This window comes from Dunckerocampus dactyliophorus, chromosome 1 (assembly GCF_027744805.1).
Source record: "Dunckerocampus dactyliophorus isolate RoL2022-P2 chromosome 1, RoL_Ddac_1.1, whole genome shotgun sequence".
Taxonomy (NCBI): Eukaryota; Metazoa; Chordata; class Actinopteri; order Syngnathiformes; family Syngnathidae; genus Dunckerocampus; species Dunckerocampus dactyliophorus.
Genome location: NC_072819.1, coordinates 14,950,414 through 15,094,592, shown reverse-complemented (window position 1 = coordinate 15,094,592; position 144,179 = coordinate 14,950,414). Strand labels below are relative to the sequence as shown.

The following is a 144,179-nucleotide window of genomic DNA, read 5'->3' as shown; positions in this document are numbered from 1 at the left end:
TTGAGGGCCACAGTCAACCCCACATGGTCCTCCACTCTTTTATCTTGAGTCAACAACACTGCAACCCGCATTACAAGCAAAGAGCTAACATGCAGGCCAGCGTTCTTGTTGAGATGTCTGTTTTGTTTTCTGTGAAAAAAACATCATGAATCACAATCAACGCTGATATTATTAGCCCTCAACTGACTTATACAAAAAACATTCACAAACTATGGCTGGTGGAGTCCTAAAATAAGAGCTGAAAACAACAGAATGATGGATTGCTCGGCGACACCCGAGAACGATCACTTCCACGTCTGTGGGCTTGATTGTTTCCTCGAGGAAGGAAAAAAAAGGTTACAGGAAGGGAAGGGAGGGGAACTTTCTGCTACCCTGACATTATAAAATTTGGAATTAGGCAAAAGACATGCCACTAAAGTTACACACAAAAAGTAAAAATCACCAAACCACCCTCAGTGTACCTCAGGAGGTCTCACTCTGCAAGTGTTTTTATTTTTCTTTCGCTTTTTGGTTGACATTTACTCCCAAAGGATCCAGGAGCCGCCTCAACAAAAAGGTGTTTCGAGAAAGAATATAAACAGGAAGTCAGCATACTCCTATTCATTCATTCATGCATCGCCTGCCATTTCTTTTCAAAATGTGACTATTTTATGGTTTTTACTATAAAAAGAGTTGAACTTCTTTTTACACTTGTGTGTCAATTCATTGAGAACAATCGTCTTCACCATTCACATTTAAAAAACAAAAAGCGATGTCATATAAAGTAAAAAAATAAATAAAAGTCAAGATAAATATTATTACCTATTATTATTACTTAGAAGATTAACACTAAGGAAAGTTAAAATTTGTGAAAATTCCGCAGAAACTAAATTAAAATTAAGTACAAATAGGTTGCTATTACGGTGATGTCGTACAAGAAGAGTGATACACTAAAACTGTATCAAATAAATCAAAATTTAAAAAACAATCAACAATTACAATTGAATTCAAATGAAATGTTTTTAATAAAAAATGCAAAAACAAAATACGGCCTACAATTTTACAAAATATTTGATAACATTTTTATGCACATTTTTAGATATATAATTAGCATCATTGTTATGAAAAACACTCAAAAATTGTGGCTGGTGGAAACCTACAATAGCAAGTCATGGAAAAAATGATTAGAGCACCCTTGTTTCTTCAGTTTCTTGCTCATTTTAATGCCTGGTACAACTAAAGGTACCTTTGTTTGGACAAATATAACAATGACAACAAAAACAGCAAAAATTGAGTAAAATTTTTTGGCAGTACAATGCTATAGCTATCCATGTAAGAATTTAAGTGATTTTGGTTATTATCAAGAAAACCATGGAAGTTGCGAGATAGAAACTCTTAATTTCAACTCTTATGAGCTATATTTGTTATCATCATAATATTTGTCCAAACAAATGTACCTTTAGCTGTACCAGGCATTAAAATGAATCAATAAACTGAACAAACAAGGGTGCTCTAATAATTTTTTCCATGACTGTATATAATATACTATATAGCAGCCATCACCAAATGGCGGACCTCGGTCCGGATCCGGACCCAGTGATGGCCCTTTACGGACCCGAGACCAATTAAAGTGAATGGAGAAGTACAATAACATATAATCATGCTCGCAGACCGATCACAGCAACAGTTTGAGGGCGTAATTACTTCAGTTATTACGGTTAAAGTGACAGCAAATGCGATGACGTCACTCAAAATGACCCAGTGAAATCATTTGTTTACCTGCCGAGCGAATGACAACAATCCATTCAACCATTTTCTTTGCCGCTTAATCTTCGAATGAGTGTCAAAAGTAACAGCTGTTGAAAGAGAAAACCGAACATTTAAAAGTCAAAGGACGGACCTATATATGTCAAGTCTTCCAGAATCCAGTGCCAAACCGTTGTGTCTCATATGCTCTGAAAATGTAGAGCCCCCGTCTGAAAACTCTACGAGAGTCATAGCACATTCATTTACAACACAACAGCGTGCAAATGAGTGTTCACTAAGGATCGTATAGATATTGGAGCAAAACAAAACAGAGAGTTGTGGAGTGCTTCTGCTACAGAGATCTTACTCAAAGGTAAACAATGTACTATTGCAGCTTTTCTGATAAAGGCACACTTATTCGGTTCTTATTATTTAAAAAAAAAAATTCAGAGAAACCAGTGCAGTTTCATTTAACTTAAAAATAAGCCTCTAGTGTTCATTCATTGTTTGTACAGTCAAACCTTTTATTATTTATGTGAAATTTGGTACTGTTTTCTTTTAAATGCAAGGCTGTGGTTCTCAATTATTTTCTTTCATGCCCCCAATGGGGGACAGAAACATTTTTGCATCTTTCAGCCACATTTGAGGATTTTCGAGCATGAACCGTCTTTTTAAAGGGATAGTTCGAATTTTTTGATATGAAGTTGTATGACATCCCCATCAGCATTGTAGCCCAATAACAGAGATTACCCTCACTTGGTCTCCTAAGTTCTGGTCAGATTTCCGTGATGAAGAACTTAGTTCCACTTAGTTGCTGGGGACAATTAAGTAAAGAATTTGGCTTCTCAAAACAGTATGCGTTCAAAAGTACATTTGCATCACAAAAATGGCTTAGAAAAAAAATCAGACCTCACAAACGCTTGGCGTTATATATTTGTCTCCCTCCGTATTCCTGCACACTGTCGCCTGCGCAATCTTGTGTATGTGACGAAGACGCACGCATCTTGTTTACGCATGGGTTCCACTGCGGCCAGTCTACGGCTCGAAAATCAGCATGTCACATACCCACCCTCCATGCGTTTCTTGCCACTTTTACACATGGACCAGCCGTAAGAGCCTGTACGACCGGTTGTGACCTAGCCTTAAGAGTGATAAACCAACATTTTATTTAAAGTAAGAACAAAATTCTAATGAAAAATTGTAAATAATATAATTCAATAAAAATTGTAATTAAAAAAAATGTACTCATTTAATAATATAACATTTGAATTTTTTTTTTTTTAATGTCCATTTAAAAAATGTTAGAATGTGATCTGCCAAAAATGTTAAGTTTAATGTTCATAATGTAAAAATAAAATTACTAAAAAAAAAAAAAAAATACACACACTTTCTAAAAACTGACCTGAAATGCAGTTTAATGTAAATAAACATGTATTATTCAATCTACCTGTGTTTTATCATCCAGCATCCTGTGCCAGCACACACACATACAGGCACACACACGCCAATGCAAACTGTTGGATTTATTGGCCAGCACCCCAAATGGACATCTATCTCATGATTCCATGTCTCCTTTTTCTACTAAAGAAACCCCCTTTGTATGTATGTGCGTGGCGTCTGTGTGTGAGTGTGTGTGTGTGTCGTGCCTGGTTGTCTCTCCATCCGTCATTGGCCCGGGTGGAGAGGAGACTCCTCGGAGCCCAGAAAGCAGGGGTCAAGTCCAGGCTTACTCAACCCCCACAGGCCCTCCTCCTTCTCCGCCTACTCCTCTCTCCTCCATCACCCCCTCATGAAGGATGAAGGGCCATGGAGGAGGAGGGTGAAAAGAAGAGGTGATGAGAGGAGGAGGAGATCTATGAGGAGTGAAGGTGCAATAAAAGAGAGAAAAGAGGGCGGAGAAATGTATGACAACAACCTAGAAACATGCTGTGATCTGCATGCCAGGACACTAGTTGGTGGTGTCACTTTTTTAAACACTACACGTGCAACTGCTTGTTCTTCCAGGTCTGGTTGTGAAAAAAGAATAACACCATTTATGGCAGTATGAATTTGTTGAATTGACTTGAAATTTCTCAATAAACACCCACTGTAACTTTGAAGATCCATCCATCCATTTTCTATGCTGCTTCTCCTCATTAGGGTCACGGGGGTATGCTGGAGCCTATCCCAGCTGACTTCGGGCGACAGGCAGGGTACACCCTGGACTGGTCGCCAGCCAATCGCAGGGCACATATAGACAAACAACCATTCACACTCACATTCATACCTATGGACAATTTAGAGTCGCCAATTAACCTAACATGCATGTTTTTGGAATGTGGGAGGAAACCCGCACACATGGGCAGAACATGCAGAACCTGCAAACTCCACATAGAAATGCCCAATGGAGATTCAAACCCAGGTCTTCCCGATCTCTGGACTGTGACTGTGTGGTCAACATGCTAACCACTAGACCGCCGTGCGGCCCTACTTTGAAGACCATCCATTTTCTATGCCTCTTGTCCTCACTCGGGTGGCGGGTGTATGCTGGAGCCTATCCCAGCTGACTTTAGGCAAGAGGGGTGTACACCCTGGACTGGTCGCCAGCCAATTTCAGGGCACATACAAGACAAACAACCATTCACACCCACATTCATACCTATGGACAATTTGGAGTTTCCAATTAACCTAACATATTTAGGTTGCATATTTTTGGAATGTGGGTGGAGAAAACCCGTGCCCAGAGGAGAACATTCCTGACTGTGTGGCCAACATGCTAACTTAAAGTGTTTGGCAAATCACCACAAAATTTGGTACACACCTTTTGTGGACTGACAAGCACATGTAGTGGATATAAAATTTGATTGAAAAACATGGCCGGTATCAAGCAAAAATGTCTTTGCAGGGGCACCTGCAATTTCCGGTGTATAAACTGCACCCACTAAATTTAGAGAAAAAAAAAAAGATTTGTACATATATAAGCCGCACCGGACGATAAGCTGCAGGTGTCAATTCAGTTCAATTTAATTCAATTTATTCATAAAGCACCATATCACAACAGCAGTCATTTCATGGCACTTTACACATGATGGTCCCATTCATAAATGAAAACAGAGAACCAAATGAAACCCCACATGAGCAAGCCCTTGGCGGGGGAGGCAAAGAAAAGCTCCCTCTGGGGAAGAAACCTTGAACAGAACCCAGGGTCTGTGGAGTGGCCGTCTGTCTCGACCAGTTGGGTAAAGATATAAAAATAGAGTAAAGGGATAGATGGTAGATCAAGCCAGACCACTTAGACTTAGCCCAAGGTGTCAGGATTGTGTGCTGCGGTACTGCCTTCTACTGCTTCTCTGTTGCAGCACACTCCTGAGCACCCTGATTGCTGATCATCTTCACCTGTGCCTGATTAGTTGTTCTATTTAAGCTGTGTGCTTACTCACATCCAGTGCCAGATTGTCCCTTTGCTACACCCTGTTCAGCTCCTTCCAGCTTGTCCTTGTGCATTGTGTTTTGGCTTTCTGACCCTCGCTCGGCTTCCCTGTAAGTACCTACCTGCCTGCTTGACGTCTTCAGCAGTAGCTGTATTTTTGGTACTTTCTGCTAGTTTTTTGTTAGCAGCTCTTTTCGTTACTTGTTCGTATTTTTCCCTGCTCAGCTCACCTTGCAAGCAGTGTTTTTTGTTACTATTTCCCGCGACTAGGTCCGGATGTATTTTTGTTGTACTTTGTTTCTTGTGTTGTTTTTGGTACCCTTTTGTTGTCCATTTTTGTATTAAAGACTTTTTCTGTTTCACTTATCCGACTCTGCATTTTTGGATTCCTGTCTCACGGCCTTGGCCGTTCATAACAGAACAATCTGGCCAAACATGGAATCCGCAGAGTTCGCACATATCAAGGCCGCATTATCCCAACAAGGTGCGCTTGTCGGCAGCCATGAGCAATCCCTCCGGGGAGTTATGGAGTCCCTGGCTGCCCTCGCCACTAGCATTAGTGCTATTGAGCAGCATCTGGGACTTGGCGCTCACCCAGGACAGTCGGAGGGTGCAGCTCCCTCATCAGAGGTTGTTCGAATCGCACCTGCTGCCAGCAGCAGTAATAGTCGCGAGCCTAGCCTCCCACCCCCCCCACGCTTTTCGGGGGAATCTATGGATTGCAGACAATTTTTACACCAGTGTACCCTGATTTTTGACCAACAACCCAGCACTTACTATTCCGACCAGGCCAAGATAGCGTTTATAATGAGCTTACTTACTGATAAAGCAGCAGCGTGGGCTATAGCGGTGAGCAAAGCTAAGCCGGAGTTGCGCACCTCCTATTCCGTCTTTTTGGAGGAGCTACGACAGGTCTTCGATCACCCTATCCGTAGTAGGGAGGCCGGTAACCAATTGTTGGACCTACGACAGGGCAAACGCTCGGTAGCGGCTTTTTCGGTGGACTTTAGGGTGCTGGCGGCAGAAAGCCGATATGACGAGGAGGCGCTCCGCGGAATATTTCGCAAGGCTCTTGACGAGCGGATTAAGGATGAACTGGCGGTGAGGGAGTTCACCACCACGCTCAACGAGCTTATCGACCTAGCCATACGGCTGGATAATCGCCTCCGGGAACGTGATCGGGAACGGAGTGAGGGACTACCTGCAGGATCAGCCAAGAACCACCGTCAGGAGACTCGGCTGATACCACTAACACCTGGAACCAGCGGAACAGAGGGAGTCCCATCTACGGCGGCCACCGAGGATTTTGCGGAACCGATGCAACTGGGGGGAAGACGCCTGTCTGCTGCAGAGAGGTCACGCAGGCTACGACTCCGCCTTTGCCTGTACTGCGGCGAGCCCAACCACACCATCAGCAGATGTCCAGCGCGCCCGACACGCCGCTCCGGATTCCCTCCTGACGTCATTAAGGAGACTGGAGCAGGATCGACCTCCGTATCCAAGTTAAGGGAGAGTCAGCCTGCTCAGGGCCATTGTGAGTATGCTGAGATGCCTCCGGCGTCGGCTCCAACTCCAGCAGTCTTTAAGAGACTACAGGTGACGGGACTCATTACGGGAGGGGGCGTCAATGTTCAGGTTTCCGCATTAGTAGATTCGGGGGCGGATGATTGCTTTATTGACTCTAATTTTGTTAAGAAACATGGCATTCAGGGGGTTGAGTTGAGGGACCATAAGGAGGTCCACTCACTGGATGGACGTCCCTTGGCGGTAGTCACTCATAGAACCGTTCCGTTATCCCTTCAGTTGTCCGGCAACCACCATGAGTCCATTAGTTTTTTTATCGCTCCGTCTCAATCCGCACCCGTAGTTTTGGGTCTCACTTGGCTGCAAATTCATAACCCGATGGTGGATTGGACGAGGGGACAGATAATCAATTGGAGTAGCCATTGTTTTGCTAATTGCTTACGTTCCGCGGTACCCACAGTTTCTGGTAAGCCTAACAGCCCTGAGAATATTGACGTTACCGGTGTTCCTGACATCTATCATGATCTCCGCATGGTTTTTAGCAAGGATAGAGCTCAGAGTTTACCCCCCCATCGTCCATATGACTGCGCTATCGAACTCCTCCCGGGAGCACCGTTACCCAATGCTAGACTTTATAGCATCTCTGGACCCGAGCAACTTGCTCTCAAGGAATACATTGCGTCCTCTCTGGCTGCCGGACTTATTCGCCCCTCGTCCTCTCCACTGGGGGCCGGTTTTTTCTTCGTCGAAAAGAAAGATAAGTCGCTGCGGCCTTGTATTGATTTTCGCGGCCTTAATGACATTACCGTTAAGAACCGTTACCCGCTTCCTCTCATGGACTCCGCCTTTTCGTCCCTTCATTCGGCCAAGATTTTTTCCAAACTCGACCTTAGGAATGCTTACCACTTGGTTCGTATTAGAGAGGGGGACGAGTGGAAGACGGCCTTTAATACACCGCTCGGTCACTTTGAGTACCTCGTTATGCCCTTCGGCCTCACCAATGCACCCGCTGTATTCCAGAGTTTAATAAATGATATTCTTAGGGATATGATTAACCACTGCTGCTTTGTTTATCTAGATGACATCCTGATCTTTTCTAATTCCCTTCAGGAGCATGTCCAGCACGTACGCTGCATCCTTCAGCGGTTGTTGGAGAATCGCCTTTTTGTCAAAGCGGAGAAGTGCGAGTTTCATACCACATCTGTGTCCTTTTTAGGGTTTATAGTGGAGAAGGACAAGTTAAGAGCCGATCCCGCCAAGATCCAGGCGGTGGTCGATTGGCCTTCTCCCAAATCAAGGAAGCACTTGCAGAGGTTCTTGGGGTTCGCGAACTTCTACCGGAAGTTCATTCGTAATTTCAGCATAAAGGCAGAACCTCTGACAAGGCTTACATCAGTAAAAGTTCCCTTTGTTTGGTCTCCTGAAGCTGAGAAAGCGTTTACCAAGCTTAAAACACTGTTTACGTCTGCCCCTGTCCTTACTCACCCTGATCCTGCCTTGCAGTTTATCGTTGAGGTTGATGCCTCGGATACGGGAGTGGGGGCGGTCCTATCCCAGCGCTCACCAGTCGACCAGAAGCTGCACCCGTGTGCCTTTTTCTCACGTCGCCTCACCTCGGCAGAGAGAAATTATGATGTGGGTAATCGGGAACTGCTGGCCATTGTGCTTGCGCTGCGGGAGTGGAGACATTGGCTGGAGGGTGCAGCCCAGCCGTTGGTAGTTATTACGGACCACAAGAACTTGGCATATATACGCTCAGCGCACAGACTCAACTCTCGCCAAGCCAGATGGTCACTGTTCTTAACAAGGTTTAATTTCTCTATCACTTACAGACCTGGATCACGGAATATTAAGCCTGATGCATTATCAAGGATCTTTTCCCCGGTGGAGTCGAACTCACCACCGGAGACCATCGTACCTGTCGCCCGGATACTCGGCGCTCTCCAGTGGGAGGTGGAGAGGAGGGTCTCTGAGGCGGCGGAGGAGACGGAACTACCAGAGGGGTGCCCTGAGGGGAAATTGTTTGTTCCTGAACGACTCAGATCCGAGGTGCTGCTGTGGGGTCACTCGTCGAAGATTGCCTGCCACCCGGGGATTCGACGAACCCTATTCCTGGTCTCCCAAAGGTTCTGGTGGCCTACCATGACAGCCGACGTTAAGAAGTTTGTCGCCGCCTGCTCCGTCTGCGCCAGAGGTAAAGCTTCCCATCGCCCTCCTGCCGGTTTGCTTCAGCCGTTACCTGTCCCTGGTCGGCCATGGTCCCACATCGCAATGGACTTCATCACTGGATTACCCTCGTCATATGGCCGGACCGTCATACTCAATATCGTAGACAGGTTTTCTAAGATGGCGCATTTTGTGTCGCTCCCCAAGTTGCCCACGGCCCTGGAAACAGCTAAACTGTTGGTGAGGCACGTTTTTCGCCTACACGGGATACCTACAGACATTGTTTCGGACAGAGGGCCTCAGTTTGCGTCAAGAGTTTGGCGGGCATTTAATAAGGCATTGGGGGCGACCGTTAGTCTCTCTTCTGGATACCACCCACAGTCCAACGGCCAGACGGAGCGGGCCAATCAGGACTTGGAAGCAGCACTTAGGTGCGTTTGTCATCGACACCCCTCCTCCTGGTCAACCCACCTCCCTTGGATCGAGTATGCCCACAACTCGTTACCCTGCTCGGCGACAGGTATGTCACCCTTCAAGACTGTGTTTGGTTACCAGCCCCCGCTTTTTCCCTCCCAGGAAGCAGAGATTACCGTCCCGGCTGTTCACGTACACCTTCGACGCGCCCGACGCATTTGGCGAGAGACCCGGGCTGCATTAACACGAACAGCAGAACACAACCGTCGGATTGCTGACAGGCACCGGGTTCCCGCACCTGATTACCAGCCTGGGATGGAGGTATGGCTGTCTTCTAAAGACCTTCCGCTGGCAGGGACCTCTCGGAAGCTGGCTCCAAGGTTCGTGGGACCTTACAAGATCAAAACAATAGTCAACAAGTCAGCTGTCAAGCTGGAGCTTCCACCGGCTCTTAAAGTCCACCCAGTCTTCCACGTCTCCTGCATCAAGCCTGTCGCTACCAGTCCACTGTGCCCTTCGGTCGAGGCTCCACCCCCGCCCCGCATCATCGACGGCCAGCCCGCGTATACGGTGAGAGCCCTATTAGATTCGAGAAGAAGGGGGAGGGGGGTGCAGTATTTGGTCGACTGGGAGGGATATGGACCAGAAGAGCGCTCCTGGGTCGCCTGCTCCCGTATCCTGGATCCCTCCCTCATTTCCGACTTCCACTCCGCTCACCCCAATAAACCAGGTAGGCCGCCAGGGGGCGTCTTATAAAAGGGGGGGATACTGTCAGGATTGTGTGCTGCGGTACTGCCTTCTACTGCTTCTCTGTTGCAGCACACTCCTGAGCACCCTGATTGCTGATCATCTTCACCTGTGCCTGATTAGTTGTTCTATTTAAGCTGTGTGCTTACTCACATCCAGTGCCAGATTGTCCCTTTGCTACACCCTGTTCAGCTCCTTCCAGCTTGTCCTTGTGCATTGTGTTTTGGCTTTCTGACCCTCGCTCGGCTTCCCTGTAAGTACCTACCTGCCTGCTTGACGTCTTCAGCAGTAGCTGTATTTTTGGTACTTTCTGCTAGTTTTTTGTTAGCAGCTCTTTTCGTTACTTGTTCGTATTTTTCCCTGCTCAGCTCACCTTGCAAGCAGTGTTTTTTGTTACTATTTCCCGCGACTAGGTCCGGATGTATTTTTGTTGTACTTTGTTTCTTGTGTTGTTTTTGGTACCCTTTTGTTGTCCATTTTTGTATTAAAGACTTTTTCTGTTTCACTTATCCGACTCTGCATTTTTGGATTCCTGTCTCACGGCCTTGGCCGTTCATAACACAAGGAACATAGAGGAGTGTTCCTGATACATATCGGCGCATCAGGGGTCAGTTCTAACTATGTGCTTCAGCAAAAAGGTGAGTTTTGAGTTGACTTTCAAATAGAGAGATGGTGTCTGCCCCGTCCATCGAGTCGAGGAGATGTTTCCATAAAAGAAGAACTAAAGGCTCTACCTCCCATTCTACTTCTAAAAATTACAGGAGTGGAAAGTTATTGTAAATTCTGGGAGCGCAGCGTTCTACCACGTTGATAGGGGTCTAGGAGCTCTTTAAGATATGCTGGTGTCTGACCGTGTAGTGATTTATATGTAAGAAGGCAAATTTTAAACTCAATTCTAAATTTTACAGGTAACCAGTGCAGTGATGCTAATATGAGTGAGATATGATCTCTTCTTCTGGTTCTGGTTAAGATTTGTGTGGCAGTATTTTGGACTAAATGAAGGGTCTTTAAAGAATTCTTAGGGGAACCGATGAACAGAGAATTACAATAATCCAACCTGAAGGTCACAAGAGCATGAACAAGTGTTTCTGTATCTGGTAGTGGCAGGAATTTTCTGGTTTTCTTTATGTTTCGTTAATGGAAAAATGCTGTTCTTGACACTTGTTGTATTGGGAAGAAAAGGAAGGGTCCTGATCAAAGGTGACACCAAGGTTTCTGGCTGTATTGTGGGGGTGAGTGCAAGACCATCTAGGGCAGTAATACCATTTGCAATCTTGTCTCTGAGGTGCTGGTAACCAAGGACTATGTTTTCAGTTTTATCTGACTTTAATAGTGAAAGGTTTGAGGTCATCTAGTTCTTTTCGTTTGGACAGCTGACTAGTTTGGTTAGGTTTCATTGATAAGTATAGATGTGTGTCATTTGCAGTGGAATTGAATGGAGTGTTTTGTAATGCTATTGCCTAAGGGGGAAATATAAAGGCTGAACAATACAGGTCCTAGCACAGAAACCTGTGGGATGCCATGACTGACCTTCACGTGTCTGGATTCTTTATTACTAATGGATGCAAACTGCAGGCGATCTGACAAGTAGGACTGAAACCATTTTAATTCCACATCATAAAATGGGATATTAAGAGCACAGAAAGACATTACACAGATTTTTTTTTTCACAGTGCGTGTCAAACAGTGGTGCAACACGACTAGTTAAACAGTGCAGAACAAAACACGGCTAGTTAAACAGTGCCGAATAGTGCATGTAACATAGATAACAGTAACCTACCAGAAAAGTCATTCATCGCCGTCCTCTTGGAACCTAAAACCACGAAAGTATTCCATTTTCTGCGTCAGAATTGAACAGTGTCATAATTCCTTCATTACACACGTCATCGGTCTCTCTCTATTTCGGTGTGCTCTCAGTGTCCTCCTCTTCATCTGGCAGTAGTCCAGCCTTTCGAAACCCGTTGATGATAGTGTCTCTTCTGGTCCACGCTGCTCGACAGACTTGTGCAAAAGTTACCAGTTCTTTCTCTGACAGCCAAATCCATCACCTTTAACTTGAAAGCGGCATCATATCCATTTCTTCGTGTGTTTTCTGTGTTGTGCATGAGCACAACACATCTACATTCGGTGGCGGTATGCACCTAAACGTTGGTTGCGACCTGCCATGAACAAAAAGAAGAAGGCGTCTACATCTGGTCGCCTATTTTTCAGCAGTCAGATAGATAGATAGCAACTTTATTCATCTCCAAGAGAACAACATGGCATTTTATGCTGTTTTATATGGTTGATTGTATGTGTATTTCTATCTATTGATGTATAGTATACGTGAGTTGATTGACGTGTACGCCTGTGGTGCTACATACCTCGCGGAAGTTTTACGTAGGGCCACCTGGGGAATTGCTGGATATTAGACACTATTTATGCTGGTGTTATCACTCTGGACTTCATAAGAACCACAGTACAATGGGACCAGGGATAACATGGTCCGCCTTTGAGTCATCATAGTGCGGCGGATGCAGGTATGTGCAAACAATGCGATCGCTGCACAAACTCCAATACGTCCCCTCTTAAACGTTACTTTCCCTTTTTCTTTGCATTCAACATAACAGGCTTTGCCATCTTGGCTGTATATTTATGATGTTTACTGAATAATCCAAATCCAACAATTTACATTTATATTTGATTTTAGTATAAATTGTGCTTGTTGTTGCTCACTGTAAACTGCAGCGTGTGCATGCATACCAGTCTCCACTCAACAAGAGCGACAGGGTTAGCAAACGCTGAGAAAGGTGGCTTCTCTGCGTTTTCGGTTGTTTCCTGAACCTTTTTTGCCATTATGATGGACTATCTTAGTAATAGCGTTTTCCGAAATACATATTTAAACGATTTGTAGCAGTTACGAATTATATGAGATGTCACGAGATTAGAACATGACCACATATTAGCCGCACCACAGTATAAACCACATGGTTCAAAGTTTGAAAAAAAAGCAGCGACTTATACACAGGAAATTACGGTAATTGACTCTAAGTCACAAACCATTTATCGAATGATTAAAAAACATGTTTTAAAACTCTGTTTTACATGCAAAGACCGCATGACTCTAATGTCATATACATGTTTATTAGTTAGCTTTAGTGATAGTGTTGCCATTCAAATTGGATTGAGGTAAATCCTCTTGGGCAGAATATGGATGCATTTAGTGTGTCATGAAACGTCCAATTTATACACAATAAAACAATAGAATATAATTAAATACAAATAATAATACAATTTGAAGTATAACTAAGTAAGAAGTACAACTTCCTGTACAAGGGTCATTTAAAAACTATTACATTTTAGTACATCATTGAGTTTACTTTCATTTATTTCCAGATTATCTTTATGAATGTTATTAACTGAATCCTAAACAAAAATATAAATACAAAAAAATACAACGATATAATTAAATACAAACAATAACTACACACACTCATTAAGAGGATAACAACAAAAAGAAGAGAATATTTCACTTTTGTTTAAAAAAAAATGTCTTGAAATTGTTTTCAAATACTTCTTAGTCCCAATTATTTATTTTTTTAAACTGAACCGTGATGTCATGCTGGTGTCAACAGTGGCGGCAATTTTGGGGCCTAAGGCGAACATAGCCAGGGGCCCTCTTCATATGTTCTTTTAACACTAAAAAGCAGGAAAGGCAGCCTCAAAGGCCCCCTACCAATATACTGTACAACCTTGCACTAAATTAGAATGAGAGAGTAAAGTTTCAGATATAAAACCAGTGTATGTCAAAATGCCAGATATTTATTTTTGAACAAACACAACCCAGACATCCCGTGTGTGTGTGTGTGTGTTTCAGAGAGAAAGCGACTGTGTGTATGTATTGAGGGTGAAGATGAACAATTACAGTATAACAAAAGCAATTACTAAACAATATATGCCAACAGTGTCAGGAGGAAGGCGTGGGAATGGGGAGAAATCAATTGTTTGCAAAGATGACTTACCGGTATGTTTATGAGTATGTTTATGAGTCATTGCTTAAATGCCAAAGAAAGAAAGTCCTACTTGTTGCTGGAACTTCTCATAGACAGTAGGTGAGGTGTTGATATCTGGAACGCCACCTCCATCTCCGAGGTAGTTGACATTTTTCTACCAACACATTAAAGAATCTTGAAACCTTTGGTAATGAGGAAATCTATTTTTTGGCGTCCTCTCGCCGTGGCCTCTTCTCGGACCCGCTCTGTAAGTTCGCTTTCACTAGCTTCACACTTCTCACAAACTCACGACTTCTTCCTCCTCGATGTTTAATGGCAGTTGGCAAACCAACGCATTTAACATTGATTTACCTTCTAAGGTGGAACTTAAGCTATTCCATTTTAAGCTAAACCATTTTTCCACAGGAAATTATATGTAAATAGAAATATAAGACTCCAAGATCAAAGTGTTGCCATTGTGCAACTTAAAAAGAAAATGTAAAGACAACATTTTAACATTTATAATTGTACACAACTGTAAAAATAAGTTGAAAACAGTTAATAAGACATAAAATGAATAAAACATGCAATCTTAACTTTGGGCTGAAGTCTGGCAAAAAAGTACACTAAGTCCCCAACTAACGAACACAATTGGTTCCAGACGACCATTCTTAAGTCGAATCGTTCTTAAGTCGAAACAAAAGGTAATATTATCAATGATATAGGTACTACATGTACGTGTATACATATACAGTATATGTGTATGTATGTAAATATGAGTTTGGATGCAGTAGTAATATTAAAGAAGGATAATTAATGAAAAAAACAATAATAAAAATAATATAATAATACATAATGATAAATGTTATTTACCTTTGAAGAGGAGTGGTCGAGCATATGTAGTTGTGGAGGAGTTGGAGGAGGAGTTATTGAAAAAAAGGACAAATCGTTGTCGTTAGACTCTTCTAAAAGAGGTAGTGTTCTGTGGGTGGTGTAGAATTAAGCAGGCCTATTAACTCTTCATAAACTTTAATCACACGCTCTGTCCTGGTTGTATCATCCAGCTAAAACCTAGCTTTCCTAGCTTTACGGGAAGCTTTCTCTGCCCAGCGTCTGTTGGTCTCATTAGCTCTAAGGCTGCCTCTTGGTCCCATTAGCAGTGTCACAGTGCCCTCTACTGGTCAAGTATGTACAGTAGCAGTATAAATACTGATTCCTAAGCACTACAAGGCAAAATAAAATAAAATAAAATATAAACCAGTTGGCTTGTGTTTGTATCAGTGAGTGTTCGCTAGTCGGGTGTTTGTAAGTTGGGGACCTAGTGTAATAGCAAAACACAGTGGAGTTCCAGGGCCGCGCTGTCTCCATCATGCAGCCTATTTTTCACCCATACAGGCAAGGTTTTAACATTTTTACATTTCTAGACTGTCATACAAGTGTATGACAATAGAATGATCAGGCTTAACTTGTTGAGGCTATGGCTATGGTTTCCAGAGTGGCAAAAAAGCCTAAGAAAAAGCTCTCTAAAGCTTGCCGAACTGAGCCCTTGTGAGGTATACTGAAGCTTCACTGTCATAAATTACAGGGATTTAGTGTTGCGCAACTTTTAGCGGCGAGTTTAACATTGCTAAGAAAAGTCAGTGTGATTTGATATTATGAAAGTATCAATAATCTGTTCCAGGGTCAAGCTGTCTCCATCATGCAGGCAATGTTCTAAGTAACATTTCAACATGTGTAACTGTCATACAGGTGTAAAAATAAGCCAAACCCTATTATTAAGACTTAAAAGCCGTGAAACACACGTAACTTGGCTAAAGTGGACCTAAAAAGCCAAAGAAAATGCAAAACACAGTCAAATGCATTCTTTTGACTGAGTTCTTGTGATATACACTTAAGTCTCACAATGTCGTACCCATTTAGTGGATGACTTTATTATTGCCATAAATGTCGGTGTGATTCTTAGGGGCGTTCAGTGGCAAAGACCAACAACCTCTGATGCGGTGCCCCACACTTATGTAAAGTCGTGTATTCCCTGCTGCACTTAAAGCTTTGAAGATCCATCATTGTGCATCATTGAGACACCACGACAAGCGCCGTTTGATCTTCTGATGGACCTCTGCGCCTGAGCACCGCACTAAATAATCATCATTACGGCCGTCGTAAAGTCTCAGCCCTCTGCATTATCTGCAGTCTCCCAGCTCCCATCAGTGTCTCATCAGCTGACCCCCTCCTTCTACAGCTGCTGCTGATGATGATGAGTCTCAGGAAAAAACTCATCGCGTTAGCATGTTCATGGCAATTTTGATGTTTACTGAGCATAATGCTAATTTTTGGCCTTTTACATCAGCTGCCTTAGTAAATGAAAGTCAAACGATGACTGACGATCCAAATGAGGATATTTGTGAAATGCAATGTCTTCCATATTTGGATTCCAAAATAGAAGAGGTCAATCAAAGACGTGTCGTATAACTAATGCCATTGGTCCTCACTAGTTACACATTACAACCAGGACTGTTTCTAGTTTGTCGGTGTCCAAAGCAAGATTCTGGGCCCTTAGTTTGTCAAGCTACGTCAACTGAGATGACACAATCGATCACACTTCATGAGCAAAACAGGCTACACTTCCAATGATTGGCAAGTTAAACAGATTACAAAACAAACTGTAATACAAGGAGTGCTTGTGACAATGTTTACTTTCAAAAAATACAACAAATTAAAATGTTTATTTTAAAATGCAACAATGAAAACAAAACAATACTAAAAAGAATGCTCATTTAACATAACAACCTCACACTTATTAGCATAACACCTAATACATCATGAAAGTAATAACCAAAAAAATAACAAACAAATGTGTCAATAGCAGCTAAATTTACCAATTCCAATAAGAAAACAAAAACAGACAAAAAAGGGGACTCTAGGCGTGTTATTTTATGTCTACAGGGCTATAATAACGTAAAAAAAAATTATTGAGAAAGTCATAAACAGGTTCTCTATGCTCTAATTCCAAAAATTTGTTAACATGTCGCGGAATTTCATTTATCGCGGTCGGGCCTGGAATCAATTACTATAAACGAGGGACGACTGTATGTCAAATTTATTTGATCACAATAGTTACAAAGTTTTAGGAAATAGTCAAATGCATTAATATCAGTAGGACAAGGTTAGTCTTGTGTATGTTTTTCCTTGTTTTCGGCATAACTTCCTGTTTAGACTTTTATTTTGTCATGCCTATTTCCTGTGTTTGCTATACGTTACATTCTGTTTATCGCTGGCAGCTGCTGGATTACAAAGCAAATAAGTAAACCCACAAAACCAAAGCTAACCCACTAAATTGACTGTTCATTTGTATTAAAATTTTAGTTTTTTTGTCCGAGCCGTCCCACAAACATGTGTGGAGTTAGCACACTGTGTTCCTGGCGCACCTGAACACACCATCCAAGTGAGAAGCAGCAGTGTGCTGTGTGGCTCTACCACACACTCAGATGGACACAAACCAGGACAAGAGGACAACGCAGATCATAGTAGGACAAAGCAATATAAAGAAATAAATACACAAGATGCTGTACCTTCAGATAAAGACAGGGCATTTTTTATTCTCCTCAGATGAGGCTGAGCATGCAGATTTGGGACCCGGGGCCCCAGAATTTCTGGCGCCGCCCCTGACGCGACACATAATGAATGCGATCATTCCTTGGCAGTTATACATGATAATGTCAGCTTTTATCAAATAAACCAATTGAAAGACTCCAAATAATCCACAAACTCAAAGTCCACAGCACGCATGCTCAAATAAAGTCATATAATTAATGTGGTTGGGGTCCCCTGCTTTACGTAATTAACTCTTAATTAACTCATGCCTATGAAATTGTAAGCATAAACAATTCAATAGAAGGCAAAAAAACACTCCTAGCCTTTTTCGCTGAAGCTAGCCAGCACATCTTGTCTTTCCCCCGCCTTCTTCTCTTCATTCCTTTCACCTTCATCTATTTATTTCCTCCCGGCCTTTGGCAGTCGTCCTCATCCCTCTCTGTCTCTGCCTCTTGTTTCTTAGCATCATCTGTTTCTGTCTGGGCTTCTGGATGTGCACTCTGGATAACCCGCCCAATGTTTCCTGTGCTGAGATGCACCCTATTTGTTTCACTGCTCTTTCGAAAGGGGGGAAGAATGTGCAGACCAAAGACTGACTGGCTGCAGTGGATTTAGCCAATTATATATACCCTGACATAGCGTAGCGTGGGAACTTTTTGTTCTGCCCTAATTTACTCCTATTTCCTACATCTTCCATTTCAAGAGCTCACAGGAATGCATCATCAGCAGGCTTTTAGGGGCCAAGAACATCTCCGGAGCAGTGAGGACATGTTGATTTAGGAACGTAAGTAATTATCCTGGATCCGATCACAGTAACGGATCCACTCTCAAGGTGCTATTAGCATCTATGAAGGCCCACTAGCACCTCATACGCTACACCCCAGAAGGCCAGAAAAAAGACAAACAGTAATGTGATACAGTTCACAGTCTTTAGAAGCTATGGAGTGACCGGAATTCTGGAGGTGCAGTTCATGAGCGAGCTGGGACGCATTTTTACTGTGCAGCTTAATGAGTGTTTCTGAAGCGTCCTGTCAGCATCGACACATTGAGTTTGTCGTTTTTTGGCTCTGTGGATAAGAAATCAGATGTTACGCTGGCTAACAGTTAGCAGGACTTCTGAAGCTTCGGGTCGGTACATCAGAAACTACCGTGGATCCATTTTTAACTTTTATTCATCAATATTCTATGTAGTAGAAAGTTGTGTATGTTGTGATAATTCGTATTAGTTTATGTAACGTATACAGTATGTTGATGTTGTAGTGATACACCATGATACAGTATCTCATCAAAGCTACCATTTTTATTCCAGTATATCTTTTCAAGGAACAATACTATAGAACAGGGGTCACCAACGTGGTGCCCGCGGGCACCAGGTAGCCCCCACGACCACATGAGGTGCCCGCAAGCCTGCTTTTCATTCAGGTTTTCAGTTAATAATGAAAGAACAGTAGAAAGAAATGCATTCTGAAATACAAAATGTGAGTTGTGGACACCAGCATTTTGTTAATGTTCTGGTAAAACAAGCATATTCGCTTTGTTTGGGTTTAAAATAAGCTCTGAAAATAAATGTTACAAAAATGAGTAGCTCTTGGCCATTTTCATTTTGTAAAAGTAGCTCTCACAAGGAAAAACGTTGGTGACCCCTGCTATAGAAAGTAAACTTGGATATAGTTTCGAGTAATCAGTGCACAGCTTGTATAGCACTATAGATTTACTATCCTACGAAAATGAGTCAAAACACAGCCATTATTTTCTAAATAGCTGGCAACACTTGAGTACACCTCCCACTGTACAAAGTCTGGCCAACGTGTCAATATTTTGTGTTTCCCAAGGGAGGGGATCATGCTTTACTCTTCAAAAACCGCCGCTCCCCAGTGCCGGCAGCATTTATGCAGCCCTAGACTGTGACGCAACCACCACGCATGACTGTAGGCATACAATTATCTTGCCAAAAGACCAGAAAAAAGACATGTTTTGCTATATTGACAGTTAAAGTTGTCAAGATGTACACAGGAACAAAGTATTTTTGATGTGCAGAGACTTCGGTGATTAGTTTTGCTTGGACTATTGTTATCTGTGTGTCTGATGCACTCTGTTGTTTTCCTGTTTCTTGGTCGTATTTTCATTTTCGGGTGCATACCTGTTTCCACTTTCCATGGTGAGTTATATGTTAAACTTAGTTGTACCACCTGGCCTTTTTTGTTATAGTGGTACTTAGCATTTTTGTGTTGTTTCACTCTGTGAGAGCTTTATTAAAGGCTTCATTGATCCAACTTCCATGTCCTTGCATCCTGGGGTAAACAAAGAAACACAACATCTTTACTGCTATACCAACTGACTACTCTAAAGTATATCCACGTTTACTTTCTATAATTCTTGACAAGATATACTGTAATGAAAATGCTTGCTGAAATGTGAGGGGTCTACTCACTTTTGTGAGATACTGTATGCGTCCTGGGAAGGAACCAAATATCTACTTTGGTTTCATGAGCTTAAAAAAATTGGGAAAACTGGCTGCAAAGTGTTGCCTTTTGAAACAAATCAACACAATCTATTACAATTCAGGCAACTAATTTAGATAAAATAATGATGAAGGGGTTCAGAATGTGGCCTGTGGCCGAGGGGCCGCAAGTATGAGCCCCCCAACTGGTGTCTGTGGCACTGGAAATTTGATCTTCGGGGAATGTGGAAAGAAAAACCCTACAAACCTGATCGAAGTACAATAAGAGGAAACTCAATAGCTGAATAATCCCAAGACCTTAACATTCGGAGTTTGAGTTGTTTTTTTTATATACTTTTTTTTACGATTGGTTGACTGCTTTTTGCAGTTCTGCAACTCAAATCATCCTTAATAAGTAAGTTAGTAAAGGTTTTATGCTGGCCACAGTTTGACCCTGGAACAGATGAATTCCAATTATTTCCTATGAACAGAGATTCCACTCTAACTTGAATTTACTGGCTGATGTATGCTGATCAGATGACTTGTGGCCTGGCATCAGCGTGCATCATATAGAACTGTGACACAGATGGATCAAGATGGAAGATGAGGCAGGTAGATGGATGACACAATGATGATGGGGGCTGTTTACATTGGTCTTTTGGGATGAAGAATTAGCTGAAGGTCTCTATTTAACAGGGCAAGATGCAGGGTCACAGGGTTAAGACCGAGAAGTACAGTGCAGTTCAGCTTGATACTACATGTCATTTTTAGCATTTTCATTGTCAGAAGTGTACTAGAATAGCTGATCCTCATTAACATTAGGGTGAATGATCTACAGGGGTAAGGTTGTTAACACTATTAACACTAGAACACTGTTATCAATATTGTCAAATGACATAGAATGTGATCATAGACAACTTTAGTCCCATACCAGATGATTAAATCCATTTTGGTATATTTTCCTGTGAGATTGTTGCCTTTATTTATCACATAAACCTTAAAAACTGAAATGTAATTCAAGTGCATTATGTAAAGGTTTGAAGGTGATCCTACAGAGCGACGCAAGATCACCCTTGACCCTTGCGTGTACTCACGCTATGCCAATCGTACCGTGCTTGGGGCTACTTCACGTTTAAAGTCTGGCATGTTTGGCTGGTATGAGTTCTCTGATCCATGCTAAACTTCAGCATACGTCCACGATTGGAAGAGGTGTGCCAGGGCAAGGCACGTGCCCAATGTATCAGACTCATGGAATGCAATTGCTCCTGACACATTTCATCCATCCATCCATTTTCCTCATTAGGGTCACGGGGGTATGCTGGAGCCTATCCCAGCTGACTTTGGGCGAGAGGCGGGGTACACCCTGGACTGGTCGCCAGCCAATGGCAGGGCACATATAGACAAACAACCATTCACACTCACATTCATACCTATGGACAATTTAGAGTCGCCAATTAAGTATGCACCTTTTTGGAAAGTGGGAGGAAACCGGAGTACCCGGAGCATGCTAACATGCTAACCACTCGACCACCGTGCGGCTGACACATTTCAAAATAGAAATAAAATACAAAGACTCAAAATAATTTAAAAAAAGTCAAACCCCAGACTTACTTACTATTCGACTACATTCAGATACGTAATAAACACATACAGTAGTATTTAATTAATGTTCATTAAAGTCAATGAAACTGCAGTAATACAACAGATGGGAGAAGCAAACGGGCCGTGGCACAAATTCTCAGTGTGAGCACATGCCAGCGGGGGCCAGGAGAGGGAGGGTACGAGGGTACGAATAATGGTACGAATGGCCTCAAGTGAGTACATGAGTCCACCTGTACAAGGACTAATGGCTTTGCAAGGTTAAGAATGACTCATGGCCGTCTTAGTAGCATGGTCGTTCACACTGAGGACCATTGAGGACCATTGTGTTAGCAGTTGGACCATAAAAGCACACAACAGCCTCAGTTGATGTTTGACTTTGTGTTGTGATTAGGCTAAAAAGTACATGACAAATATAGCATCTGGGCTTTTATCACTATACGACTATTTAGCACTACTATGCTATACTATTATTTCTACTATACTACGGTATATGCCAAACAAAGGCATGCATTCCGTCCCCTGCGTCAGCTGAACGTACAGATAAGTGTCTTTACAGCGGCCAAATAAAGTCAAGAAGAAATAAATAGCTGCTGTCGGCTCATCCAGAACAAAGTAGCCGTATTATTTGGAGGAGTCAAGAGGTATCCCATAATACTAGAGATGAGACGACTGACGTCACAACATGTGTCACATGTTAGGGCATGCATGTCTGTAAATATTGAAAAATATTTAAAACATGTCAGGCCAACCAGTCTTGTTGTACCACTTTCTAGCTCAGCAGGCAGAAGGGAGCATTCGTTTCCGATATGGAATTACCGTATTAATAACTTGAACGATGATTTAGAGCGCACGACAAAGTGGAAAGGAAAACATGAGCTCTACTTGACCACGTGGTTATTTCTCAACAAGTATATCATACAACACAACAGCAACAGAACCAATGTTGTAATAGTGGTCAGAAGCAAACTACTCAGCCAGCATTACAGTAATAGCACTGATGAGTTCATTGTAAACAACATGTTGTTGTGTCCCGATTGTTACTGTAGTCATCATCCATGCGCAGAAAGCAAACAATGAACTACAGTAGTCATCTTCCAGGCCAGTAGGATGTCTCTATTCTCCCCTCACCACACACTTCAGCTGATCTATTCCCCCTGCCTCCCCCCACACCTCACCCACATGACTCCTCACTGCAGCCAGAGGAGCCAGGCTGGCTGGAGAAGGAGGGATCCATCCCTCTGTTAGAGGAGGGAGATAAGTGGACTTCACAGCCAGTGACATAAATCACATCAAGACATGACAGTGGGACACTGAGCAGAACTGCTGATAATGCTCAGCAGGGAGGTAGACAGAGGGAGAGGACAGTAGAAGACAGAAGGAGGCGGAGGGGAGGCTCTCTAGGGTTATTATCACCCCCACAAACTTGATTGGGAGCTAATGACTGTGAGTGGAGAAGTTCCACAGAAAGTGAGTGGCACTCACTTCAATAGATCTTTATTCATACCTGTGAGGTGGTTTAGTGGCCACCGATGTAAATAGGTCCAGATCTTCGCATTAGTCTTTATTAATACAGTATTACACTGTATGTTTGCACATTATTTGATTTGACCACTTTTGAACCAATACCATTCTAGCTGGTTTGTAGGTCTAAGTCCACACAAAAGTATTAAGATCCTAAACCATATAGAAAATATGGCTAATTATTATCAAAATAATAATAGTCTATTCTCTAGAACTAGAAACATCGTGAGAATAAAGTTGAATAAAGTTTTACCCCCCCAAAAATAGCACAATAAATTTATGAGTGTACAATAAATGATGAGAGATGTATTTTTAAGAAAATCACGATGCGAGAAGAAGAAGGTTGTGATATCATTAGAAAAAAGTCATGTTGCCAGAATAAAGGTTAATGATTATACATTAAATGATAAGATATTCAACATAGGAATATCACCATATTATGATAATAAAGTTGTAATTTTGCAATAAATAATAAGGAATTAATTCATTTATCAATACTAAGAAAAAATCATTTGCAAGAAGTCCTAATTTTGCAATAAGTTATAAAAAACGTATGCTATTATGAGATTTAAGCTATATGATGAATAACAAATGTTGGGAAAATAAGTGGATAATTTTACAATAAATGATATGGTATTCATTATAAGAAAGCCCTAATATTGGTATAACACAATTTAAATTTTTCCAGAAACAGTAATGTAATATTATTAGGAATGCGCCGATCAATTCCACGTGATCGGTGTTTGCCAATAAACGCCTTTCAAAGCAGATCACAACAAAAGATCAGCGTGCATGTACATGTCTGCGGTGTCACATGGGGTTGCCAACAAAATGACGCGTCTCGTATTGAGCTTGACACAGGCTACTGCAGTCGATGCCAGCGTGTTTGATCACTCCCTTACCAAACCAATTGCCATTTGAATATTCTTGCATCTTTGCCTGTCTGTCACTGGCTGTACTTTACATTGGCGGTAGGTAGCTAGATAGCTATCTGCAGGTATCTGCCTCACTTCTAGTCTTTGGACTCCAAATGTGACTTTTTACCACAATGACATTTTGTTCTTAAAACAAATAATCAATGCGGTTAGTTCGGAGCTCATTTTTGGGGAGTGGATATCACATTCATGGGGTACGTACAATACAGGCCAAAAGGTTGGACACACACAACACAACTGATGATCCCAACTCCATTAATAAGGCAAGAAATTCCACTAAATAACCCTGACGAGGCACACCTGTGAAGTGAAGACCATTTCTCATGAAGCTCACTGAGAGAACACCGAGGGTTTGCAGCGCTATCAATAAAGCTACTTTGAGGAATCTAAACTAAAGACATATTTAGAGTTATTTCACACTTCATTCGTAGTTTTGAGAATCTACAATGTAAATAGTCAGTTAGTTAGTTTTGGCCTGTACTGTACTTTTTCAAGTGTCACTGAACATCCTTCCTATCTTGGCATTATACTAATCATGTCTTGTTCTCAAAACACAATTTGTGTGTGGTTGTTTAAGGAACATAAACACATAGTGTGTCCAGCCGTATGATGGTGATACTGTGACAGGGGTCTCCTATCTCGCCAGGTGATTTTGAGGAGCTCACCAAAGGGTCAAAGAATATTTGCTTCAACGCTTTGTCGTTTTTTTTTAATTATTACTGTTGAATTCAGACTTGATGCCTTTATATAATGACAAATGACCACAAAATAGCATAACGACGACGGACACACTGTTTGAGTGGCGACCTGCTTGGCAAATAAAGTAGTGTACAATTTAAATGTTGCAGATCATAAATAAAACACAAATACAGTGGTACCTCGGTTAATGTCCCGGTTAGCGTGTTTTTCGGTTAACAACCCAAATTTTTGCTAAAACTTTGCCTTGGCTTGCGTTCGACGCTTGTTGAGCGTCCAAAATACCACCTGGTTTGTTTACGGCACCATCTTGGATTACACGGCCAAGGTGAAATCTCGTCATACTTGCATGTGATTGTGCAATGCACTGTGGGCCGTGGGTGCCATTTTAGGTTGTTTATGTCAGAGTTGCAGAGAGATACACAACATAAACACATGGACCACATACGTAAGAGAGAAAGACGATGTTGTTTTTTCCCCCATTTTCTATATTAAACAGCAAGGTACATGTTTATTGCTACTAGAGCGTTGACATTTAGTTTGATATATATGAAATTGTGGTTGCAGCAGAATAAAATGTTTATTTTGTGTTATTTTCTTAATTGAGGATTCAACACAACTAGGCAAACGTGATGTTTGTCCATTCATTTCCATCCATCCATCTATTTTCTATGCCGATATATATGTCATCACTACGGTCGCAAGGGTATGCTGGAGCCTATCCCTGCTGACCTTGGGCGAAAGGCAGGGTACAGCCTGGACTGGTCGCCAGCCAATCTCAGTGTCCATTCATTTTTCATTTGTAATTATTTTGGCATCATGTTCTGCATGTAAAACTATGACTATTGTCTATAAAATGTGTTTTGTGTTAACATTTTTGGGTGTCTGGAACAGATAAAATGGATTTACATTATTTTCTATGGGAAAATTTGCTCTGGTTAGGGTCCGTTTTAGTTTGAGTCGGACCTTCTGGAACGGATTAATGGTGTTAACCGAGGCACCACTGCAGTTGACAGCTCTAATAGTGATGAAAGTTGTAGACCCCTGCAACCTGGACACTGAATTCTGTTTTAAGTTGACGAGGACAGATTTCTATTTAATACAGATATTAATTTGTATTATTTTAGTCTGTTAATTTTGTTATTTTGAGCTAAAAAGTAATTATTGAAAAGTTTATTTCCTATGTAGTCGTATTACTCCAAAACATGCATCAAATTAAATTCAGGTTTTTTTCAAATATTAGAAAAATCAAATCATTTCACTCAAATAAAGGCAAAAAAAGACATTCCGCCCAAACGCTTATTTTTTAAAAATAATTACCTAAATGAATTGAAAAAGCTTCAGTTAATCAGCTGATGTCACTCATCGAAGATATGGCAGATCCGTATCGGTATCGGGCAGCATAAAACCCTGATTTGCCAAGGCAGATTTTTTTAAATCAATACCGATACCGATACCGATACCACCCATAGACCGGTACCGGGCTGCGGATCCCTGTTTTAAATCCAACTATGTTTGAATTCAACATATGATGATAATGATAATGATTAAGCTGTTAAGTGTGATGAGAGGCTGGTGGTTTCTGGCCTACAATAAATATTAAATGAGTAAGAAATAATTGTGCACTGTCATGAGTGTTGAAATCACACCATGTGATTTTATTTTAAGGTGTACAGTATATGATGCCACCAAAGAGGCCTTCCAGAAGCTAGGGACAGAAACAGGGAAGACAATTGTTTTTAAGTATTTACCAGTAATACAGTGAAAATGAGAGGAAATGTGAATATTTACTTTGCAAGTTGATTTCGGTGTGTACCCCAAAATTTTCTGCTTGAGCTCCTCAAATTCTAAGTTAGGGGCCACTCTGCTCCTAGTAATAAAAGTTAGTCTGGAGCACTGGCTTAATAGCCTCAGGCCTTACATAGACTACATATAGCATCTATGGACTGTAGTGTGTATTACTACACCATTAAAGTATCTCAACTGAAAAATGGTGAGTGCAAAGATCTTTTATTATTTATAAAAGTATCTAAAATAAACTGTATAATAAAAAAATATACAGCTCAAAGATGTGTATTTTACCAGTATGGACTGTACTTTACTTAAAGATTAGAGCATTGTTGTGTTCTGTGTTTGCGTGTGTGCTGGGATTCTTCATGGCTGTCTCATTGTCCTGGGCCCTGTAAGACAAAGGGTTAAGTAAATGTTTGGGGAAGATAAGAGCACTCACTCTGACAGGCAGCAGACCCCACAGCAGAAGGGTGATCAACACACGCACACACACACACACGCACACACCCGCACACACACCACACACACACACACTGGTCGCATGGATAGTTTCCACGTTGCCCTGCACACGTTCTGCCCATCCTTCATCCCAAAAGGACATAAATCAGTCATCAGGGTGGACACTAATTAAATTACCCTAGTGGATGAACTGCAAAGTTTGAGATGAATGCATTCCAAGTTAATTGTTTCAAAAGGGGGGTCGGAGCGTCACGTCACAGTGGTCCGGACTCATCAGGTGGTCAGCAGCCATATGCCATACATTGGCACTATATCTACCTCTGAATGCGCTTTAAATTGTTGCTACTTAGTATTACTACAACACTGGTTCTGTTTTCTGTGTTGTGCAGTATACTGGACTTGCTTGGTCAAATTTTGGCTGGCTGAGCATTTGGTCAAAGAGAGCGACTATGTTTTCTCATGCACTGCAAATCATTATCAAAGTAAATATACAGTATATACACTAGGTCCCCAACTTACGAACATCCGACTAGCGAACATTCGCGGATACGAACACAAGCCGACTGGTGTATATTTTATTTTATTTTGCTTTGTAGTCGCTATTTATACTGCTACTGTACATGCTTGACCAGTAGAAGCGTTAGAGCTAATGAAACCAACAGAGGAAGAGGTAGACGCTGGGGAGATAAAGCTAAATGCAGGGGTCGGGAACCTTTTTGACTAAGAGAGCCATGAAAGCAAAATATTTGGAAATTTATTTCAGTGAGAGCCATATAATATATTTTAAAAGTGAATTCAACTAAATGTCAGTATAATAAGCCTCTGAATTTATTCTTTTAAATAATGTTGTTATAATACTCACCATTAATGCGACTTCTGGTGCTGCATGGATTTGCTGATGTCTTTGTAGTCTGGTTGGTACTTGGTGAGGTTAAGCTTCATGCAAGCGTTGAGACTTTCATCCGTTAAACGTGATCGTAGATTGGACTTGATGTTTTTAAGATGTGAGAATGACTGCTCACATGCATACGTAGATCCAAACATGGTCAACACAGCAATACTCACACGCTGCAGTGTGTGGTATGTGACAGGAAGCGCGTTCCAAGTTTTGAGAATCAGCTGGTCTTCGGGTTGAAGTTTTTTCATTTCTGTCCACATGTGCTTGCTCGCCAACTCCGCTTTCTGTCGTGTGATTCTTTCCAAATCTTCATTCAGTGACTTGAACTTGTTCACCCACATGTCTGAGGCCTTCAGGTCAGCCACTTCTGCTTCAAAATCTCTGACGGAGACACCAGCAATGTAACTCAGGTCGGCTGTGTTCAGTGAACACTCGGTTGGATGGGTGATGAACTTAAAAAGACGAGCGTGCTCACGAAATTCTCCAAAGCGTGCTTTTAAGGACTGTAGGAGACTGGATGTGAAGCCAGCTAGCTGGTGGAGATCAAAGTTTTGAATGGGCTCACTTGCTGTGCATGCATCTTTAAACTGGCTCAGTTTTTCAAAATGTAGTAAACGACCTGTTTCAAGATCCATAATGAAGAGCTCTAGCTTGTTTTCAAAAGCAAACACAGCTTGTTGAAGGGATAACACTGTATTTCCAATGCCTTGCATTTTCACGTTGAGCTGATTCAGATGTTCAGTCATATCTACGAGATAGTAAAACTTGAGGAGCCACTCAGTTTCGGCTAGCTCAGGATGCTCGATGCCTTTCATTTCAAGGAAAGTCTGGATTTCGTTCAGGCAAGCCGCAAAACGGCTAAGCACCTTCCCTCTTGACAACCAACGCACATTGCTGTGCAAAAGCAGACCAGGATAGTTATTTCCAACTTCATCCAGCAGTGTTTTAAACTGGCGATCATTTAAGGCTCGGGCAGCAATAAAGTTGATCACACGAATGACCAGCGACATCACTTCGCCAAACTGCCCGTCACACATCTGAGCACAAAGTGCCTCCTGGTGTAGAATGCAATGGAAACTTAGGATGGGTCTATTTTCATGTTCACGAAGAAGCGCCACAAATCCTTTGTTTTTCCCCACCATACACGGAGCACCATCAGTACACACTGAGGGAAGTTTATCCATAGGTAGATTTTTTTCTTGAGCAAACTCCATGAAAGACTTGAATAAATCCTCACCTCTTGTGGACCCTTTTATTGGCAGAACAGCAAGACTTGTGTCGCGCAGTGTGTCATCAACAGCATATCTTGCAATCACGCTGAACTGCGACAAATGGCTCACGTCTGTTGACTCATCCAAAGCCAGGGAAAAGAACGGCGCTGCATTTATGTCCTTCACTTGCATTTCCTCCACTTTGTTTGCCATCATGATGGTACGATCATGAACAGTTCTTGCCGACAGAGGCATGTCTTGTATCCGTTTGATTATCTTGTCTTTGTTCGGAAGATCATCAAAAAGTTCATTGGCTACATCTAGCATGAACGTTTTAGCATACTCGCCATCTGTGAATGGTTTTCCGTTCCTCACTATTGCTAAAGATCCAGCAAAGCTAGCGGAATTATAGTCACCTTGCCGGGTCCATACGCGGAGTTGCTGCTGGCTAGCTTGCACCCTGCTCAGTAGCTCTTGGCACGCTTTCTTTCTGCTGTCTCCCGCAGGGTATTTTGATGCAAAGGTAGCATGGCGCGTGTCGAAGTGCCGCTTTACATTCGACCGTTTCATCGATGCAATTTTGTCATTGCAAATTAGACACACCGCAGAACCTGCTCTCTCCACAAAGGCGAATTCTTCGGTCCATTCGTCCCGAAATGTACGATACTCGTCATCTTTTTTTCTTTTCGCCATCTTCTTTGTCGAAGGGTTAGCTTTGAGCTAATGACCGAGCAGACTGATTTAAAAGGGGGCGTTTACCTGTTTACCCAGCAACGGCCAACGTAGGCCAGTATCATCCAATTAAAATAATGGACAATTGCTCCTGCAGCAAACTGCAGCCCTGAACAGGACATGAGCAGTGAAAAATCGATGGATGGATTAAAACAAGTGAGAATATTTTGTTTTATCTGCGAGCCAGATGCAATCATCAAAAGAGCCACAGCTGGCTCGCGAGCCATTGGTTCCCGACCCCTGGCTAAATGGAAAGCTAAATTGTACAACCCGGACAGAGCGTGTGATTAAAGTTTATCAAGAGTTAATAGGCCTGCTTTATTCTACACCACCCACAGAACACTACCTCTTTTAGAAGAGTCTAACGACGACGACTTGTCCTTTTTTTCAATAACTCCTCGTCCAACTCCAGCACAACGACGTATGCTTGACCACTCCTCTTCAAAGGTAAACAACATTTATCATTACGTATTATTATAGCATTTTTATTATTGTTTTTTTCATTAATTATCCTCGTTTAATATAACTACTGCATCCAAACTCATATTTACATACATACACATATACTGTATATGTATACACGTACATGTAGTACCTATATCATTGGTAATATTACCTTTTCCCCTACTTAAGAACAATTCGACCTAACAACGGTCGTCTGGAACCAATTGTGTACGTAAATTGGGGACCTAGTGTATATATATACATATATATATATTACGATTGTATATATATATATATATATATATATATATATATATATATATATATATATATATATATATATATATATATAAAATATACAATCGTAATATACAATAAGTTTTAGCTTTTTTGGAAATACAGTGGATCCCCACACATTTGCGATGCAGTATTCACGGCCCCACAAATTTGTGAACTATGGTCAATTTTCTTTTTTTTTTATTTCGGCCATTTTTTCAGCAGAAAACAAATTCACCATAAGTTGGTAGTAATAAATATAGTATAAATACAGTATGTGATAACACAGGTAAAATGCACACCATTCATGTACCAATGTTAGAAGCCCAGAATCTTTACATGTTTATGTCTTTATGCTTCACTGACAATGTTTTTTCGTCAAGCATTGAAATTTTGCCGCTTGTTCTGTGGTCCTTGAATGCACCGTAGTTGTGCACTGTGAAATGCAAAGGTAGCTACGGTTTGGCTACGGAGTCAATCCGGCCAAATTGCAGCCAGTTGAACATAAGCTAATGTATATGATTGTTACGAGAATACAAGAGGCAAGTACAATAATCCCTCGTTTATTGTGGTTAATTGGTTCCAGACCCTACAGTTATAAGTGAATTTCCGCTGTTACATGATATTAGATTAGATTACCTTAATACTGCATGTAGTCAGCTATGGCATGTTCGACACAATATAATTCTCCTCCCATTCCGTGTGGAAGTGGTAAGGTTTTGGCTTCTTTCTTTATTTCGTTCTTCTTCTACTCCGTTTGAAATACTTTCTTAAATTTAGAATAAGTAAATCGGACAGGCTAACTTGTTAGTTCGGAAGCTTGCTATGCTAGCGGCGGCCGTCTCTTGTGTCGCTGCAGTGATCCTGTAGCCTGCACATTATAGTTGAGCAATGTGTTGTAAACAAAGAATAACAGGAGTGTAAAGGTGACTATAGTGGTGTTAGTTCATGTCTACAGGGCTCTAATAATGGTAAAACTTATAGTCATAAAGTCGTAAACAGGTTTTCTATGCTCTAACTATGAAAATATTCAATTTATTAATATTGAGACTTACTTTGTGGAAATTCACTTAACGCTGCCGGGTCTGGAAACAACTGACTGCGATAAACAATGGATGACTGTGTTTATTATTATTATTATTATTACTATTATTACTATTATTATTACTTATTATTATTATAATCATTGTGCCTGTTGTGAGATAATTCAAACCTGCAATAAAAGCCTGTTGTCATGTCTGGTGTTTCTCATCGAACAAATACAGACACCACTGACACCTAGTGACCAGTGTAGAATATTGCATATCACAATTTGAATGCATTTTCTTAATATCTTATTAGGGGTGTCACAAGATTAAAATGTGACAAGAGTTCTCGTTTGGAGAAAAGCTGTCTCGCAAGAATAGGGCAGCCAGAAGCCAATCAGATTATGAACTATGGCATCGCTACTATGAATATGTACAGTACCTGTATGCTATATAGAATATATACAGTACATGTAATATGGAAGTCGCAATGTGCAAGGCATTATTGGAGCGGTACATTAAGTGCTTAACACACACTGTAGACCAGTGGTCAGGAACTTTTTGGCTAAGAGAGCCATGATAGTCTCATATTTTAAAATGTACAGCATATAGAGCCATATAATGTTTTTTCACACTGAAAACAACTAAATGCATTCATTTTTAAGCACAACCAACAATTTAAGAGTATAATAACTCTCTGAATTTATTATTTTTCATAATGTTGTTATGTTGAAGCCAACCAATACGATAATAATAATAAAATACTTCTTACCATTATCGCAACTTCTGGTGTTGTTTGGTTTTGCACGGTACTCCTCATCTTTCTTTTTTTCTCGCCATCTTCTTTGTCAAAAGGCTTTGTGCTGCAGAATTAGCTAGCTGACTATTTGATAAAAGGAGGGACGTTGACTTCTTGACATCTCAATGACTCAGGTATACTGCATTATACAATAATAATCAAGTTTTGGTGTCTAACCCAGAAAATATAGGCAGAACATTGACTCTGACCACCCGTATTGCGGTAGATAATGGATGGATGGGTTAAAATGCATGACGGAGTGACGGAGCCAGAAATTTTTCATGGGGGTGGTCAAGGTGAGGCCATTACTCACATAGGGGCGGCAATAAGTGGATACCTGAAATGTCTATTGATGGCCAGTGGAGTGGCTGGAGAGTGACCAAGGGTGGCCACCACGTAGCTCCGCCACTTCATGCGAGCTCCCGGCACACAGCAGTCCGGGCACAGTGAGGGGGAACTACCGCTGTAGCTACGGAGCTGAATATCCAACGTCCAACGTGAAACTAACTTCACCACAGTACACCGCAGACATGTCTGCATGGTGGTTTTGCGTTTTGTTCTTCTTGCAGGTGGCGGGAGTCAAGTGGCAACCATCTTTGAGGCACATTACCGCACCTACCATGTTGGAATGTGGCTCATAGTTATGAATGCAACCGGATTATTATCCGATCTTCAAAATACAGCGGATATGCTGCTGATCTGATCCTGAAGATCCCTAATGTACAATGTTGTTTTTTTTTTTTTATTATAAATTGATTTTTAAAAAATATTAATATCAAAGGACAGCTGAACAACCCTGATCAAGTAGATAAGACAAAAACAATGAGCTGGCATTATTCAACTACAAGATGAAACTATTAAGGCTGACACCGCTATTGAATGTTTAAGAGTTTACAATACATGTCACAAATGCCAATTCCACAACTTTACAGAGTGAAAGATGATTATATATTATTATTATACAGTATATTATCATAACAGTGGCTTATTTGGTTTCAAAAAATGTTGACAATTGGTTGATTGGTTTCTTTATTCTGAGCCATGCATTAAAACATTTCTGCACACATTGCACCCACACTGGGCAAAGTAAACAAAAAAGAAAAAAATATATACGGCAGATATACAGAGCAGAGTCGAAATACACATATAAACAGAAAATAAATAAAGGAGTGTGAAGAAGACAAGCTTATTTATTCCCACCCCTTATTCATACATAAATTATATGGTTGCTACTATAACTCAAATATAATACTTCATCCATCCATCCATCTTCTACCGCTTATCAGAGGTCAGGTCGCAGGGGCAGCAGCCGAAGCAGGGAAGCTAGGGTTCCCTCTCCCCGGCCACTTTGTCCAGCTCCTCCCGGCGTATCCCGAGGCGTTCCCTGCCAGTTGAGAGACATAGTCTCTCTAATGTGTCCTGGGTCTTCCCTGAGGCCTCCTACTGGTCGGACGTGCCCTGAACACCTCCCCAGGGACCAGATGTCAAAGCCACCTCATCTGGCTTCTCTCAATGCGGAGGAGCAGCGGTTCTACTCAGAGTTTCTACCGGATGACAGTGCTTCTCACCCTATCTGTAATGGAGAGCCCAGCCACCCTACAGAGAAAACACATTTCGGCCTCTAAATCTCCTGACCATAGGTGAGGGTAGGAATGTAGACTGACCGGTAAATTAAGAGCTTTGCCTATTTTTCACCATTCGCCGGAGGTGCCAAAACATGACCCCATCAAAAGGCGATGATCTACTGTAACAGCCACTCCCCAATTATTGCCCGCTTCCAATTAACAACTCATTCTCTTTGCGGTTTTGGTAAATAAACGTCCCATTTATAATTACACCGTTTATGAAAAAAGAAAACGCAAAACACATGCAGTTTAATCCTTGGATGTTGTGACATACACTCCTGATTCAAAAGAGCAGTTGAAAAAATAGCAATAATTTACATTTTACACTGTTGGATCTTAAAGCCCGGTCACACCGCCCGAACTTTGCTGTAGCGTTCCTTGAACGGTAGGAAGAGGGGGCCGAATTTCGACAATCTCGTCACCGCGCACTGGTTTAGCGGTGACGCGGGCGTTGGCTCGGCGGGAGCTTAAAGTTGGTTTAACGGCATACCGCTTTTGACGACGGAGCTGAACGGATCGCTTTGATAGAAGCTCTGATAGACTTTTGATAGAAGTCGTTGAAGTTCATCATGACACGTGGACAACAGAAGAGGAAGGCTGGAGAAAGAAAGGCAGCAGCCTCCAAGAAGATGAACCAATGAATGGCAGCTGAACCAATGGAGTCAGGTAAATATATGTGGCCCACTGGTTGCGTCAAGAAATATTTAACATCTATGAAAAAATACTGTTATTCGTTCATTCATTCATTCATTTATTTTATTGGTCTGATTGAAACAAAAGTTACAACAGAAATTTGTTTTGGTCACACGATAACATATAACAACATTTAAACATTAAAATCAACAATTAATACAATTATAAATATCATTTCATATAACATACAAAAAATTCATATGGACCTCAACATCATTATAAAATAGTTCAAAACAGAGTATTACATAATTAAAATATTACAGTGATTCCAACATCTGTAGACGAAATGAAGTATAGTGAACATGGTATGTATGTACACTCACAGAGCGCCGGCCAAAACAAAATTTGGGCCGATCAATGGGCACCAGGCCGGGCAAAGCTGGCGAAGCAGCAGTGGTCCAGCGTTCAAGATTTCTGCGTTGGCCTAGCGGACCCAAGCGTCCACGAACTTGCGTCTAGCGGCGCCAAACTTTGACTGGGCGTTGTTGGAGCGTAGATTAACTTTGCCGTAGCGGAAAATTGTCCGCTCGCAATATTTTGTGCAGCTCAAAACTTTCGGAGCGGTGGGAGGGACCATCAGCGGTGGCCGAGCGTATACAGCGTTGCCTTAACGGGGGCCAACTTCTGTTAAACGGTGTTGAACGGTTACGAGCGGTGATGAATTTTTTTCTCCAGGAACGCTACAGCAAAGTTCGGGCGGTGTGACCGGGCTTTTAAGGAGGTTCTTAGCAGAGGTTCAAAATGCAAAAAGAAGAAATGGGAGTGAGACAAAAAACTTTTTGACTAAGCAATGTATTGCAAACAAGCATTAAAGTGAAATAGGTTGTTCATCAGCTGATGAAAAGCTGAAGACCACAGCCTTTAAAAGCCAACTTCTTGGCAAAAATGTGGATTCAATGTCATTTTCTGTCAGGATTCCCACAGTCATGATCTCTTGATGGCAAAGGCAAAAAAAAATTCTCTCTTTGAATGCAATCAGATTATTGAGCTGCATAAGCAACGTCTCTCACAGCACGGCATTGCTGCTGAGGTTGGACGCAGTAATATATTCATTTCAAACTTCGTAAAAGATCCTGAGGGTTATGGCACAAGAAAGTCAAGTGGTAGACGCAAAAGCCCTGAGCCGGTTGTCTATCCGATTGGCTGTCCGTCAAGACACGGTACGATTCTCAGCCCAAAGGAAGGATGTTACTGGTGCTGAGTGCTGTCCAATAACCATCAGGCAGCATGTGCAAGAGAAGGGTTTTATGAACAAAAAACATCTTCAAATGCCTCATCTCCTTCAACGCCACCAAATTGCCTGTTTGGAATTTGCAAGTGACATGGGACATTAAAAGGCAGAAGAAAGTTTTATTCTCTGATGAGAAAAAAAATGTCACTTTGACAGTCCTGATGGCTTCCAGCATTACTGGCATGACAAGGAGATCCCACCTGAGAGGTTTTCCACACGGCACATCATGATCTGGGGTGCTATTTCCTTCAGTGGAACAATGGAGCTGCAGGTTGTGCAGGGGCGTCAAACGGCAGCTGAGATCGTCCCTAAGATCCAACAGTGCAAAATGTAAATGATTGCAATTTTTTGAAATGGCCTTAGAATTTTGATCAGGAGTGTGTTAGTTTATGTGTGTATGTTTGTTGAATAAAATAAACTGATCACTCGCGAATATTTGACTTTAGAAGTTCCACTGAAACTGAGAATAATAACACAAACGTAACAAAAACATCACCTGTTGTACTTTCCCTGTAAGGGAAAAATAGAAGCTTCCATTTGAGGTCAGGCGTTTATTTATTGCATGGGATGATGCACCGGAGGTTACACAGAGCGGAAATACAGCATGACTGCATGTGTCATCTGTATGATTGCATTACAGTGTGACTAAGTTTTACAAAAACTATTATGTTTAATGTTTATGTTTTATGTTTATCTTCTTCTTGCATGAACTTTGAAGTTATTTCTGTATTTTGTTCCACAAAAAATCTTAGCGTTGTGTGTGAGTGTGTCTGCCTTTGATATGCTCTCAAAGTGGGCCCTGTGTTCGCTCTGCTTTCCCTCTCACTTGACAATTATTTACGACTTTGGAGGTGCTCTTTAGCGGACCTCATATTTCTTGCTAAAAGAGAGAAGATAAATTTTTCCTTTGAAACAACAGAGTCCAATGACGGGATGCGGGGGAAGAGGACCCACCCATCCCCTCCAAAAAAAGAAACGCAATGAAGGAATGTTATAGGAAGGTGTTTATGGCTTCTATCTGGATAGAGATGACACACTCTTTTCGCTTTTTAGGGAGCTTGACAATGCACTGACTGGGTATAGGGGGAGGAGTGTGGGAGGAAGTTAGACAAAAGAGAATGAAGAGGTATGCTTGTGGACCACCCACGTGTGCTACTAGGTATAAGTAGATGTTATGATGGTGCCTTTAAACACCACCACGATGGATTTCATAGTTAAACAATCAAGATATGCTTGAAGTGTTGACGTTCAGCTTTAATTGGAGAGGTTTCAACAAAATATTGGGTTAGGAATTATAGCCTTTTTATGTGGAGTACCTCAGTTTTCATGTGCTCAAAAGCAGAACAGTAACTAGATTTTGTTGACTCAAGTGAAGGACAACGTCTTTAGGTTGACAAATACTTTAAATGGCCAAATTCACTCCTCTATTCAGTTAATCTCAGAGTCTGCTATAGTCGCCAGGTGCACGGCAAATAACAGCCTGGGTTTCTAAAACACGCCGGCTCAACAAACTTTTGCATTGTTAGATATTATTATTATTATTATTACAATTTCAGATTTAGTCTATTAGCTCAGTGCATTTCAGTCTAATGGTTTTCATAGAAGGTCTTCTTGACACACACTCACACTGCACAACCAGATAGATAGATGGATGGATGGATGGATGGATGGATGGATGGATGGATGGATGGATGGATGGATGGATGGATTTTTTCTTTCTGCGTGGCCCGGTACTAGGAGGTTGGGGACCACTGCTTTAAAATGTTTCTATGTTGCAACCATGAACTCATCAGCACTATTGATGCTAAAATTGGTTCTGTTGCTATTGTGTTGTAAAAAACAACAAAGTCACAATTTTACGCAAAACCGTGAGAAATTAGTTAAAAGAAAGGATATAATGTAAGGATTTGTGCAGCACAGCGAAGATGGATCCCAAGATGCGGAGACAACATAGATGACAGCAAACAGTCTTTAATGCAAATATCTTTAAACAGGGGAAGCAAAAAACTACGGTGACGGGACAGATAACTAAGTGGGGCACAAAAATGGTTCTACTGGCCAGGCGGCGCTGCCAGACGTGCAGCAGCAATAATAAGCAGAATAATCCAGCTAGACTTATGGTATAGGAAAAGACCAAAAAGTAGACTAGCATGACAAACTGCAGAAGAGAACAGCACGTGTCATGAAGATGACAGCAGGCAGAATCACCGAGTGCCATCCGGACGCAACAGGTGATCTTAAGAGGATGATACCGATGTCTAAACAAGAATCACAGAGGCAATAAATACAGTATAACAGTGGTTCCCAAACTGTTTACAGTCGCATACCCCTTCAGACATTTGACCTGAAGCCATGTACCCCCTACTCCTGCACACTTAAAAAACATAAACCACTTTAACTTAATTAACTTGAAATATTGAACATAATTCACTGGTTAATTTATGTTATACTTCCATGTATGTGTATTTTGTATGGTATCATTTGGATCAAGTTTCACATGAGCACTGATAAATACATAAGTAATCATCCTACATCTCTTTCATTCAAGTTTGATGATGGCATCCTTCTGTTTGAATGGGTTGAATTTGAGCTTCACTTTTTTTGTCCACTCACGATGACTATGGTTTAAGTCTGCATATTTATTTAATACCAAATTGAAGGGGAAAGTTCAACAATCATGAAAGCAGTATCCCAAGTACAAAAATACATACAACTAATGATAATGCCTCATTTGCGGGGGAATCCCCAGTCACAGTGACAGGTTTTCACTGCTGCACCGTGCAGGAATTGCAACAGCAATATGAATGAAAAAGATGAAAAACTCTTAATGCACAAAATAATCATCAAACTTATTTGTTTATATGATGCACACAGAGCAATGAACAACTTCATGATCTGTCTCCTTTCTGCTCCGTTCTCCTTGCACTGTGAGGCGTTAAGGCGCACTCATGATTGTGAGTGTTAGGTGCTAATTGTTTTTCCTTTTTATTCACGTACCCTTTATGACAATTGGCGTACCCCTGAGGGTAAGCGTACCCCACTTTGAGAACCTAGTAGGGATGTAAATGTCTTTGTGATATAGGCGTGCGAATCTCTGGCCACCTCACGATTCAATGCGATTACGATTCAGAGGCCTGCGATGCGATGATAAAAAGATTATCGATGCATCTTTTTTTGGTGATCAATAGTTTGTCAATTTTTTCATGCATAATTTTTTCTCTATATAATTTCTTTTTACTCACTGTGTAAAACAAAGCATATCTGTAAGGATCCACAATTCTCAAATAAACACGAAACAGATCAATTTACTATTTAGGAAAAGTAAAGTGCACCAGTAGCAGCATTTATCAAATTAAAAAACTTCGATATATTCTGAGTAACCAACATAAAATATCTGCCTTTATTCACAAATGAATAATAGACTGCTGAATTCAAACTAAAATCCTGAGCATAGACAAAATAATTTTGCTGTATAGCAAAGTCAAAAACAGCTTTCATACAAAATATAGATTTCTTTACTCGCGGCGCTCATACAAGAATAATGCTTGCAGACGTTATATTATGAATAACCAAAATAACTGCCCTTATTCACAATTGCAGTGTCAGTGAAATAACGTTGCGATGGGACATTGTAGCTGGGTTCCAAAGTGCGCAACCCTGCTTCTCAACTACCAAATACGGCCACAAATCCTTCGCAATAATAGTGTTTCAAACAAAAACACTTTTCCAAGTTGGGTGGAAAATTAGTTATCACCTGTTCGATGGTTATCTGGTTGGCAGCAACTGCAGCTGGTTGTTTTTCCTCCTGCTTCGGGTGAAAACATGCTATGTGGTTTCTCATATTTGTTGTGTTCCCAAAATATTTTAAACTTGTATGACAAAGCTTGAGTATTTTCTGGCTCTTGTCCAGCTCATTTTTACCTTCAACTACGTAAAAGCCAAAGCGCTTCCAGACACTGGCTTTAAATACAGTGGGTGTGGGTCGGAGTTTACGCTCAGCCATTCTGGTAGCATCTTACACTTGGTGCGCCACCATAAACTGTGCGGGCGGCATTTCCGCTGTCTGTCTTTTTGTTCCGTTTTTTTGTTCCGTCAGCCTGACTCTATTTCACTCATTTCTCTATGATAACTTCTCCTTTCCTCTCAGTTTCATCTATCACTTTCCAGCCTCTCCCATCCCTTTTTCTGCCTCCCTTATTTGTCAGCTAGGCCTCAGCCAATGGCGAAGGCTGCCCCCTTATCGGCCTGCATAGAGCCTATGAAAACAGTGCCATGTGGGATCCTTATAGGACTCTATGGTGTCATTGCCTAATTGCTTTTTCCCCCTCTCCCATAGGAGGGGTTCTGCTTTGTGTCAGCCAGGCAGGAGCCTCCAAACACAGGCCAGATATTTTCCAAGCATCTCTCACTCTCAGTGTCACTCTCTCTTCTCATGAAGTTTGATTGGCTTAGCTAAGTGCTCATTGGATGCTCTCAGAATGTATGGCTTCTTCCTGGACAGCCAATGAGGCCAAAATAGGGTGAGGAATAAGACAGTTATGATAATTACATTTAGGTAACATTCTGGAACTTTCAGCGCTAGTTACTAAAATATTTTAGGTGACTGTATGTACAATATATATGTTTATAAATAAAATATGCTTCTGAAGTTGTACAACCGTTATGTTCTGCTTTTTCTTTGGCTTTTGTAACAGTCACAACCCCAACAAGCTAAAGAACAAAAATGGGCATTCCAGGCTTCAGCTGTCCTGAGAATCTGCGAGCAAGCCTGTTTACTATGGTAACATTAATAAGGTTGGCCGTTAGATTGTAGATTCTATAAACTTCAACACCGGCACACCGGTTATAATTACGATTAGGACTGACAAATTAAAGCTTTAACTGCAATTAATTAATTACAGTCACATTTATTGTTTTTTTAATCGTGTTAATCTAATTTTTAATCTCTAACTTTACTGTTTCTGTATGTGAGTTGCCTCTTTGTAAAATCCACTTTTATGCGTTGGGCTTCTTGTGCTTGAGTTGTTGGGGGTGGAAAACAATGGTCGGTCACACCCTGAAGTGGACACTGATTGGCTGTCATTGTGTCATGGCTTGTTTAGCTTCAGCTAATCACTGTAGCTGTAGTTGTAAGGGCAAGATCGATGAATAGTGAAGAGGAGACCTGAAAATGGAGGCGCATGTGAGAGTTGTTGGTCCAATGAATGGGAAATTTACATTTCAAAAACACCCCGACGACACCAGTGATAAAGGTAGAGTGATATGCCTTCTTTGTAAGGAGTTTGCTTACTACTGAAGCAGCTCAGGTTTAGCCTACCATATCAATGCAAAGCACACAGTCGTGAGCGCAGCCAGAGCTAATGTTAGCAGCGAAGACATTAGCAATTTAGCAAGCCATTGTAAGGCTCTCCGCCAAGCTAAACATGAAGAGAATATACTGCGTATGAGCAAGCCTGCGACCGACAGGCTGACGGATGTTTTTGCAAAGTTGATAGCGATGAACAGCAAGCCGACAAACATACGAGAGGTTAACAGAGGTGTTGCAAACTGTGTCTGATGATCCATCATACATGCTACCGCAAAGGACTACAGTGACGACCAAAATCAGCAAAATGTAAAAGAAAATCCAACTTAAAATTTTGGTGGAAGATTCGACCAACTTTGTTGCGAGAAGTGGAGATCACTGGACCTCAACTGGTTCAGTGTTTAATACTTCTTTTGCTCAGTAAAGTGTTGTTTTTTTATGTGTTTTTATATATTATTTTTATTTTCTAAATATTTGACCTTTTAAAAACTATAAATAAATTGAATAATTTATAACGCCACTTTTTTGTTATATATCATCATTTTGATCTGCCAGAATAATGTAATGAATTTAAATGAAAATACCTCAAGATGAGGGTTTTTCTCAGCAATTTTGAGGTGAGTCCCACAATGGAAAATGTTTCCCACATTTTCACAAAAGTTTACAGAAGGCCTTCAGACAAACTCTTTACAGAAGACGGTCATAGGCTTGTGGTGTGAAGGCTGTGGCCTAGAGACAGCATATAAATCAGGACTTCTCTCCGCTAATGCTCCCTTGACTTGAGCACGCTCCCCCCATCCAAGGCCAGGCAATCCGTCTACCCAGACAGAGGGGAACTCGCTTTTTTGGAGGTGGAGGGGGACTTTTAAAAAGTGCCTAATATTGACCATCAGCGAGCCATTTGTTAGCCACCTCTCTCCGCCTGTCTTCAGTCCATCAGTCTGGCCGGCTGGAAAGCCCCCACGATGTGTCTCCTAGAGGCCATCTGTCCATCTCTATTACACGCAATGAAGACTGATGCGGACATTGTATATACGCTCACCGACCATCCATTCCATGTGATTTCCTCGCTGATGGGCTGTGAAAAAAAATCAGGTGGTGGTGCAAAAAAAAAAGCTGAAACAGACAGGGAGAAAAACACCAGCGCCACAATAGTTTTTTTTTTTTTTTATCAGCAGAGTCGTACATTAATCCCAAGGAGGAAGTCCACAAACGCCCTGGTTGGCGGAGGCACACGGGAAGCAGGCTGGTACAGGGAGGAAGACGTCAGAGCAACAACGTCGGGACAACAAATTTGTCACTCTTGCTGATGAACAAAAATAAAATAAAATCAAAAGGAGATGAGGTGAGCGCTAGCTTTGAACACTAGCAAGACCGTAAATGGTTTTTCACCTGTACAGCGCTTTTCCACCTCCAGGGCACTCAAAGCGCTTTGACACTGTTAGCACATTTACCTACTGATGACACAGCATCAGGAGCAACGGGGGGTTCAGTATCTTACCCAAAGACACTTCGACACGATCACGGGAGGACGGAGGATTGATTCCGCAACCTTCAGGTTGGGAGACGACCACCTAAAATCTGACACCAGAAAGTGAAGTGCAACTTGTCAGCAGCTTCTTACATATCTCACGACAACAAAGCAACATCATTGGATCACTGAACACTGAACATCAATGAATATCATTTAAAACAGGTAAGGCTGTTACGCCAACTTCACTTTATATCCCGACAGTGAATTTTAATCTGAGAAATTAGGCTGCTAACTGAGAGTTTTGGCAAGTTATTGAATTTTAAGCCTTGTTGTTCCTATTCTATTTGTACCTTTCTGATGTGTGCCGACAGCGGCCGTGTTCCGATTTTGTTCATCTTGCTTTCTGCGTCACTAAATAAATAAAGGTACTGTTGTTGCACAGCTACCACATTTATTTGTTTATCTGAGTGTTTTCGCCTGTTTCTTTGAGGTCAAAAAGTCGCTCATATGAGTTCAGCTGACTTTGGGCAAGAGGAGAATACACCGTAGAGTGGTCACCAGCCAATTGCAGGGCAAATATACACTCATTCATACCTTTGGACATTCTACAGTTGCTAATTTTAACCATTAACATGAACCAACATGCATGTTTTTAGAATGTGGGAGGAGGCCAGAGTACCCGGAGAAAACCCACACACGCATGGGGAGAACATGCAAACGCCACACAGAGATGCCCAATGGATATTTGAACCAAGATCTTCCACATCTCCTGACTGTGGCCAACATGCTAACAGCTAGGCCACCGTGTGGCCCCAGGTTTGACTATGAACATCCTAAATCGAAGACAGCCCTAGACTGTTCTAGACCAATGAGCTGTGGTTTACGTCACCAGTATGCTCCTTAAATCTGCAGCAGGAGCGTGACAAAATGTCCACTTGAGTTTCAACCTAACGTTTCATACTATTCCCTTCTAAATTTGTGTTGCTCTGCATAAAGTTATATGCACGTAGGCTTGGATAGCAAAGGCGTGTGTGAGGCAACATTCATATCATAACTTCCCAATGCAATACACACGTACACACACACACACACATACACACACAGCTGTGCACACAGAAACTGGAGTCAAGTTTGACTTTGTTTGACGTTAACCTCCCCATTGTCCAAAATTTAGCCTTGATGCTGGAATTTAGACAGTTTAAAAGTACAGTACTTTTAGTAAGACCTACTGGGAACACATGAGTTGTGTGTCTGTAGCTTTAAGGCTAACAAGCTGAGATGTATATATATGTATATATGTATATAAATATTTGCAATACGAGCATAGCTATGTGAGCTACAGTGCTAAGAAAAACAACATCATCAAACTTACAGCTCCCACGTTTGAAAAACAACATCATCAAACTTACAGCTCCCACGTTTGACGGATAGTTGGCAGAGCGTCGGGCTTAATGTTAAGATGTGTAGTGAAGCCTGCATTTTTTTTCTTTTCTTTTTTGCTAAACTTCAATAACAAGCGGTTGAACACCTCTTCTTTCAGACGTGGAGCAAACACGTGAGAGAGGTGATTGGCGTTAATAAACAGGCTCAAGAGACAACATCATTAAAAAGTGACAATTGCATAATAGAGCTTTAATAGGTCCTTGAAATGGGCGTACACAACAATGCAAATTGGCACATTGTAGGAAGGATTGGATTAAAAAAGAAATCCTATATAATTGTGAAAAACTTCCAGGTTCAAACCGCCATCAAGGAAGACATCACACCAGTCATGTTTTTGTGTTTTGACGACCAATGGACTATCACACTTTGGGCAGATATTTATATTTTCACTCATAGTAGGGGTTAACTTGTATGAAAAAATCTTTACATCTTTAGGGCTGTCATTAGTCTTTAAAGTTAAGATCGGGTGTTTCTTACTGTTTTTGTTGTATTTGGACCAGGGGTGTCCATTATGTCAATCGCAAGCTACCAATCGATCGTGAAAGTAATTTTGGTTGATCGCATACACGTCACTTTTTAGATGCCATATGCATCAGTCAGCTGACATTAAGCTCCCTTCCTGATTCGCTCTTGCTCCCTCGCGGCAATGGTGAACAGACATCTCAAACTACACACGGAGATGCAACTTTCATCTTTATTATTCCGATTACGGATAAACTAACTCAGCGGTAAGAGTCCTATATCGATAACAAAAGTTATCCTTTCACTTGTAGCGGCTAGTTATGTAAAAAAAAAAAAGTGAATTGTTTGATAGCTTTGCTTTGCTCCATGAACTCTACTATAGAAATGCGGGTTTTCTACACTTTCATTTCATGATTAATTGGAAAATGTGGCCTTTGCTGAAAGCTTTTTAATATGTTGCCTTGACTTCGGCTGCATTATCTTTTGCATAAGCATTTTCAATTCTTGTACATTGGTAATGTATGATAGCAAGTCCTAACTGGACGTAATACATGAATTGCGTGTCTAATGAACGTTATGTCGCTATTTTGACTGACATATTATCGGTACTCAGGTTATGTACACAACCACTAAGGAATTATCTTTATTTATGTTATCTAATTATCTTTATTGCCATATTGAATTGAATTGTGAATTATTTGTGAATGATATCAACTACTTTGAATTCGACATTATTATTTAGTACAGTAGTTTCAAAGCTTACCGGTTAGATTTTATTTTATGCGATCTCATTAATAACTCTTTTTATCATTTCCATTCCTATTCCGTTACAGTCGGCTGATGTTTTTGCTTTATATTTACTAACAATATCAACGACTTCCTTTTTTGTCACCTCAGTGAGGAACATGGAGTTGAGATTCCTGTCTATAGTTTCATTCCTTTCCTCTACTGACAATGAATTTGCTATCTTTTGTTCCAATTTTGGTCCAATATTTGCAACGTAGGTATTGAGCCTTTCGACTACCTCTACCTATTATCATAAGTAATATTTCCCTGTGTAAAATAAGTGAGGGTTATCAGCTTTCTTAGCACCATTCCTGACAATACCGTTTAGAATGCCCCATGTTGCTCCGATATGGTTTTTATTCTTGTCTAATGATTGACTGTAGGATTCTTTCTTACACACTCTCAAAATGTTGAACTTATTTTTTTATATATCTTCTGTTTTTTCTGCTTCTTTAGTTTTTTGGAATGATTAAAATCTTCTATATAATGTGTTTTGTGCAAGCAGACCAGGATGCAACATGTAGTTTAATCTTTCTATACTTTTGATTTTGAAGCATGCATAAAGCAGCGCATCACACATAAATACATGTATAGAGAAAAAAAACCCTTTGAGCTCAGGGGCCTCACACAAAGGTGCCGTAAGTTACGACACTGACGCCCTGAAGGAATTTGAACCAGTCCTTACACTTGTTATGATGGTCATACCGCAGCCTCCTCTTATTTATGATCATTACCTTGACCTGCACCAGCCAGCACACGCTTGTAAATCACCCTCACTCTCGTTCTTACATAAACAACATGGAACACTTCGATGGGGACTTATCACATCATTTTGGTCGCTTGCACTGTGAAAAATGTCTTTTGTCATGCCAAAGAGAACCACTTCTAGAATATGCATTGACCGCATGAGGGAGGATATACTGTGCCTCACTAAAAGCTACGTCTACAATGGATGAAATAAAACTCTACATTTTAATTAACATTACTTGCCATATTGTTTCAAAAGATAGCAAAATTAGCTACTTAAATTGCTTTGTCTTGTTCATTACTAACTACTGTACTTTATATTTTATAAATAATTAGCATTTACCAAAGAGGATGCATAAATATGAGTGCTACTTTACATAAAAAATACAGTAAAAAATTAACTAATGCATTAATAAATAAATTAATGCAGACAAAAAAAAGAAGTTAAAATTAAACACTTGTAATATTAGTAGATCTTCATCAAGCTACTGTACTTTTTACACATATTGCAAAATAAATGTAATTTTAAAAAATGACTAAAAATATAGAAAATTAAAGCAAAACAAATCTGATTTAAAAAGCTAATGCTAAAAAATGTATAAAGGTCACAGGTGGGTTGAGAAATAAATACAAGAAATGAATAAAATATGGGTGTAACTGCACAAAAGTCAAATAAAAATAGAAAATACAATTTAAAAAAAGAAATTAAATGTAATTTAAAATGGATTATGAAAAAGTCACTAAAATGTAAATATGAGTTACATAACTGAAAACCGAATAATTACTAAAATCTATCAATAAAATGAAAATAAATGAATACAACTACAAAATGTAGTTAAAATTAACCACTTGTACCCACTGTGCATTTTGCAAATCAAATAATAAAGAAAATACGAGTGAAAATGTACGAGATAAAAATTTAATAAAATACTACTTAATATTAATACTAAAATTTATAAATAAAATAAAAAATGAATGAATGAATAAACAAAAAAATTATAAAATATGAGTGTAAGTGCAGAGAAAAATAAAAACAGTTTAAATTGAAATAAAAACAGATAAAAAATGAAATGTAAAAATAAAATGAAAATACATTTACTGTAGTTACCAAAGAAATGCAACAAAAAATGTAATGGACAGAAGTTCACTGAAAATGTGTTAAAAGGGCATACTAAAATTTCATAAAATTAGTTTGAATAAAATGAGAATAAGATGCAAATTTGTGGCTACTTTTAATGCAAAAACATTGTCTTCCCAGTAAGAATATCTACATATTTTGATAAAAAAATAAGGATGAGGTACTTTTGCATGCATACAGTAGGTGCCACGGAGAGCAAGTGCAAAGCAGATAGGTTTCAGCTTTTTGAATTTATGTATTGACACAAAAGCAGCCTTGTTCCAACCGCTGAGCACCGAAGTTAAAATCACTGAGAAGCTCATGCAGAATGAGTGCGTCGTAAATCACCCGAGTCGGTGGGTGCTCAAGGGCACTCCAAAAATAGAGAATTGCATTAATTTGCTATAGGAAGCAATGTGTTCTGTGTGTGTTTGTGCTTGTTAGTCAGTGTCCTATTCCAGATAGCAGTGATCATTTAGCATGGCATTCTCTCTCTCTCACATACACACACATACACACACACACGCAGCAGATAAGGCATCAAAAGCGGTGTGCAGATTTACAAGACACCACAGAGGGCCTTTAAAAATTACTGCTGCATAAATGTTTATCCAGCTCCAAGCATGTCAGGCACTCGAGGGAGGAGAGCAAGGCTGTGCGGCGCACAAGCAGACACTTAGCAAATTAACAGCCTGGAATTGGACGTTTGCGTTTCTGCTAAGGAGGAATGATTGTGCCTTTAAAATGGCTTTAAATCTCCCCTGCCTGGAGAAGTATGGAGGCTTGGATGGGGGTATTCTATGGAAGGCACTTTGGAGTGTAAACACTGGGTGGTGGTTTTGGTGGTGATGAGGTGGCAAGTGGAATAGTCAATCACTGTGAGAGACATAACCTTAAAAAGTATTGTTCCGCTCAACTGCATGTCATGCCACAATCAGTTGCCTGGTGCATGGTGCACTTCAAACAAATCACTTCCACACCTAAGAAAAAATATGGAAAAAACAGACTCAAAAGTACAAAAATAGAAATAAAATGAGAAAGCTATAAATACAAATAATAAAAATACATACAAAAATACTATTGAGATGCTGTGGCTCTCAATAGTATGGCTGAATTACAACAATTCTGCAAAGATGAGTGGGCCAATATTCCTCCACAGCGCTGTAAGAGACTCACTGCAAGTTAGCGCAAACGCTTGATTGCAGTTGTTGCTGGTAAGGGTGGCCCAGCCAGTGATTACGTTTAGGGGACAATCACTTTATCACACAGGGCCATGTAGGTTTGGATTTTTTTCTACCTTAATCATAAAAAGTTTCATTTGCAAACTGCATTTTGTGTTCAGTTGTGTTGTCATTGAGTAATATTTACATTTGATTGGTGATCTGAAACATTTAAGTGTGACAAACATGCAAAAAAAATAAACAAATCAGGACGGCGGCAAACACTTTTTCACACCACTGTATTTCATGCAACACATAGTGCAAAGTTATAACTTTATAGCGCAGTCCACCGGTGACTAATTTATTTACATATAACAGGTGAGAATGAACATTTTACTTAAAAGAATCCCTGTACAATATAGATATATGAAATATGAAATAGTATCTATCGTGATGGCAACAGTTTCACCCTGGAATGGATTATTTCCATTGACATGATTTTCTATTGGAAAAAATGCATTTGTTAAATGAAACAAATCAGTTCCAGAATGAAGTTCGTTCGTTTTTAGAAGTGCATCATACCCACCCAAAACTTTCACAGCTAGCCACCAGGGGGCGACCGAGATCTTTTCGTCATCTTCTAGGGAAGTTTCAATGGCGTCTACTAGTAGCTATGTCATGTTATTTAAAAATACGTTGCAATTGCTTTAAACAAAACATGTTTACTGCAGACATAGTAATTGCCCGATTCTATTCATTCACACGATAACACAACAGTCAGTGTTGTATCTCATGAGACAGGCTCACCCTGTAAAACACACACACATATTCTGATAGGATTGTGTAGTTGTGCAGCTGAATAAATAATAACTGCTAACTACTGAAGACTATTGAAAGGATTTAGACTGATTTTCAATGCACAGGGGGGTTAATATATGGCAGACTTGACCTTTCACCTTTGCGTAAGCCCTCCTGAACACGAACACACACTATACTCACCGCCGACTGTTTATCTCCACCCACAAAGCGAACAAGCTGACCTGTGCTCATTATCTGTTTTTAGGTTAAACAGGTCCCTCTTGTGGAACAAAACGCGTATTACACAGTACGGATGCTCCCACAAGTAAAGTCGTCCTTTCAGTGACAACAGCAGCCAACAATAGCCATAGTCCAGGGACAAAAATCTGGCCCTGGACCCACTACAATCCGCGTGCAGATCCCGTGCCAACTGATGCCCATACAAACACACATGCTCCTAATAACACCGCTATGCTGACCAATATCCCTTTATATTATGGAGCACTGGATAAATGAATGAGAGTGAAATCATTTGTGGGTGGGCTCACTGGGCTGCTGGGGTCTCTGGTGAGACCATGTCCACAGGAGAGGATGTACTGGACCTGCCACTTATTACAAATTTGGACATGAAAAGTAGAGGAATAGTGTGGATTAAACAAGATTGCATGTAAGAAAATGAGTCTGCATGCGATCAGAACTTTGACTAGTTGGATAAAGTATAGAAAACTAACTATTGGTATAAGCATCTGAAAAATCGACAAACACAATTTGATTTTAGAACAGACATGATGGCTCAACATGATGTATAAACAATGCATATGTATAATAAGCATGCGGAGGTTTTATTGTAACTGTAGTGTTTTATTCACTGCATCTGTATAAAGTGAAATTGTTGAAAGGAGAATAAACCATAAACACTGACTGAAAAAGTATGTAAAGCACACATATTATTTACATGTTTACATCAATGTCTTTCATGAAGTAGATTGGTCTGTGGGCGCTAAAAAAGGTGCATGTTGACACTTTAAACACTTGAACCCTGCAGATGACATGATTGGGGAGTGTCATCATAGGTAGAAATTATTACAAAGTGTAAAAATAGCAGCCACAGTAATCCCTCGTTGCAGTTACAGTAATGGATTCTAAATTTGATTGATTATAAATGGAATGTTTTCATAGTTATGACATAGAAAACCTGTTTACGGTCTTCTACATAAGTTTTTTAATATTATTAGAGCCCTCCAGACATGAAATAACACCCATCTACACCTTTACATTCGTATTACTCAGTATAGTGGATATAAACGAAGAAAATAAGCCATTTAAGACAAAATAAGACTTGTGTTCGTGTGTGTTGCAATAAATGTTTTAAAAGTGACAGCGGTTCAGAGTTGAGTCTTAGCTGGATTGCAGCCACAACAGTAGCCCGTGTTGTTCATTGTATCATTGCGATAGCAACATGCAAGAGGTTACAAGGCTACCTCCATTTTCCCCACCAAACGCATACGCACGCACAGACGCAGATTCAAATGCTGATGTAAATAAAACATCTGATATTAAAATCAGTTTGGCTGACGAGACCCAGGCAGAACAAAGGGCCAACATGTTAACAACCTACAGAGGCACATGAACTCGGACTATTGGCCAGGCAGGCACTCATGGAGTGACAGTCGGGGTGGCCAATCACACGCTAGCAAAAAACCCCAGAGCCAATCGATGATGTGGATGGTCTAAAGTGGGGGTCACCAACACGGTGCTCGTGGGAACCAGCTCGCCCCTAAGGACCATATGAGTCGCCTGCCGGCCTGTTCTAAAAATAGCTCAAATAGCGCCCCTTACCAGTGAGCTGCATCCAATTTTTTGTGGTTGCTAGTCTCTTACATGTAAACTGGAAATGACAATAATGTAGCGACCCTGAAGTTATGCTGTTATACATGTTTGTGTTCTGGTTGTCTTACTGTTTTTGGTTGCCATGGGCGCCGCCATCTTTGATTACGCCCCGAGCGCCAGCACCCACGTTGTCACCATGGGCGTCTTCGCCCTCACTTGTTCCCATGCATCGCTTAGCGCTCAATAAGCCGAAGCCGGCATCTGAAGCTAGCCGCCTGGCTGGCTGTCAAAGGCGAGCAGCGTGCGCAGCTGCACGGTCGAGCTCTGCCTGTCGTTGTCACATACCATCAACAGCAATGTCCGTCACCACCTCCTTGACTCTCAGCCGACTGCCGCCTTCACCCGCTGTGCCACTATGCTGTTGACGGTGTTTCACTTCGAGCACCAGTATAACGTCTGCACAGACGCTAATAAAATCACAAGAAGGTGGCTGATCAACAAGCTCTTTAATGCAAAGAAATAATGGCTACTGTCGGTTAAAAACCCCAGAAAGCAACTGAAGCCTCATTTAAAGCTACACAATTATGGCTAATCCACCCCTAACCATAGCAATGATTTGAAATAGTTCACAATGTAAGACACCAAAACCTTAAACTGACAGCATTCCTTGTAAAACTTTGTTCTTGTAGAATAAGTACTCTTTTAAAAAACTGACTTTCAACTTTTTTTGGTGAAAAAAACACAAAAAAACCCCTATAACTAATAGATGCATCCATAAGGAAGAATTAAAAATGGCCATTGTTGAAACTCTAAACGAGAAGTGTCCAAAGTGCTATTTGCGGCCCGCAATTAAACAAGAAAACTAAAAAACAAAACCCATTTTGGTCGCATAACGTTGAAATATTAAAGAGAAAAATGTTGCTTTTTTTAAGTCGTAATATTATAAAAAAACAAAACAACGGATAAAATTGTAATTTTTGCAAATTGGGTTGTGGAAAGTATTGTTCTGAGAATAACGTCAAAATATTATGGAAATAAAGTCATAATTACTGGAAGAAAATGGACAAGAAAGTTACCAAAAAAAACTGCTGTAATTTTAGAAGATTTAAGTAAAAATATTAACAAGAATTTTTTTTAGGAGAATAAACTTGTAATATTATCAGGAAAAATAGAGTTAAAATATTACAGAATATTACAGAAAATTATTTTTTTAAAGTCATAATGTTATGACAAACCAAAAATGGTAAAACAAAGGAAAGTTAGGTTGGGGAAAAAGTTAGAATGTTATGGGAATAAAATCATACTATTGCAAAAAAAAAAAAAATAACAAAAATTATTTAAGAAGCAAGTTGAAATATTTTAAAAATAAAAAAAAAATACAAATGGGGAAAAAAGAGCAAAGACAAGTTCATACTAATAATACGCTTTTTCACCTGTATCACAAAGCTGAGATGCAGTTTTTTCTCGAAATATATATAATTTCTTCTTCTGGGTTTTCTCCAGTTTCCTCATTCCAAACATTCCAAAAACATGCATGTTAGGTTAATTGGAGACTCTAAATTGTCCATAGGTATGAATGTGAGTGTGAATGGTTGTTTGTCTATATGTGCCCTGCCATTGGCTGGCGACCAGTCCAGGGTGTACCCCGCCTCTCGCCCAAAGTCAGCTGGGATAGGCTCCAGCATACCCCCGCGAACCTAATGAGGATTAAGCAGCATAAAAATAAATGAATGAATGATTTAATGTTCCTGTGTGGCCCTAATGAGCCTTTGTAAATTGGTCATCAGAAAACCGGTTTAGGAATCTGGAAATTGCCTTTTTTCCACATCCTGTAACGTTCCACGTTTCCTTGCTTTGTACCCCTGTCTCCTCGTTTTCTTTCTGTTCCTGGCTGGAGGCGGAGCTCCTGAACGCACCCGAGGTTAATTGCCCACTCCATCTATTTAGGCTGACTGCTGACAGCTTGGGAACGCCGGATTATTCCTCTTGGCTCCATACTACACGTGTGTTGCGTTACCTGGACTGAGTGAGCTTCAGTTATAAAACATATATTACTTTTATATGTTTTATGTTCCATGGTGCACCATCGCTTTTGGTTCATTTTTTGAACTCAATAAGTTGTGTACACACATGCCTCTTGCCTCCTGCCTCCGTGTCTGGGATCCAGATCTACACCGTCTTGTGACACATCCTGCAAATGTCACTGGAATTGTTTCTTATTGCTGACTAAGACTTTATGTAACCTAATCAGTTCATATGTACATACATTGCTTCACCACATTTATTACTAATATATATAAAAAAAAATATTTGAAATGTGAAATTTCCACAAACAGTATGTTCAAATATGCCTTTCTTGTTTAATCTCAATGACAAATGTCGTGTGAGGGTCATGCCTTGTGTCTGTGCTTGTTGCCTTATTGGTTCCTTCCCACTATCGCCACAGGGCTCTCCGAGACCGGTTTGGCCGGTTATGTGAGATTTCAGCAGAACCGGAATATCGAGGGAGAACTTGCCCAGGCCTCGGTGTTTGTGTTCCTCAAGGGAACGACCGCTCAGACCGGTTTCCTGGGGTGGGGAGCTGAAGGATGGGAGGGTGTAAGAAGGCAATATCACTTGCCATACTTTTTCCTCTGTGTGGACGTATCACTCAGTCTATCCGTGGGGGGGAAAAAAAGGGAGCGAACTACCCGGTGTGTGAGGTGAGTTTGACAAGTGGTGCCTTCAGGGTCATGGCTTGGCTTGACAGTTGGGTAGTGATACCTACTGAGAAGATGGGAGCTATTTATGGCCTCCATAGACTAGTTTAGCATTTAGGCTCATTAGCAGGTTTGGGCGTATTAAGCCTCTGGTTTTTCTACATGGTCAGTGATTCAGTCATTTGTCTGGATGGGAGGTGTCTGTATGCATCATATTACAATGCAGTATAATGTATGCAGTAATGTTTTGGTCATACTGCGTCTGGAGTGTCAGTGTGTGTGTGTGTGTGTGTTGTGATCATAAGTGGCAGACAGGTCTTTTCTTGCAGCACAGAGATGATCTTTTCACCTAACATATCCCGACTTGTTGAGGAGGGAGTGTGAAGTACAGTCATCAAAATGGAAACTAATATTCAAGGCTTGCTTTTTTATGAGGTTGATGCAATTAAAATGAGTATTCCTCCCACCCCATAATCTCACAAAATATAACTGTGACTAACATTACAAAAAAAGTTAAGATTAAGGAGCTGTGTTGCGTGTGAACCAGGCTTGCCCGTTTAGCGAAGGTAGCGTTCTTTTAAGGCAGCTATATCACCGTGGTAACTTAGACTAAACGCATAACATTTCCAGACTTTCACCTTAAAATGGGCTACGAAAGCGCCACTGTTTCACTGTATGACTAATTTGGAGATGGCGTCACCATTTATTGAGAACCCGGTGGGCCTGGGAGCAAGGAGAATTCGAGCATCACTATGACGGGAGCGGCTTTTTCAAGATCGTGCTGATCCGCTAGCATTTCCTGATGAAATTATTCATCTATAAAATAGATTAGAGATAGATTATCATCTGAGTGAATATGCAAGGTATACTCACTTTTTGAGCGTCAGGAATAAAACGCAACGTATTAACTCGGCCAACATTAGCAGATGTTGGCCGAGTCACAGTCACTTGCGTGAGTACTCAGCATATGCTCTTTTTATATTACAATATTGATGAATAAGCACTCTGATGCATCAGTCAACTGCAATAAAACACTATTTTAACAAAAAGGAAGTCATCACTAAGAAAAGGCACCACAAAAGATGTCAACACTGCCACCTAGTGGTCATCATGAGGTACAGCATGTTATAAGCACACGGATGCAATTCATCAGTCGACTTAGTACTTATTTGTCCCAGATAATGAGTATAATTAATGATTTCACTCAATCATATGGCCATGAATAAATGGATCAGTGTTTTACATGTATGACAATGTGAGTCACTAGCTGTCAAAAAAGTCTTTATTGTCATTGTACACAGACAGTAGATTTGCATATTCATCCATAAATATTGACAACTTACAAAAAATAGAGTGCTCAAGAACAGTCAGTAGTTTACGGAACTTGGACTGCGCCATATACTGTCGTGCAGTCACTACAGGCTATAGCTTGTACTTTACTTCCCAATACTCTTACAGAGACATACACACACAAACACTTTATCACACTTTTCTTAGTCTGTTTGACTTCAGTAATGTGGAAGTATGTCAGGCCTCCCTCACGAGTCTTTACTACCATCTCAAATTTTAGCAAAGAAAAGAATCAGTCGAGAAACAGCTCGTAAATAAAAAAAAACCCAAACGTGTTAGTTGTGGCACTCGTATGCCAACGTACTACTGTATAAATGACAATAAAAAACACCTGCAGTGCTCCATCACATTCTGTAGCTTCTTCAGGTTTCTCCAGCCGAGTCCAGCAAGTGGCATTTGAGACTCAACGTACTCCGGTGACAATCCAACTCACAGTGACAGTAGTTCCAAATAAATGTGGTCTTGTGGGGAGAGCCATCTGCCAGGGCTTTGAAACTAAACCTACCATTCAAAATACTCTTTTCTTTGACCATTTCTGCTCAGTATTTGTTCCCGCTTGTGGCTCAACATGAACCGCAACACCGCTGCGTTTTCTCAAACTACGGTGTGGCCTGAGGGTCAAACAGGACGTGTGCACGTTAATCTTTTAATTAGATTTTAATTAGGATACCTTCATTCTTAAAATAAATTTAAAAAATAGTGGCGTTAATGGAATTTCCATTAACAATACAATACAATATTATATATATAAAATTAATAATATGAAATGTATAATAAAATAGTCACCTCCGTATCTCTAACGGGTGTGGTGTGTGGGTGGTGTGACATACAGTATATTCCGATTCTGACATATTTGGTTAGTTACCCTGCACACACATACTTCTATTGACGTTCACAGTGTCAGGGGCAGTAAAAAAAAAAAAAAAAAAAAAGCAGAGGTTCGTGTACTTGAAACATAAAAGTGCACACTCTGGCTGCAGGACCGGTCTAGCCAGTTGTAATCATCAGTAATATGACGACCAAATTTGACAAGCAAAATGTGGTGCATTTCGCTCCTCGGGCTGTAACCCGCGTGCACCTCAACACAACACACTCCACACTCTGACATTACAGATGGCGATTTTTCATTTCTATTTCAATTATTATTTCACATCATTATTTTCTGTCAATGTTTAAAAAAAGGTGAAACATTTTATTTTTTCAGAAATAATCCATTCCAGGGTCAAAGAATGGACATCCATTTTGAAACTTTTATCATCTGTACAGGACGTTTTATAGTAACATATTTAACAGCCAACTACAGTGAGTGTGAATGTGTCCTGCGATTGGCTGGCAATCAGTCCAGGGTGTACCCTGCCTCCAGAAGTCAAGTGGGATAGACTCCAGCGTACCCCCTCGATCCTAATGAGGATTAAGCGGCATAGAAAATAAAGAAATGAAAGAAATATCCTACAAGTGTAAAAAGAAGTTAAGCACTGTTAATAAAAAGTATTTACCCTGCAACTATAATGACAAAAGCATAATTTGAAGATTATTTATGCTGCCAATGCACCTCACAAATCTTGTTTTTTAACATTCTTACTGGTCACACAACTGTAAAAAGAAGTTAACACACTGACAATGTCTACAGTGGGTGTATGGAGTTGGAGAAAATCAGGCCAAAACGTCACAAACACACAAAACATGTTTTATTCACGCCCAACGATTCACAAACAAACAATGACCAAACATCATGAACAAATGAATGCTTTTTGCTTTACAAATAAAAAAATACAAATACATCCTTCTTCAGAAACGACAGCATGTTTTACTCATACAAAAGAACATATTTATTCAATTACAAAAAAATATTCTTCATGTACAAACTAAAATCTTTCAAGTACAAAAAATATCTTTCAAGTGCAAAAACAGAACAACTTCCAAGTACAAAAAAAACAATTCTACAATTCCAAAAAACTGTCACGTGACTTTTGGGGGGATTTTTATTGAATATCATTCATCCATCCATCCTTTTTCTATGCCACTTGTCCTCACTAGGATTGCGAGGATATGCTGGAGCCTATCCCAGCTGATTTAGAGCGAGAAGCAGATACACCCTGGACTAGTAACATCATTCAATAATTTGGTTTGGTTTGGTTTGGTTTAATTTTATTTGAACATGCATGCAGGTTACAGCGGAATACATCTCATGAATCAATTCACAGTTCCACATGTCCAACAGGAGTAGGAAGAAGCATAGCTTATTGAATCCTACCCCCATCTGTTCCACATCTTGTGCAGTACATATTATTTACTTCCTGTATTCCATTTAATATTTTTATATAATAATCAGTGTAATAGTAAATAAGCATGACAGAACAAGTATAATAATCAAGACTATTCTGCCTTAATAATTATCAAACATCAACTACTTGCATTGTTTTTTGAATTTGCTCGTCTCGGTACATTGTTTGAGTTCTTCACTCAATCTGTTCCATAATTTAATTCCACACACAGAAATGCTGTGGGTTTTCAGCGTTGTTCTCGCATATAAATGTTTTAAGTTAAATTTTCCTCTAAGATCATATTTCTCCTCTCTTATAGAGAAATACTGTATGATGTTTTTAGGTAACAAGTTATTGTTAACTTTATGCATTATTTTAGCAGTTTGAACATGTACTAAATCAGTAAATTTTAATATCTGATTTTAAAAATAAAGGGTTTGTATGTTCTCTATACGCGGCATTATGAATTATCCTCAACAATCTTTTTTGCATTACTTTGAGTGAGTGAAGATTGCTTTTATAATTATTGCCCCATACAGAGTATATTTTTGATATGAGATTTCCAATAGTCTATTATGATCCCCAGAAATGTATTTTCTTTCACTCTTTCAATATCCACTCCGTCTATTTGTATTTGATCGTACACATCCTTTGTGCAATTTCCAAATAGCATTATTTTAGTTTTACTAAAGTTCAAGGATAATCTGTTTTTTAACAAACCGTGTCTTTAATATGACCATTTCATCCTTGACCTTTTTAATGAGTTCTTGTGTGCTTTCCCCAGAACAAAAGGCAGTGGTATCATCCGCAAATAATACCAACTTTAAATCCTTTGTCACTTTACAAATGTCGTTGATATACAAATTGAACAGTTTTGGTCTCAATATTGATCCCTGTGGTACTCCACACGTAATATTGAAACTCACAGATGTATATTCTCCTAGCTTTACAAATTGCTTCCTGTTTGCTGGGTAACTTTTAACCCAATTCAAAACTAACCCTCTGATTCCGTGCCTTTCTAATTTTGTTGTTAAAATATTGTGATTAATTGTATCAAAGGCTTTTGTCAGATCCATAAATACTGCAACTGCACACCTTCTGTGGTCTATAGCGTTGGTAATTTCCTCCGTGATTTCCACCAGTGCCATAGAAGTTGAAATCCATTACAGTTGTCAGCTTAAGTGGCTAGTTAATCGCCATGTTTATTCAACCCCACACCCACCACAAAAAATACAGTTGAATTATTATTGTTTATCATCTACTAACAAGTGTGAGTATGAAAAAAAATCTTTATTTCTGAGCTAGACAAAGTCCTTAAAATCCTGCTGGAGGATTATTATTACCTAACAAGTGAATCATCTCAACGCTTTTCATGTAATTGATAAGAACATCAAGCAACATTTAATATAGTTGACCGCTTTAATACTCACATCTTTGTGACAAAAAGCGTCACTCTCAGCTTCATCCCTAAAACTACTGCAATCTTCTCGGCTGTGCTGCTGTCAAGAGCCCCTGGCTGTTTACCTTTGGTAGTTTTGATTTAAAAAAAAAACCAAAAAACAGTTTCCTTCTCTCCTACTCTTCCTCACCCCACTGGAGTAATTCCGCATCAGTTTTCGTCAACTGCGCCAACAAATTTGTTTCACTACCGTCTTGCAGAAGCAATCGGCACATGTGCAGTAACGTGTAATAATAGGACAGTAATAGTAATAGGTGCCCTTATTAGAACTACAGTAGTATTGCAAAAAATCCACAATAAGCCAAAGAAAATATATATCCATCTGTCCATTTTATATGCCGCTTCTCCTCTTTAGGGTTGCGGGGGCATGCTGGAACCTATCCCAGCTGACTTCAGGCGACAGGCGGGGTACACCATGGATTGGTCGCCAGCCAATCGCAGGGCACATATAGACACGCAAAACAACAAATCTGCGAAAGGTGAACGAGCGAGGGAACACTGTGATAAATTTGCATAACAAAACCATTGGCCACAAAAACATCAGACCTCTCAATCGCGCAGCGTTATTTTCTCTCTTTTCCTATCACTGCTCACTGCCGCTTGTCCGTTGTTGTGTATGTGTTCCACAGTGTTTACATGTGCGGATGAAGACCGATGCAATGCTAGGGGTATACGGCGAAAGCGGCTCAACAAACCCAGGTTTTTGGGGTTTTTTTAAACACATTTTAACACTTGTCCATTTAAAAAAGAAACTGGAGCAAAAAGTCATTTATTTAAATCTTTGAAGTATCTCTTCTTGTTGTATCTCGTTGTGACCACTAGATGGCAGTGTTGAAGTGAGTACTCACGCAAGGACTGCGGTGACGTTTACGCCTGCTAATGTCTCTGATGGCCTAATTATTAATATTTCACATTGCATTTTAATCTAATAATATCATCAGGGAATGCTATTTTTTTCAATTTTTTTTCTCCGTGTCCCCTCGGGAACCTCGTAGGTTCTCAATAAATGGTGACGCCATCTCAGAATTAGTTAAAGAGTAAAACAGTGGCACTTTCATAGCTGATTTGAAGCTGAAAGTCTGGACATAACTTGGTCCCAACCAGGTTATGACTTTAGCCTAAGTTACAATGGTGATACAGCTGCTTTAAAAGAGAGCTACTGTATCTCTACTGAACACGCAAGTCCGGCTTTCAACTCAACACAGCTCGCTAACCCACTAAACTCGCCTCGCAGAAGAATACCCCTGCTAATGCGCTCAAGTTGCAGCGGTCATCAACTATGACTTTGCTAAACATGTTCAAAATAAACTCACCCCTGACAATTACCATTACTCTTAAGGTCAAAGGTGACTGCCTGGGCAATGGAGAGCTTCAATGAGCTTCTTCTTAAACTCAGGGAGGTGCATGAGCGAGAGCTTGAGGGTTAGTATATCATACAATAAAAACAACATAATATAAATAGTACTAATTGTTTTCAATTGCAGTAAAGGGTGCATTGTTTTCATTGCAGTGTGGCAGATGAAGGTCCAAGAGTTGTCCAACAAGAAGGGCTGGTGAGTCAGTGGAGGCACCAGACAAAATCTTGTTGTTTCATATTTCCGACTTTCAGGTTGAGCAATGGTTACATACAGTCATGGAAAAAGATTATTAGACCAACCTTGTTTCTTCAGTTCATGGATCCATTTTAATGCCTGGTACAGCTAAAGGTACATTTGTTTGGACAAATATGATGATGATAACAAATATAGATCATAAGAGTTGAATTTAAGAGCTGATATCTAGCAACTTCCATGGTTTTCTTGATGATAACCAAAATCACATAAGTTCTTACATGAATGGCGTTAGCATTGTGCTGCCAAAATGAACAAGAAGCTGAAGAAACAAGGGTGGTCTAATATTTTTTTCCATGACTGTATATTACTCATGCATGAGCACCCAACCTTGTGGTATGTTAATGATATTCCAGAAATAATACACAAAGATAAAGCCCACAGTATGCTTGCTTATGCTTGAGCACATCTGTGGTTAATGCGGTCATGTCCTATATCCTATTGCCCTGAAAAAAATGTCTGAAAAGACAAGTAGTCTTTTATTTAGGTTTTTTGACATATATACATGTAAACCAACAGGTGGTGCCAAACAACTTTTCTCCAAGCGAGTAAGCGAGTCAGAGCTTTTCTTACTATCACAAATACACACCAAGTAACCTGGAGAGATGCAACAAAAATGCCTCAAGGTTGTTGGCAAGTTAGCAAGTTTTGCTGCTTATTGTAAGATAATGGTGATTAGTGAAGCAAACAACCATCGATTAGCTAAGTATACAACAGAAAGCTATCTTTCAGTGGCTTTCTTTTCCCTGATATTGGAACAAAAGCAATAATACAGTTAGACAAAGAGAGATTGTCCTATATTCAAGTCAATACTGTAGATTGTACTTGACAACGTTATTACTGCTATTAAAAATATTACAGTAGATTACATTTTTAAATAGGAGAGTAATTGTGTTACATTTGTAGCATGTTACTGCCCCAACACTGCTTTTTTATTGCAGGGTCGTCTTACTGTATATTGAGTTCAATATGTTTTTGGCGAGTACGAGCATGAAACGAGTACAGCTCGTCATTACCCGTAATTGTCATGAAGGAAAATTCTCATTGGGTAACTACTTATTTATTCACTCTTCACGTTCTGTGATTGGCCAGTCACACACAACGACCGCCCCGTCCCTACACACATACACAGTGCACATATAGCTGAATAATAAACAATAAATACTGTACAGTATAGCCACTTCTGATCAATCCATGTAAATTTCAGACAGTACAAATAATGTGGTGATTTAAGCCCCATCCATTTTCGGTCAAAGCACACCCACTTCCGGTTTATGCCCCGCCCACTCGGAGTACAGATACAGATCATTCAGATGGGTGAACAGACACAGATAGTGGTGTACTCGCTCATCCCTAGTACACGTGAACAAAGCCAGAATGCTGAGGAGCAGCGTGCATACGGGTGAACAGGGTATTTATGGTTAAAATGGCCAGTGTGTCCTCATTGGCTACTAAACCAAGATCTCTGAGGAGTTTATTTGTTTAAGATACCTCAGAACAGCGTCTTACTGTACATTGGTCACTGGAAAGACAATCTATGTGTGTGTGTGGTCTATCAGTGATACAAAGCGAATGGAGGAGCTGTTCACAAGGAACCAACAGATGAAAGAGCAGCAGCGATTACTCACTGAGAACGTCAAGACTCTTGAGAACAGGTACATACATGTTTTATTCACTTTTGAATGATAGCGTGAAAATAAAGATGCCTCCATATTGAAATGCATTTTATGTTATATACAGTGTTCCCACGCTACATCGTGGTTCACCTTTTGCGGATTCGCTGTTTCACTGATTTTTTTAAAGTGCAATTTTGCATAATTTATTTTAACAGCCTATGAACACGCTGTCTGCTCTGCATCCTTGTGCTGTATTACAGCAATCTATCGGTGCTCTGTTGTGTGTCTGTTATTGTATTTGCTACTGCTACTAGTAGCGGGTGTTGTATACTCATGTGAGAGTTAAGACGTGTGTGGCTCCACCTAGTCTCAGGATGTGTTTATGTACTTGTACTAGCATATTAGGAACCCACAGTTGACAATAGCCACAACAGTCCTTATTGGCTAAGGGAGAACCCGCCCAATGTGTTCTGCGTCCTGATGGGCTGTAGACCATTGTCAATCAATCTCCTTCGTGCCATTTCCTGCTGTGGTTGTCACTATGCAATACGTACCCGGAACGCAATCGGTTCAACTGGGTTCAACGCATGTGCAGAACGCATCTACATCCGGTCGGCCTACGTTTCAGTAGTCACATGTTAGGCATGTGTAATCTACGTCATCCGTCGATCTATTTTACGGCAGCAAGCAATATAGGTCCCCCCCCCCCCTCCCCCCACTCCCCAAAACGTTAATTTGAAAAAATTACAACACAATCAATCTTTTCTTTTTTTATCATATCCATGGTGCAAGTGGACAATTTATAAGCCCTCTTTTCTTTGTTCCATAAATTATTTTTTACGTTTTTTTCGCCACTGAAAAAATACACACAAAAGCATTTGCCTGGAAGATATGTTTGGATGGATGGTATTTCTCCGTTGAAAAAAAAAAAAAAACTCTTGCTGAATCCTCTAGATGAATCGATCATTTCACTCTGCTTATGGTTGTTTACATTGAAATATAACTGCATTTTATGTGTTTTATTATATTTATTTATGTAGGTTATATGTAACCGGATATGACCCTTTCAGTCTTAGTGGATGTCATAAGACGATAGAAACATCCACATGCTAACAAAGTATTTTAACAAGAGTCACTTATAAAATAACCTCCCAATATACTACATATATGGAGTACTGTTATTCACCTTTATGATCATACATTTAAAAAAATAATAACTATCACAGCAAGTGATGTCGCAGAAGCGCTGTCGTAAAAATTTGCTAAAGGAGGAAGATCGTAGGTCTCGCACATGCGCACCACTGGTGGCATTCCGGGTATGTATTGCGTAGTGACAGTGGCCAGTAGTCTCTAGCAAACTCGCTAACTGTGTGAGCTGTTTGCTACCCGCCAAGAAACGATAGAAGAAGAAGAAGCGAGCTCACCAGCTAAATGAATCTTCGGGTCAAGGAGTAGGATGAGGAGGAGGATGACGGCAGGAGCAATATGTTTTAACAAGGATGAAAAAACGCTACAGCCTAACGGTGCCAGGACAAGGCACAGTCAGGGGAGTGAATACGCGCTTGTCACTTAATAATTTCTTGTGTCCAACCTAGTAGATTGATCATTAAAATTCAAATGAAATCTGAGTTTTGAGAGTGTTTAAACAAGTGCGAAACGTGAGAAAATGTTAATGTCTTTCTGAGAAAAGTGTATAAAGTGTATTGTGAGGGGTTATAATAATTATAAACAAATATATGATCATATATATAACAAATGTAAACAAATAAAGTTGGCTACTTTGTAGATTGCCAGCTATATGGGAATCTATCCCCCATGATAAACGAGGGAATACTGTAATGTTATTTATAGTAGGGTGGCCTAGTGAAATTAACGCAGCGGATAAAAGCACCATTTTTGGTATGATTTTTTCTTGGGACCTAACATATAAGTTTTGTCTAGGAGCCCCCAGAAATATGTCCATGTAAGAACTGAATTGCCAGATTATATTATCAATGAAACATGTGAAAAAAACCTCACTATGTTTTAGTTCTAGACTCTTAAAAAGATTACATTGCTTCCAAAATCTGGTACACTGATGTATCTGAACATTACTTTGATGTTATTGAAGTACCAGTACAGGTGCAAATAATTAGCCATTTGGTTTTATTGCAATAAATGTCAAATTTCAAATGAACATCCGTCTTCGTATGGAAGAAAATCACCCAATGTTAACATGATTAGATAGTCAAGACGGTAGCGCATTTGAACATGTTGATGAGAGAGAATTAATGTCTAATTAATCTTTAATTGCTAAAAGTCTTATGACATTGTAGTTCATTTTACTCACTGAGTAGTACAATGTCTTAACAGTTGATACATTTTTGCTATGAATGGTATTTATTTTTTACATTTGCACTTGCAAAGCGGCGAGCGGTCCACATTTGCATTGGCACATTTGCAGTTAGAACAGTCTTCCCTCGTGGGAACATTTTACTAGATCTCTGCATGCTCTGGAGACTTCTAGAATTGTCACCCAAACTGGCACCCATAATTCTGTTTCCTTGGTCCAGGCGTAACCCTGTGGAGATGGAATCACTTCCTGAATTTGAATTTCAATGTTCCAGATTCCTGCTTCATACACTGCCCGTCTTACATGCTGAAGCAGTGCATCCTGGGTGGGTGACAGTTTCTCCATTGCTCGATTCTCATGGCCGAAGAGTTGCCTTCTTGTCTCACTGTCAAAGTACTGGAACAGCCAGTCTCTCATGCTTCTGAAAGTCGACATCGAGCAGCTGGAAGGGATGCTTGGCCAGATAGGCAAATGTCTCTGTGACAACATCATAGACAACCAGAGTATGCATTAAACACAGGGAGGGGTCGTGATTTAGGGTCTCCCAGGCTTCTACAAATGGCATCGATATGATAAAATCTGTATTTCTTGCCCATCCCAAAAGCAACTCAGATAATAGCCAAAGGTTGAATCATGAATACTGTAGATCATAGAATAGGCCTACAAGTATGACTATAACATCAGTGTCCACAGTGCGCACAACGGCAGTCTTTGCCCCCTGCTCCAGCCCATGCAGTATGTGAACCACAACCCTTTTGTCTGCCTCCTCATGACTGCAGTTGTCCATGCTCATGATTGCAGTTGTCCATGCTCATGCTGGAACCAATACATGTTACAGCTTGTCCTGATGTTACATACACATATTTGGCTGGTGGCCAGTTGAACTCTTCAATCTTGGATGTCAAAAAAGCAGCTGTCCTTATTCATTGGGGCTCGTAGAAAATCCATCCAATTACCTGGGAGCTTGGTTTGGCCAGACACTTTCCTGTGCACACCTTTGCCCCTCTTTTCACGGCAGGACTCCTTCAAACTGTCTGGAATTATAGGTATCCCACACAAGATCCAACCTCCTGGTATCCTGCAGTTGCTTCTTGCTTCGCCGGGTAAGGGATAAAAACATCATCTGCATAGGTACTAAAGATGCTTACACTAATAGTGGGCAGGCAGTGAACAATGACGGCTCCATCCAGGACTTTATAGTTAAAGGTTGAAGGTGGCTCAAATTGCTCAGGGTTCTCAAGGCATTGCAGCAGGTCAGTCTTGTTGCCTGGCAGGTGAAGCTTACCAAAGTCTGATAGGGAAGGAGGGAAGGATTGTATCTCATGTGCAAAGAATTCATCTAAGTCACCCTCACGGCTCTGCATAGCAATATACAGGTACAGCTGGCCAAATAGTGCAACATTATTTTGAAGTACTTTGATCTTCTTCCCCTTCTTGGGCATTATCTTGCATTGAGGTTTCCTGAAGAGTGCCAGGGAATTTCTCTTGATTCGCTCATGGATGGATTGGGTGCACTCTTCAAGCACCTATTAACAAAGTGGTATTGTTTCTTGCCTGTGTCCTCCAAAATGTGCACTGTGTGTACCACTCATATGTCTGTGCGGTGGTGACTGTCTAGAGTTACCAGATCTTCAAAATCATCTAAGAAAGGATTGCCCATTTGTCTTATGGTTTCAGACAGGCTGGCAACCTGCTTCTGGAAAATCTTCTGAGGTGAGAGACCCTGCTCATGATGCTGCGAGTTCTTAGGGTCCTCTGTATCATCTTCAGGGAGATAGTCTTCCTCAAACTCCTTTAGCAGTCTGGAAGCAGTAGGCTTTTCTGTGAGCCCAACTGCACCGCCTGCACCTTTCACAGTCTTATTCTCCTGCTCATGAGCCTGGTCAAATGGGATTGCAGAAAACTTGTTAGATGTATTGGAGAGAACCCAGTGTGATTGGTTATTGAACTCATCTTTCATACTGTCTGGCAAAGACTTCATGTCCCTGATGGAGACAGGCATCTGCCTGGCATAGTTCACATGGTCCAAGGCAAAGAACAGAGGGGTGAGTTCCTCCAAGATGTCCACATATAGTGGGAAATTCTTCTCTCTTTGGGCCCTGATGAAGATGAGAATGATGCTTTCATATCTCATGGTCAGGTCCCAGTACATGAAAGTAGAACTCTTCTTCAGCATGTTATTTCTCCAACCCTTGGCTGAGCATTCATCTTTGGGACCTGCACTGAGCCTGAAAGGCTCTTGCTGTAGATTATGCAGGGTTAAGAGAGTGACTTGATGAGCATGTCTGCTTCGAGTTTGGTGTGCAGCCTTCAAAAATGAGTCGGTCATGCCAGCTGATGCTACTTATGCTTCTGTGAGCCTTGTAAGAGATCACCAAGGGTATTCCAGAGGGCCATTTCTGTGTGCAAACCACCTAGCATAACCACATGCACTCTCACCATAGGTATCTGGCTATTTCCATTGTACTAACTTTGCCAGAGCAAACAGAGGCTGGTCATAAGTAGTGACAGGGATTTGTCCTGGATTCAGATATTCAACACCTCTGGACATCCATTCCATGTTTGATCATGGCAGGCGTGGCAGACTTCTCATAGAACAGAGGAAGGAGTGCACATCTTGCTGGTGAGTCTTCCGCCAAAGGTTGATTTGAGGCATGATAATTAGTCCATGCAATGGCATCTTCACTGGAGAGTTCCTCGTTATGTAGAAGTAGCAGTGCATGCTTAACCCAGTTGTGTTCCTCTGCTCTGGCATCATCCAAGCAGCTCTTGGATGGAAATATGTCACTGTGTGGCACAACAACAGAAGTTGTCTTCAAAGCTACTGCTTGGACAGATGCATAGCTATCAGGAAGGGTGTGTTTTTTTCCAGAAGGTGGTATCATAATGGGTGATCTGCTTTTACCAGGGTTGTTCTTGGTTGGTAACTGAAACAAGATGATTGCAGTTCCATGAACTGAAGTCACGGAAGTTAATGAGCTTGGGTTGTAGTCTAGGTTGTCAAGAACGCCAACAGTGAATAGTCTTTCCCAGAGACAAGCAGGAGCTACCATGCTATCTTTTTCAAAGCGTTCAGAGACAGAAGTGGCGATCCACTCTTCAATCTGTATGATTCTGTCATATGAAATGCTGATGCACATCTGGTATAACTGATGGACAAGTCTCTTGATTCTGGTTAGTGCATGCACATTCATAACACATTCATGTAAATGGAGACTGGTGGCTCGTGCTCCAGAATGTGTCTGAAATTCATGGCAGATGGAGATGTTCTCTTTTTGTATTGTAAATGATGCACTGTCCAATTTTGAGGCAAGCCTGGGAGTCACATTTGTCTTGGCCTTTCAAGGATCATTCATTATCATAGAGACAAGGCACAGAATCTGAAGCCTTTATGATTTACAGTAAGATGTCATTTTTGACTATTGCGGCAACTTTTGCCAGCATAACAGCATCTTCATCGAAGTCTCGTTTCTTTAGAGCTTCCTTCAAAATATTCCTGATTCCTTCATTGAAAATGAGAACTGTGTTTTTCCCGTCATACTGTTCCTGTGCGTTTTGGAAGTGTTCATGCAAATGATCCTTCAGCCTAGTCTTGTTTACTTGTTTCTTGATGCCCAGTTCCTCAAGACGCTTTACATACAGAGAGTGAATCTCAGATAGCTTGAAGAGAGAAAAATCTAGATTCCACAGAAGTGGTTGCTCAGCTCTACAAAAGCTCGAGACTCATTCATTTTCTCATCAGTGTTTTTTCTGGAGTTTGGCATTCCTTTCAGGTAAAACTATGGTACCTACGGTTTCCAAAGTGTAATGCAATAGCATGTACTAGGCAAGGTACACATCTAATTCATTTTTCATAGCCTTATCCATGAAAATGATGCAAATTCTGTTGAGCTTTGTGTAAAATTACACAGAAGGAATGCAACAATCTTTCAGTATAAATCATTGTAGCAATTACTGCTTGAGCCAGCTCTACTGTACTAAAATTTAAAAAGCAGATAAAGCTTGTACATAGGTCTGAAAAGAGCATATTGTAACCAATGTTCTTCAAAAGAATTAATTTTTTCATGTATGATGGATGACTGCATGGTTTTTTATGTTTGACAAGAAAAAATGGCTAATATCTTCTAACAGGTCTAGAGGAAGCCTCATGCAAAATAATGGTGCTTTTATCCGCCGAGTAACGAGAAGTCTGAAACTTGACGCTAAGCCACCCCACTATTGCCGCTTATAGTTGTACTATTTTGTATCTGTTGCATCCTTGCAGGCTGAGGGCGGGCTTATGCGACAGATGCACCGTCACTCAGGAGGTGGCCAAGAGGAGGCAGCAGGAGTTTGAAGTCATGCAAATGCAGACCCTCCAGCACGTCACAGTCCTGGGTAGGCTTCCTAATGAATACATGATGAGTGATTGAATGATTAATGCCACAGCTTCCCTATTTCTAGGTAATTGTGTATAAAACTTTATTAAAAGAAGCTGATCATATTTATGTCTAACGTATCTAAAAGATGAGACCCTAGTACTACCAGAACAGCATTTCAAGTGTATTTTATCAAGACAGCAATTGTTTGATAATTAGTTTAATTTAATTTGTAAACTCGAAAAGTCGCATAAACGACACGGCGGCCAAAATGAATACATGATTATATGTGCCATACGTCGCTCTACCTCCACATTTCAGCTACCGCTTTAACTCTGAGAAGCTCCTCTTTCCATATATGGTCAATGCATATATCTTCAAAGACCAACATCCTATTTCACAAACAGCCAGTCAAATCCTGGTCCATGTCCATATCATTCATTAAACTCCAATTTGGCTGTGCTTATCAAGAGCAATTAAATATTTTGTCCTTGCACTTTTCTCGTCAGTTTGAGCCTATCCGCATGCTTCTGTGGTGCAAGCAGACCCTTTGCAGTCGTTTCCTGGTCTTTGCTTCCATTTAATCACCTTGTGTGGTGCAACTAGCTTAAATTATAAAGGCAGCCAAAGCATTTGTAACACTGGAATTATATTCTGAGGTTTTATCAATAATGACCAAGATTATGCATTTTCACCAGATATCTGTGTAGCTGTTCTTGATTTATTTTGGTATGTCACTTAGGTGGACCACACTTCTGGTCCTAACAGGTTAATGGAGTTTTTGGGGTTTGTTTTCTGCTGCTTTACTTCGACACTCCATTCTCTGTCCGTGTATTGTAGGTGGAGAAAATAATACCCTTAAAAAGGAAAACAGAAGATTGAGAGACGAGATTGGCAGTTTAAGAGATGCACTTAAGTGAGTACACGGTGACAAATTAAAGTCCATTTTGTCGTTAGTTCGTCAATTAAACATGGGTCTCGCTTCACACAGCAACACACCCTTGGAGGCCAAAACAAACATCTCCCCTGACCTTTCGCCCTCCTCCGAACCAATGTCGCTCATCGCCACAACAACGGGCAGCACTCACCCTGATCAGCCAACAGAGGGCAATGTTGCAGCAAAAACAGACACAAACCAAAGCGCTGAAGGTGAGCCCACAGTCAAGGAAGCTTTCACTGTGTTTTAAATTCATGATTGTTTCTTTTTGACCAAACAGAGCATCAGTCTGACTTCAGACAGCTGCGAGCAATGAGCAAGAGCCACGTTGTGAGTTTCATTTGTCAACCGTCCTGATACAGCATCACATTCATGACACATCTGAGAGTTCCTGTAAATGTTAATTATTTACATACATTAAGGTGACTGCAGGAAGAACGGTTAGATCTTTCTTTGTAATGCTGAAACCAGTACAGTGGAACGTCTGCGGTCAAGCACAATTTTTTCCCATAAGAAATTATGAGAATGGAAATAATCTGTTCCAGGGTCAAACTGTTTCCGTCATACTGTACATGCTCTAATTATAGGTGAGCCTTTTTTGTTTATATAAACCACAAAGTAGACAAGCAAGCAACAATTGGAGAGACTCTTGAATTTGAAAACTCATTACAGTTCGGGTGGTCTTCGGTTTATGACATAAATCCGGGGCGGACGTACCATTAGGCAAATTGCCTAGGGCCCTGAGATTTCCAGAGGCCCTCAAACGTTTCATAAAAATTGATTATTGTTTTTTTTTTCTTCGATTTAAAGTACATATTTCTGTGTTAATCTTAATTCATGTGCTTAAAACAACATCAAAATGCATAATTTATCATGATCTTTTTGACTGCTCCTACCTCCCTTTTAATGCAATGGACTATTCCATGTTAATAGATTTAAAAGCAGAAAAAAGTGGACAAAATTACATACTCACCTTTTGTAAAAACTGAAATTAAAATTAAAAAAAAAAACTTTTGTCAGTGCAGTACAAGGATGTGTCCTTGGGCCCCCAAATGACTAAATACACCCCTGATGACGTTGCGTGTTCCATGTGACAAGTCATGATTCAGAACGAGCTCCCATAAATTAATTTTAAAAAATTACGTTCGTCAGTAAACATGAGACTTGCTCGAGAATTAGTCACAGCGCGTGCGGCGGAAGAATACGCGCCACACACAACTAGAATGCGATGTGGGTCTCAAGCACACGGCGGAAGAATACAGTGTGTGCCTGTTCAGCTACACTGAAGGAAAGATAACATTGCTTATGAGTTAACTTTTTGCACCTCATTATGTCTCCCAAGCGGCAGTGAAATGTGTATACTGCTTTCCCACATCACAATAAGTTACCGTATTTCCCATTCTAAAGTTACAATCACACTTTTCCTCATTGCCATCCGTGTTAACATTGCAGGCATTGTGCTTTAAGGTTCCACTGTGCAAGATTTAAATATGAAAGGCTAAGGAAGGATGGTAGTTAACTGCATTATGGACAGATGGTCAGTAAGATATCTTATCCGCCTAAAAGGAGTTGCGTGATAAATAATTACCAAGAAACATGGGATGTTCAGTATACTCTGGATGTGGAAAAATGAAGCCATTGTTTATCTTTTTGCCCCTCCATAAGCCTATTTCACTTTCGGCTTACACATTGGCATCCTGGAAGACAGAACACAGCGCAGCATGTACAGGAGACAGGAGGTAAGACAACATTCTTTAACAGAATTTCCCACAAACCTATGTAGTATATCACAATATTGTCCTCACGTTTCAGCAAGCATTTTATGACATGTTCTCAAGAGTAGCCAGTGTTGCCAGCTATTTAGACAATAATGGCTGTGTGTGGAGTCATTATCAGTGGATACTAGGGGTGTTACGAGACACCCGACAACGATGCATTAGATTGGGTCCACGAGAACGAGACGAGGCAAGATTTCAACATTGATTTTAGGAAAGTACAATGAAGAAATATGACTGGACAAACAAACAATAACAAAAACAATGCAGGAGGATTTTAAAATGTTTATTGCCCCACAAACTGCCACGAAACGATCTTATTGCGATCATTTTTAGACCAAATAAACCACTAATGTTATGATAAAATAAAATAATAATTAACAATAATATATAATGATAATGCAATACCTACGATTGGCTGGCGACCAGTCCAGGGTGTGCCCGGCCTCTCGCCCAAAGTCAGCTGGGATAGGCTCCAGCGTACTCCCATGACCCTAGTGAGGATAAGCGGCATAGAAAATAAATGAATGATGTAAAGTTGTGGAATTAAAAAAAACACATTTTCTCTGGCAAATCATGTCTAACGTTTAAAGCATTTCTCGAAATGCTGGCTTTTCAACTGCATTAAAGGGCAGCATGTCTTTTGCGATGACTTTGTGTGAACGCATACCACTTCGCACTGTTCCGTTTGTATTTACTTTGCCGACCAAACGTCTCAGTGAGCGTTGACTGTCGAGACAAAGGCTCTGCATCTCCGTGTGTCGGATGGACATGTTTCAGGAGGGCAAGTTTGTTTTGTTGCCTTTTATGTTGCTATCACTTCCAAAAAAAATCTTGCATACTGGCTCGTTCGTGTTGATGGGTTCACCTTGCTCATTAATATCCACACACGGGGCCTGTGGCATTTGTCTTTGCAAGCATCTTTTACCCTCCCAACTGTTACCTTGCATTGTTCCTCACAAAGCTCTACTCTTTTGCTGTGTGTGTATGCTAGCGGCCCTGCCTCCCCCTACAGAGACAGAGACTGTATGACTGACAGGAGGTGTCACTCTGTTTGTCGATGTTGTATGAAGCATTTAGGTGTTGAACCAATGCACAGAGTGAATCCTCTTCCTGCTTTTTGGAAGCGACAGACGAGGAAAACAGACACACATGCACATGGCAATATAAGGAGGCCGGCAAAATTATCAAGTTCATTTTCATTTATCATATGATTAATTAATTAATTTATTAACGCAAGAGTATTTTTTCTGGTCACGTTTTAAACCCCCCAAGATCTCGTGACACCCCTAGTGGATAGTAAATCTGTACTGCTATGCAAGCTGTACACTGTCTACTATATGTATATCCAAGTTTAATGTCTATAGTATTGTCCCTTTAGAAGATACACTGCAATAAAAATGCTTTCTGAAATGAAATGTTAGTGTGGTTCATTCCTATCATCATTGTTATTTTTCCTTAGCTCTCACATTGTAGAAACCTTGGACCACCCACCAATTCCACCTCAAGCTCTTCTACTAAAGACCTCCTCCCCCCCGATGAATACCGACGTCAGTCCACGCAGACATTCTCTCAAGGCCCCCATCCCCTGCCGTCCTCAACCAATCAAGAGCAGTACTGTCCCCTTTCCTTGGGCTCTCCCTGAATCCTCTGGCTGGACTTCCATGGCAGTGGCGGCAGCAGCAGCAGGCACCAACATGATGGTGCACCCTTATCCCAAACCCGTTCTCCCTCGTTTTCCCAACCTGGTCCCGACGAGCCCACACACCAGCCTTCCGGGCCCTCGGGAGCATGCCTATGGGTCTCAGTGGCACAAGCAGAGTGGCTTTCAATCCCCTGTTAAAGAACCCACCGTGGTGTTCCGGTTGAAGAATATATCGGAGCACATGGGACACAGCACACCGGATAAGTCCCAGGAAAAGAAAGACACTCAGTCATCTAATGCTGAAAGGGTTCCTTCGGAAGGCCATAGAGATCTCTGCGATGGTCCTTTGGATCTGTCTGACAGAGGAAAGTCCAAATCCATCCAAATGCCTCTGTACTCTCAAGATGGGGAGGGTCTCGACAAGAAAAGGGACAAGGATGCGATGCCAGGCCTTCAGGTTGCATCACCTGCTACTTCTCAACCTTTGCTGTCCTCTTTACCTACGGTCACACAAGAGGAAGTCACAAACCACACGGTAGTACTTGACCACTCCTAATCAGTCACAATGGAGACGATTATATGATGGTCTTTTCCCAGCAGGTGGTAAAAGAGCAAGGGCAGAATGAAGAGGCTAATGGAAAGATGGAGCAAAGCAATGGGAAAAAGGTCCCTGCCCTCACGATATCATTACGTCCAGGTACGTCTATATGACAGTTTAGTGTTGAGGCTTTCGCTCAAGTCATGTAATATTTTTGGAACAGTCGTAGTGCTGGAGACTTTGAATTCTGCTCTTCAAACACAAGACTCCTTACCAACAAATGGCAAGGTAAGATAATTCAAAGCATTAGCATTACCACTCGCTTCGTTTTTACTTCCGGTTTGTCTTCCAGCAGCAATGCACTGTCTCAGAGGTCCCGCAGTAGTGTATTGAAAGTGTCTTGTCAAGAATATAGCATTGATGCTGAAATTCAGTTTAGAAAGTGCTTTTAGTAAGTCCTATTGGGGACACACCATTTTGTGTGTCTGTAGCTTTAATGTGAATGAACTGTGTTTGTCCACGCCTGTCTCTGACAGAGTGTGTGTTAAGGGTGGGTGAGAGGCGGTGTCAGGTCCATGAAGAAGGAGATTTTGTCCTACATCGAAAGCCAGAACCTCAAAAGCAATTTGAGCGCCTCTTCTCTCAAAAACTATGTTGTGCCACAAAGTAGCAAACTATGTTGTGCCACAATTCAAGCCTTTAAATGTCCAAATTTGTTTCATAACAGTCATCACCGACAGGAGAGGAGCCAGAGAGCTCTGAGAAGCAAGTAAATGAGAGAGTGGAAGAGAAGGAGGACGAGGAGGAGGAAGAGGAGGTGAGTGTATCAGGACAAGAGAAGAACGAGCGCTACAAGAGGAAGAGATTATTCAAGGAGTCAGACTCGGACACGGATAGTAAGCATCACTTCTAGTACTTTTTGTCAGAAAAGTATGCTACTCATTCCTATCAGATATTTTAAATGCATTCTTCTAATTTCCTCACAGTCATGACAACAGAGAAGAAGGTCAAGATCACAGTGAGAAATCAGGAGAAGACCTCTAGCTGACTGGAGTGGACTGAAACACCCAAACAATTATAGTAGTTTATATGCCTCTATAGATCAGCGCTGTAAATGCCCCTTACGTTTTTTGTTTTGTTGTTCCAATATAAGGTCATTTGAGCTTTTATTTGATTCAGTGGAAGGCATCGCAGCAAGCCTATCATGCACTATCTTAACCCGAACAGGATAGTCACTATTTAAGAGAGGGGCGATATCCAAATTTGTCCATTTATCAAAGTATAACGCACTCTGATGATAGACCAACAGGAGACTATTTCAGAGGGGTGGCATGTAAATGTATTATGAAGTACTTTCATAATATCAAAGTACAAAGTAAAGTAAAAAAAGATTGTGGAAAATTGGAATTCAGTTAGACTTCCTTGGATTGCATTCAGTCACCCTTAAGTTTCGCCTGGATGGCAAGGCAAGGCAAGTTTTTTTTATAGAGCACCATTCATACCCAAGGTACTGTAATTCAAAGTGCTTTTCAGAAAAGAAAAGGAAAATCAAAATAATAAAATCATTCTATAAAAACATAAAATGATTCTAAAATCATTACATAAAACTCCATAAATCATTCCATAAAACAAAAACAAAAAAAAATGAAGATTGCAGTTCATGTTGTTCCAATTTAGACAGTGTCGTGTGACGTCTCATTTGTTCTATTTCCTGAGCACATTTGTTTTCATTTGGTAGGCATCACTCATGCACTGTCGTGACTATTCCATTATCATACTATATATATCTCGCTTTCATGCTGCAGACACCGATCATCCATCCATGAGTGAAATCAGCCAATACTGATACTGAAACTGATCACGTGTACATTTTTAGATGTACTATTGAATATATCAGGGGTCACCAACGTTTGTTTTTTTTTGTGAGAGCTGCTTTTACAAAATGAAAATGCTACTCATTTTTGCAACATTTATTTTCATAGCTTATTTCAAGCCAAACAAAGTGAATACACTTGTTCTCCCAGAACATGAACAAAATGCTGGTATCCACAACTCACATTTTGTATTTGAGAATGCATTTCTTTCTAGTGCTCTCACGTTATTAACTGAAAACCTGAATGAAAAGTAGGCGTCCTCATGTGGTCTTGGGAGGCTGTTGAGAAGCAGCTCAAATATTTTTTTGGAGGTGCATGTCTATGGAGTTATATTTGTGCCTTAATTTTGAGGCGGCTAAAGGCAGATTTTGAGCCATATTAACGTGCAATAACTACTGATGTGTGCAAAGGCACAACACTGTGCTCTGTCACTCACTCCCTCTCCTTCACTTAACATGCTTTTGCGGCAAGGTGATCCGGTGTACGTGCGCTAACACCTCTGGTCGGTTTTTGGGCACTGGGCTACTGGCGGGAGCTTGTGGGTTGCTTGCCTGGAGGGCAGCGAGGCATACGGGCGTGTTCGGTGGTCAAAATGCGTGCCTGTTGGCTCCAGGATGGGAGGGCACTGATGAAATCCTTTTTTTTTTCCCCCGCGATCGTAAAGATCGGCTCGTAGCTCGCAATCGACCGGTTGGTGACCACTGCTGTATAGAGTGACAACAAAGTGCACCACTTGTCTTATGAGAAAATGTATTATTTTTCATGTGGAAGCATCCTTGCAAGTGGCCTATGTACTGTCTTGATTATTCCATCATCATCATCAGAGCACTGGTACGATAAACCAGCCAGGGTAGTCACTATCTAAGAGGAGTGATATCTCAGTTTATTGAGTGCTGTCATATTCATCAAAACATAAGGCAAATAATGAGGGGGAAAATCTGAAAATTCTGTGAGAGTCACCTGGCTTACATCCTAGCGACAAGTTTTGTCGGCATGTTCCAATGTACACAATGTCCACAACAAAGCGTAGCACATATTTTTATTTGGAAGCCATGCAAGCAAGCAGGCTATCATGCACTTTCTAGGCTAGTGCAGCATCATCAAAGTACAGCTATGTTTATTACTAGAAAGTGTTTCATCACATCACATGGAATTTTTTTTTGTTTTGAAGGAATCACAGCCAGCAGCATATCATGCATTGCATCGTGTATTGCGCAAATAACTTCAACCGTAGTTCTTTATAAAAAAAAAAAAACATGAACTTGTTCAAAGAACAGTCTTAAGTTGTGCTACCCTATGACTCTTTTGTCATTCAGAATTTTTCAGAAAAATAATTACAGCATTTCAAGCATGTTCATATGTGAAAGCAGTCGTCTGACTGTCAGTCCTCTGGTGTCTCAACAGATCTCAGCAGATGCTTGCACATTGCTTCCACGTGTCATCTGCTTGTTTTCTCAACGTGCGAGAAAACCTCAAATGACATCAACACATTTAGAACAGAGAAGACTCTCCCTATAACAGGATTGGAAGACAGCGTGTTGGCTCCCAATATAAGACGAACTCTAAGTCTCCCTCTTTTTCAAATATGTTTATTTTTTAGGGTAGGCAATACCGCTATCAATCTGATACCACGTAAATACAGGGCCAATATAGCCGATACCAAGACTGATACCGATATTCACGACCAAGATCAGTGAATTATCTTACATAGGGCCGCATGTTGTAGCATGTTGGCCACAGTCACAGTCTGGAGATCGGGAAGACCTGGATTCGAATCTCCGTTGGGCATTTCTGCATGTTCTCCCCGTGCGTGCCTGGGTTTTCTCCGGGTACTCCAGTTTCCTCCCACATTCCAAAAACATGCATGTTTGGTTAATTGGAAACGGTAACTCTTTCTTTGGCAGGAGCCAATCACAAGCTATACGAGAACTCACGACGAGCTTGTCAACACATTCGAAATCGCAGGAAATCACTCAATATAACAGTCTGACTCAGGATGCAATCTTACAAAGAATTATAAATTCATCACACAGCAACTTAACACTTAAAAGGTAGTTAAGAAATATACAAGTACCAATATGAGTTGAAAATAAAAAACAACTATTTTAATGGCTTCCCATCATGCAGTTTGTCCCAGCAACACATTTCATTGGACATGGCTGCCGAGGCGCTGCAATGATTCACCAGCTGCCTCTGGCCACCAGAGGAGTCCAGAGCCCAGAGGGAGGCTCCTCTGGCTCCCTCTCCACCGGCAGCCATGTTGAATGAAATGCTTTGCTGGGACAAAATACATGATGCAAAGCCGTTAAAATCGTTGTTGTTTTTTATTTTAAACTTGTATTGGTACTTTTTTCTTAGCTAACTTTTGAGTGTTAAGTTGCTGTATGATGATTTTAGTGTTCTTTGTAATATGACACCGTGAGTCAGATTGTTATATTGAATAATTACTTCCTGTGATTTCCAATGTAATCACAAGCTTTATGTAAGTTTTCGCATAGCTCATGATTGGCTCCTATCAAACAAAGAGCTACCTGGTCCTCGTGCGCATCACAATATGCTATTTTATGACGTATAGTCCGGTGCAGCTTATATATGTACAATTCTGTTTTTCTCTCTAAATTCAGTGGGTGCTGCTTAAACACGGGTGCGTCTTATACACCGGAAATTATAGTATATTCCCTTTCATTGCATATAATTGTACAAAATCTTGCAAAATAACTAAACAAAAACTAAAACTACTATTGGCTCTCATTCAATTGCTTTGTTTTTTTTGCCCCCAAACCCTTCTGTGCCCAAGTACTTCTTCCCTGAGCTTAAGTATAACAATATCAACAATGCAATAATAGGAACAACACAAAACCCCACAGATATCTGTGAGAGCTAACTGAAAAGTAACTATCACATCACGGTGGTATCAATCTGACACTGATACTAGGTTACTTATACTAGGTTATCATGTTTTTTAGCTACTGGACAGTTGTTTGATGACTCTGCTCCATTATCTTCAAATTAGCATCATAACTCCTCCCTGGGTTTCTCCATGTCACTGGTGTGTGAGAGTGACAGGAAGAAAGGCTTTGGCGTGCACGTATAAAGCTCTTGACCCCAATTATAAAATAACCTGACCTTTTCAGACTTTTTTTCTCGGGAAAAAATGGTGTCTTACATGCAGGTAAATATGGTATTTTCAAACCAGTATCAGAAAGTGATAGTGTGTCTGTTCAATGCACTTATATGGCCTTAAGCTAGTATGTCTCAACTAACCATTGGTATTACCTATATCATCTCAGTACATCGTGTAACCTTATTCATGTCACACATTGGTACCTATTTCACTTTCCTGGCATTGCTGTCATCCTCTTGTTATTTTTACCATCAACTCCTCCCCTCGCTTTCAGTGTCTCAAGTGACCAGAGTCAGAAAAAAGCAACTTCCCCTTCCCCTTTTTCATTTTCAAAATGCAGATATTTTGCAACTGCTAACTTTCCACGTACAGCTGTGACAGCATGTGTTCATGCGGAAGTGCGCGTGTGATAAAACGACAGCAACAGAGCGGGTTTATTCTTAGTCACTGTGGACTTTTTGTTGTTGTTGTGTTTTTTCATCTACATTTGCACTATTTGCATTTATCATTTTCCGTTGCACTTCATTTAATAACTGTTATGCGTTGGAACTTATTGATTTATGTCACCTCAACGAGCATTAGTGTCCATTATGTGTACAACTAGTCAATGTTCTGTTGTATTTCAATGAATTAAACGTATTTCTTGCAAACATGCTATTGTTTCTGTAATACAGTGATTAAGGACTACATACACCGAACAAGGGTCCGTTTGTACTTGTCATGTTTGGTTCGGTTAAAACAGGGGTGTCCAAATTTTGAAAAATCACCACTTTCTTCGCAACGCTCAAACCAATCCAAGCTGCACTTTGGACTCACCTTGGGTTAAAAAGAAATCTGGTGCATTTGTGCTGGTGCGGTTCAATTCACTTAACCAATTCACTGAACACTACACGGACCAAAGACATGGACCAGTGTCAACAAAAAGCATACAGAAGTCCACATTTTACAAGAATAAAGACAAAATATTACAAGATTAAATATATCGCAACAAAAAAGTTGCTATTTTAGAAAAATAACATCGGAATTTTACCAGAAAAGTGTTTTTTTAAATAAAAAAAAACATTTACTTGCACATGATTACATACATGATTTTGAGTCATAATTTTACAAGAATAAAGCCATAATTTTACTGCAGTAAAAAGGTCATGTTACCACAAAAATGTCATTACATTGCAACAAAAACATCCTCATTTTACAGCAAAAAGAACTGATTTTACAAGATACATTTTAAAATATTATGAGACGAACGACGTAATGTTACAGGGTGAAAGTTTAAATTTTACGATGAAATTGTTTTTGTACTTTCACAAGACAAAAGTTTTACTTTTTTGAGACATTATAGACACTTTTCAGAAATGAAATGTGTGAGGAAATGTGATGGAGGAGTTGCCTATCGCTCAAAAAAAATTAGAGGAATACTTCGAAAACACATCAGATCTATCCCCCAGGACACCATCCGTAGTCTCATTAGGAGCATGCCCCGACGTTGTCAGGCATGCGTACAAGCACGTGGGGGCCACACAAACTACTGAGAATCATTTTGAGTTGCTACAATGACATTTTAGCTAAATGGACCAGTCTGTTGCATCATTTTTTCACTTTCATTTTTGGGGTGTCTTTGATTTCCCCCCTCTATAGGGTGATCATTTTCATTTCTATCAAATTATGTGGCATCATTTTGTTACTAATACATCACCCACTTATTATCAGGAAAGATATTCAAGATCATTTTCCCCCAGTTTAGATCTGATGTGCTTTCCAAGTGTTCCTCTAATTTTTTTGAGCAGTATATGTTCTTTACTGCGCAGCCCTTGGTCCTATGACAAAAATACCAATGTGAATTTTATAAAGAATAATCGGACCTGATATTCCCTCATTAATGTTTGTAACGAATCCCACTTCGCTGGCAAATTGACCCCAACTCTGTTAGCAGCTAATATTTTTCTTCTATTGAAAAAAATGAGGATCCCATGGAATGTGGCAGCTACAGGCCCATTTCACTTTTAAATGTAGATCAAAAGATTCTTGCAAAGGCTCTTTCCGCACGTCTTTAACGTGCCTTGCCGAGGACATCCACAGTTTTTTTGGTAACCCTGTTGTTGTTAGCTCATTGAAAATTTGGACACAATTTCGTAAAAAATATGGCTCAAATGAGCCTTACACTCTTGCTCCAATAGCCAAAAATCACTTGTTCCTGCCACACTTGGACGCCACATTTAATATCTGGAGAGAGAAAGGTTTGTTACACATTAGGGAACTGTGTAAAGATAGTATGTTTACAGATTATACCAAACTTGCAGCTAGGGCTGACCTGCCTCCTTGTAATTTTTTTGCACGAGACACAAGCTGATACAGTGTAATTCCTCTTCCGAGTACATTTTACAAACTCTTGGTTAGCAAACATCTATCCCAATGTAGATATGTAAACAATCACACGCATATGTTTTGGTCATGTCCTTGTCTCAGTGACTTTTGGCGTCAGGTTTTTGGTACGCTCGCTGTGGTGCTTGACACAGTTCTCCCTCCTGAACCCTGTGCTGCTCTTTTTGGCTCCCCTCCTTGTGCTGCTCCAGGATTCCCCATGGCAAAATGACAAGTGCTGGCCTTTGCAACCTGGCTATCTTATTCTTAGGTCAAAGAACTTTGTTAAAAGGAGATCCTGCCACTTTTCAGACTTTTGCTTCCTTAAAGTTGTCTTTTAGAGGAAATGAGAGCACATTAAGAGAATATATTTTTACATGAACTCATGTACTCACCTATGGACTCACTTACTGTACAGTATAATGGCTGCACAAGTGACACGCACCTGTTGATAAATTAAGAATGCAAGTCACCTTCGCAGTGCTGTTTCCTTCAGCTGCCTCACATAGCAGAGAAAGGACAGGGAGAATCACAAGGGACATTATCAAAGTCACGCACCAAGCAAAATTAATTAGGTTAATTTATCTGGTGGAACCATTACCTCTATTGAATATAAAACACATATTTGTAATATATAAATAGATAACCAGCTTTTAGCCATAAGTTTCAACTCTATGGTTATCATCACACTTTTCCTCTTGGCCATCACCAGTACCCTTCTGTGGTGAAAACACACAAAAAAAAACCTGTCGAGTTAATCTTTTAGATCAACTGGTTCAGTTCAGTTCATGTAGAGGATCTTTGGCTTATGTTCCTGTCCTGCCACATAAAAGATATTTGGCTAGCATTTTTTCAAAAAAGTCCTTAAAAACAGCAGAGCCCTCCGTGTCACATAAAGGATCTTTGACTAGCAATTTTTGCAGTAGGCCTTGAAAAAGTGCTCCCTGTCACATAAAGGATTTTGGATGAGCATTATATTTTGTGGATTTACAGAAAGTCCTTAAAAATTCACTTCAAATCAGTTTTATTTATAGAGCCAAATCACAACAAAAGTTATCTCAAGGCACTTTCCACATGAGGAAGGGCTATGATCACGCTCCTCATATAAAAGCCCACATGAGCAAGCACTTGGCGACAGAGGCAAGGAAAAACTCCCTCTGGGGAAGAAACCTTGAACAGAACCCAGGCTCTGTGGGGCCTTTATACTCCTGTAAAAAGAAAGTTGAACGGTTTGATATTTATATGCTGGCTGAAAATTTTCCCTGTAAGAAATTCATAGTAAAGTTGATAAAAAGTTCATATCATTAAACAATAATTGAGAAGTTCAGACATTTCATCCAAAAAGAACTCTGGTGAGCACCCTCATTTAAACCAAACCTCTATGACCATGCCTTTTAAAAGCATCAAAATCAAGAATCGTTAGGACCCAGAATTGAAACGAGGAATCGGAATCAGAATCCGAATCGTTCATATTCAAACGATGCCCAACCCTAGCCAACACTGACCTTCACGTGTATGGATTCTTTTTTACCAGTGGATACAAACTGCAGGTGATCTGACAAATAGGACTGAGACTATTTTAATGCAGTTCCTTTAACGGCAAGGACAAGCGGCATAGAAAACGAATGGATGTTTGAATGCACAGGGCCAACATTGTGGTGTCACATATGAGACAACGCATGAGGCAACATGAGGTCATGGATGAAGGTGAACAGCTGCGGTCTCTTTGTCTCTTTCATCTCACTTTTTTTTTTATTTGTATCCTCATCCCCACCTCCCAACCACATCATCCATATCTCCATCCATCCTCCTCTTCCCTCCCTGTGGGGGTTTCAGGGGGGAATTTGTAATCCTGGCTGCTGATTAAGGATTATGCTTGGCGAGCTGGTAGTTTTCTCTCATCTGTCATTGCTGCTACAACACATGCATGTACACCCCCCACCCCACACCCATCCCACACACACACAGCAGGGTCGCACCATGATAGCATCATTTGAATAGAAGCTGTCCTGCCATGCAAATACATCCTTCACATACAGGCTTTACACTCTCTATGCATGCTAAAACATGAGTGTGAGTGTTTGGCTTTTTCTTGAGATTTTTTTGTGTTTTCCTGAAGGGTATCAATGATGACAAAGAGGAAAAGTGAGATGATAACAATAGAACCAGAAATGCAACATGAGAAAGGGTCTGGCTGCTGTTCCCTGTCTGTTATGTGTAAGCGAGTAATTTTACTTTAGCTTTATTTTATATTATTATATAGTGGCTTATCTTTGCACTTGACAGTCAAAATGTTACTGAAACCCTTTCCTGAATTGCTAATAAGTCCTCATAGACTTATCCAAACTGATATTTTAAGGTTATTAGGTTATTTTATTTATTACGAGATCAGTATAGCCTCTTTGTGTAGTACCTCAAATATGACAATGTATGTTAAATAAAGGCCGCACGGTGGTCTAGTGGTTAGCATGTTGGCCAACACAGTAACAGTGTGTGCGTGGGTTTTCTCCGGGTACTCCGGTTTCCTCCCACATTCCAAAAACATGCATGTTAGGTTAATTGGTGACTCTAAATTGTCCATAGGTATGAATGTGAGTGTGAATGGTTGTTTGTCTATATGTGCCCTGCCATTGGCTGGCGACCAGTCCAGGGTGTACCCCGCCTGTCGCCCGAAGTCAGCTGGGATAGGCTCCAGCATGCCCCCGTGACCCTAATGAGGATGAAGCGGTATAGAAAATGGATGGATGGATGGATGTTAAATAAAAATAATAATAGGCAACTGCCACAAAATTATGCATATCATCATTGAAAAATGTACTTATTTGTCATGACGCCAATTGTTAATACAAGAACAATTATTTTATATATGTTTGTATTTATTATTTTGTATTATATTACCTATTTTATACTTGGGGTAATAACTTAAATATGCCAATATGTGTTCATAAAATACTAAGACTACAAGTATGTACTTACTTATTGATACATATACAGTATATATAACAACAATAAATAGTATTTTATATATATTTTTGTATATTTTGTACTTATTATTTTGAATTATTTGTTTTTGCAATACTTACTTGGTGTAATCCTTCAACTATGCCAACTATGCCAATATATTTAAGTTTGTATTTATTATTTTGTAATACACACACACACACACACACACACAGTATATACAGTATATATATTTTTATAAATTATTTTTATTTTAGTGCCCTGCGATTGGCTGGCGACCAGTCCAGGGTGTACCCTGTCGCCCGAAGTCAGCTGGCATAGGCTCCAGCATGCCCCCGCGACCCTAATGAGGAGAAGCGGCATAGAAAATGGATGGATGGATGGATTTTTATTTTACTATTTTAACAGGGGAAATTCATGTGTCCGCCAGCATATAGAAGTCACAAACAACAACGCAAGGCAAGTTAAGTTTATAGAGAACAATTCATACACAAGGTAATTCAAAGAGCTTCACAGAAAAGAAGGGTAAAATCACTACATAATCACTCCATTAAATAATTTAAAAATCATTATACAAAGTTGCATAAATCATTCCATAAAAAAATAAAGTAATAAAAGTAACAATATTGTATTCTTTCATGGTATGTATTTTTTATTTTGTGTTATTATGTTTCCTTTGGCGACCAGTTCAGGATGTACCCCGCCTCTGGCCTGAAGAAAGCTGGGATAGGCTCCAGCATACCTGTCACCCCAGTGAGGAAAAGTGGTATCGAAAATGGATGGATGGATGGGTATTTTCTTTGGACTTTTACATAATTGTTCAGTTTTTTGGTTTATTAGTTTTACTCAGTATTGATGTTTTATTCACTTATTCTATTTTATTTTACTGTTTTATTGATTTTATTCTGTTGAATGTATAACACAGCAGAAAGTACATAAAGCTAACAATGACTGTGAAATTCATAATATTGGCTTGATTTTATTAAATTTTACATTTATTATTTTAGTATTGTTATTATGGGTTAATGTAAGTCAAAATGTGTTGAAAATGTCCAAAAATGTACATTCATGCTCCCAATGTCACGGGCATTGAAACGCTGTTATTTTAGAAGCTACGACACTTCAACTACAGTAAAGCGAGCCATTATTTCGATTTCCCGATGCCCGTTTATACGCAACATTACGGTTAAGGAAAACTGTGGCTGTCAATTTTAATATGCTAAAAAACGACTGTGATGTTTTTGTTTTAATTGCAACTTGTCCGAAAATGGTGCGAACTATTCTGAGAGTGTGGTCTATGCTGAGACGCTCGGTTCCTCTTTTTTTTATCAGCTCAGTGAAGATTAACAGCACACTCCCGACTTCCTCGTCCAAGGGGCAGCTCTATTGCAGTGCAGTACAGTAGTCAAACAGTACATCGCGCCTCATCTCTAATGGCAGCTTCTGGAACGAAATGAGGACTATTCTAGACCAGGGGGATCTAGTGGCAAAACGAGGACAATCTTTTTGACGACTGGGTTCAAGCTGCGGTGAGTCTTTTATTTTTGTAACTATCGTGACGTCACTCTTGATGCCTTAGTGAGACGACATACTGTATTAAATACATCTAAAATAAAAGTCAATTAAAACATATATAAATATTGAATTATACTATAGACAAACATATATTAATATATAATACAATAAAACTGAGGGAGACAACATATTAAATATTGTACATCTAAAATAAAAGTCAATAAAAAAATACGGAGTAAATATTGCATTATACTTTCGAAAAGCATATATTAATAAATTGAATAAAATGTTAAATATGGTCCAATAACACATGGAGCGAATTATTAGTCCAATATGTAGTCACTTATAAATGAATAAATAAATATTATGAAGCACAGTAGACACAGTTATGTATTGACACACTATTTTATCCCTCTCAGAGCTGCTTTAATCCATAGAGGATTTATTCTTGAAGCTATTCTTAATTTGAAGAAATCCTCCTGTGTGTTGTGTCAACTCTTCTTTAAACAAAAAACAAACACAAAAAAATCCAAGATTACATCATAAGTCGTTGCTTAATTCCCCGAGTTGCCTCTGCTGACCGTAAATAAAAGTCCGGGAATATTTTCAACAATTTATATAGTTATGTAAATGGGAAACAAATGTTTCAGAATATACAATAAAGCAAAAAAGATGAAAAGCATAGACTAAATGCTGATTTTTGTAGTTATAAGTATTTCAGTGAAATAAATGATTTCAATTTCAGTAAGGATGTATGTTTCTCAGCTGCTCAAAAGTTGTCCGATGTCTCTGCTTATTTGATCACCACTACAGTTGTCCCTCATTTATCGCGGCTAATTGGTTCCAGACCCGACCGTGATAACAGAATTTCGAAGTAATGAATGGAATATTTTCATAGTGATAACACAGAAAACCCGTTTATGACTTTCTAAATATGTTTTTTTTAACCCTGTAGACATGACATAACACCTCTATAGTCATCTTTACGCTCCTATTATTCTTGGTTTACACCACATTGCAAAGGCTGCGGGATCACTGCAGGGACATACAGTAAGAGACGGCCGCCACTAGCATAGCAAACTAGCTACTAGTTAAACTAGTTAACCTCTCCAGTTTACTTATCTTAAACTTAAGAAAGTGTTTCAAATGGAGTGGGGAAGAAGGACAAAATAAAAAGCCAAAACCTTACCACTTCCACGAGAGACAGGAGGAGAACTTTTTACACTCTATCATGTCGGACATGCCATGCCTGACTCCTTGCAGTGTGAAGGTAATGTAATAAAACATCATGTCTCATCAGTGTAATGTTACTGACACCTTGTGACCATATGACTTGTCTATCAATATTTTAATAATAGACTATAGTCAACCACAAAACAGTGATCATTTATTAATTTTTTGGAAAAACTGCGATGAAGCAAGGAAGCAATGTTCGAACCACTTTGTAGCAAGGGACGACTGCATTGATGGAGGTGAATGACAGGAAGAAAAGCTCTGTTGGTTATGGTGGTTTGAGGGCACTTTGATATTTTCATATATATATTTTTTGTACACTACCGGTCAAAAGCTTGAGAACACTCCAATTTTCTGGAGAAAAGCACAACATTTTTAAGTGTTAAGATGGTCTGTCTCCCTTCCATTGTTAATTCCCTTTTTTCTTGCCATTTTTGCAGCAACAAATGACTTTCTCCAGTACAATGCTGTTCAACTGATGTTCATGAGGGTATAGTACCACAGTGTGTTCTGAACACTGTCTTTATGCAGACAGAGGAGGTAGTAAGTACTCCAGAAGAATATGTATATATAAAATATGTGTGACACAGGTTTTTTATTATTTTTTATTAATATCAACATGTCAGCTTGTTCTCTTTGCATTATTCCGCAATACCTCTGCTCTAGACAACCCACCAAAAAACCACAAACAAAATCAAAGACTAAAAATTAATCTTTTTTTATTAATTGTTTTCTCTGCTTGGTTGATCACTATTGTCTTAAAATAAGCACCTCAACTCCTCTGTTGTTTGCTAACTTGCTAGCGACCTGTGAGACACTTTTTTTTTTAAAGTGGGTCTTTGTCGCCAGGTTACTGATGTGTGTGAGTGACGGAAAGTAAAGCTCAGGGTTGCTTGCGAAGAAGTCGTTTGGTGCCATCTGTTGGTTTTGCCTGTAGAAATCTCTAGACCTGCAAATATAAGATGACCTGCCCTTTTCATTTCCCTAGAGAACAAAATACTGTCTTATATTGAGGTCAATAAGTTATTTTTCTGGTATTTGAGGAAGGCGAGCTGAGTCAGAGCTAGTTTGTCGTCTTAAATGGCATGCTAGTCTGATAGTTGATGCCTGCAGTACTTATCTTTAGTCCATGTTGCTGTTGGACCGCGCAGGCATAGCCAACCATTATAGATTGGCTATGATTAGAATCTGGGTAAAAATGGTAGTTTGCTTATTAAGCTCCATCATTTGGGTCAATAACCTCGTCCCAGTTCACTAAGAGCCTTAGTGTGAATCGGATGATCAATGGCAGCTTCATTTACTGAGAGAAAAAACTGGGACGATGTGCCACCATCAGCCTTGATGAACACATTTTTGAAAGTACACTTGGTGGAGGTGTTGGATGTTAGACACCTTGTGCTACTGCACCGTCATTCCTTGGGTTTAGGTGTGAAGGAAATATACTTGGCCACTTCATCACCTTCACCTTCATCTTGAGCAAGACACTTGTCATCTTGGAGGTATGTTTGGGCTCCTTATCATGGGGGAAAACTGCCATGCGGCCCAGTTTCTGCTTGACAATGTCACAGTACATGTTGCAATTTGCCTCAGTGCACCACAGCTCATCAGTGCCGGCGGCACTCATACACACTACGCTAACACCACCATTCTTGACTGTAGGCAAGACACGCTTACCTTGCTACTCACATGTGCTGGCAGCTATATAGACCATGTTGGCTGTGTTTTCACTTCATTTTCAGTGGACAGTCAATCTATACTGCTATGCAAGCTGTACACGGACTACTCTAAGTATATCCAAGTATAGTATTGCTCCTTGAGAAGATATGGTAGCTACAGTTTGATGAGTCAACGCTCGCAATAGGTTCCAGAAGGGTGTTTGACCTTTGATTTGTTCAGATTTCAAATTAATGGGGAATCAGACCCCAAGTTAATAGTTCCAATACGTACTACTAGAGATGTCATTAAACATTTGTAGTTGGTAAGTAAAGTGTCATCTTTAATGCATTCATGCATTAAACTTACAAAAAAACAAAACAAAAAAATAACTACTAACTGCAACTATAAATAGTTCAACTGGTACAAAATATTCTCCCAACAGAACAAGAAATGTTGGCATGCCGAAGTGCCATTTTACTAGTTTAAAGCGTTTTGAAAAGTAAATTTTTCTTGTTATTTCTTGACTGCTTATTTTGAGTATAGCTCAGATTCGAAGTACATATATGGTCTAACATACTGTAGCAAGAAAAATATATTTTTAGTCAAAAACAAGTACTGTATTTTTTACCTTGATTTCAGGCACTTAATCTGTTTCATGTACAGTAGACGCACCTACAACGTAAATAATCCGTTCCGAGAACGTTTACGTTATAGGGTTTTTACGTTATACGAAGCGTAAAATACATGTAAATAGCCTTACAGTAGCAAGAAAAATATATTTTTAGTCAAAAACAAGTACTGTATTTTTTACCTTGATTTCAGGCACTTAATCTGTTTCATGTACAGTAGACGCACCTACAACGTAAATAATCCGTTCTGAGAACGTTTACGTTATAGGGTTTTTACGTTATACGAAGCGTAAAATACATGTAAATAGCCTAATCCGTTCCAAGATCTTCCCAAACTCGAGATTTCAATGCGTGTGAACTAGTTTAAGGGCGACTACAAAGAGAAAGGGAGGTTGAAGGGAGAAGCCTGTCTCTCACACAAAGTCACGTACGCACTGTATAAGTCAGCCAATGAGATGAGAGCGTAGGCGGTGCCCAGATAATCAGCCAATGAGAGCGTGAAGCGTCAGAAGGCGTCACCAAGTGTACTCTGTTAGTCATGGAAAATTTTTCCCTCTCTCTGTAGCGCGCGCTATTCAAATAGAATTTCTGAACTTGCACCGACTTGACGCTCTACGTTATATGGAATTTTTTACGTAATACGATGCAAAAACTTGACATAAATTCCTTACGTTCCGTGCAATTTACGTAAAGGAGGTTTACGTTATGCGAGGTACTACTGTATTTCTGTTTTTGTGCCAATGACTTCATACAAAGACAAATACATGCCAACTTTTTTAAACAAGTCTTGGGCTTCTTTTTATATCCCCCAAAGACAAGAGTCTTCCTTTCTATACATACGTAAACATACCATACATACCCATACCTAAAGACACAAATCATGCCTAAAGGATTTCAAGTTGTGTGGTACGACTGAGCTGAGTGAGGCTGCTTTTACAGCTGCAGTCATTGAAAGCATGCAAACAGCATTCCTGATATGGTATGCTCAGTCAGCTGACTGTGTAGACGGATGCCATAAGGCATCTTTGTCCTTGTTGTAGCTTATCCCGTGACATGCTGTCAGGACATGTGTATGTAGAACAGTGGTACCTACAATTTCAACCACAATCTGTTCTGATTGGTTGTTTTGGAGGACTTTGGAATCATTTGCTTTCGTAAAATCTTAATCAACTATACTTCTAGCTGGCTAGTGGCTAGCAAAAGACGCATAGCAGGCAGCGTCGTCACTCAGTCTTAGTTAAGTCAATTTGTTTCTGTTCCATTGCAGTTAGGACTCTTGAACAGCTTTTTGTGTCCAAAGGACTTTTAATTTTGATTCTTCTGGTGTTTTGTACTAAAATGGTCGTCTGACGGTCAAGTCCATAATGTAGACTGCTTCTCTCCCTTACAGCCAGCTTGAATATACCTTAGTTAACTTATTTTTTTTATTTGTGTGCAAAGGTCTTTGAGTTATTTTTCATTAGAATACATTAACTTAATAACTTAAACGTGTCCTGTTGCTAAATAGAATTGTTTGGCACATGGACACAAGTAAAAAATCCCCAACTCTCAATGCAGAGTTTCGGAAAGCCTTCACCCTGGTCGGAGCTTTTTAAAGACATACACTTACACTTCCTATCAAGCCAACGGCTACATTCTGGACTGTCAGATTGGCCATCAGAGGTCCATGTTTTGCAAGTCTCAAGTCTTATAATCCCAAGTGTCGAGTCGAGTCTCAAATAAAAACTTGCCAGCCTAAGTCAAGTCTCAAGTCAAGACAGGACAGGTCAAGTCAGTACCAAATGAAATTGTCTAGTCCTTACAAGTTATAAGCACTGTTCAATAAAATGCCATTTTAACAATGTAACAATGTAAATGTAACAAATACAATGAATGCATTTTGAATTGTTTTATTTTTAACAAGACTTAGTTACAAAAAAATCGTACAGTGTTCCCTCTCTCTCTCGTGGTTCACCTTCGTGGATTCACTGTTTTGCAGATTTTTTTTAGTGCTTCTTTTTTCTTCCATCACAGCATATAAAAGCTGTTAGCCTGGCCGAGCCTGGCCATTTAAGAAGAATTGCATTGTGGGAAGTTGAGTGTCTATCTCTTCCCCCTCTCGTCTGTCTGCACTGCCCATTGTTTTCTGCGTCCTGATTGGCTGTAGACCATTGTCAATCAATCTGCCAATCGCCATCCTGCCATGTCTTCTGTGTCATCGTTAGCTTGCTTGCTTGCTAGCTTGTAAATGAATCTTCAGTTCGTCTGCAGCAGTATGTTTTAAGGATGCGCTAAAGTACAGCGGAACGGTGCCAGGACGATAAGGCAAGGTCAGCAGTGAAATATATGTGAGTGACTTAATAAGTGGATTTCACTTATTGCAGGCTATTTTAGGAAACTATGCCCCGCGATAAACAAGGGATCACTGTACTGACTACTGAAATAGCATTCAGGATTTAGTCATTGCAAGCCAGTACAACAAGAAATTAACTTCTGAAGATGTTCAAAGTACTATATATTCATTTGACCTAATTGTGTGCGCGAAACACCAGCAGTTTGGTGCTCACAGAAATGTAATCCACGCCTCTGCGAAACACGTTCTTGTACTGTCTGCACACTAAAGCCTATATCTAAAATCTTCTATTGAACATTTATTCATAGGTGGCATCAAAGACCACCTACGGTACATCAGGACAGCACCATGGGTTGCGTGGGCTCCAAGAAGGACCAGGATCGTCTGGGAAAAGGGAACAGCGACGTGCAGACAACTTCACAGACGACACACTATGTCAAAGATCCCACGGCGGGAAACTCCAAAGCGGTAAGCAGTCGTTACTGTCATACAGACAATTATGACTCATACAACTAGCTCATTGTCATCGAAAACAAGGGCAGGAATAAATAAGCTCTGCCTCTTCCTACTCCTTTTCAGACATGTTGAATTGTGCAAGTGTAAACATGATGTTCTTAATGTCACTTGCTAAGCACGTACGAAACAAATAAAACCATTACTACAGTATTATTACCCTTTTGGTTTAAGGTGGACAAGGATTTGGTCCCGATTCAACAGACTGTAACAGAATCTCTTTACCCCTTCCAGGAGACTGCTTGACTTTGGATGTGTGTGTATGTTTTGAATTGACATATAATTAATTTCTTGGGCCACAAGGTGGCCTAGTGGTTAGCTTATTGGCCACACAGTCAGGAGATCGGGTTTCAATCTCTGTTTGGGCATCTCTGTCTGGAGTTTGCATGTTTGCATGAGTTTTCTCCAGGTACTCCGGTTTCCTCCCACATTCCAAAAATATATATCTTAGGTTCATTGAAGACTCTAAATTGTCCATAGGTATGAATGTGAGTGTGAATGGTTGTTTGTCTATATGTGCCCTGCCATTGGCTGGCAACCAGTCCAGGGTGTACGCCGCCTCTCGCCCTAAGTCAGCTGGGATAGGCTCCAGCATACCCCTGTGACCCTAGTGAGAACAAGCGGCATAGAAGATGGATGGAATTAATTTCTAACAAGGATTGAGCATTTACTACAGTTAAACATTTACTAACTGCACACAGGTGATGTTATTTAAATATGTCAGGCAAGTGCAAAACCAAGAGTAGAGTGGAGCCTCCAAAGTCAAATGCTCTTAAGGTCGTAAAATGTTCAAATTCTAGCAAAATATTTGGCTGCACAGTGGGACATCACGTATATCATTGCGGGGTTTCTGCGAATCTCAACTGAATTTGTTTATGGATTAGACATGTGACTATAGTCATGGAAAAAATCATTAGACCACCCTTGTTTCTCCATTTTATTGATCCATTTTAATGCCTCGCACAACGGTACATTTGTTTGGACAAATATAATGATGATAACAAATATAGGTCATAAGAGTTGAATTTAAGAGCGTTAATTTGTTGTCATTGTTATATTTGTCCAAACAAAGGTACCTTTAGTTGTATCAGGCATTAAAATGAACAAGAAACTAAAGAAACAAGGGTGGTCTAATCATTTTTTCATGACTGTATATTGTGAGGCAGTTATACCTCTCCAAAAGAGCCCTTCACTTTCATTAAGAAGCTGATTTAAAATAATAATTGAAGGATAAGCAACTCCAAGGTAATTTACACTTAACATTTTGTGTTTGAAGCCGACCAATCTTCATCTCCATGTCTTCGTCACCTATTTCGTCTCCTCCTCGAAAACTAATGACACATTGCTCAAATCTTTGCTATAGTCATTGTTCTATCTCATCCATTCTCTCATGTTTACTTGTGATGTTCAACTGCGCTGACGTCACTTGGGAAACGCCCACTTCTGACAAGCTCCGACCAAAATGGCGGTTTAAGACATACAAAAATGCAATTTTTAATAATTTAACATTCGCTTTCAAAATAACAAACAACATAGAACATAAATACAAACAATATAGAATACTTTTAAGCAACATTGAAAAATCATTTCAGTTACCCTTTAATTATGCATATTTTTGAGTAATAATACGCCATATTCAACATTGAAACAGCTAGAGTTTATTAATTAAAATATTTTTGAAAAAACGTTGAGGCTGGGAAATTTGAACCACGACTGTACTGTTACACTCGTATTGTTGAGCATGCTCAGTGAAGTGCTGTGTAGATTCCTACGGTGCTTTTTTGATGGCGTAGAACACATTGTGGTCACAATTTGAGGTTCCACTCTAATTGCTGGTAACAGGAAAGCTAAAAAACAATTGACTTTGAAAACTTCACATTCAGCGTCCTTCCAGATCAACATTGAGAAAGATAAAGAAACCCCCTGTTGCTCCTGATGTTGTTTCATTAATGACAATTTCCCCACTTACTTATTGTTGGAACTGCTATTACTGTAAAAAGACATTACATGCGTAGCTATGTATACTGTATGCAGTATCTACTGTAGCTATTGTCCATTGTTGACCTGTCAAGAGTCAGTTTTTTGCATGATGGACAGACTTTTATATGTGTCATGCTCACGGGTAAACACAACAACCCGCCGCTCATGTCTGTAAAAAATGTGTAGTTCCTCATGGCCGTTGCTTCCTGTGTCTTTTGGCCGAAGTGAAGAAAGAAGAAGTGACGAAAGCTGAAGCAGCAGAAGGAGATTAAAACTTCAAAATTAGGCAACAACCGCTTAGATATCAGTCAACTTGTACGTAGAGTATTATCGCACTTTTACTTCCTGGATGCTTGTTATACAATTTTAAAACCAAAACCCATAAAAAAAAACCTCACCAGCAACAACACCCTGATTTTTAACTTTGATAAGACATGGTCCTTCCTGTCTGTCAAAAAAGTGCTTGTACTTGTACTATGAAAAATACTCATACTGTATATTACAAATGATGTTGTTAAAGTTTACCCTTTTTTGTGTCTTCCAGAACAAAATGTCACCCAGTCCACACAACACAACAAATGGTGCGTCACACAATCTCTCTGTGCATACTTCCTCCACTCTATTGCCTCCCTGAGTTTCTTGTTTTCTGCATTTTCTGTGTATCTCATCTTTATACAGTAGCACTATGTCCACGTCCCATGTTATATTATTTTTCGGTGCTTCAATAGTGTATTGGAAGTGTGTTGCTCAAAATCTAGCCTTGATGCTGGAATTTCCCGACGAGGAACTCACTGTTTTGTGTGTCTGTAGTTTTAATGCTAATGAGTGGTATTTGTCCACGCATGTCTCCGACGAAGTGTGTGACTCTAAGAAGTGCTATTGTGTACTTTATCCATGTTTTACATATACACTGTAACTCTGCCCTTGTCCAAAGTAATATATGTTACAGTACAATAGAGTAACATTACAGAGTGGGACAGGAGGACACAAATGTTAGCACCACTAGCAGAGCTATAGTATGTGAGCTACAATGCTAACATTACACTCACATTTTAACAGCAACATCATGCTAGGTTAGCCCATTCTCTGAAGAAAAACAAAATAATCAAACTTACAGTTCCCACGTCTGTACCTGACCGACGGATAGTTGGCAGAGCTCCAGGCTGTGTAGAGAAGCCAGCAGGTTTTGATTTTTTTTTTTTTTTTTACAAAGCTGAAGTGGTGGACTGAGTAGTCATAGATTTATTAGGTATTCATTAGTATTCATGAAGTATTCATAAGTAATATAATATGTCAGGATTACAGTATATCAAAACTATGTGGTTCTTATGGCAGTCAAATGGGACCAAATTGTTCCAGAGGGAAAAAAAAGTGTGTGCAGATATGCAAGTATCCTTTTCTATTCACCTTTCAATAAAGGGGTTCAATGAATTTCAAAATAATAATTTTTTAAAAACTACGGCTGTCAAATTTAACCTTAATAACAAGTTAGCGGAAATTCCCTTTAACGCCGCTATGTTTTTGTGTGTACACGTCCTGTTTGACCCTCGGCCTATACCGTAGTTTGAGGAAATGCAACTGTGCGGAAGTTGATGTGGAGCCACAAGCGGGAACAAATATTTAGTAGAAATGGACAAAGAAAAGGATATTTTGAATGGTAAGTTTAGCTTCAAAGCCGTGGCAGATGCCTCTCTCCACACGACCAATGTTGTTTGTATCTACTGTCTCAAACACCAGAGAGAAGAGATTTTCTGTTGATTTTTTGCTTTGAACTGCAAGCTAAAATTTGGGTTACGAGCTGCTATAGTTACCGACCGGCATAGCTGAGGACAGCTATTTGGAGGCTTGAATGTGACAAAGGTGGAAATGAGCGAGCACACACAGTGCTCAATGAGATGGCAGTAAAGGCTCACGAGGGAATTTACTGGCATTATTTTTTATTATTTATTAGAGATTTATTAGAATTTGTGTTTAAACTGCTGTGTTTGTCAGAGATGAATAAAAGTTGCATGATGCAAGGCCCCCCGGTGTCATACTGTACTTCCACGTTGTTGAAGTCACCAGACTAAGAAAAGTGATAAAGTGTGTGTAAAAGACTGTTTGCGTTGTGTGTGTGTGTGTCTGTAAAAGAGTATTTGGAAGTGAAGTATAAGCTATAGCCTGACTGCACTACAGTATACGGGCGCAGTCCTAGTTCTACAAGTACTACTGACTGTTCTTGAGCACTCTATTTTTTGTAAGTTGTCAATATTTATTTTTCTAACACCCTGTTTTTATTTCACTTAGTTTGCAAACCTTTATTTGTAATGTTTTTGACAATTAAATTTTGTGAGATTATTTGCTTGAAGACAGTGATATTTGAGTGATGGACAGTTTACCTTACCAATGCCTACTTGTTGTACATTGTGTTTGTTTTTTATACACTGAGGTCCATTTTGTGTTGAGCTGTTTAACAAACAAATATTTGCATAAAGCAAACATATTATCCAGTCTCATGTTGATAGGTGTATTTAAAATGATTTTCAAAGGCACACTTATATTATTAGAAATGCTCCGATCAGGGTTTTTTTTGCTGCCGATTCCAACACCGATCATCCATGAGTGAGCTCAATCCGATCACATGGATTCACTGTACATTTTTCAATTTATTTATGATGTATGCTATTGGACAGGTCCGCCGTTAGCCAACTCCAAGGGCCCCTGCCCTGGCAAATTGGTAATTAAAAAATGAACAGTTAGAATAAAAAACAACTAAGTTGAAAAACAAATATTCTTTGACCCTTTGTGAGTCATTCAAAATCACCTGGCCCAGGAAAGCCTAGTTCATTAAGGACCACTGTAACTTCACTAGGACTTTACTGGGAGAAGCAAAATGTGGGAACTTGAGTAGCCCCAAAGAGGATGTGAGTATTTTCTCAAGGAGATGCAAAGTGACCCTAATAACAGGGTGAAATTCAGAAACTGGCAAAGTTGACCCACCTACCGTTTTGCTCGATACCAACAGACCAACATGGAAAGAGGTATAGGAAGTGGTAGAAACAGCACCAGCTGCCTCAGCCCCAGGTCCCAGTGGCATCTCCTACACGGTGTATACAAAATGCCCAAAGCTTCTTCAGAGGCTATGGAAGCTGTTCCGGAGAATCTGAGAAAAAAGGCACTGTACCATCACACTGGCAGAGGGCAGAAGGATGCTTTGTCTCGAAAGAGGAAACCTCAGCGAGCATTAGCCAGTTTTGAACAATTTCTCTACTCTGCGTTGAATGCAAAATCTTCTTCTCAGTGCTGGCAAAAAGGTTGACGTCACACATGATTGGAAATGGGTATCTGAACACTTCTATCCAAAACGGTCCCGGGATTTTTAGGATACCAGGCAGCACCTTGAGAAAGGGATTGTCACCGGATGTACAGTCTCTATTTTGTTCATTATGGGTATGAAGCTCGGAGAAGGTGAAGTCGAGAAAGTAACCAGAGGGCCAGTTATGGCCTCTGGTGTCCGGCAAACGGTAATAAGGGGCTTCATGGATGACTTCACAATTACATCCACTCAAGTACAAGCAAGATGGGTTCTAAACAAGCTCGACAAGGTGGCAACTTGGACTCGAATGACATTCAAGCCAAGAAAATCAAGGAGCATGATTATTAAGAAAGGTAACATCATGAACAAATGTAATCTGTTCATACAAGAATAATCAAGAATAATCCTATCAATTGTCTGGGGAAGTGGTATGACAAGTCACTGAAGGACAGAAACACAGCGCTGAGAGGCAAGTGGAGGGATGGTTGAAGAATATTGAGAAATCCAGACTCCTTTGAAAATTCAAGGTGTGGCTATATCGGCATGGCCTGGTCCCCAGACTGATGTGGCTGATGACGGTGTTGGAAGTCCCATTAACATTAGTGGAAAAAGTGGAGCAGAGATGGGATCTCACGGACCCTGGACAAGGTGGGAACTCCCAAGGAGGAAGCTGACATGGGCAGACCTGTGGAGATTTGAGCCATTCAGGATTTCCTTCTTGCTGAGGGCTGTCTGTGACACCCTATCAACTCCTGCAAACCCACACAGATGGGGAATGAGGGAGGATCCAATGTGGTTTCTGTGGGAAAAATGGGACCATGGCACACATCCTGTCAGGTTGTAATATTGCTCTGTCCCAAGGTCGATAGAGACGGTGCCACAATAAAATGCTAGCCGTGCTCGCTGACATCTTAGAGCAGGCAAGAACCCGGAAACAAGACATGACACACTAACAAAATTGTTCAGTGACACTTGAAAAAGTTAATACGTACCCCATGAATGTGATATCCACTTCCCCGTGGGTCAAAAACAAGCTCCAAACTAACCGAATTGCTTGTTTGTTTTGAAAACAAAATGTCACTGTGGTAAAAAGTCACATTTTGAGTCCGAAGACGAGAAGCTAGCTAGCTAGCTGCCGCCAGTGACAGCTAGGCAAAGCGTGTAAACAAAGATGCAAAAAAAGTCGAACACTAGCAGGTTTGACAAGCGAGTGATCAAACAAGCTGGCATCCATTGGCGTAGCCTGTGTCAAGCTGTCAAACTGAGAGCATTGGAGTTTTACAGACTAGTGTTGATTGTCGTGGCAATACAGGACCAAGTGCGTCCCTTGTCGGCTCAATATGGGTGTTGGCAACACTATGTGACACAGCACACATGCACATTCATGTCATGTTTATGTTGTCATGACATGAATTGTGATGTCACCACAGAACAGTGATCGGTTTTGTGATCATCTTTGAAAAGCATTTATCGGCATATGCCGATCACATGTTTTTACGGAAATCGGCCGATACTAATCGGTGGCTGATCGACTGGAGCATCCCTACTTATTATAGAAAAAAACTTCTTTCTACTTGCAATTAATTACAAACTATGGACAATTAATTGTGATAAAATATTTTAACTGATTTGACAGTCGTAAAAAAAACTCATCCTGGCCAATTTTCATAAAATGAAATATTAAAACTCTTTTTTGTTTGTTTTAAGATGTGTAATGAGCCTGTACACAGGCCGGGCTCATCTAATTTTGGGCGGCTCAGAGATAGTATCATGTCCATGAGGAAGGAGGTGTTTCTTCCGTGACGTCATGAAAAGCCACAACTTCAAAAGTTCCTCTTCTCTCACAAGTGGAGCAAACAAGTGAGAGACATGATTTTTCTCACGTTTGCGCACTGGTGTGGTTCAAAATGATTTTCTGTCATGCACACCCAGAAACAGTACAGACATTTTTTCAGGACACCCCCACCCCCGAATTGAAATACTACTGAGCACCTGATAATATCTATTTGCTGGCATCATAATTCTGCATACAATCACCTGATTTTCAAAATAGTCAAACCTGTCTTAGCGGCCACCTTTATAGAACAGCCACCTGCCTATAGCAGCCACTGAAAAATCCCCCGCCTCAAATTTACATGTTATAGACCCTGTGTATAGCAGTCACCCGTCCAACGCGGCCAGCAGCCACCCATTTTGTCTCCCTTGGTCAATATCTGACTGCATATAGCGGCCAAATTACCAACTCAAGTAGAAGCTCCATGCACGAAAAAGTTTCGTTTTTCAATCAATGAAGCCGTCGTGTGTAGACTTTAATTACTGAGTCCTAGCTCAGTCACAATCATTCACAAGATCCACACAAACTGTCAGTTGTTCCACATAAAAAAGCCGTCTTCTTTTGAGCTTGCTATTTCCTGGTCAAACATGTAACTTTAAGAGCATTTGCACCAAAACATTACCGCAAAGTAGGCCGGGAACAGGACGTGCTCCCAGCGACGTTACAATAAAAAAAAACAAAAAACCATACACTAGCATGCATGCGGCAGCGGAAGCAACACTGAGTTGGGTTGTACTTAATTGAAGTATTTTAGAATGTACTCACGTTATTTTTGATCAATCCTCATCCACAAATCCATCAAAGTCCTCATCTTCTGTATTCGACACAAACAAAGCCGTCCTATTTTCCGTTAACTTGTCAGTGTTATTCAGTTCTGAAGAAAAGAAGGAAACTTCTTTTGTTGCTTCTGCCAAATTTATTTATTGAACGCGGCCACCAGACAGCAGCTCAGAACACACACACATCTCTCAGCATCGTCTCTCCTTCCTGCTTGCCCACAAGGCAAAGGTTAAACAAGCCCCACTACATAGCTGTCCAGCCAATGCCTGTAAGAAATGACACCGTTTATTTCCTGGTGTGCACTGGTCAATACTGTAATGCGGCTTGTTGTGGGGAAGGAGAGACTCACGTCGCCGATGTACTTTAATGGCTTTATTAACAGCGGAGAACACTGCAGGACTTTACATCCACGCCAACATAAACACACTTCCCAACTCTCTCGAAAACTCACAGCTAGCACTGAGCCTAGCTCTCCTGCTCGGGATGCCCACCGTCACTTCCCGTCACTTCCTGATGAACTAAAGCTGTAATGACAACTCTGCTGTATAAAAAGTAAAATATAAAAAACAAGCGTAACACATTACTAGCACAGCTTTGTTCTGTGGGTCGTGGATATATTCTATCAGTTATTATTAAGCCTCTAGCTTCCTTTTAGTAAGTAAAAAACTTGGCTATGATTGCACTACATTGTCATGTAGACCTACAAAGTACACTTGGAAGAACAAGAGGTGAATAAATGTATTACAACTGATGTGAAACTGATGAGGGGTAGGATTAAATAAGCTTTGCTTCTTCCTACTCCTTTTTGGACATGCAAAATTGTGAATTGTACTATGTGATGTGCTACTGTTTGACTCATATGCATGTTCAGGATGAATTAAAACCATGAACCATGAACCATGATAATAGCAAGCCTGGTAGTGCTGTACAACTTTTATCCGCAGTCCGCAGTGCCCTCTACTGGTCAACATTATTATTATTATTATTTTCCCTTTTTTTTCCTCTACTGGTCAACATTCAAACTGGACGCCAACCTGTCCACCTGTAGAGACCACCTGTCTATAGCGGCCCCTTTTGCAGACTCCCTCTAGTGGCCACTATAGACAAGTTTGACTGTAGATGACTAAAATGAACAGATATAACACCTGCAATAACTTCAAACTATTAAGTAAAGATTATTAACTTGTTTTGTAACATCTAAATAAGACTTCCTATTCCTGTGTACAGCCTGCTGATTAAGTTTGATGACTGCTGCCATCAGGCTGAAGCCTTGTGAATCATACAAGCATGAATACTATGCATGTAGTCAATACATGAAGACACTGGCACTGAACAGCCCACATCCCACTATTTGAGATGCACTGCCATAGGGACATATATTATTTTTAGACCATCATTAAAAAGTGACTTTTGTATAATAGGGCCTGTAGGCTGGTTTCGCTTGCAGATTAAGTATCGCAAAAAAGCCAAAGACAAAGCAAAACAGTTATTTACTTAATTCTGACTTAATTGAGTTCTTGTGATGTTTTATTCAACTTTAGAGACTTATTTTTCCCATAAATGTTGGTCAAACGCTCATTTCTCATTCCTGTCCTTGTCCCTGCAGGAGACATCATCGCTATAGCACTGTACGACTATGATGCCATTCATGACGGAGACCTCGGCTTCAAGAAGGGAGACAAACTTCAGATTTTGGAGGAGTGAGTAGAAAACCTCTTTTGATGTCATATAATCTCCTTGTTATAACTGTGATTAATATGGCTGTAAATCATGTGAATGCTGTTTAATGATGTGTCTGTAGATCAGGGGAGTGGTGGAGAGCCATGTCCATCAGCACTGGTCAGGACGGCTTCATCCCCAGTAATTATGTAGCCAAAGATACCCTGGAGGCGGAGGAGTAAGTGGATTGACACCTAAAGTCATTTAAAGCAACAATATAGAATATGACCTTAGAATAACAGCCTCAAAAATGATAATGAAGCTACACTGCCTTGTAATAGGAGACGAGTACTACTTTAGATAGCTACAATATTGGTGGACCAGCCAGGACAGACTATTATGATGTTAACAGTTCTGTTTGTGTTGCCAGTGCTCTGTTGTGTTGTGTTTGTGTCTTTGCCACCTTACACATTGTGTTGCAGAGCATTGAAGAGGTTTGTGCACTAACGGATGTTTGCTGTTGTAAAGGTGGTTCTTCAAGGGCATCAGCAGGAGAGACGCGGAGAGACAGCTGCTGGCCCCCGGGAACCGAGTCGGATCCTTCATGATCCGAGAAAGCGAGACCAACAAGGGTCAGTGTTCATCTGGCGGCCCACCGTCCAAATGCGGCTCATGAATGACATCAGACTGGTCCATGAGTTCAGTTCTAAGCTTTTTTGCAGTATAGACCTCAAAACAGCAGGGAGCTCCTGTCTTTTAGAGGATCTTTGATTCGTATTTTTCGAACTAGGTTCTTTAGGAGAGCAGAGCGCTCCTGTTACTGTATATAAAGGATCTTTGACTAGTGCTTATTGCAGTTAGTCCTTAAAAACAGCAGAGCGCTCCAGTCATAGAGAGTATCTTTGACTAGCATTTTTTTTCAGTAGTTCTTAAAAACAGCAGAGTGCTACTGTCATATGAAGGATCTTTGATTATTGCTTTTGCAGTAGGTCCTTAAAAACAGCGGCAGTCTGATGTCATATGCTGGATCTTTGAGTAGCATTTTTTTGCTTAAAAACAGCAGCTTGCTGCTGTCATATAGAGGATCTTTGACTCGTATTTTTGCAGCCGGTTCTTAAAAACAGAGTGTTCCAGTCTTTTCGAGGATCTTTGATTAGTGTTTTTACTAGGTCCTTAATGAGAGCAGAGCGCACCTGTCATATAAAGGATCTTTGACTAATACTTATTGAAGTTAGTCCTTAAAAACAGCAGAGTTCTCGAGTCATACAGAGGATCTTTGACTAGCATTGTTGCAGTCCAACCACAGGATACACATATACATCTGTATGTCATCTTATCTAAATGTTTTTTAAGGCCCTGTCACACCTTGAAGATTTAGCCAGCACATGCCCGATGTGATCATTTTGATGGCATACGTTGAACTGTGGACGTTTTTTTCAATTTTGGTCGTATACATAGCGTATTCATAATGAGTTCGACGTATACATGACGTATTAGTAACTTATATAGAACGTTTCTATAACTTATAGACAACTTATACCACCGAATGCGTAGCGTGTTGCCAGCGTTCACAACTTATGCCCAACGCCAGTCTAACTTATGCAAACCGCACGGCAGCATATGGCCGACAATGACGTGCCGTAGCCTATAAAAAGGCTGCCACTTGATGAATGCAAAATGGCTCACCTCACTAGACATCGTGGTGTCAACATCGCCATCATGCCGAAGAAAATTTCGAAGACCGCTGCCAAGAAGTATCAGGGCAGAGGGATCCATCACCACCCACAGCCTCCCCCTCCCACTCTCACTCTGATGGAGATGACGCACAGTGCCCTCTACTGGTCAAGCATGTAGCAGTATAAATATGGATTTCCTACAAGGCATACCATAATGTACTGTATCTGCAAACACAACAGCCTCCATCTCCTCTCCGCCAACCCTTACCAAGAAGAGAGCCAAGAAGACACTGTTTTGTCTCAAGGTATGTTGACATATTACGACTTGTGCGTAACTTACAAATAACGTGTGTGAACGGGCGTCAACGATCGCATAACTTATTGCCCACGTATGCGGGACGTATGAATCATACGTTGACATACGTCGAAAAGTTTTGTGCATGGACCAAATTTTTGGACGACTTGGACGTACTACGACGTATGCCAGCTTGCTTCAGCGTGCTCTTAACTTATACAAAACCTACCCATAACTTATTCAACGTACACCAGCGTATTGGCCAAATTCTTTATACGTTGGCGTAAGCTGGCTAAATCGTCAAGGTGTGACAGGGCCTTTAGTACTTGTGGTATGGTAGGTCTTTTTATGGCATTTCTTTTTCCTTTATGTCAGGCAAGACAAGTTTATTTATAGAGCACAATTCATACACAAGGTAATTCAAAGCGCTTTACAGAAAAGAAGGGTAAAATCACTTCATAAAATCATTCCATAAAAACATAAAATCTTTCTAAAATCATTACATTTAATTCTATAAATCATTCCATCCATCCATCTTCTATGCTGCTTATCCTCACTAGGGTCGTGGGTATGCTATCCCAGCTGACTTCGGGCGAGAGGCAGGGTCCACCCTGAACTGGTCGCCAGTCAATCGCAGGGTACATATAGACAAGCAATCATTCACACTCACATTCATACCTACGGACAATTTAGAGTTGCCGATTAACCTAACAATCATGTTTTTGGAATGTGGGAAGAAACCGAAGTACCCGGGGAAAACCCATGCACGCACGGTGAGAACATGCAAACTCCACATAGAAATGCCCAACGGAGATTCAAACTCAGATCTTCCCGATCTCCTGACTGTGTGGCCAACATGCGGCCACTTTGCGGCCCTGTAAATGATTCCGTAAAACAAAAAAATGATTAAAAATTAGGAGCGCAGATAAAATACTTTCAGTTGTCAAATGCACAGTTGTGTTTTCAGCTTGGATTTGAACATTGCCAAATTTGAGGATTGTCACACATCTTCTGGAAGATTGTTCCGGATTTTGGCAGCATAAAACTGAAACGCAGCCTCACCGTGTTTAGTCCTGAGTCTGGGCACCCGCAGAAGACCACTCCCTGAGCTTCTCAGAGCTTGAGATTGTTTATGTGCCTCTAACATGTCAGTGATGTACTTTGGGGCAAGACCATGAAAAGACTTGTACACGAGCTGGGCTGTCTTAAAGTCTATTCTCTAAGCAACAGGAAGCCAGTGTAGAGACCTGAGGACTGGACTAATATGGTCATATTTCCTGGTTCTAGTCAGGACTCTAGCAGCAGCATTCTGGATGTACTGCAGCTGTTTTACTGCTCGTTTAGAGAGCCTGGTGAGAAGGCCGTGACAGTAGTCTAGCCTGCTGGAGACAAAGGCATGGATTAGTCTCTCTAAGTCTGGCTTAGACACTATTCCCTTGATTTTGGCAATGTTTTTGAGGTGGTAAAAAGCTGATGATGTTATTGATTTAATGTGACTGTTAAAGTTCAGATCTGAGCCCATTATTACCCCTAGATTTGTAACCCGATGATTAGGTTTGAGGGAAAGAGTCTCAAGGTGACTGATAACACTTTCTCTTTGTTTCTGTGAGCCAAAGATAATGATTTCAGTTTTGTCTGAGTTTATCTGGAGAAAGTTGTTTTGCATCCACACACTAATCTGTTTGATGCAGTGACAACGTTAATCAACAGGACCATGTTAACCGGCCGTCAGTGACACGTAGATCTGAGTGTAATCTGCATAGTTGTGGTAGGACACATTGCAGCTGTGTATTAGCTGGCCTAAAGGAAGCATGTAGAGATTGAACAATAGGGGTCCCAGTATTGACCCCTAAGGAACCCCACATGTCACAGCCATTTGGTCTGAGACGCAGTTACCAATTCCAACAAAGTACTTCCTGTCCTTCAGATAGGACTTGAACCATTTTAGTGCAGTACCATAGATTCCCACCTTTCTAACTACTGTAATAAGATCACATGGTCTGTTGCAAAGGCAGCTCTCAGGTCCAGCAGAACTAAAAGTGAGACTTTGCCTGCAACTGTGTTCAGACAGATATCATTTGTCACCTTGATCAGAGCTGTCTCAATGCTGTGGTGAGGCCTAAAGCCTGATTGGAAAGTGTCAAACACATTGTTTGAGAGTAGAAGGTCAGTAAGCCGTTGGTATGCAACCTTTTCTAAGACTCTAAGACTAAGAATAGCAGGTTTGATATGGGCTGATAGTTGTTCAGTACTGTGGCATCAAGACTGATCTTGTTTAGAAGAAGCTAAATGACAGCAGTTTTTAGGGCCTTTGGAAATGTTCTAGTTTGAAGCGAGATGTTAACTCGATACGTGAGTTGTGGTAGCAATTTTACATATCTAGTGGGTAATGGCAGACGGCAGATGATCTCTTTGACTGTTTTGTCAATGACAGGTGTGAAATGTGTCAGCTCGAGGTGTCTAGCTGGCTGCAGAATAGTTATTTGTGTTGTGGAAATGATTGCATTTTTTCATACCTTGAACTTTGTCATGAATGAACGTTGCAAACTCATTGGACTTAGATGTAGAAATGAGTTGGCAGTGAAACAGGAGGGTTTGTTAATCTGTTAACTGTAGCAAACAGTACACAAGAGTTGTTACTACAGTTGGTGATTTCAGAAAAAATAACTCTCCCTTGTTCTACGCAAGGTTTGGTTGAAAACACAACGCTTTTCTTTGTAAACCTCATAATGAAACTGGAGCTTTGACTTGCACTATTTCCGTTCGGCTCTCTGGCACTCCCTTTTCTGTGCCGTGACAGACTCTTGTTTTCTCCATGGTGCCTTTTGCTTACTTTTAACCATTCTAACCTTGACAGGAGCAATGGTATCCAAAGCATTTACAACACTTATTGTATAAGAGCGCAACAGATCATCAATTTTAGAACATGGAGTGTTTTCAAACCTAATGCTTGCCATAAACTGTGTCCCTGTGCTGTTATTAATGAGTCTTCCCTGAACACCTGCAGAACCAACTGCTGGTTTGGGTGTAAAAGACAGGTCAAAGAAAACACAAAAGTGATCAGACAAAGCAACATCCATAACATTCACATTTGAAATAGCAACACCCTTACTACTTAAAGATCTGACATTGAGTACAGCATATTTAAGATTAGCTGGAGTTGAACTGGGCGCTGTGTTCTTGCAAGGGATGTGGATTAGATTGTTTTGATCAGACAGTCTAACTGTCTGTCTCTTAACTAATCCATGTGGATTGACATTAGTTATTGTTTTAGGTGAGAACACTCTCTCCCTGGGCCTCTGGTTGATATGAGGTTTAGCAACGCAAAGGTCCTTAGTGTCCTAGACAACAGCATTGATGCTATTGGAATAACAGCTACGGGCGCCGACGGTGGAGCCGAGCTGGGGAAGGTTTGGTTGATGGAATGGGCTGAGGAGGGAGAGGGGCTTGTTTCTTTTTTGAGGATAGAATCCTTGATCTTGCCATGTCAGGAGTAAGGGGAACAATTTTAATCCCTGATTTCACCAAGCTTTCAAGATGGTCAGGAAATCTCATGGGTGATGGTGGAGATAGGAACAGTAGTGAAGCATCTCCTGAGGGTGTAGATGCAGCACGTGGGTCCCAGGCCTGTGGTGAAGGTGAGGGAGGAGCTGCTACATCTGAAGCCGGAGGTCTGTATTCTGGAGAAGCGGCTGTGGTTGCTGTGGCTGAATCCTTTGCTTGGTCCTCGGGTGGCGAGGCAGGAGTTCTTCTCCTGCACTTCTTCTCATCTCTCTGTGGCAGCACAGGATGTGGTCCAGGTCCATTGTAATGCCTCAAAGCGTGGAGGAGGTTATCTGTCGTCTCACTCCACCTCTGTTCAGGTGTGGACGTTTTCCTTTAAACAGATCCTCTCTTTGCCAGAAGAGATTGAAATTCTCAGTCAAGTGTAGTCCTCTGCACTCACAGACTTTGAACAGTCATGTGTTCAGCTGAAGCAGCCGGCTGAATTTGTTCATCCTCCTGTCTGTGTTTGGGAGAGGTCCACTGATGAACGTTGTTATTGCCACTTTATCAAGATTCTCAAATAGTTCATTAAAGTCTTTTTTAAGGTTTCAGATTGTTGCTTTGTGGACATCTTACCACTGGATTCCACTGGCAGCATTTCATGAAGTCCTTTTTCATTTTCTAAATTTCTTGCTGATATATCCGACAGCTTTCACAAGGAAAGCTGGCTCGTTTGATATGTTGGAAAAATGAAAAAATGATTTTAAAAGTCTTGGTTCACTTGAAAGAAAATAAATTAAATCATCTCCAACACTTGGTGAAAAAGTAAAACAATTTCAAAGTGGAAAAAAAGCAGTAAGCAGGAGCACGCAAAGACACGTCTGCACCTGACAGAAACAGGAAGCAGTCATGATAATGTTAATGGATTTCCTGATCCCGCTGGCTGCAAAATAAGTTTACCTTTGGGTATCAATAAAGAAACCTTTGAGCACTCTTGCTATGCAGAGGATCTTTGACTGGTTTGTTTAAAAACAGCAGAGCACTCCTGCTATATAGAAAATCTTTGATGAGGGTTTTTACCTTAAAAACAGTGGTGTACTCTTGTCATATACAGTATCTTCTAGGACTTAAAAAGTAGCCAGAGTGGTAACAAACATACAAAAAGGCATAAAAAATGAGCCTGTTCCCTCCATGTATTATTAGAAATAGTAAAGAATTGTCATTATTAACAGACAATTGAGGAAGTGGAAGAAAACAAATCTTTCCGTAGGTTCAGTTACAGTGCAAATAAAGCAAGGGGAAATGTGAGAAAAGTCATAAAAACTACTAACAGGCAAATGTAGCTTTCACTTTACATGTTATTTGTTTGATTATTTTACAACAACAGGCTGGTAATTTGAATAGTTTGTTCAAAAGGGCAGCTATTTTATGCAGACGACTCAAATGTATGTGGATAAAATGACATAAATGTAGACTTCGTCAAGGTAACATGTTTTTTCTTTGACCACAGGGAGCTTCTCTTTGTCAGTCAGAGACAGTGATGGCCCGTCAGGTGATACCGTCAAACACTATAAGATACGTATGCTGGACAATGGAGGATTCTACATCTCTCCACGCATCACCTTCAGCACCCTGCAGGACCTGGTCAAACATTACAAGAGTGAGTATGACTTTAAGATGTTACTTTGCAGGTCAGGAATTAGTTTAGCAGCCCCAGTAGACTTTAAAGTATGTGTTGATGTACAGCACCATCTAGTGGACACGCTGTAAATGGCCAATGACATGAACAACAAAATCAGTGTAGCACAGTGGGTCCCAAACTGTTCACAGTCACGTACCCCTTCAGACATCTGACTGGAAGTCAGACTTTGGACACCGACCCCTTACTCTTGCACAAAAACATAAACCACACAATGAGACCGCTTAGATATATTATTAAATATGTTATAATTATGACATTATATGAATAATAATGTTGTATTTTTCAACTGCACACACAAGCTACTAATTTAAAATGGAGAGGGTTTTAGAGGTGTAAGGTATCTCCTGGCAGGTTTGTCTTTTGTTTGGTGGATTTATTTATAATACGTGGTGACAATCTGCGGTATGATGTGGTGAACTGTGCTTTGGTTTGCAACAACATGGAAATAACCAGTAAAATGCAACTAATGTTACATGTAAACATAATAATTATAAATAATTATGAAAACAAAGGCACATGACATACAGAAATCAATAAGTAAAGGAATTCAGTATGAGGCTTATTACTGAGCCAAATGGACATTTGAGCACATATAGCATATATGCACCAAGCAAAAATGCACAGAGGTAACATTATTAAACCTCACCTCTGTGCATTGACACACAGCATTAACATTTGTAAACAAGGACGAAGTAAAAGGAAGAATAGAAAGTACACTTCTGTCTGCAGAGTCGGAGAAAGTCATACACATACAGTGTTGTGAAAAAGTGCTCGCTCCCTTCCTGATTTCTTATTTTTTTGCATGTTTGTCACATTTAAATGTTTCAGATTATCAAACAAATTTAAATATTAATCAATGACAACACAATTGAACATAAAATGCAGTTTTTAAACTTTTTATTATTAAGTGAGAAAAAAAATCCAAACCAACATGGCCCTGTGTGAAAAAGTGATTGCCCCCTAAACCTAATAACTGGTTGAGCCACCCTTAGCAACAACAAGTGCAATCAAGCGTTTGTGATAACTTGCAATGAGTCTCTTACAGCGCTGGGGAGGAATTTTGGCCCACTGATCTTTGCAAAATTGTTGTAATTCAGCCACTTTAGAGGGTTTTCCAGCATGAACCGCCTTTTTAAGGTTATGCCACAGCATCTCAATAGGATTCAGGTCAGGACTTTGACTAGGCCACTCCAAAGTCTTCATTTTGTTTTTCTTCAGCAATTCAGAGGTGGGCTTGCTGGTGTGTTTTGGATCATTGTCCTGCTGCAGAACCCAAGTTTATTTCAGCTTGAGGTCACAAACAGATGGCCAGATATTCTCCTTCATGGTTCCATTTATCATAACAAGTCTTCCAGGTCCTGAGGCAGTAAAACAGACCATCCCCAGACCATCACACTACTGCCACCATATTTTACTGTTGGTATGATGTTCTTTTTCTGAAATGCAGCGTTACTTTTACGCCAGATGTGATGGGACACACACCTTCCAAAAAGTTCAACTTGTGTCTCATCAGACCATAGTGTACAGTAAATTCCGGTGTATAAGCCGCACCGGTGTATCAGCTGCACCCACTAAATTTCGAGGAAATCACAGATTTGTTCTTATATAAGCCACACCGGTGTATAAGTCACTGCTGTGCACATCATAAAATTGCTGAAATTTATTACTGACTAAGATTTAAATTTGTTTGATGAGCTGAAACATTTAAGTGTGACAAACAGGCAAAAAAATAACAAATCAGGAAGGGAGCGAACTCTTTTTCACACCACTGTAAGTCTCGATCTGCATCACACATGGTATGTTCAAGGACCGCCGAACAAAGTGGCCACAACGCCTGAAGAAGATACATTATTCATGAAAGCATAAACTTACTTAAACGTGCAAAATTGGGGGCTTTCTAACATAGGGTATCGTCCAGTCAACAAACAAATGACAGCTCATAAAATGCACTAATTAGTCAAAGCACCACGTAAGAAGACCAGAAGACCTGATTAATAGACCCGTTAATTTGAATAATTAATGTTTAATTCAAATCAATGAATTAAACAACTGACTTTAACTGAACATAAAATGTTTGACACAACCAAAGTAAAAAATCATTTATATAATGTACAGTATTCCTACAGATTGTTAAATCCAAACATTTCTTTTTCCTTTCAGAGCAGGGTGATGGTCTCTGCCAAACGCTTACCAACCCCTGTCTGAACCCCAAACCCGAGAAGCCCTGGGAGAAAGATGCCTGGGAAATCCCGAGGTCGTCACTGAAGCTGGAGAAGAGGCTTGGTGCCGGACAATTTGGAGAAGTCTGGCTTGGTAATTTAAAAAACAGCATCTTATTGCTACTGTGGTGGTAGCTCTTGAATGTCTCAAGCTAAAATGTCTTTTTGTTCTTCAGCTACGTACAACAAGCACACCAAGGTGGCGGTGAAGACCATGAAACCAGGAAGCATGTCGGTGGAGGCCTTCATGGCCGAGGCCAATCTGATGAAGTCTCTGCAGCATGACAAGTTGGTCCGGCTCAACGCAGTGGTCACAAAGGAGGAGCCTATTTTTATCATCACTGAGTACATGGAGAAAGGTGCCTCTCGACACAAAGAAAAATGCTTTTACTGTTGTAATGGTTAATATTAGGGTTGTAGATAACCACCATGTAGCCCACTGGACAGCTTTGAGTCAATGAGAATGACACTGGTACTGCATTCAAGTCTGGTGGGAAGTAGGAAATACCGTCTTGGAAACTTACAAGGTCCACATGGCTGACTATTGACAGTATAGTCAAGTATAGGACAGATTTCCCCAGCTTTGAGCTAAGTCCCATTGCAGGTTTCCTGATCATAGGTCAGAAATGTCCCAGTTTTATGGAAAGCACCATAAGTAAAAGCATGGAGAATAACGTAAGACAACAGGACAGTACCATTTAAAGTAAAAAAATAACATAAATACTGTACTGATTTGAATACATGACTAGTATTTTTTCCCAAGCTAAAAAAATTCTGAAAAAGTTGGGTTGTCTTATATTTGGCTGTCCAGAGATTTATACTTGCAGACCAACATGTTCAGCAATGTAGCATTTAAGCAAAAAGAGAAAATGAATACATGTTAAACAAAATATATGGCAGCATTTTTCCCAAGCAAAAAAAGCCTTACAAAGACAGGTAGTCTTATATTTGGCATCTACAGATTTATACTTGCAAACCAACAGGCACAGTACAGAACCATTTTAAGCAAAAACACAAAATGAATACCACATTAACCCAAATATATGACTGTAATTTTTTTCCCTAGCAAAAAAAGTCTGAAAAAGATTGTTCTTATTTCCGGCCGTGTCACAGCGCATCCCTTTTTCCACATATTGTTTTATTGCAGGCTTATTCTAAAATGTAATGCATTTTTCCTAAAAATTCTACGCACAATGCGCCATAATACCAACATGGAAAAAAAAAAGTTTTACTAATTTTTGTAAATTTATTAAAAATAAAAAACAGAGTAAATACTTTTGTACTCCAAAGAAAAACACAAAACCATCATCTTAACCACAATAAATCCAGTGAATCCTGCTCTTCTGCATGGCGATTGTCATCTTAGAATGAATGTTTTTGCAGTTACAGCAATCATTTTTCTTAACATGTTTATCTATACTTGTGCCAACAGGCAGTTTATTAGACTTCCTCAAGAGCGATGAAGGCAGTCGCGTCCCACTTCCCAAGCTCATTGACTTCTCCGCCCAGGTGAGATTCATCTGTGTAGCCGAAGCCCTCTAATCGGAGCAAACAGTTAATGTTGCATTACGATTAAGGGTTTTGTCTGAAAAGAAGAAACTATACATAGCATACAGTAGGTGTGATCAGACATCAGTGACAGATTGTTTTCCCCACCAGTGTCCAGATTAGTTAAGGGTATGGTTTAGATAAACATGATTCTAACCATGTGGAAAGTCATGCCACATTCCCTTAAAATGCCAGTCGGGCTTGAAAATAGCACACTGATATTACCACCTAACAAACATAGAAGCTGGTCAAACAAGATCATCTTTGTCACTGCCCTTCCATAGGGCATAGAACTCATACCCCTTTCACTCTGCCTGGAAAAGCTGACAGTTTCCCAACTTCAGAAGTAGTTTCATAGCCATAACAGTGGAGGAACAATGCCTGTGGGAAAGAGAATAGCTCAAAGATTGTAAATCTGACACTCATTTCTCCCGCCCTGTTGTGTTGAAAGCAGCTGTCACAGTCTTCATCTAAGTCTAAGTAGTACGCCGGAATCATGTAATGATCTGATTGCTAGATGCCGTGCGGCTGTGTGTGCGATTAACGTGCGCACGTCCTGTTTGACCCTCGGCCCACATCGTAGTTTGAGGAGCTGATGTGAAGTCGGAAGCGGGAACAAATATTGAGAAGAAATGGGCAAAGAAAATGGTATTTTGAATGGTAAGTTTACCACAGCCCTGGCAGATGTCTCTCTCGATAAGACCAAAGTTATTTGTGTCGCTGTGAGTCGAGTTGTCACAAAGTATGTCGGCAGGTAGAAAAAAGAAGTTACTGGTGCACTGTAGGTATTTTTTAAATTGTCAGTTATACAGTGGTACCGTGACATACGAGTGCCCCAACTAGTAAGTGCTTTTTAGGTACAAGCCGTCTCTTGGCGGATTTTTGCTGTGAACGGCTTGCTAAAATTTGGGCTAGGAGCTATTCGCTACGGGCAGGCATAGCAGAGGACAGCTATTTGGGGGCTTGTGTCAAATCGCATTAGCTCTCGCTAGCGCTAGGAAAGATTTTCAACATACACGTAACATACATACATTACATCGATCTGACTTATCTTATTTATCATGTATTGTGCAAAACTATGACAGGAACAACACCAAATTAAAAACACTACATGAATACGAAGCCACTATCTGCCAGTACGAGCCTGCAGGACTTGTTTTTTTCAGAGTGCCGCACTAATAAATATGTACATTAGCACTCAATAAGGTTATCAAATCTTATCTTTATACATTCCCACATAGTATCACCATTTGGGACCCAATATGAGGTGAAAGAAAAACAAGAAAAATACAGCAAAGCAAAGTTATCTGTGCATCATGGGAAAAGATGCATTGCATGCATTGTCCTTGGTGCGTTCAAGGACCGTGGAACAAAGGAGAACAAGTCGTTGCTCGCATTAAACGTTATAAGTATGTAAAATCAAGTCTGTGATTAATTCTGTCTGATAAAATATGACTTGAACTTTAATTTGATACCCCATTCACTTCTCTATCCCAAGTATTAAATACGTTGAAGCAAATTTCATACCGGAAAATAGTGCCTTTGATTCCCATTGCTTTAACATTGAGTCGAGACAAAAGCTGTGATCGACCCACGGACCTTGGCAAGTACAGTACAACCATACTACGAAATATATATTGGATTAGGGTGTGGCATTTGTTTTAAAAGTCAACACAGTAGCCATTTACATTTTTTTGATCATCAAAAAGTCCATGGAAGAAAATCAAGTGTTATCACGCTGCAGCAGCACGCTGTATTGGTTTCCACTCCACACTACTAATTGCTTGTACACAGTAATTCTGGGGCAAAATTAACATATGTGGCACCAGATTTTAATGAAAATCAGATAGATATTAAAGTGAATTTATATCCTACATACCTCTTAGCTTGTCCTGAAGCTCTGATCCATGAGTTTGAAAGGCTTAAAGTTGGACTTAACTTTTCTGTATACGAATGATGTAGTTGAATCATAGCAATATAAATCGAATGAATCGTTACACCCCTAGTACATACTGTATGTAAGCCGGACTATAAGCCACACATGTCCACGTCAAGAAAGGGCATATCCATGTTGGTATCAACCAATTTCACCTATGGATGATCAGAATTGGAAGCATAAAAGCATAAAACATTAGCATAGTTTTTTCTCCGAATGCCCTTCCTGATGCAACCCATGCCCTCTGCCATAAAAGGCAGAAGCTTATACACCATCAGGGATGGGGCCATAACAATAATAATAATTTTAATAATTATTATTATTATTATTATAAATAATAATAATAGTTATTATTATTATTTTATTATTAGCTACTAGTCCAGAATGTACCCCGCCACTTGCTCCAAGTCAGCTGGGAAAGGCTGGATCAGTACCAATGCAGTTGTGACACCATCCAACCAGTGGAAATTCCCCAAACGACGTACTATACCAGACTGCAGACTTCTTAAAGACTATAGACCAGGGGTCTGCAACCTTTACAAGCATACTGTAAGAGCCATTTTGCCCCCTCGTCCACTAAAGAAAACTAGTCTGGACCGCAAAACATAACACAGCCTACAAACTTTTAAACGTTTTAATCTTTTTTAAATGCTTGTTACAACAGCAGAATACAACAAACAGAAGTGCAGCGTGTATGTGTGATAGATGGGTAAAAGTTCACTTCTTGATGCCTTCAGAGCGGTTACACAGTGAGCTGACAGCTTTTACCTCGCCAGCAAACGCTGCTCGACTTAACGCTCAATCAGTGGACGTATGTTCCATTAACATATGTTTCAAGCCTGGCGTGTGCAGAGCTGGACTGTGGGGATGATCACTGTTACACTTGGTAAGCCTACTTTTAAATAAATTACTACTTGTATTTCAACGTTTTTTGTTTTTTGCTAATTTCTGGCGACATATCAAGCATACAGAGAAAACAAAGGAATCTGTCCATGCAGAATTAAACTGTATTTTCTCCTGAGATTTCTTTTTTTGAAGTTCGCTTACCGTAAGGGGAAACAGACATCATTTCATGTGTAGGGCACTACGAAATCTGTTTTTTAATTCAGTTTTTTGCCACTTATTTTATCGCCATAGAGTGTGTGCTTTTAGTGTCAGTGAATAAAATGTCCATTAATTAAATGCATAAATCCTTACATTTATTGACAATACTTTATTGGAAATGAATGCAACTTCACTAACTTTTCTAATAGGATGTCAGCCTCTGCACAAATTGATAATACTCATAAATCCTCGACAAACTGTAATGCCTGTATTTTGGTTAAGGAAGACTGAGTCACTGATGCAATTCCAATTGCTTTATTAACAAGCGGTAAAACACAATACGATGTGAACACACTCATGCAGCCTGAGTCGCACACACACAGCCGCGCTAGCATGCTCTGCCAAACTAAGCTAACCCAGTCAGCTTCCATTCACGCTTGCTGACGAGTAAGAGATGACTTGACGTTTTTTCGCCGACTCAGCCGGTGTTTCAGGTGTCTGCTTCGACATATTGTTTAGTTCGGGAGGGGGTAGGTTAGTGTTTGTGAGGAGATGCGTCACAGTTGAGCGGTTCTGCGTTTAATAATAGATTTTGTTTTTGATAGGCCAATTATGGAATTCCATTAAGGCGGAAATCATAGGGACCTCCATGTTTTACTGAACGGAGGCAGGTACACACCAGCTCCCCCTCCCTTCCTCATGCTCATCCAATCACCAGTCAGAACTCAGCCAGGATGCATTCATGGTCTTAGAGACAGATGGATATTTCAAACTCTTTTTAAAGATGTGCATTTTCCCCACTCTAGTGTTAAAAAAAATCTCTGAGCTCTGCAAAGGGAGCCACAACTAGGAGGTTCCCCAAGCTGCAGGTTGCTGATCCCCGCTATAGCCGATCTGACTCTTTTACTGTGACCTGTTACGTCTTAGATCGCAGAGGGAATGGCCTACATTGAGCAGAGGAACTACATCCACCGAGACCTGCGGGCCGCCAACATCTTGGTCAATAAAGCTCTAGTGTGCAAAATCGCTGACTTTGGCCTCGCCCGCATCATTGAAGACAACGAATACACTGCTAGAGAAGGTACCTCGTCTTATTATTGTATTGCTATGAAAACCGCAGGTAATTTGTTGTATTGGTTTCCAGGTGCCAGGTTTCCCATCAAGTGGACAGCCCCTGAAGCCATCAACTATGGATGCTTCACTATCAAGTCAGACGTCTGGTCTTTTGGCATTTTACTGACGGAGGTCATCAGTTATGGACGCACGCCATACCCAGGTATGGTCTTCACAGTCTCAGAGGTCCCACTATAGTGAATTAGAAGTGTGTTGTCTAAAATCTAGCCTTGATGCTGGAATTTAGACATTTTAAAAGTGTTTTTAGTAAGCCCTACTGGGTACACGCTGTTTTGTGTCTCTGTAGTTGTAACGTTAGCAGGAGACAAATATAACGCAAAGCGGTTTGTGAGGTCTGATTTTTATGATGCAAATGTATTACTCTTTTGAACACATATTGTTTTGAGAAACCAAACTCTTTACTTAAACGACCCAGCAACTAAGTAGGACTACGTTCCTCGTAACGGAAATCCGACCAGAACTGGACTCGCGGGACCAACGGGGGGGAGGAGTCACTGTCGAACCAGTCCACTGCTGATGGGGATGTCAGACAACTTCATGTCAAAATATCTGAACTATTCCTTTAACGTTAACATGAACATTGATGAGACAATAGCCACCGCAGGAATTACGCGGTCTACAAAAAAATAACTCTTCCAACGCATTGACTTATTTTCTGTCATTATATCTACTATTTTGTGTAATATGATTGTAAAGGTGACTATAAGGGGGTATTATTTCATGACTGGAGGGCCCTAATAATGTTAAAAACCAAATATTCACTCCCAACACAAATGTGCGTCATTTATTACTTATCAAATGCATTTTCAAATTTTAAAATGCATAGGTGCTCACCACTAATGAATGACAATGAGTCGGATTCACAGTCTAGCCTTTAGCCTGGTCGTCATGGTAGCGCTACAACCGTGCTTACGTCTGTTGTGGCGCCGTCTCCATCTCTAAAGTGACTAGCACTGCTCAGCTGGGTTGTCCCAGCTAGCAGGAACGACTTACGATTTATATATTAACTTGTGTTCACCTCGCTGCAAGTTTTGAGCCAGATTTTTAGGAAGTTGACTGTAGAAGCTAATCCTGCTGAAGCCAGACACACAGCACCGCCTTCTTATTGTTACGTCAGTTCACCATACGTGTCAGGTACACCTTATTCATATGTATGCGATGCACAGTGGTGTGAAAAAGTGTTTGCCCCCTTCATGATTTCTTATTTTTTTGCATGTTTGTCACACGTAAATGTTTGAAATCATCAAACAAATGTAAATATTAGTCAGTGGCAACACAATTGAACACAAAATGCCGTTTTTAAATGGAAGTTTTTATTATTAAGGGAGAAAAAAAAATCCAAAACTACATGCCCCTATACAAAAATCTGATGTAATAAATGTAACAAACATGCAAAAAAATAAGAAATCAGGAAGGCGCAAACACTTTTTCACATCACTGTATATATGTACATTTTATGTACTTTATTTACGTAGATTTTATGCTTTACCATACTAATTACTAATTATTATTAATTGGTTCCAGACGACCGTTCTTATGTCGAATTGTTCTTAAGTAGGGGAAAAGGTAATATTATCAATGATATAGGTACTACATGTACGTGTATACATATACAGTATATGTGTATGTATGTAAATATGAGTTTGGATGCAGTAGTAATATTAAACGAGGATAATTAATGAAAAAAACTATAATAAAAATGATGTAATAATACGTAATGATAAATGTTATTTACCTTTGAAGAGGAGTGGTCGAGCATACGTCGTTGTGGTGGAGGAGGAGGAGTTATTGAAAAAGGACAAATCGTCATCGTCGTTAGACTCTTCTAAAAGAGGTAGTGTTCTGTGGGTGGTGTAGAATTAAGCAGGCCTATTAACTCTTCATAAAATTTAATCACACGCTCTGTCTGGGTTGTATCATAGAGCTACAATTTAGCTTTTCATTTAGCTTTCTCTCCCCAGCGTCTAACTCTTCCTCTGTTGGTCCTATTAGCTCTAACGCTGCCTCTGTTGGTCCCATTAGCAGTGTCACAGTGCCCTCTACTGGCCAAGCATGTACAGTAGCAGTATAAATACTGATTGAGCGCTACAAGGCAAAATAAAATATAGACCAGTCGGCTTGTGTTCGTATCCGCGAATGTTCGCTAGTCTGATGTTCGTAAATTGGGAACCTAATGTACTATTGACTTAGTGTGAATAACATGTGCTTTCTGAGGAAAAAAAACAGCCTACTGGCATATCTGATATTGCTGTTAGAATATCATTAAAAAGTCACTTCTGCAAAATCGGGAACTTGAATCCACTGATGACGATACCATAAAACTATCAGGAATCATTCCACCAGGTATTTCTGATGTTTATCATATTTCGCCATTTACCTTTTGTATCCTTATTGTTCAGGGATGACAAACCCAGAAGTGATACGTTCCCTGGAGAAGGGGTACCGGATGCAACGTCAGGACAGTTGCCCTAAGGAACTTTATGATATCATGCTGGAGTGCTGGAAGAACAAACCGGACGACCGTCCCACCTTTGATTACCTGCAGAGTGTCCTGGAGGATTTCTACACAGCCACAGAGAGCCAGTACCAGCAGCAACCATGAGACTCCACTGTGTAGTTTCATGATATTTTTGTACAAAAAAACTTTATAGTATTTTCCTAATGCTTCCATGCCTACAAGTGTTCTCTGTGCGTCCATCTTTATCCGAAGCTTGGAAGATGTTTCTTCCAAAACAGAACCACTTTGACTCAACTACGACCACATTTTCTTTGTGCCTTTTCTGTGTTTGACTATATCTTTCACACATTTATTATATGTTTTACTGTATATGCATTGTATATATAAGCAAGGGTATACACAAACAAATTCAAGGGATTAAGAAAATGCATAACACACTGTTTAACTAAATCTTTAAGTTACCAGCTTTAATTAGAAGCAGGCGATAATTGGAGAGAGGCTATTATTTGTCAAATTTGAAATAAAACAACTTAATTTTTAGTATTTGATCATGATTTGGAATGCACGAGAAAGTTGAAAGTAAAACTCAGCTCTCTTTAACTACATTATCATTTATGAACAAGTACCGGTATATTGCACAACACAGCAGCAACAGAACCAATGTTGTAATAGCGGCAATTATACCTCGAAAGAGTTACATGCCAACATGTGCGCCAAGGTGCTGAAATCGATGCGCAGAGTGAAAGGTGAGAGACTAGGAAAACAGACCTGCATGCACATGGCTATATATTGAGGCCAGCAAAATGATCAAGTTCATTTTCATTGATTGTGTGATTAATTAATTTATTATTGTTCCCGGCCTAGTGCCCACAAGACATTTTTTTTCTGAACAAGAAATCTTGTCACGTTTTAATCTTGTGACACTCTTAAGAATTTAAATTTTATTTTTTTATATTTTTAAAATTACGACTTCATTTCCATTTGTCTGTTTATTATCGAAGTTTTTATTTTATTCGAAAGAGAGAATCGACTACAAACATATACAAAGTCACTCAATAAGAATTAAGCGATTAAGTTACACATTTTATTAAGGAAAATCAATAGAAAACTCCAGCCAAGTCACAAGTATTGTACTCACAATTTTATTTTTATTGTACTTTGTACTTTTATTGTACTTTACAAGTTTTATTTCCTGTCTTACAAATGTTCAATGTGGCCACCACCTGCAACATGGGCACATCAATTCAATAAGACAATTCCTCAGAAACGTGTATCAGCATATCACACAATCCACAGAGTTGATAGCTTTTGTTATTTGTTGTTTAAGGTCACTGAGGTTAGTGGGTAGTGGTGGAACATAAACGAGATCCTTTGCATATTCCCACAAGAAAAAAAATCACACAAGGTGAAATCTGAGAATCTCACAGGCCAAGCACAAAGAGCAAAGGTCTTGGTCCCTCTTTCGACCAACGTTGCTGGAAGAAGAATGCAACTACAAAGCTCCTGTGGCAACCATCTGAAACTTAGAAAACTCCTCTTTCAGATGGTCACTGACTCATTCCATGATGATGATTGAGACCTGACTTTAATGCGTCATTAAAAATCGGTTCATTCTTTTTTAATAAACCTGTATGATGAACATATTAGTATATATTTAAATAAAAATGTGCAATTTCGGGAGAAATTCTATGTGAATGGTGATGCTAATGCCAAACTGCAATGCTGCATTCACTGTCGAATCCCGTGCTCAAACCGTGATGAGCTGACGCCAGACTGAAAGGCTGTAGCTAGCATGCCAACTGTTAGCATGCCAACACCTAGCATGATAGTGCTAAGTGTCTATGTAAATTAATATCTGAGAAAATGGCTAAAATGCTAACATTCTAATGTAAGCATGTTGACAATGCTGGCAGGCTAACACCAGGCATGGAAATACAAGTGTCTACATAAATTTATACCTTTGACAATAAAAGAAAAAAATCGAATATGCTGATGTTAACATGCGAGCAATGCACTTCATCATCAACCTGAGTCCAAAGCTGCAAAGGACACTGATACTATGGAAAACATCCTGCATAGTACTGGTGCCCAAGAAGCACATCCCATCTGGCCTCAATGATTTTAGACCGGTTTCCCTGACGTCATATGTCATGAAGGTCCTAGAAAGACTCGTGCTGGCTCAGCTGAGACCCCTGGTGGCCTCTTCCCTGAACCCTCTACAGTTTGCATATCAACCTCATGTCGGTGTGGGTTAGCTGTCATCTGCCTGCTGCATCATATTCACTCTCACCTGGATGGTGGGAAGGGCACTGTGAGAATCATGTTCTTTGATTTGTCCAGTGCCTTTAACGCCATCCAGCCCTTTCTGATGAGTGAGAAGCTACTCAGGATGGGTGTCAGCTCATCCACTGTCTCTTGGATTACCGATTACTTGTCGGAGCCCCCTGTCTGATACTGTGTTCAGTAGTGTAAGGGCACCGCAGTGGACTGCCCTGTCTCCATTCCTGTTCACTCTATACGCCTGTGATTTCCAGTACAGCTCTGGGTCCTGCCACCTGCAGAAGATCTCTGATGACTCTGCAGTGGCTGGGTGTATCAGAGATGGACAGGAGTTGGAGTACAGGACAGTGATCGCTGATTTTGCAGAGTGGTCGCAGGCAAACCACATGCTCCTGAATGTGGACAAGACCAAAGAGCTGGTGATCAACTTCAGGGGGAGTGGAACCCATCACATTCAAGGACGGTAGGTGGCAGTACTGGACCACGACAAGGACTTGGGAGTCCACGTGAACAGCAGACTGGACTGGAAGGACAACAGTAATGCTGTCTACAAGAAGGGCATGAGCAGACTCTACTTTCTGAGGAACATTAATTTTTTTCAACGTGTGCAGCAAACTGCTGTGGATCTGTTCTGTAGATTTGTGCCCTGTAGTTTGCTGTTGTAGAAACCGGATGGACAAACTGATCCAGAAAGCCGAACAAGTTATCGGCACTTAGTTGGAGGCATTTGGAACAGTGACAGACAGGAGGACACACAAGCTGGACTCCGTCATGTACAACCCCGCCCACCCACTCCATCGGACAATAGAGGGCAGCGGAACTCATTCTTCAACAGACTCCTCCAGTTCCATTCCCACAGTGAACGCTACTGGACTTCATTTATTCCACATGCCATCCAGCTCTACAATACCTCACTTGTCTGTAAAAGATCATTCACAACACTAATGCGCTGTACTGTCTGCCCTCTTATGTATAAAGTGTACATTTACTTGTATTTACTTAAATTTTTACACATGATTTGTAAGTATGCAAATCTTGTTCATTTGTATTCATTTTATTTTATTAGATTTTATTCATAATGCATTGCATTTTATTCAAGAGTGTTTGTCTTTTTCTTCTACAATTGAGCTACTGTGACCAAGCATTTTCCCTTCCCCAATAAAGTCTGTCTAAGTCTAAGTCGAACCAAGCGAAGGCTCTCCAAATTGGGAAGTCTGTGAAGCCTCTTCCGAATGCCGCCAACAAATGTGTACTTCTCCAATGAATGAAAGCTCGTGTTCAGACCATCCTTCATGGCCCATCATATCCCAAGATTCTTTGCAAGGTTTCTTCCGGCCCTTAAAAACATCAACATTACAGTACAGATGGTAGAGAAAAAAAAGATGTAAAGACCGAACAGAATATGAAATAATTGAGCCAAAGTTGTTGTTATATATTTATTTTTGGTGCTGTATTGCTAAAAACTAGAGAAGAGCAGATGTAACTCCGGCTTAGAGAGAAACTTTGTATTTTTCAGCAAATATTAACTATTTTATTACTTCTAACTATTTAGCTCGTTTGTGCAGCACATGGTTATTTTTAAAGTTTCCTTTACATACAGTATAAATCACAGTTGTCACAATTATTAAAAATTTGTTGAGCTGGTAAATTTTCAAAGCTAAAATTTTGCATAAATCAAACAATAACCTGCTACCCAAAAAACTTAATATTATTCTTCTCAGCAAGAGAGGAGAAATATGATCTCAGGGGAAAAAAAACATATATGCGAGAACTGTCACGAATCTAGTTGAGGCTGTCGAGTGCTTGACCCCCAGTATGCAGAGACAGAGGCGGTGCAGTGCAAATAAAAAATCTTTAATGGTGTGCAGGTACTCACAAAGAAACAGGAACAAAATAGAAGGCGACAGAGAAAAAGGTTGTGCGGAAACAAGATACTTGGTAGAGGCAGGTAAGTGTTCTCTTCAGGGCACATGTGGGGTGACTACAGGCAATATTCTAGCGCCGTACTCGAGGCGGCGCTGAGCTTTTAAACCCCACAAACGCTAATTGCTTACAGCTGTGTAGCAACCACCTAGGGTGAAGCGGCTGCACATTCCTCCCAGTCGGAAGTGCAGCCCGGCAAAGTAAGAGCGCAAGACAGGAAGTGCTCTCTCCTGTCCTGCGGAACATGACAGTATTCCCCCCCAATGGAACAGATGCCAGACGTTCCATTAGTCTGCAATTTCTCGGGTGGGCGGAGGGAGGATCGGCGGAGGGTCGCCGGGCTTGCACGCCCCCCACCGTTGGACGAACAACGAAGCCGGGCCGGCATCCCCACCGCCAGCAAGAAGGTGTCAGGTGGCGATGCCGGGTCGCACGACGGTGCAGCGAAGGTGGCAGGCGAGGCGTCTCCACGCAGTGGAAGGCGGCTGGAGCGGCCGGGTCTGTGGCGACAAAGTGGGAGGCGGCCGGTCTGGGTGACGGCTTGCTCTCGGCCGACAGACGAGCTGCGGCGAGCGACGGCTTTCTCTCTGCCGACGGGTGAGCTGCGGCGAGTGAAGGCTTGCTCTTGGCTGACGTGTGAGCTGCCAGAGGTAATCCAACCTCGGTCCCGCGCGGAAGGACAGCGGGCACTGAAGGTGACCTGACCTCACTCTGGCGAAACGTCGTCACTGCGGCCGGCTCTGGAAGCAGCCGTGCGGCTGGGGGCGCACAGCCGACCATAGCCCCCGCCCCTCTCCAGAGACGGATTCCAGACGTCCCCGAGCGAGCCAGAAGGTTAGAGAAGGGACTAGAGGTGGGCCTTGCCTCCGATTGCCTGGTTGAGCTTAGCGACGTGGGTCTTCATCTCCTGGAGGACCTCCATGAGCCCGCCAGGTACCTCGTGGTCCCGCAGCATACGCTCGTTCCGAGCGGCCATCTCGAAAAAAAACTGCGGTAAGCTGTCTCTGCGGGGGTCAGTTTTGGCTGGCTCATTCTGTCACGATTCGAGTTGAGGCTGTCGAGTGCTTGGTCCCCAGTATGCAGAGACAGAGGCGGCGGCGTGCAAATAAAAAATCTTTAATGGTGTGCAGGTACTCACAAAGAAACAGGAGCAAAACAGAAGGCAACAGAAGGAAAGGCTCTGTGGAAACAAGACACTTGGTAGACGCAGGTAAGTGTTCTCTCTCTACAGCTCATTGTAAGATTGTTCCCTGCACTTCGCCTGCTTCCTGTCTCTGTATGCCTACTGTGTTACCTTATCGCGTGTTTATCTCTCTGGCCTACCTACCTGTACTGTGAGTATTCTTACGTCCTGACTGGGTCCAGCATCAATGAGTCCAGCAGCGACTCATTAGTATTTGTGCTAAAGCTACTTGCCTGCTTGGTTTTCAGCAGCTCCTTTAGTTACAGCCAAACCTGTCTTAGCGGCAACCTGTATATAACGGCCACCTGCCTATAGCGGCCACTGAAACACCCACCGCAGAAAATTTACGTGTTATAGACCCTGTGTATAGCGGCCACCCATTTTGTATCCCTTGGTCAATATCTGACCGCATATAGCGGCCAAAATACTGACTCAAGCAGAAGCTTCATGCACGAAAAAGTTTCGTTTTTTAATCAATGAAGCCGTCGTGTGTAGACTTTAATTACTGAGTCCTAGCTCAGTCACAATCATTCACAAGATCCACAAAAATTGTCAGTTGTTCGACATAAAAAAGCCATCTTCTTTGGAGCTTGTTGCAGACAGTGACACCGTTTATTTCCTGGTGTGAGACAATGTGCACTGGTCAATACTGTAATGCCCCTTGTTGTGGGGAAGGAGAGACTCACATCGCCGATGCACTTTATTCGCTTTATTAACAGCGGAGAACACTACAGGACTTTACATCCACGCCAACATCCACACACTTCCCAACTCTCTCGACACTCACAGATAGCACTCACCCTAGCTCTCCTGCTCGTGACGTCGCACCGTCACTTCCCGTCACTTCCTGTCACTTCCTGATGAACTAAAGCTGTAATGTCACTCTGCCGTATATATAGTAGCACAGCTTTGTTCTGTGGGTGGTGTAGAATAACAAGCCTAGTTGTTCTTTACAACTTTTATCCGCAGTCCCTCTGTGCCCTCTACTGGTCAACATGTAACAGTATAATTATATGTATCTGCAAACACAACAAGCTTCTAATCACAGACATGTTAATATGTGCGCGCACAAATTCAAAATGGCCGCCAACCTGTCTATAACGGCCACCTGCCTATAGCGGCCACTTTTGCCGTTTCCCTTTAGTGGCCGCTATAGACAGGTTTGACTGTATATTGTTTTTTTCCCTGCTACCACTTTTTCTAGTAGTGTTTTTTTGTACTCCTTTTTACGTGGCCTTGCAGGTTATTTTTGTGTTGGACTCCTTGCCTTTTTTTTAAAAACTTTTTTTGCTTGTTTTTTTTTTTTGTTTAAAAAATGTATTACTGATTGACGTCAATGGGAGAGGAGGTATGATTAAATAAGCTCTGCTTTTTCCAACTCCTTTTCGGACACGTGGAATTGTGAATTGTAACATGAAGCATTCAGTGTAAATTGTATGCATGCTTGAAGTAAATTAAACCATAACCATTTCCACCTCTCCTGAATGAGTTGCACATTTTGTCACACATCAGTGGTTAAAATCCCTTCAGAAATGTGGGACTAGCTAGTGCACAAAAAATATGTAATCATAAAAAAAAGCTGAAAAGGGGTCCAGAAGTGGTGCCGAATGTTTTATGTATGACTCAGCTTCCACACAATTCATTTAACTCACTCGGGGATGAGGTAAAAAAAAAAACGTAGTGACGTCACGAATGACACGTATTCAAAATGGCGGCCGCGGCTATGGTGAGTGAAGCGACAAGCACTTTCTCTTCCGACTAAACAGTCTTGATGTTCTATTTTTCTTTTAAGAGAGACGCGTTGTTGTGATGGGTAGATTTTGCGTCCTTTTTACTCGATAGATAACAATTTGGTGTTAACTAGATGCGTTTTACGTCCAGACATGATTGTTTGTTTGAATGTTGACGCTCCTTCCGCTAACTTCCTGGTAGTTAGAAACGTCACTTTAGCTTTGTGTTGAGGAGATGAATCGCTAAAAAACGGATCTTGTTTTATTTACCAGGTCCATTGGGCTCTGTTGAAATAGTAGATAGATCCTTAGAGGCTGCTGAGAAACTGTCATGTATTCATTGATATGACCAGAAAGAAGCAGGCAGTCCAAGTGTTAGCTGTTAGCTGTATTCCAGGCTACACCCTTGTAGCTAATACCGAAGGCTGATCCAACTTCAGTTACTGATTACAAAGTATCTCAAGGCACTGTTAATATTGAGTGAGTAAAAGTCTAAATTTACATTGAAGGCAGCCCCATAAGTAAATACATCCACTGATAATGTGCCAGTCACACAAGAATTTGTGCAAAATTACATGACAGTTATAGACTCCTGAACCAAATTGTAAAACTTGGGGGAAATTTTTCAAGTATTTCCATTTTGGCAGGTGGATTGTAACCAGGTTGTAAGTAGAGCATGCATGGGCAACTGGCAGCCTGTGGCTGATTACGTATTTGGTTCGTATTAATCTGGATTAATTTCCAGTTTAAAAAAAAAAATCCCCACTATAAATCTGAACATTATTGTAATTGCTACAGTCAACCAACAGGGGATTGCTGTGTGACGCCAGGATTCTGCCAGGAAGTATGTATGAAAACCACAATAAATCAAGCAATATTTGAGTTAATTCATTGAATTCTTCATGCTGAGAAAGTCATGAATTTTGTGCTGGAAGGATATGGAGTAAATTACATCAACGGGAACAATAAGAGTGAAGGGAACTATAAATTGTTTCTTGATCTACAAACCTTAACTCTTCTGTAACACATTACTATACTGTACATCTTGATCATTTTCTTACATTACTTCACATTAGGTAAACATTACATGTTGAATACAGGACGTCAACAAATGTATAACCAATTGATGTGAAACGGAGAGAGGGTAGAATTAAATAAGTTCTGCTTCTTCCTACTCATTTTCGGACGTGGAATTGTGAATTGTAACATGAAGTATTTCAATGTAACCTGTATACATGTTCAAAATAATTAAACCATACCATACAACTACAAAGAGAAACTACATTGTTAACTCACATGTATGAATACCGGCTACGGGGAGGGTAATAAACAGCAACTAACGTTAACAAACACGTAATTCTTAACTATTTATAGTGTAACCGCAAGGCACAATGAGCAGTACGAGTACGAGGGAGCTGCCGCTGGGCTACCAAGCATGCCTCATAGGCACATTGTAAATACCATTCAAGTTTGTTTGTTAGCAATTGCCAAATGTTTCTGCAATGTTTCTGATTGATTTTTCATCCTCTTTTGAATAAAAAATTGCTTGTTTTTTACCGATAAAACAGCTCTCTGGTTTTCAATTCAGATGTTGCCTCTAAATGCAGTCTACAAAGGCAAAACCAACCTATCCTACCCAATCTGAAACTAAGCGTAGACATTCAGTGCTATTTATTGATTGAATCTGCAATGTAATAGGACAAACCTGGGCAACAAAACATACCTGTCAGTCACATGTTCCAATACTTTTTCTCACATGGTAAATGGGTGGGTTCAAACAAAAGGTGCCTTCTTAGTTGCGCAATTGTCCAGTTGTACTGTAATTGGAAATGTTGCTCTCTGGTTTCATATTCATTTTTTGACATCAATCTAAAATGTTTTCAGCAAAAATAATAGTAATTGACCTCACCGTTCCAATACTTTTAGAGTACATAAGTGCAGTGCCATAAGTCCCCCCTGCTTATCACGACCCCCAAGACAACTTATAAACCCGCTGTTACACAATTTTTGTTTACAGAGTAAATGCGTGACGGTATCACAAAGCAGTTCCACTTAATATATCTTACTACTATTTTGATATTGTGGTTTTGTGTGCATTTCCAGGAGACATGGTGGGCCTTGCTTCTGTTGTCCTTGTTGCCTGTGGTATTACCCTTTTACGTTCCTGGAGTGGCTCCTCGGGACTTCCATGAAGGCGACATTGTAGATATTAAGGTAAGAACACTTATCTAGCATCTAGAAGGTCCCAGACTGATTTATCTGCTGTTGCGACTGTCTCTTGTTTTGTGTTCTTTGATAGACTGGATGATTGAAGCCTCAGTAACAGGGAAGAAATAACACATATTAGCAAGTTTATAATGTATTCGTTCCTAGCAAACAGTCAGGAGTCTCTGCAACATGGAGGAACCATACACGGCTGCAAAAGCTTAGCATCGTCTCCTAATACTGGTAACGTACTGTTATGGGGCAGCATTCCAGTTGGTGTAACACCAGAAAGAGTAAAAGTAGATTCCCAGAGAGGTGGCGAGTGATAAAGTTGTCAGAAAATGAGGAAGCCACATTGTCTGTCTTCTTATTGTCCTCTGTCAAGGAAATGCTGCTGTCTCAGCCAGTCGACAACAATTTGACATTTGTGTCACTTATGGTAGCTGACCTGTCAGGCTTCTGACTGATTCATTACGATCCATGATGGTCTGGAAAGTCACTCATCACAGTCGGGTCTGGCACCAATCAACCACGATAAATGAGGGCTTGCTATATATATTTTAAGAGGTGGCTGTCTCTCGTGTACCTGCATAGCTACCGTAACCTGCGCATGACAGCTGTGCAGTGTTGTGTGCAAAACACATGTGAACTCATGCAAGCCGTGCAGCCGTCTATATTGTGTTACTAATGATAGACTAGTATTGCTTCTTTATTCAGCCATCTTGGAGCACACGCCCAAGACCAAATCTCGCGATACTTTTAGTTTGTAGGGTCGTGGGCTGAACTCCAAAATGCGGACACTAGTGTGAGTAAAAGATGATAATTTATTGATACTCAGTATGTGAATGGTGTGGAGGGAATCCTTGGTGGGCAGCGGACGGAAGGCTGGGCAGCGAATGAAGCAGTGGGGTCAGGCATGGATGAAGGTGAATCACACTGCAAAAAGTGCACAAAAAAGCAGTTCAAAAGGAGTGGCAAAAAACACAAAGAAACAATCTTATTTGAACTCTTGCTTGAACATCAAAAGGATTCTGTGTTGCCACTAGAGAGTTGATAACAATCTGGTGATGGTTCCTCCTCCGGGTGAGCCTTTTAAAAGGATTTGCGATCAATGACTACGGCAATAAGAGATCGAAGAAGTGAGGGCAAGCGATGGTTTCACATTAGGACCATCTAATGAGTTACCATCAACAATGGTGGCAAACATTCAATATCAGGGCGCTGCAATAAAGGGATGAAAAACAGGCGTTGGGGTAAGGGGGTGGAAGGATCTGGAGGCATCCTGACGGAGGGCATCATTTGTGAGAAGTCATCACTAAGTAAAACTGAAATAATGTTAAATATTCATTGATCTATTTTATTTATCATTTACAGTATATTACAGTGGAACCTTGGTTAGTGTCACTAATCCGTTCCAGAAGGTCTCGCTCTAACCGAAACGCACACTAACCGAATCAGTTTTTCCCAAAGAAATTATGTACGGTAACTCCAAATCATCCGTTCCAGATAATGCTAACACAAAACACGCCTTTATAATTTTACAATTATGAACAGAAAACAATTCAAAATGAATATCAATACGTATAAATGATGAATGAAAGGGATAAATGAACATTTAAGCTTACATTTACTTTCACTGAAGACGTGATTCTTGTCACAGACGCAATGTCGCAATAAGAATTCAATAGTGTTTCTCACCGCAAGTCTCTGCTTTTCTTTTGATCACGGCTATATAAATAACCCAAAATGGAGCCAAAGAAAGCTGCAAGTGCCAGCAATTTGATAAAGAAGGTAAACACTTCAAGAAATATATATTCACGAAATAACTCATGGCGAAGCCGGAAGATGGTGTCCGTATCGTGTCTCACTGCTACATTGTGTCTTTGGAACAATGACGTCTTCATTGAGGGTAAAAGTAACCTGAAATGTACATTTATCTTTTTAATTTGTCATTTATATGCATTTAGAAGTGATTTATACATGTAAAACTATAAAAACATGTTTTGTGTTAAGAACTGCAGAGTGAACTCCTGATGATGACGTTGATGGCTGATGGAGCTGACTTCAGGTTGCTGTTTTCATGTATATGCCAGCTTAATACGTTGTGAACAAGGACGTTTTCTGATTTAACAAAAAAAAAAAAGAAAAGTACATTAAGAACATAGTTGGACTCATGCAGTGTATTATTAAAACGGCAGGTCATGTGCCACATTGTACTCCAACTTTTGTGGAGTCTTTTGTGGACTCTTTTGTGCCACAGGAGTGCAGTAACAGTTAAAAACAAAGCTGGAATTCCCTCTCCAAACAATAACCTCCCCTACTCCCCCATCCCTCTCTGCAACACTTCAGCCAATTTGCTGAAGAAAAACATAATGATCAAACTTAGAGCTCTCACGCCTGTAGCTGACTGATTTCAAGCTAGCTGAGGCTTTGTTTTAAGATGTGTAGTGAAACCTGGTGTTTTATTTTTGAACAAAGCTGTCATCTGTGAAGTGGATGATTGTATACATGGGGCAGGCTCATCCAGCTAGGATTGGATCAGAGGCGCTATCATATCCGTGATATCATATCCTTCACAACTTCAAAAGCAAATGTTTGAACGCCTCTTGTCTCAAAAGTGGAGCAAACAAGTGAGGAAGACAATTTTTACCATGTTTGGTGCTCATAAACGGGCTCTAAGGACGCAGCCTACTGTTAGAACATCATTAAAAGTCTATTTCGTATAACGGGGGACAGTTAAGCAAGACTCATTATTTGCTTTACAGGCTGTGAAGATGACCAGCTCCCGTACTCAGCTTCCTTATGAATACTACTCCCTACCATATTGTAAGCCTTCGTCTATTGTCTACAAGGGAGAGAACCTTGGTACGTGAAAGATAAAAGCTATACTATTTTCTATGTTACTCGATAATATAGCAACTCTCACTTTTTTTTAAATTTGCAGGTGAGGTGTTGCGCGGAGACCGCATTGTGAACACACCCTTTGACGTAGCAATGAACAAGGAAAAGAAGTGTGAGGTGGTGTGCGACAAGAAGAAGCTCAGCAAAGCAGAGAGCAAGTTGTTTGCAGAGAGGATACATGAGGAGTATTATGTTCACCTGTAAGTCTTGTCATTCTCTGTAATGCTAAACCGACACCATACATGAATGCACTAATACAGCTCTAACACTACTTCTACCTATGTAGTATCGCAGATAACCTGCCGGTGGCCACCAGGTTGGAGGTGTATCTCAGTAGGGAGGCAGGAGCTGAAGAGGAGCAGAGGAAAGACATAGTGAAAGATATCCAGTTTGAACATGGCTATAGACTGGGCTTTGTTGACAACAGCAAGGTAGGTTGAGTGTATTGAGGTAAGTTACTTGTGGAAGAATGCTTGCCCACAACAATTCAGTGCATTTTCTTCTCTCCCTCACAGGTTTATCTGCACAACCACCTCTCCTTCATCCTGTACTTCCACAGGGAGAAGCTCGAGGAGGGAGAGCAGCACAACTACAGAGTGGTGCGATTTGAGGTCATACCCCAAAGTGTAAAAGTAGAAGGTAGATAAGCACCCCCTGGTTCCATGCTTCTCCACACTGTCACTTAAACTCTATTCACTTACTCTCAGATCTCAAGGCTGTGCAAAAGGATAAGACTTGCACCCTGCCGGAGGCCAGTGGCTCTGCGCCTCAGGAGATAGACCCCACCAAGGAGAACGAGGTCCTCTTCACCTACTCTGTGCACTGGGAGGTGGGTGATTGTGACTGCATAATAATACTCTTTGCATAACAATAACAATGATTGCATGCCATACCCGTAAACCTGCGTCCTCGCTCCTTCTCAATGTTTTTTTTCCCCAGTATTACTCAATTCACAAGATCAGACGTAACAGTAACTAAAAATAATGACATCAATAATTTGTTTATCTGAGTGTCTTGTGTGACCTTTCCAGGAGAGTGAGGTGAAATGGGCCTCTCGATGGGACACATACCTGACGATGAGCGACGTACAGATTCATTGGTTCTCCATTGTCAACTCTGTGGTGGTTGTCTTCTTCCTGTCAGGTATGGTTCTCATGAATTTACACTCACCATGGACAAAGAAAGTCAGTTAAGTATATGTATATTACTAGAGGAATGTAATGTACCCAGTTTATCTACAGTGTTTGACCACGAAGATGGCAATAAGAAAATAGTCTGGAAAAAGACAACTTCTCCCCAAGCAACTAAGAGCTTTTCTTCAGCTCTTTGTCAGCCACACACATCAGTTGGCAAACAACAGTAGAGTAGGTATGATGTCAATTGTTAAGGGGGCCTATCCTGCTCATTTCAGGGGCTTTTTTAAAATGCTATGGGCTCATTGGGGGGGGGCTGCAGTTATTTTTCTTTTAATAAAATACTCCATAAATCTCAAATTGTGTACATGGCAAATCTGCATTCTTCTCCTCTTGGCCGAATTGCTCAAATTTGGCAGCCTCTTCCCCCAACCATGCCTACTGGTCAGGGGTTGAGGGTTGGCTCCTGCCCCTTAATTACCTCATGTTTTTAGAATATGCCAAAGGCTACTAAAAAAAGGTCTATCGGACTAAAAATGGACTCCATGTCGCACTTTGGACACATCGCTATTGAAAGTTTCACCTCCACTCAATCCATTTCATAAGTGTGCGCCATTACCATTCTCTCGCAGGTATCCTCAGTATGATCATCATCAGAACCTTGAGGAAGGACATTGCTAATTACAACAGAGAGGATGACATTGTAAGTTGTTTAGTGAAGTGATTGTTCACTTTTAAAGTCCAGCCTATTGCAGCCATTTAGCCATGTTTTTGTTCTGCCATTTACAAACAGGAAGACACAATGGAGGAGTCAGGATGGAAGAATGTCCATGGTGATGTCTTTAGGCCGCCTCAGTACCCCATGATTCTCAGCTCACTGCTGGGGTCAGGGATCCAGCTGTTTTGCATGATCCTTATTGTCATATGTGAGTGTTTTTATTTTTGATAAGAATAACAATAGGGGTATAAGATCTTTATGAGGAATTGAATGTATGTTTGTGTAAATTGGCTGTTGATTGTTCCTCCTCCGTGTTTGCGTAGTTGTTGCTATGTTGGGCATGTTGTCTCCATCCAGTCGAGGAGCCTTGATGACCACTGCGTGCTTCCTCTTCGTGTTTATGGGGTGAGAGCCACTGGATACTGGTCCAAAAAATGCCACAAGTAATTTTTTGTCTCATGCTTAAATGTTTTTACTCTGTAGCGTGTTTGGAGGCTACTTTGCCGGAAGACTGTACCGCACACTGAAAGGCCATCGGTGGAAGAAAGGAGCGTTTTGTGTGAGTTGTCTACATTGTTACTAAGCAAATCTGACACACTGTTTGCTCTGTGGATCTCTGTGTAAACGTTTGGTTTATAACATGCAGACTGCAACTTTGTATCCGGCTGTGTTTTTTGGCATCTGCTTCATCCTCAACTGTTTCATCTGGGGTGAGCACTCCTCTGGGGCGGTGAGTAATAGTCCCTGCCTCACAAAATGCCAGACAATATCATCAATCGCAACTTTATTGCGATTTTTCTTTTTCTTTCACCTCCTGCTGCTAAATTCAGGTGCCCTTCACGACCATGCTGGCTCTGTTGTGTATGTGGTTTGGTATCTCCATGCCTTTGGTCTACCTGGGATACTACTTTGGCTTCCGCAAGCAGCCATACGACAACCCTGTACGAACCAACCAGATCCCTCGGCAGGTTCCAGAGCAGCGCTGGTACATGAACAAGTTTGTAGGGTGAGTTAAGTATTCAACATTCTCATTTTGGCTGATTTAAGACCTTCTGTGTTTAAACTTTAAATGTTTTCTTCTTCATTAGAATCCTGATGGCTGGGATCCTCCCATTTGGTGCCATGTTCATTGAGCTCTTCTTCATTTTTAGTGTGAGTGTGATGAGTTCTGTCAAGCTTTCTCTGTTGTGAACAATGGTGTGTGTGTGTGTGTGTGTTAGCTGTGGCTGCATATTTATCATTACTATGGCATTAATGTCATCATCAATGTATGTGTGTGCTTTTAGGCCATCTGGGAGAATCAGTTTTATTACCTTTTTGGCTTCCTGTTTCTGGTCTTCATCATCTTGGTGGTCTCTTGCTCTCAGATCAGCATCGTTATGGTTTATTTTCAGCTGTGTGCAGAGGTAATTAGTGTTTTTACATACATTCATTTCTTCAAATAGCGGCCAGGTGTGTTTATTTAACGGGTGTTTCTTGGACGTCAGACCTTTATTTGTGCTATTGCACTTGTTGAAGAATATTAAGTTATATATATATGCATTCAAAACAGTAAGACAGCAGACACTATGATCATCATTTATCAAAGGTATTGTTGTTATTGCCCATTACAGTGGTTATTTTTTTGTTACACCTAGGCTTGTAAAACACTCTTGTCTTATGTCTTACAATAGTATTGACATTACTTAACTCTCCAAACTCACCTTTACAACATATGCTTTTTGTCACTTAATGCTCTGATAAAGGACTACCGGTGGTGGTGGAGAACCTTCCTGGTTTCAGGAGGGTCAGCCTTCTATGTCCTTGTGTACGCCATCTTCTACTTTGCCAATAAGGTAAAGCCCACACACAGTGTGTTAATAATGAAAAGGGTTCAATCTTAACTGTACCATTGAAAACAACAGTCATTTGCCAACCCAAAAGGTGATGGCGTGGTATGATGCAGGGTTTCCCCTAGGATTTGCTGAAGCTGTGGTGGTGGGCTCCATGGGACTGCCGCCACTGTGTCGTGCCGCTGCTGCGTCTGCAATTTTTTTTTTACAAATACCAATTTTTATGACTTCTTTATTTATTTATGAACTTATTTATTTGCCGTTTTTCACCAACCAGCAGAATATTAACCGAGAACATTGTAAAACTTAATTTAAAGGCAAAGTGAGTGTCGAAAATGTTGAGCCTGCTTTTGTTACCTGGCCTATTTAGTACAATAGTGCTATGTGAGTACAAAAGTACAACATTTTGTACTCGTTGACCAAAACCTTATTTGATGCCTGTTTTTGAGTAAAACTGATATATGGGAAATGAATGTTTCAATAATGTATTTTTAGTTCAAAATAACATAATTAACAAAATAAAATAATTTAAATATTTTTTGTTATAAAAAATGTGTCCCATATAAAGAGTATAAATTCAGTCCTTGGTTATGATAGCACAGGTGTGTCCAACTTGCAGCACTATTAAATCTACTGTGATGAAAATAAAAGAGAGGTGAGCTGTGACAACATTTATAATTGTACTTTATTTACAAAGTACATCTCAACTCTGCATGCTCATTTGTCATTAAATACAGGCGTCATGTTTGAATAGAACACTTACAAAAATACAAAGGGGTGAAGCAAATGTTATACTCAATAACTACAACTACTCAACATCAGCTGGTGAGCTACTGATAGCATATGCGCTACCTTTTGGGAGACCCCTGTGATAGCATTCCTGTCTTAAAGCTGGACATAATTTTTTTAATTTGCACGATAATAAGGAACTCTTTTGTGGTCACACGTGAGCAAGTGCCGACACGGCAGGCAGGCGATTCTGTTGCATGTTTATCAAAATAAAGCGCAGTGAAACATTTCTATGACATTTTAAATTGTTTTCAAACTAATTGTGGTCAATATGTGCGTAAATAATAAGCTATATATTTATCTATATAGCATATATAGTATGTCCATTCATACAGTATATTACTTAACATTGTTTTCAAGTTTTTAAAAAAATCATTTTTAAGGTGTGGCAACTATTATTTTGTATTGGCGGGCCGCCACGATCAATTACATGTAGTGGAAACCCTGTGATGGCACACAAATTGTTCTGGAGGCCACATTTTCATAATGCCAAGGGCTGGGGTCCAGGTTTCTCTTTGTACATAATATCAATGAAAGGACTTCATAATCATGACTAAAAGGACCTACTACAAAAGTGGACGTCAAAGAGCCTCTAAATGACAGGAGCTGTCTGATGTTTTTAAGGACCGACTGCATAAATGCTCGGCAAAGTTTCTCTATATGACAGAAGAGCTCTGCTGTAAATTAATCAGCCATCACAAAGATCCTCTATATGACAGGAGTGCACTGATGTTGTTATGTGATTAACAGTGATTAACTTGTGTGACAGTTAAAGGGACTGTTTGTATCCGGCTCAAGACGGAATTGTTTATGAACCAAAAAATTTAGGAACATCACCACCGGCTAGCATAGGTTGCCGTCAGTGGTTTAAAAGAACAGATTGAACAGAAAAACGTATTTTTCACAATTGCAAATTAATTGCGCGTGTGTGCTGCGGTTGGCGTGGCTTGCGTGCTTGGAAGGATATGCTTATTATATGCTATATGCCAATTTTTATGCTGTTGAATTTGTAATTATGAATTATATAGACATTTATTTGTTCAATCTGTTCTCTTAAGCCGCTGTTGGTAAACATATGCTAGCCAGTGGTGGTGGTCTTTTTTAAAATTATTTTATTATTTCATTATTATTTTTTTGGTCGAAAAAATTTAAGCCAAAGACATACAGCAGCTTTAAAGCTGCAACGCAGTAATTCAATTTCCATTAATTCCAAGGGGCAAAATAGTTTCAAAATTTTAAGTCCCACTGTTCCACAATTGACTTGCCACTCTGTTATTGGAAAGAATGAAAAATAGTGCCCTCTGCTGGATGTGGTGATGCACCGTCTCCATTGTCATACGCTTCACTTTGTTCCTCCACAGCTGGACATTGTGGAGTTCATCCCCTCGCTCTTGTACTTTGGCTACACCGCCTTGATGGTTCTGTCTTTCTGGCTGCTAACGGGCACAATTGGCTTCTACGCCGCCTACATGTTCATCAGGAAGATCTACGCTGCTGTCAAGATCGACTGAGTCTGTTGCTGCACCTGCTGTTTTTTTTTGTCACATTTTCTTTTTGTTTGACATTTTATATATATGTATGTATATGTGTATGTATGTATGTGTATATATGTATGTGTATATATATTTATCACATATATATACACATATATATGTATATATATTTATTTTTGTTTTTTTTTTCCACCAAGCACTGACTTGTGTCTGGAGGAGGGATTTTTTTTGCAGTACAACGGCCCCAACCACTGGCGTGATTGGGTAGAACAACAAGTGTCTGTCTTCTTCCTTCTTTGCTACCCCCTTAATTAGATTTTCTTTTTATTTTTGGACGGAGACCCAGAGGACATTTCCTGTGATGGGACAGTTTGCGTCTTCAACTGGGTCACCTTGCAACCAACACAGTGGGCCAAAACAATGATTTTCTGCACACTTTTTTTTTTTTTGTCTTTTTGAGCCTAATTTATCTGTGTTTCGTCGCCATCATTCATCTGTGAATGAAATATTCCCTGCTTTTCTTCATTTTCCACTTGTGACTTTACAGATGGAGAGTCTAACTGTGGTTGTGTTGTCTTATGTTGGACTGATGCAGGAGGGAGTGATGCTGGGAGAGTCCATAGAATGGATACATTAAACGCTCTCTTGTTTTTTAACTTATGTTTCCATATCTTTCCTGTATGAAAATAGCAGGTTCTCACCCTCTTAAATGTACCAAATACGTTGGTGTATTGCCTCTAAACGATGAAATAATGATGTGAAAACTGGACTGAGATTTATTGGAGGCACAGTGTTGGGTTTACCAAGCAGATAAACATCGGAAGCATTCCTGTTGAAACTTGGAAGATGGTTTTTATGCTTATTAAATGGTTACTGCAGTATTTTTTAACTTCCTCCCTGTGGTTTTGAGGTTAAATGTCTTAATATGCCACATCGGACTTTGAACACCCTTGCAATAATGTGGTTGTGAATGCTGGCGTTATGGTGCAATGGAGGTGATGTATCAGTAGGTGGCAAAGGGGAGCGTCATTTAGGCATACGGTAGATTTGCTTACCACTGGCATTTTATTTAACAAGCGATTTAACAGCAGCAATGAGGGGAGGGCTGTATGCATGCTCAGCCTACTGTGAGCCAATTTGTTAAGTGTTGCAAAGAAATTGATTTTACTTGAATGAGGTTTGATTTTCTCATTAATAAATGGTGGCTTATGTACTTTACTTGCAATTCCTGCCGGATACTTAAGCATATCTCGCAAGATTTCATGTCGGGCACCATCTAAAGCAGGGGTCTCAAACTCAATTTCACTGGGGGCCACTGGAGGTAGAGTCTGGGTGAGGCTGGGCCGCATCAAGTATTGGGAGTAGGGCTGGGAATCTCAGGGTACCTCACGATACGACACAATTCACAATACACGACTCACAATAACGCTAAAGGGCCACCCCTCCCCCGGTCCATGTGATGATAACACCACTGTTAGTTTAGTGTCGGTGTTTACTTGCCCCTGTAAGTATGGAAGTAACACTGAGCTTGCCCGTGTTGCGGGCTGCAGTTACACTACTCTTTGATGTCCAGTCGCGGGCCGCAGGATACGATTTGGTGGGCCGCGAGTTTGAGACCACTGTTCTAAAGACTTTGTTGTGAGGACAAGTGTGATAACCACAGAGCTCACTGTGACATAGGAATGCTTTTTTTTTACACACATCTCAGTCCTGGATACGCAATACGATGTGGCTAATCCTCCAGTAAGTCGATTTTGAATGTGTACACTCAAGTTTGTTACGCGGAGACCCACCTCCCCGTCTCCCTTTGCGCACTTGTCAGCCTGCTACTCATCAGAGGTAGCGAGTACACAATTTCACATTCTTTCAAGTTTTATTACGCACGCTTAACTTTGCCCACTCGCTTTCAGCAAGACTTTCTCCAACTCCTTAAAAGCTATACGTCTGTTACGTGTCATCAAAGGACAAATGTGAGTACTTTTACTGTGTCAATTTTATTTTTCTTTTCACACTTGTATCATAGTTAACAATGAAGTTGACTTGCCTTCCTCTTCACTTAAATGCTACTCCTATCACTGTCTTCTAAGTATTTTCATCTTGTTTTGTTTTTATATACTACTGTTAACTTTTTTGCGCTTGCATGACAGTCGACTCACCTTCCTCTGCGCTTCCTTCAAGCTATGCCTCTGTCACGTGTTTTCAAATGGTGAGTACTTGATCATATTTTGATTGTTTGTGCTGGTACTAGTGTGTTTTAACATTTTTTACACTTGCATGGCTGTTTCTTTTCACACTTCAGCAAGCCTCCCTCTTCATTTCCTTAAAAGCCTCAACTGTCATTGGTCCTCAAAAGGCGAGTAATTGTACTTATTTTATGTTTATACACTTTTATTCTATTTTTATACTTGCATGGCATTTAAGCAATGGCATCGACTAGGCTTCCTCACTACACTTACTCTCATGCATCAATAAAGGGTGAGTAGTTTTACTTTATTTTAGTTTTATTGACCAGTGGGACATCTAATAGCTAAGAGTATAAAGTTGAGCGAGCCTCTCTATTTCCTCAAATGCTTTGTCCCACATTATCATAGGACAAATAGTTTAAATTCTCTTTAGTTTTATTTAGTTGTGTTAACGTATTTGTACACTTGTATGGCAGTTAAGAATGTTAAAATGTTTATTATTTAAAACAGTGCCAGTGCGGTTAATCAAATGTTTAAATGTTTGTCCAAAGTGCGGCCTGTGGTTGTTTTTTATTGGACAACAGCACATTCAAAAAGCAAAAAGGCATAATCCAACAAAAGAAAAAGTTGGCATGTTAACATTAATAATAATAGGAGTCACAGTGACCCTTTGCTGATGAATGACGAGGCCGAGTGATCAATGGAAGCATGAGTGATGATGCAACTCTTAGTTGTACAGCAACATATGGACTGACTGGGACATAATGCTAATAAATATGGATCGTCTTCTGTTTTTTTTCCTGTCATTGTAAATTTGGACTTTTAAGATGACTTCGCTCCACCACAGCAGAGACAAGTGACCTTTTTTGTCCTTGGCAACAGCTGCTGTCTTTGTAAACATTTTATGGTGATAATTAACATCAGGAATAAAAGGCATTAAGTGTCCGAGGGCGAGTGACCTTCCTCACACACACACACACACACACACACAGATAATGACAGTGTAGGGTGGGGATAAACAGTTGTATAAATAACACTGGTGAGCATAAGTCATCATTTAGTTTTATTGATAAGGCTTGCCTGTCTTCATGACAAGGACGAGCTGTGCATGGCAACTAATACAACAAAGACAAAGCTAATAGCCTGTACTGTGTATTCAGATTGCAAAATGTGCATTTTCTGTTAACCCCATGAATCTACAGTAGCCTACATGTTGTAAATCGGGTACAAATACTGTACTATAATAGACACTACTGGGACAGTATTGGAACACTACACTACAACAGTAACACAATTACTATAATATTTTTATTAGCAGTAGTTAGTCAGCTAGATAGATAATCACAGTGGTAAGCACTGTTACATTTATGATAAAAACATATTTAAGATAACACATTAGGGATGTCCCGATCCGATCTTAAGGATCGGGATCCGCTGTATTTTGATAATCGGGTAATATCAGCTTCCGCCACGAGATTTGGTTGCTGTATAACGTTTAAGTCTGTGCCACATTCCAACATGGTAGGTGCAGCACCTCAAAGCTGGTTGCCACTCAACTCCGCAAGAAGAAGAAAATTCAACACCACCATGCAGACATGTTCGCAGTTTATTGTGGTGAAGTTAGTTTTACCTTGGACGATGGATATTCAGCTCCGTAGCTACAGCGGTAGTTCCTCTTCACTGTGCTCGGACTGCTGTGTCTTTGCATTGAGCTCGCACGCAGTGGCGCAGCTACATGGTGGCCCTGGCCACCCTTGGTCACTCTCCAGCCACCCCACTGGCCGTCTAGACATTTCAGGTATCAACTTACTGCCACCCTTATGTGAGTAATGGTCTCATCTTGGCCACCACAATGAAAAATGTTTTTTTTTGTGTCTTGTCCAGCCATTAGGGCAGATAGTATTGTTGATCTAAATGCCCTCACATGCTCAGCAGATTTGCTCTGCCAGGGAAAAGTGTGATATACACTTCCCCTGTTATACAGAATTTATGTTATGCAAATTTGGAGCGGCTGGACCAGAGCAGGAGGGGATAGAGAAGAAGAGAAAAGAAAACAGAGGGGCGGTGCGGGGACAAGAGGGGGACAAAAAAGAGAGAGACAAGGACAACAGCAGCAACAACAATTGTGACAACAATAACAAAACAACAGAAACAAACAGGACTACATCAGCAAATGTCTGTGATGGCTATAAAGACCCTGACGGAAAGGCAAAATAATATCAACAACCACAAGGATAATACTGCATTGAAACAGTCACACATAATCCCCCCGGGAAGGCCAGCAATGGGCCGCAGAGAGGCAATGCCAACCAGAAACAGGGCGCCGGCAGGCCGGAAGACAGCCAACCCTTGAGACCGGCGAGAGATCAAGGCCACACAAGGGCAGACGGGCACCGGGGCCACACACCAGCAGGCCCAGAGACGCCCCGCTACCAAAAGAATCATTACCAAGTATCTGTCCTTCCCACGGAAATTTTCTTAATAGATTTCCCAAATATATCCTTGTGCAAGACAAAGGGATCGGATATCCAAATATTTCCATTTAGCACACAATTCAACATTTCCCAAAATAATTGCATTATTGGCTGCGTTATTTTTAATGCTTTGAAGAGCTATTTTCATAATCAAATTCAATTCCACAAATTCATGTTTGTTACAAAAGCTTATTATTAAAAAAAAAAAATGATCGGATCGGCAAAGCTATATATTAAAAAAAAAAAAAACAGACCGAAACGGAAGCCAAAAAATGTGTATCGGGACATCCCTATAACACATACCTACTGTGTGCACTGTGTGAGTAATACACCATCATTTCCGGACTATAGAGCACAACAGTATTTAAGGCGCACAAGATTTGTACATATATAGGCCACAGCGATCTATAAACCGCAGGTGTCCACGTTGTAACATGGGATATTTAGTACATAGAAAGATGTTACAAAGAAAGACTCAAAAGAAAAACTTTTTTTCCCCAAACAATGCAGAACAAGACGCCTGATTAATTACTAGCCTACCAAAAAAAAAAAAAAGAATTCATTGCTGTCTTCCCCCTTCTCCTGGGAACTAAAACCACTAAAGTCGTCCTCTTCAAGTGTTGGAACCGAACAGCCCCACAATTACCTCAGCACACACGCCGCCAGCCTCTCTCCTTTCTTTCTTTGTTGATACCAGCGTCATCCCTGCCCTGAGGCAAATTAGCCCCCGAGCCCTTGCTGTCCTCCCTTGCACGCAGCAGTCCAGCCCCGCCAACGGCAGACCCAAGCAGAAGCCGCTAAATGCATTGCCTTCAACCTGAAAGCAGCTGCACATGCATCTCTCCACACATTCTCAAATGATGCGTGGTGATGTGTGGATCGATAATGAAACATCGATACCTCTGATATGAGATTTTTAGGCTCTAAAATTTATTTGCAAATCAAAATATCGATACTTTGATACTTGAGTCAATTGAGGTAATGCACGTCATTAACAGGAACACAGTAATTAAATTATTGAGACCTTGTCTAAACGTTATGCAGTTGTTTAAAAGAAATGGATAAATTACTCTGTCGTATTCTTGATTCTATGATTTGAAATACACTACTTAAAAAATGTTTTTTCGATAGGTTAGGTGTATTTGCATTTGCATCTATCTGTATCGGATCGGTATCGCTAACAGCAGCCTGAATTTTACTCAGTATCAAATCGGAAAAGAAATCAGTGGTATTGCACATCATTAATGATGAGGGTGTGCGCACAAAATGACTGCTCACTGGATGTCGTGAGGCCAGAGCGCAACCGCAAATTAGCATCACCGTATAAGCTGCGGGGTTCAAAACGTAAAAAATAGTTGCGGCTTATACACCAGAATTTATAGTAATTGCAATAGTAACCGTAGTTGTCTAACATCTGTTTGATACATTACCATAGCTCGCACAAACGCTTTTCTTCAGGTAAATGCCTGCTAATCTCTGCAGTTAAGTAAATAAATGGCCACTTTACAGCCACTATTTGAGGAAATATGCTATATTGTCACAGTAATTACTTTTTTTTTTTAAACAAAACAAAACAAATGGTGACAATAGGTGCCCACATACAGAATCCACCTAATGGTTCTTGAGGACTTGCTCCTAATTGAGTGCACACATCAGATCATTTATCATAAGACAGTAACCAAAATGGATTGATCTCATTTCCCTCGTGGCTTTAGTCTGAGGCAATTCTTCACATTGCTCATCACACAACCATTATATCGATGCCAAACACTGACATGACTAATTTGCTTAAAATACTGCTTGGCCCTTTTCTAAAACGTCGGTGTTTGCATACAAGTTGTAGTACAGTTTCTGAAATTGAAATCGTAATTTTCATGACGTGGTTTTTTTTTTAGGGCAGTAGGGGGCAGCCATGGTGGCACCTGACTCGTTAGCATTCATTCCAATATACGTATTGATAATGTATTTTATGGGCCTGAAAGGAGGGTAAAAAAGCATGTAAATTACAAATTGTACATTGAGTGTTCTGTTACACCAATAAAAAGTGGGCATTGTGCTTCTAAAAGATGTTTAGTAGTGACTCATTGCTATAATTAGCATGCATAGTAGCTAATATTTACTTTGTCGCCATTATAAAACCTTTTATTGAACTCTGCAGGTAATCTTTAAAGAAATGTTTAGCAGTTATGGAAGTGTAAAAAGAAGTCAACCATAACAATGCAGAGGTGTAATTAACTTCAGTTTCACATTGTAGATGTAGATTGTAGTATGTTTTGTAACCACGCTAATTGTCCCACAAGTGTAAAAATAAGTTAGCCACTGTAAAAACAATGAAACCGTCTACCTTTGATAACAAGTGACAACGACGCTGCCGCAGTCTTGCGGTTTCAAATGGCTTGTATGGAATTGGCATAATATATATAAAAACACAATGCAAAAGCCAAAAAAAAAGCAAAAAATG

At 40.5% G+C, this 144,179-nt stretch overlaps 3 protein-coding genes across 6 annotated transcripts; all 3 read left to right on the top strand.

Annotated features, from left to right (window-relative positions):
* Positions 1-53,636: 53,636 nt before the first annotated feature.
* On the top strand, positions 53,637-79,295 carry rbbp8l (retinoblastoma binding protein 8-like). Of its 4 annotated transcripts, XM_054793787.1 has the most exons (15): positions 53,680-53,749; positions 59,449-59,518; positions 60,159-60,241; positions 60,330-60,372; positions 61,989-62,084; positions 68,642-68,754; positions 69,576-69,651; positions 69,727-69,884; positions 69,953-70,002; positions 71,338-71,411; positions 72,910-73,627; positions 73,693-73,789; positions 73,854-73,918; positions 74,358-74,526; positions 74,617-79,295. In XM_054793787.1, the coding sequence occupies exons 3-15, from the start codon at positions 60,181-60,183 to the stop codon at positions 74,676-74,678; spliced, it is 1,782 nt and encodes a 593-aa protein (XP_054649762.1). In that variant the 5' UTR covers positions 53,680-53,749; positions 59,449-59,518; positions 60,159-60,180; the 3' UTR covers positions 74,679-79,295. The 4 variants fall into 4 exon arrangements, 3 of the variants coding, with proteins under 3 accessions (XP_054649754.1, XP_054649762.1, XP_054649772.1); XM_054793779.1 differs by lacking the exon at positions 59,449-59,518 and having other exon boundaries at positions 53,637-53,749; XR_008573119.1 differs by lacking the exons at positions 59,449-59,518; positions 73,854-73,918 and having other exon boundaries at positions 53,637-53,749.
* A 5,943-nt stretch (positions 79,296-85,238) lies between these two features.
* hck (HCK proto-oncogene, Src family tyrosine kinase) lies at positions 85,239-120,796 on the top strand. The gene is made up of 13 exons (XM_054789266.1): positions 85,239-85,479; positions 91,624-91,783; positions 94,353-94,389; positions 101,324-101,417; positions 101,519-101,614; positions 101,905-102,008; positions 108,344-108,493; positions 110,696-110,848; positions 110,931-111,113; positions 112,187-112,263; positions 116,210-116,363; positions 116,427-116,558; positions 118,816-120,796. The coding sequence occupies exons 2-13, from the start codon at positions 91,664-91,666 to the stop codon at positions 119,016-119,018; spliced, it is 1,503 nt and encodes a 500-aa protein (XP_054645241.1). The 5' UTR covers positions 85,239-85,479; positions 91,624-91,663; the 3' UTR covers positions 119,019-120,796.
* A 5,146-nt stretch (positions 120,797-125,942) lies between these two features.
* Positions 125,943-137,944, top strand: tm9sf4 (transmembrane 9 superfamily protein member 4). The gene is made up of 18 exons (XM_054768526.1): positions 125,943-125,986; positions 128,094-128,204; positions 130,961-131,060; positions 131,140-131,296; positions 131,383-131,527; positions 131,612-131,735; positions 131,804-131,925; positions 132,128-132,239; positions 132,862-132,932; positions 133,023-133,155; positions 133,271-133,352; positions 133,431-133,506; positions 133,594-133,677; positions 133,778-133,953; positions 134,036-134,099; positions 134,234-134,353; positions 134,693-134,782; positions 136,930-137,944. Exons 1-18 carry the CDS (start codon positions 125,969-125,971, stop codon positions 137,077-137,079), a joined length of 1,935 nt encoding a protein of 644 aa, XP_054624501.1. The 5' UTR covers positions 125,943-125,968; the 3' UTR covers positions 137,080-137,944.
* Positions 137,945-144,179: the final 6,235 nt, after the last annotated feature.

Coding starts and splice junctions, on each gene's coding strand:
- tm9sf4 (XM_054768526.1), top strand. Junction 131,061..131,139: donor CTACAAGGGAGAGAACCTTG/GTACGTGAAAGA, acceptor TTAAATTTGCAG/GTGAGGTGTTGCGCGGAGAC. Junction 133,954..134,035: donor TACATGAACAAGTTTGTAGG/GTGAGTTAAGTA, acceptor CTTCTTCATTAG/AATCCTGATGGCTGGGATCC.
- hck (XM_054789266.1), top strand. CDS start 91,664: ATGGGTTGCGTGGGCTCCAAGAAGGACCAGGATCGTCTGGGAAAAGGG. Junction 91,784..94,352: donor CGGCGGGAAACTCCAAAGCG/GTAAGCAGTCGT, acceptor TGTGTCTTCCAG/AACAAAATGTCACCCAGTCC. Junction 94,390..101,323: donor TCCACACAACACAACAAATG/GTGCGTCACACA, acceptor TTGTCCCTGCAG/GAGACATCATCGCTATAGCA.
- rbbp8l (XM_054793779.1), top strand. CDS start 60,181: ATGGAGAGCTTCAATGAGCTTCTTCTTAAACTCAGGGAGGTGCATGAG. Junction 71,412..72,909: donor GCATGTACAGGAGACAGGAG/GTAAGACAACAT, acceptor ATTTTTCCTTAG/CTCTCACATTGTAGAAACCT. Junction 74,527..74,616: donor GTCAGACTCGGACACGGATA/GTAAGCATCACT, acceptor ATTTCCTCACAG/TCATGACAACAGAGAAGAAG.